The sequence below is a fragment of the Melospiza georgiana genome, chromosome 30 (assembly GCF_028018845.1).
Source record: "Melospiza georgiana isolate bMelGeo1 chromosome 30, bMelGeo1.pri, whole genome shotgun sequence".
Taxonomy (NCBI): domain Eukaryota; kingdom Metazoa; phylum Chordata; class Aves; order Passeriformes; family Passerellidae; genus Melospiza; species Melospiza georgiana.
In genome coordinates this window covers 454-141,435 of record NC_080459.1, presented here as the reverse complement: position 1 = coordinate 141,435, position 140,982 = coordinate 454, and the positions used below count along the sequence as shown (strand labels likewise).

The 140,982-nt window shown below is 52.0% G+C and overlaps 6 protein-coding genes, 3 long non-coding RNA genes and 4 other non-coding genes across 28 annotated transcripts in view; 7 read left to right on the top strand and 6 right to left on the bottom strand.

Annotated features, from left to right (window-relative positions):
- Positions 1-12,643, top strand: part of UBE2M (ubiquitin conjugating enzyme E2 M) — a 91,395-nt gene extending 78,752 nt beyond the window's left edge. The window contains exon 7 of the mRNA XM_058042271.1: positions 12,631-12,643. The gene's annotated coding sequence lies outside the window, so the exon portion shown is untranslated. The remainder of the gene's footprint in view (positions 1-12,630) is intronic.
- A 39,983-nt stretch (positions 12,644-52,626) lies between these two features.
- On the top strand, positions 52,627-53,295 carry LOC131094620 (uncharacterized). Of its 5 annotated transcripts, XR_009115699.1 has the most exons (4): positions 52,662-52,708; positions 52,751-52,941; positions 52,973-53,109; positions 53,204-53,246. It is a non-coding gene; the product is annotated as an uncharacterized LOC131094620 (long non-coding RNA). The 5 variants fall into 5 exon arrangements; XR_009115703.1 differs by having other exon boundaries at positions 52,627-52,729; positions 52,793-53,109; XR_009115701.1 differs by lacking the exon at positions 53,204-53,246 and adding an exon at positions 53,278-53,295 and having other exon boundaries at positions 52,751-53,098.
- A 2,395-nt stretch (positions 53,296-55,690) lies between these two features.
- On the bottom strand, positions 55,691-63,116 carry LOC131094580 (zinc finger protein 497-like). Its single transcript, XM_058042237.1, has 2 exons — positions 63,088-63,116; positions 55,691-57,453 (listed from the first exon to the last, which is right to left on the bottom strand). The coding sequence occupies exon 2, from the start codon at positions 57,443-57,445 to the stop codon at positions 55,691-55,693; it is 1,755 nt and encodes a 584-aa protein (XP_057898220.1). The 5' UTR covers positions 57,446-57,453; positions 63,088-63,116.
- A 2,139-nt stretch (positions 63,117-65,255) lies between these two features.
- On the bottom strand, positions 65,256-65,337 carry TRNAS-GCU (transfer RNA serine (anticodon GCU)). The gene has a single exon. It is a non-coding gene; the product is annotated as a tRNA-Ser (tRNA).
- Positions 65,338-66,079: 742 nt separating this feature from the next.
- On the top strand, positions 66,080-66,151 carry TRNAM-CAU (transfer RNA methionine (anticodon CAU)). Its single transcript has one exon. It is a non-coding gene; the product is annotated as a tRNA-Met (tRNA).
- A 5,267-nt stretch (positions 66,152-71,418) lies between these two features.
- Positions 71,419-71,492, top strand: TRNAT-AGU (transfer RNA threonine (anticodon AGU)). The gene has a single exon. It is a non-coding gene; the product is annotated as a tRNA-Thr (tRNA).
- Positions 71,493-71,694: 202 nt separating this feature from the next.
- Positions 71,695-71,766, bottom strand: TRNAE-CUC (transfer RNA glutamic acid (anticodon CUC)). Its single transcript has one exon. It is a non-coding gene; the product is annotated as a tRNA-Glu (tRNA).
- A 2,003-nt stretch (positions 71,767-73,769) lies between these two features.
- LOC131094623 (uncharacterized) lies at positions 73,770-74,554 on the top strand. The gene is made up of 3 exons (XR_009115705.1): positions 73,770-73,992; positions 74,090-74,120; positions 74,516-74,554. It is a non-coding gene; the product is annotated as an uncharacterized LOC131094623 (long non-coding RNA).
- Positions 74,555-74,895: 341 nt separating this feature from the next.
- Positions 74,896-85,791, bottom strand: JOSD2 (Josephin domain containing 2). Of its 9 annotated transcripts, XM_058042273.1 has the most exons (5): positions 85,744-85,772; positions 82,664-82,883; positions 80,353-80,478; positions 77,906-78,100; positions 74,896-75,005 (listed from the first exon to the last, which is right to left on the bottom strand). In XM_058042273.1, the coding sequence occupies exons 1-5, from the start codon at positions 85,763-85,765 to the stop codon at positions 74,906-74,908; spliced, it is 663 nt and encodes a 220-aa protein (XP_057898256.1). In that variant the 5' UTR covers positions 85,766-85,772; the 3' UTR covers positions 74,896-74,905. The 9 variants fall into 9 exon arrangements, 1 of the variants encoding a protein (XP_057898256.1); XR_009115698.1 differs by lacking the exons at positions 74,896-75,005; positions 77,906-78,100; positions 82,664-82,883 and adding an exon at positions 78,158-78,271 and having other exon boundaries at positions 85,744-85,791; XR_009115696.1 differs by lacking the exons at positions 74,896-75,005; positions 77,906-78,100; positions 82,664-82,883 and adding an exon at positions 78,283-78,446 and having other exon boundaries at positions 85,744-85,791.
- Positions 85,792-86,113: 322 nt separating this feature from the next.
- ASPDH (aspartate dehydrogenase domain containing) lies at positions 86,114-100,993 on the bottom strand. The gene is made up of 7 exons (XM_058042263.1): positions 100,939-100,993; positions 98,420-98,561; positions 94,666-94,750; positions 92,445-92,594; positions 89,636-89,868; positions 86,259-86,410; positions 86,114-86,151 (listed from the first exon to the last, which is right to left on the bottom strand). The coding sequence occupies exons 1-7, from the start codon at positions 100,991-100,993 to the stop codon at positions 86,114-86,116; spliced, it is 855 nt and encodes a 284-aa protein (XP_057898246.1).
- A 6,439-nt stretch (positions 100,994-107,432) lies between these two features.
- On the top strand, positions 107,433-110,825 carry LOC131094625 (uncharacterized). Of its 4 annotated transcripts, XR_009115709.1 has the most exons (4): positions 107,433-108,598; positions 108,642-109,130; positions 109,217-110,657; positions 110,784-110,825. It is a non-coding gene; the product is annotated as an uncharacterized LOC131094625 (long non-coding RNA). The 4 variants fall into 4 exon arrangements; XR_009115708.1 differs by lacking the exon at positions 110,784-110,825 and having other exon boundaries at positions 108,642-109,085; positions 109,217-109,487; XR_009115710.1 differs by lacking the exon at positions 110,784-110,825 and having other exon boundaries at positions 109,263-109,487.
- A 308-nt stretch (positions 110,826-111,133) lies between these two features.
- On the bottom strand, positions 111,134-126,058 carry LRRC4B (leucine rich repeat containing 4B). Its single transcript, XM_058042236.1, has 3 exons — positions 125,981-126,058; positions 115,331-115,676; positions 111,134-112,574 (listed from the first exon to the last, which is right to left on the bottom strand). Exons 1-3 carry the CDS (start codon positions 126,056-126,058, stop codon positions 111,166-111,168), a joined length of 1,833 nt encoding a protein of 610 aa, XP_057898219.1. The 3' UTR covers positions 111,134-111,165.
- An 11,306-nt stretch (positions 126,059-137,364) lies between these two features.
- LOC131094578 (basic salivary proline-rich protein 1-like) lies at positions 137,365-139,621 on the top strand (the record flags this gene model as incomplete). Its single annotated transcript, XM_058042235.1, has 2 exons — positions 137,365-138,658; positions 139,379-139,621. Coding segments are annotated over exons 1-2 (1,537 nt in total), but the record flags the coding sequence as incomplete, so codon positions are not given.
- Between the last annotated feature and the right edge of the window lie 1,361 nt (positions 139,622-140,982).

The window sequence follows — 140,982 nt, the reverse complement described above, 5'->3', positions numbered from 1 at the left end:
CCCTGGGATTTCATTGCGATTTTTCCTGGGATTTCGTGCTCGGGGTGAGGATAAATCACCAAACTGAGGAGAAAGCCGGGATTTCATTGGGATTTTTCCTGGGATTTCATTGGGGTTTTTCCTGGGATTTCATTGGGATTTTCCCTGGGAGTCCCTGTGTTTTCCTCTGCATCCCAAATCACAGATAAATCCCGTGGGAGAGCAATTCCCACGGGAAAAGCGCGGTAAGGCCGCACGTTCCGCCCCAACCATGAATTAATTCCTGCCGAACGGATTTATCCCAGTTCAATTAATTAATCCCTGTTAATTAAAGGGTTTTTCCCAATGGGAATTCCATACCTGAGCGGGAAGGACCCGGCGGCTGCCCCGGGATGGGGCTGGACCCGACCTTTGTCCCTGGATTTATGGATTTATGGTGCCTGGAAATTGAGATCGGCCTTTTCCGGAGGGGGATGGAGCTCAGGAAAACGCCCGGAAAATCCCGACCTTCTTCCCGGCCACCACCGTGGATGTTCCTCCTCATCCTCACATGGGAAATCCTTCCCTGCTCCACCAGGATCTAATGATAAAAAGGTTTCATGGACCAAAAATTCCGGAAAAAAAGCGAAATTCCATAGGTGGGATAAAGCCATGCTTGGTTTGGGATTTCTTTTTCCTTGGGAATGGTGTCGGGTGTTTTTTGGGGCAGGGTTATCCTGGTTTTCTTCCTTTTTGTCATGGAAATTTCAATTACTTTTGGGATTATTCCAATTAGTTTTGGGATTATTCCAATTAGTTTTGGAATTATTCCAGTTAGTTTTGGGATTATTCCAATTACTTTTGGGATTATTCCAATTACTTTTGGAATTATTCCAATTACTTTTGGGATTATTCCAATTAGTTTTGGAATTATTCCTTTTTTTTTGGGCAGGGTGGGGGTGTGGGGTTTTTTTTTGGGGGAGGATGGGGGAAATTTTCTCCTGGTGCTTTTTCTCCTTATTTTGTCATGGAAAACTTATTGATGGGAATTCATTGATTAATTAAGTCGCTATATCAATTTTAAAAAGTAATAAAATACAATACAATAAAATGCAATCAAACAAAAATAATAAAAATGAAAGAAATAAAAATTCCTTGATTTACTGGGGAAAAGGGAGGGAAAAAAGTGGGGAAAAAAAGGGGGAAAATGTTCCACACCTGGAAGAAATTCCTCCCTGTGAGGGCGCTGAGGCCAAGGCACAGTTTCCCCAGAAAAGTTTTTTGGAATATGTTTGGAACATTTTTGAGGAAAAACCCCACAATAACCAGAAAAGATTCCAGATTCCCTGGAAATTTTGTTGGGTTTGGGTCCTGGAATCACCACAAATCCCAGAATTTTGTCCATTAGTCACAATGAAAATGGTAAATCCAATTATTTTCCAGCTCTGGGCCCAACCTGACTCCCTGATCCAGGAACAGAGCTGGTGTAGGAATAACCAAAGCTGGGAAAGGTTTAGGGATGTAAATCCCACAATTTTTGGATATCCATGGATTCCCACCCGGTCTCTGCACGATGCATTCCTGATTTTAACTCCCAGCTGTCCTGGTGGTGCGACCCAGCCCCGGTTTGGGATTCCCTCCCTTTTCCCCAGTAAATCAAGGAATTTTTATTTCTTTCATTTTTATTATTTTTGTTTGATTGCATTTTCTGGGAAAGCCAGGCTGGAAAAGGAGCCGTGCCCTGCGCCGGTGCCGAGGAGTTGAAACCTTTTCCTGCTGCCCTTTGGATCAGGGTGTGCCACAAACAGAACCTTTGGAATTTCCACATCCAGGCCGTTGAGATCGGCTGGAATGTTGCAGCTGAAGGGAAAAAAAAAAAAAAAAAAGCGTTTTGTGGTCAAAGTCCCTTTTCAAAGCTTTTTAAAAAATCCGTTTTAAAAGTTTTAAAGTCTCTTTTCTAAGCTTTTTTTAGTACTTGGTGCAGGGGTTCCTGTTCCCTCATGGATGTGGAAAGATCCGTGTCCAGGGAATGTAAAAATTCCTCAGATCCCCAATCCATGTGGAATTCCACGTGGATATTCTGGATCTGGTTCTCAGGTGAGTCTGGCTGGAGTAGAAATGTCCGCAATGAGGATTTTTGGGAGAATCCTGAGCTGGGGGAGCTTTATTGGCATTCCCCAGGGAAGGATTCCAGGTCGAAATTTAATTTTGCCTCAGTGGAAATTCCTATTTCTTTCTGGGTGGCTTCGAGTCATGTTGTTAATGATAATTTAATGTTAATTTCTTTAAATTAACATTAAATGATATGCCTTAATTGGATGAATTAAACAATCTGCTCATGCCTAAATCTGATGTATAATTGGGATTTTGGTCCCTTATAAGGGGAATTAGTCAAGGAATTATTGGTTGTAATTTCCTCAGAATTTATTTTGTCATTCTCTGCTTGAATTAGTTTTTAGTTTAATTTGGAGAGATTTTGCCCTTATTTGAAGGAGCCTAAATCAGAAATTAAACAAAACCAAGATAGAAATGGCTCTGGAGCTTTTAATCCTTCCTATTATTCTTTTGTTCATCAAATTCTCGGAAAAGGGGATTTTCCCTCAGGTTAATCACTGAAAAGAAACATCAGTGCTCGAAAATCGGTCTGGAATCCTGGAAATTATGATTAAATATTCTAACTTATATTGATTAAATATGAATTGGAAAAAGATTTTACAGAAAGGATGATAAAGTGTTGGAATGGTTTGCTCCGGGAGGTGGTGGAGTCACCATCTCTGGATATGTTTTAAAAAACGTTTCCACGTGGCACTCGGTGCCATGGTCTAGTTGAGGTTTTAGGAATTTCTAATTTTTTGGAATTCCTGCTTTTTCCCATAAAATCAGAGGCATCTCCAGGGATTTTCCCCAGATTTTTGGGTTAGTGATGTCTGCCACCATTTAAAAGTAAATGGGTGGAAGAAATGAATCCCACCCCATGGTCGTGAAGGTCTCTTCCAATCTGGTGATCCTGTGATTCTGTGGCTCCGTGATCCTGTGATTTTGTAATTCTGTGATTCAGTGACTCCGTGATCCTGTCATTCCATGATTCTGTGATTCTGTGACTCCGTGATCCTGTCATTCCGTGATTCTGTGATTCTGTGATTCCCTGATTCCATGATTCTGTGATTCTGTGATTCCCTGATTCTATTATTCCGTGATTCTGTGATTCAGATGCCATGATTCTGTGATTCTATTATTCCGTGATTCTCTGATTCCATGATTCTGCTATTCCATGATTCTGTGATTCTGTGATTCCCTGATTCCCCGAGTCTGTGATTCTGTGATTCCCTGATTCCCCGATTCCCCGATTCCGTGATTCCCCGATTCCCTGATTCCCTGATTCCCTGATTCCGTGATTCTGTATTTCCCTGATTCCCCGATTCCCTGATTCCCCGATTCTGTGATTCTGTGATTCCCCGATTCTGTGATTCCGTGATCCCATGATTTTGCGATTCCATGATTCTGCGATTCCCCGATTCTGTGATCCTGTGATCCTGTGATTCCCTGATTCCCCGATTCTGTGATTCCCTGATTCCCCGATTCTGTGATTCTGTGATTCCATTGTTCTGTGATTCTGTGATTCCCCGATTCCATGATTCTGTGATTCCCTGATTTCCCGATTCTGTGATTCCCTGATTCTGTGATTCTGTGATTTTCCTTGATTCCCTGATTCCCCAATTCCCCGATTTGGTGATCCCATGATTTTGTGATTCCGTGATTCTGTGATTCCCCGATTCTGTGATTCTGTGATTCCCTGACTCCCCGATTCCCCGATTCCGTGATTCTGTGATTCCGTGATTCTGTGATTCCCCGATTCTGTGATTCCCTGATTCTGTGATTCTGTGATTCCTTGATTCCCTGATTCCCCGATTCTGTGATTCTCTGATTCCCCGATTCTGTGATTCCCTGATTCCCCGATTCCCCGAATCTGTGATTCCCTGATTCCATGATTCTGTGATTCTGTGATTCCCTGATTCTATTATTCCGTGATTCTGTGATTCAGATGCCATGATTCTGTGATTCTGTGATCCCGTGATTCTCTGATCCCATGATTCTGCTATTCCATGATTCTGTGATTCTGTGATTCCCTGATTCCCCGAGTCTGTGATTCTGTGATTCCCTGATTCCCCGATTCCCCGATTCCCTGATTCCCTGATTCCCTGATTCTGTGATTCCGTGATTCTGTATTTCCCTGATTCCCCGATTCCCTGATTCCCCGATTCTGTGATTCTGTGATTCCCCGATTCTGTGATTCCCTGATCCCATGATTTTGCGATTCCATGATTCTGCGATTCCCCGATTCTGTGATCCTGTGATCCTGTGATTCCCTGATTCCCCGATTCTGTGATTCCCTGATTCCCCGATTCTGTGATTCTGTGATTCCATTGTTCTGTGATTCTGTGATTCCCCGATTCCATGATTCTGTGATTCCCTGATTTCCCGATTCTGTGATTCCCTGATTCTGTGATTTTCCTTGATTCCCTGATTCCCCAATTCCCCGATTTGGTGATCCCATGATTTTGTGATTCCATGATTCTGTGATTCCCCGATTCTGTGATTCTGTGATTCCCTGACTCCCCAATTCCCCGATTCCATGATTCTGTGATTCTGTGATTCCATGATTCTCTGATTCCATGATTCTGTGATTCTGTGATTCCCTGATTCCCCAATTCTGTGATTCCATGATTCTGTGATTCCCTGATTCCCCAATTCTGTGATTCCCCGATTCTGTGATTCCCTCATTCCCCGATTCTGTGATTCTGTGATTCCCTGACTCCCCGATTCCCCGATTCCCCGATTCCCCGATTCCCCGATTCCGTGATTCTGTGATTCCGTGATTCTGTGATTCCCCGATTCTGTGATCCTGTGATCCTGTGATTCCCTGATTCCCCGATTCTGTGATTCCCTGATTCCCCGATTCTGTGATTCCATTGTTCTGTGAGTCTGTGATTCCTCGATTCCCCAATTCTGTGATTCCGTGATCCCATGATTTTGTAATTCCATGATTCTGCGATTCCCTGATTCTGTGATCCTGTGATTCCATTGTTCTGTGATTCTGTGATTCCGTGATTCTGTGATTCCCTGATTCCCCGATTCTGTGATTCCGTGATTCCATTGTTCTGTGATTCTGTGATTCTGTGATTCTGTGATTCCCTGATTCCCCAATTCTGTGATTCCATGATTCCCCGATTCTGTGATTCTGTGATTCCATTGTTCTGTGATTCTGTGATTCCCCGATTCCATGATTCTGTGATTCCCTGATTTCCCGATTCTGTGATTCCCTGATTCTGTGATTCTGTGATTTTCCTTGATTCCCTGATTCCCCAATTCCCCGATTTGGTGATCCCATGATTTTGTGATTCCATGATTCTGTGATTCCCCGATTCTGTGATTCTGTGATTCCCTGACTCCCCGATTCCCCGATTCCCCGATTCCGTGATTCCGTGATTCCCTGATTCTGTGATTCCCTGATTCTGTGATTCTGTGATTCCTTGATTCCCTGATTCCCCGATTCTGTGATTCTCTGATTCCCCGATTCTGTGATTCCCTGATTCCCCGATTCCCCGATTCTGTGATTCCCTGATTCCATGATTCTGTGATTCTGTGATTCCCTGATTCTATTATTCCGTGATTCTGTGATTCAGATGCCATGATTCTGTGATTCTGTGATTCTCTGATTCCATGATTCTGCTATTCCATGATTCTGTGATTCTGTGATTCCCCGATTCCCCGATTCCGTGATTCCCTGATTCCCTGATTCCCCGATTCTGTGATTCCGTGATTCCCCGATTCTGTGATTCGGTGATCCCATGATTCTGCGATTCCCCGATTCTGTGATTCTGTGATTCCCTGATTCCCCGATTCCCCGATTCCGTGATTCCCCGATTCCCTGATTCCCCGATTCTGTGATTCTGTGATTCCCCGATTCTGTGATTCGGTGATCCCGTGATTTTGTGATTCCATGATTCTGCGATTCCCCGATTCTGTGATCCTGTGATTCTGTGATTCCATTGTTCTGTGATTCCTTGATTCTGTGATTCTCTGATTCCATGATTCCCTGATTCCATGATTCTGTGATTCTGTGATTCCCCGATTCCCCGATTCTGTGATTCCCTGATTCCATGATTCTGTGATTCCCTGATTCTATTATTCCATGATTCTGTGATTCCCCGATTCTGTGTTTCTGTGATCCCGTGATTTTGTCATTCCATGATTCTGTGATTCCCCGATTCTGTGATTCTGTGATTCTGTGATTCTGTGATCCCCTGATCCCATGATTTTGCAATTCCATAATTCTGTGATTCCTTGATTCTGTGATTCCGTGATTCTGTGATTCCCTGATTCCCCGATTCTGTGATTCCGTGATTCTGTGAGTCTGTGATTCCTCGATTCCCCAATTCTGTGATTCCGTGATCCCATGATTTTGTAATTCCATGATTCTGCGATTCCCCGATTCTGTGATCCTGTGATTCCATTGTTCTGTGATTCTGTGATTCCGTGATTCTGTGATTCCCTGATTCCATTGTTCTGTGATTCTGTGATTCTGTGATTCTGTGATTCCCTGACTCCCCGATTCCCCGATTCCCCGATTCCGTGATTCTGTGATTCCGTGATTCTGTGATTCCCCGATTCTGTGATTCTGTGATTCGGTGATTCCCCGATTCTGTGATTCCCTGATTCCATGACTCTGTGATTCCGTGATTCCCTGATTCCCTGATTCTGTGATTCCCTGATCCCGTGATTTTGTGATTCCCCGATTCCCCAATTCCCCGATTCTGTGATTCTGTGATTCCCTGATTCCCCGATTCTGTGATTCGGTGATCCCATGATTTTGTGATTCCCCGATTCTGTGATCCTGTGATTCTGTGATTCGGTGATCCCGTGATTTTGCGATTCCATGATTCTGTGATTCCCCGATTCTGTGATTTGGTGATCCCATGATTTTGTGATTCCCCGATTCTGTGATTCTGTGATTCCCTGATTCCCCAATTCCCCAATTCTGTGTTTCTGTGATCCCATGATTTTGTGATTCCCCGATTCCCCGATTCTGTGATTCGGTGATCCCGTGATTTTGCGATTCCATGATTCCCTGATTCCATGATTCTGTGATCCTGTGATTCTGTGATTCCATTGTTCTGTGATTCCTTGATTCTGTGATTCTCTGATTCCATGATTCCCTGATTCCATGATTCTGTGATTCTGTGATTCCCCGATTCCCCGATTCTGTGATTCCCTGATTCCATGATTCTGTGATTCCCTGATTCTATTATTCCATGATTCTGTGATTCCCCGATTCTGTGTTTCTGTGATCCCGTGATTTTGTCATTCCATGATTCTGTGATTCCCCGATTCTGTGATTCTGTGATTCCCTGATCCCATGATTTTGCAATTCCATGATTCTGTGATTCCTCGATTCTGTGATTCCGTGATTCTGTGATTCCCCGATTCTGTGATTCCGTGATTCTGTGATTCTGTGATTCCTCGATTCCCCAATTCTGTGATTCCGTGATCCCATGATTTTGTAATTCCATGATTCTGCGATTCCCCGATTCTGTGATCCTGTGATTCCATTGTTCTGTGATTCTGTGATTCCCTGATTCTGTGATTCCGTGATCCTGTGATTCCATTGTTCTGTGATTCTATTCCATTGTTCTGTGATTCTGTGATTCTGTGATTCTGTGATTCCCTGATTCCATGATTCCGTGATTCCGTGATTCCGTGATTCTGTGATTCTGTGATTCCCTGATTCCCCGATTCTGTGATTCCGTGATTCTGTGATTCCCCGATTCTGTGATTCCCTGATTCCATGACTCTGTGATTCTGTGATTCCCTGATTCCCTGATTCTGTGATTCCCTGATCCCGTGATTTTGTGATTCCCCGATTCCCCAATTCCCCGATTCTGTGATTCTGTGATTCCCCGATTCCCCGATTCTGTGATTCGGTGATCCCATGATTTTGTGATTCCCCGATTCTGTGATCCCGTGATTTTGCGATTCCCCGATTCTGCGATTCCCCGATTCTGTGATTCTGTGATCCCATGATTTTGTGATTCCCCGATTCTGCGATTCCCCGATTCTGTGATTCGGTGATTTTGCGATTCCCCGATTCTGCGATTCCCCGATTCTGTGCTCCTGTGATCCCAATCCCAGCTTTTGTTTTCAGCTCTTTCCTGCCCCACGCTCGGCCTTTGGATGATTCCATGCTCCTCTTTCTCCAGGAACCCAGACCTGGACACGGATTGGCCTCCCCGGGACAGGAGCAGGAGTGGGAGAAGCTCCTGCAGGACAACCGAGGCCCCAGGCTGGGGACAGGGGTGGGAAGCAGAAGAGATGTCCCTTCCACCGCGGGACATTCCGTGATTTCATCCCCCAGGCCCCACCGGCCAATCCCGGGCCGGGAGAACCTCAGGGAATCGAAGCGGGATGTCCAAGGAGCTCTGTCCTTCCCGAGGAACGGGATTTGGAGAAGAGACAGAAAGAGGGGCTGGGAAAGGCCCTGGAGAACCTTGTGGCTGCTCACAGGAGGGTCCGGCCAGGGGCAGGAAAGGGTTGGGTGGGATCCCGGGGAACGAGGTTGGGAGGAGAGGAAGCAGCCTCAGGCTCTGCCGGGCAGGGTCAGGTTGGACATCAGGAGGAATTTCTTCCTGGCAAGGACGGGAAGGGGCTGCTGGAGGTGCCATCCCCGGAGGTGTCCAAGAGTGGCGCTTTCAAGGTGCCCCCGTGGTGGGGAGGAAGGAAGAATCTGACGCCGTGTTCTTGGAAGGTTCATTCGTTATTTCCTGTTACCGCACTGTTGCGGCGTGGTGCAATTTCCCGTTTTCACCTTCCCAGCCCCTTCCCCAGGCGTGGCGATGCCCCTGTCCCTTCCCCTCGCCCCCGTGACCTGGTGGCTCCATGATCCCATCCAGAGTTCCACCATGGGTGGTGGGATGTCCCCCATGACCTGGTGGCTCCATGATCCATTCCAGAGTTCCACCATGGGTGGTGGGATGTTCCTCATGACCTGGTGGCTCCATGATTCCATCCAGAGTTCCACCATGGGTGGTGGGATGTCCCTCATGACCTGGTGGCTCCATGATTCCATTCAGAGTTCCAGCAAAGGTGGTGGGATGTCCCCCATGCCCTGGTGACTCCACGATCCCATTCAGAGTCCCACCATGGGTGGTGGGATGTCCCCCATGACCTGGTGGCTCCATGATCCCATTCAGAGTTCCACCACGGGTGGTGGGATGTCCCCCATGCCCTGGTGGCTCCACGATCCCATTCAGAGTTCCACCATGGGTGGTGGGATGTCCCCCATGACCTGGTGGCTCCATGATCCATTCCAGAGTTCCACCATGGGTGGTGGGATGTTCCTCATGACCTGGTGGCTCCATGATTCCATCCAGAGTTCCACCATGGGTGGTGGGATGTCCCTCATGACCTGGTGGCTCCATGATTCCATTCAGAGTTCCAGCAAAGGTGGTGGGATGTCCCCCATGCCCTGGTGACTCCACGATCCCATTCAGAGTCCCACCATGGGTGGTGGGATGTCCCCCATGACCTGGTGGCTCCATGATCCCATTCAGAGTTCCACCACGGGTGGTGGGATGTCCCCCATGCCCTGGTGGCTCCACGATCCCATTCAGAGTTCCACCATGGGTGGTGGGATGTCCCCCATGCCCTGGTGGCTCCATGATCCCATTCTCTGCTCACAGATATCCCAATGGGTGGTGGGACCATGACCATTGGCACCTCCATGTCCTGGTGGCTCCATGATCCCACCCCATCTCCCAGATGTCCACCTTGGTTGGGTTGATGTCCCCCAGGAGCCGGTGGCCTCAGGACTGCCCTGAGGTGGCTCAGACGTGGATGAGGATGGACCTGAGCTGGGGTTTGGTGTCTCCCATCCCCTGGTGGCTCCATGATCCCATTTTCTGCTCCTGGTGATCCAGGATGGGTGGTGGGATGTCCCCCATGCCCTGGTGGCTCCATGATCCCATCCAGAGTTCCACCATGGGTGGTGGGATGTCCCCCATGACCTGGTGGCTCCATGATTCCGTTCTCTGCTCACAGGTGTCCCAATGGGTGGTGGGACCGTGGCTGATGGGCCCCTGTGAGGTCCGTACTGGTCCATACTGGTCCATACTGGTCTATACTGGTCCACACTGGTTTATACTGGTCCATACTGGTCTGTACTGCTTTATACTGGTTTTATTGAGTTTATTGTGCTCCATACTGGTCCGTACTGCTCCGTACTGGTGTATACTGGTCCGTACTGGTCTGTACTGGTTTATACTGGTTTTTTTGATTTTTTCTGGTCTATACTAGTCCACACTGGTCCATACTGGTCCACACTGGTCTTTACTGGTCCATACTGGTCTATACTGGTCCATACTGGTCCACACCGATTTATACTGGTTTTATTGAGTTTATTGTGCTCCGTACTGGTCCGTACTGGTCCATACTGATTTATACTGGTTTTATTGAGTTTTTACTGGCCCATGCTGGTCCATGCTGGTCCATACTGGTCTGTACTGGTTTATACTGGTTTTATTGAGTTTATTGTGCTCCGTACTGGTCGGTACTGCTCCGTACTGGTGTATACTGGTCCGTACTGGTCTGTACTGGTTTATACTGGTTTTATTGATTTTATTCTGGTCTATACTGGTCCACACTGGTCCGCACTGGTCCACACTGGTCCACACTAGTCCACACTGGTCCATACTGGTCCGTACTGGTCCACATTGGTTTATACTGGTTTTATTGAGTTTCTACTGGTCTGTACTGGTTTGTACTGGTTTATACTGGTTCTATTGAGTTTATTGTGCTCTGTACTGGTCCATACTGGTTTATACTGGTCTGTACTGGTCTATACTGGTTTATACTGGTTTATACTGGTTTTATTGAGTTTATTGTGCTCCGTACTGGTCTGTACTGGTCCGTACTGGTCCATACTGGTCCACACTGATTTATACTGGTTTTATTATGTTTTTACTGGTCCATACTGGTCCATACTGGTTTATACTGGTCTATACTGGTCCGTACTGGTCTATACTGGTCTATACTGGTCCGTGCTGGTCTATACTGGTCCATACTGGTTTATACTGGTCCATACTGGTCCGCGCTGGTCTCTCCGGCCGTTCCCGGCTGTTCCGGGGGCAGCAGGGGCTCACCTGGGCGGGGGAGGGGTCGGGGGGGATTTTGGGGGGACCCCAAAACCTCCCAGGGATCCCCAAAATCCCCCAAAATCCACCCCAAAATCCCCAAATCCCCAAAATCCCCCAAAATCTGCCAAAATCCCCAAAATCCCCAAAATCCCCAAAATCCCCAAAATCCCCAAAATCCCCAAATCCACCCCAAAATCCCCAAAATCCCCAAATCCACCCCAAAATCCCCCAAAATCCCCCCAAATCCCCCAAATCCCCAAAATCCCCCAAAATCCCCAAATCCACCCCAAAACCTCCCCGGGACGCCCAAAATTCATCAAAATTCCCCCAAGGACCCCCCAAAATCCCCCAAAATTCCCCGAAACCTCCCCAGGGACCCCCAAATTCCCCAAAAATTCCCCCAAAACCTTCCCGGGACCCCCAAAATAGCCCCAAATGCACCCCAAAACCTCCCCGGCACCCCAAAACTTCTCAGGAACCCCAAAATCCCCAAATCCAAACCCAAAACCTCCCCGGGACCCCCAAAATCCCCCGAAATTCCCCCCAAATCCGCCCCAAAATCTCCCCAGGGACCCCCAAATTCCCCAAAATCCCCAAATCCACCTGAAGCACCCCCAAAATTCAGCAAAATTCCCCCAAAATCTCCCCAGGGACCCTCAAAATCCCTCAGGGACCCCAAAATCTCCAAATCCACCCCAATACCTCCCCGGGACCCCCAAAATCCCAAAATTCAAACCCAAATCTCCCGGACCCCCAAATCCCCCCACCAAGACCCCCAAATTCTCCAAATCCACCCCAAAAACTCCTCAGGGACCCCCAAAATCCCCAAAATCCCCAAATTCACCCCAAAACCCCTCAGGAACACCCCCAGGGACCCCCGAAATCCCCAAAACCTTCCCGGAACCCCCAAAATTCCACAAATCCCCCCCAGGACCCCCCAAATCCACCCCAAAATCCTCGGGAACCCCCCCAAAATCCCCAAAATCCACCCCAAAACCTCCCCAGGGAACCCCAAAATTCATCAAAATTCCCCCAAGGACCCCCCAAAATCCCCAAAATCCACCCCAAAACCTCCCCAGGGAACCCCAAATTCCACAAATCCTCCCCAAAACCCCCCAGGACCCCCCAAGTCCACCCCAATTCCCCCCCAGGACCCCCCAAAATCCCCCCAAATTCCCCCCAAGACCCCCCAAAATCCCCCGGGATTCCCCAAATTCCCCAAATCCCCCCCAGGACCCCCCATATTTCCCCCAGGACCCCCCAAATCCCCCCCCAGGATCTCCCAAATTCCCCAAATTTCCCAAAGACCCCCAAAATCTCCCAAATTCCCCCCCCAAGACCCCCCCAGGACACCCCAAAACCCTTCACGACCCCTCAAAATCTCCCCAAAAATCCCCCCAGGACCCCCCAAATCCCCCCCAAATCCCTCCAGGACCCCCCAAATCCCCCCCAATTCCCCCCCAAAACCTTCCCGAGACCCCCTCAGGGACCCCCAGAATCTTCCCAGGACCCCAAAATCTCCCAAATCCAGCCCAAAACCTCCCCGGGACCCCCAAAATCCCAAAATCATCCCCAAAACCCCCCAGGACCCCCCAAAATCTCCCCCAAATTCCCCAGGACCCCCAAATTCCCAAAATCCCCCCCCCAAACCTCCCAGGACCCCCCAAAATCCCCCCCAAAATTCCCCCCAAAGACCCCCCCAGGGACCCCTCAAATCTCCCCCAAATTCCTCTGGACCCCCCAAAATCCCCCCCAGATCCCCCCCAGGGACCCCCAAATTCACCCCAATACCCCCGCCCAGACCCCCCAAAATCCCCCGGGATTCCCCAAATTCCCCCCAAATCCCCCTCAGGACCCCCCAAAATCCCCCAAATTCCTCTGGACCCCCCCCCAGGGACCCCCAAATTCCCAAAATCCCCCCCAAAACCCCCCCAGGACCCCCCAAAATCTCCCGAATTCCCCCCAAGACCCCCCAAATTCCCCCCAAAATCCCCCGGGATTCCCCAAATCCCCCCCAAATCCCCCCAGGACCCCCCAAATCCCCCTCAGATCCCCCCCAGGACCCCACCAAATTCACCCCAAATATCCCGGGACCCCCCCCCAGAGACCCCCGGGGGAATTTGGGGGGGATTCGGGGGGTCCTGAGAGGGATTTGGGGGGTCTTGAGGGGAATTTGGGGGATTTTGGGGTGAATTTTGGGGATTTTGAGGGGATTTTGGTGGGAATTTTTGGGGATTTGGGAGAGGATTTTGGGGGGATTTTGGGGGAATTTTGGGGTGGATTTTGGGGTGGATTTTGGGGATTTTGGGGGGAATTCTGGGGGGGAGTTTTGGGGGATTTTTGGGGGGAATTTTGGGGATTTTGGGGTGATTTTGGGGGGAATTTTGGGGGGATTTTGGGGGAATTTTGGGGGAAATTTTGGGGGAATTTTGGGGTGGATTTTGGGGGGAATTTTGGGGATTTGGGGGGGATTTTGGGGGGATTTCGGGGGAATTTTGGGGGGAGTTTTGGGGGAATTTTGGGGTGGATTTTGGGGATTTTGGGGGGAATTTTGGGGGGAATTTTGGGGGAATTTTGGGGTGGATTTTGGGGGGATTTTGGGGGGAATTTTGGGGGGAATTTTGGGGGAATTTTGGGGTGGATTTTGGGGATTTTGTAGGGATTTTGTGGTGGATTTTGGGGGTTTTGGGGTGGATTTTGGGGATTTTGGGGGGGATGTTGGGGGGATTTTGGGGGGAATTTTGGGGGGAGTTTTGGGAGAATTTTGGGGTGGATTTTGGGGGGAATTTGGGGGGAATTTGGGGGATTTGGGGGGGAATTTTGGGTGGATTTTGGGGGGAATTTTTGGGGATTTGGAGAAGGATTTTGGGGTGGATTTTGGGGGAATTTTGGGGTGAATTTGGGGAATTTTGGGGGGAATTTTGGGCTGGATTTTGGGGGGGGATTTTGGGGGAATTTTGGGGGGAATTTTGGGGGGGATGTTGGGGGAATTTTGGGGGGGATTTTGGGGGGATTTTGGGGGATTTTGGGGGGGAGTTTTGGGGAATTTTGGGGGAATTTTGGGGTGGATTTTGGGGATTTTTGGGGGGATTTTTGGGGGGAGTTTTGGGGGGAATTTTGGGGGAATTTTGGGGAGGATTTTGGGGATTTGGGGTAGATTATGGGGGAATTTTGGGGGGAATTTTAAGGGAATTTTGGGGTGGATTTTGGGAATTTTGGGGGAATTTTGGGGTGGATTTTGGGGTAGATTTTGGGGGGAATTTTGGGGGAATTTTGGGGAGAATTTTGGGGGGATTTTGGGGGAATTTTGGGGGGGAATTTTGGGGTGGATTTTGGGGATTTTGGGGGGAATTTTGGGGGGGAGTTTTGGGGGATTTTTGGGGGGAATTTTGGGGGAATTTTGGTGGGAATTTTGGGGATGTGGGGGGGGATTTTGGGGGGGATTTTGGGGGGATTTTGGGGGGATTTTGGGGGGGAGTTTTGGAGGAATTTTGGGGGGATTTCGGGGGAATTTTGGGGGGATTTTTGGGGGGAATTTTGGGGATTGTGGGGGGAATTTTGGGGGAATTTTGGGGTGGATTTTGGGGGAATTTTGGGGTAGATTTTGGGGGGGAGTTTGGGGGGAATTTTGGGGGAATTTTGGGGAGAATTTTGGGGGGAATTTAGGGGAAATTTTGGGGGAATTTTGGGGTGGATTTTGGGGGAATTTTGGGGTGGATTTTGGGAATTTTGGGGGGATTTTGGGGGGAATTTTGGGGGAATTTTGGGGGGATTTTGGGGGGGGATTTGGGGGGATTTTTGGGGATTTTGGGGGAATTTTGGGGTAGATTTTGGGGTGGATTTTGGGGATTTTGGGGGAATTTTGGGGTTGATTTTGGGGTGGATTTTGGGGGGGATTTTGGGAATTTTGGGGGGAATTTTGGGGGAATTTTGGGGGAATTTTTGGGGAATTTTGGGGTGGATTTTGGGGATTTTGGGGATTTTGGGGGATTTTGGGGGGAATTTTGGGGGAATTTTGGGGGAATTTTGGGGGGGATTTTGGGGATTTTTGGGGGAATTTTGGGGTGGATTTTGGGGTGGATTTTGGGGTGGATTTTGGGGTGGATTTGGGGGATTTTGGGGGGATTTTGGGGATTTGGGGGGATTTTGGGGGGATTTTTTGGGATTTTGGGGGGAATTTTGGGGTGGATTTTGGGGTGGATTTTGGGGTGGATTTTGGGGTGGATTTGGGGGGATTTTGGGGGAATTTTGGGGGGATTTTGGGGGGAATTTTGGGGGGGAATTTTGGGGTGGATTTGGGGGATTTTGGGGGGATTTTGGGGATTTGGGGGATTTTGGGGGGATTTTTGGGGATTTTGGGGGAATTTTGGGGTGGATTTTGGGGGGATTTTGGGGGGATTTTGGGGGGGATTTTGGGGGGAATTTTTGGGGTGGATTTTGGGGGGAATTTTGGGGTGGATTTTGGGGATTTTGGGAGGAATTTTGGGGGGATTTTGGGGGGGATTTTGGGTGGATTTTGGGGATTTTGGGGGGAATTTTGGGGATTTTGGGGGGATTTTGGGGGGATTTTGGGGATTTTTGGGTTCCCCAGCCGTACCTGGCCGTGTCCGTCCCCGTGGGGGGGGGGGAGCCCTGGCACACCTGGCGCACCTGGCGCACAGGTAAAGGCCCAGCAGGGCCCCGCAGAGCCCCGCCCCCACCCCCAGCAGCGCCCCCAGCAGAGGGCACGGATCGGGCGGGGCTGCACAGGTGAGACAGAGACAGGTGAGACAGGTGAGACACGGGCAGGTGAGAGACAGGTGAGATATAGACAGGTGAGAGAGAGACAGGTGAGACATGGACAGGTGAGAGACAGGTGAGACATGGACAGGTGAGAGAGAGAGAGACAGGTGAGACACAGGTGAGAGACAGGTGAGATATAGACAGGTGAGATATAGACAGGTGAGAGACAGGTGAGAGAGAGACAGGTGATAGGTGAGACACAGGTGAGATATAGACAGGTGAGACATGGACAGGTGAGGGACAGGTGAGACACAGGTGAGAGAGAGAGACACAGGTGAGAGACAGGTGAGACAAAGGTGAGACATGGACAGGTGAGATATGGACAGGTGAGGGACAGGTGAGATACAGGTGAGAGACAGGTGAGAGAAAGGTGAGAGAAAGGTGAGAGACAGGTGAAAGAGAGAGACAGTTGAGACACAGGTGAGACATGGACAGGTGAGTATGGACAGGTGAGATATGGACAGGTGAGACACAGGTGAGAGAGAGAGAGAGACACAGGTGAGTTACGGACAGGTGAGACACAGATGAGACACAGATGAGAAACAGGTGAGGGACAGGTGAGGGACAGGTGATAGACAGGTGAGACACGGAGAGGTGAGATACGAACAGGTGAGAGAGAGACAGGTGAGACCAGCAGGTGAGACACAGGCGGGTGGGACCAGTAGAGGAGACAGGTGAGACACAGGTGAGGGACAGGTGAGACTTGGACAGGTGAGATATGGACAGGTGAGTGAGAGACAGGTGAGAGATGGGTGAGATATGGGTGAGAGAGAGAGAGACAGGTGAGATATGGACAGGTGAGAGAGAGAGACAGGTGAGGGACAGGTGAGACACAGGTGAGAGAGAGAGACAGGTGAGACACAGGTGAGAGACAGGTGAGACATGGAGAGGTGAGACACAGGTGAGAGAGAGAGAGAGAGACAGGTGAGTTATGGACAGGTGAGAGACAGGTGAGACATGGACAGGTGAGATACAGGTGGGAGACAGGAGAGACACAGGTGAGGACAGGTGGGGACAGGAGGTCACAGGTGAGGGACAGGGGAGATACAGGTGAGTGAGACAGAAGGTGAGACACAGGTGAGACACGGACAGGTGAGACAGAGACACAGGTGAGACACGGACAGGTGAGAGAAACTCAGGTGAGACGCGGACAGGTGAAGCAGGTGAGACGCGGACAGGTAAGGGACACAGGTGAGATTTGGGTGAGACACAGGTGAGACGGGTGAGGGGCAGGTGAGATGGACAGGTGAGATAAAGGTGAGACAGGTGGCAGGTGAGACACAGGTGAAGGACAGGTGAGACACGGGTGAGACATGGACAGGTTAGAGAGACAGGTGAGGGACAGGTGAGAGACAGGTGAGATATAGACAGGTGAGAGAGAGAGACAGGTGAGACATGGACAGGTGAGATATGGACAGGTGAGACAGGTGAGACACAGGTGAGAGATGGGCAGGTGAGAGACAGGTGAGACACAGGTGAGATATAGACAGGTGAGGGACAGGTGAGACACAGGTGAGACATGGGCAGGTGAGAGAGACACAGGTGAGACACGGTGACAGACAGGTGAGAGATGGGCAGGTGAGAGACAGGTGAGACACAGGTGAGACATGGGCAGGTGAGAGAGACGCAGGTGAGACACGGTGACAGACAGGTGAGAGACAGATGATAGACAGGTGAGATACAGGTGAGATACAGGTGAGACATGGGCAGGTGAGACATGGGCAGGTGAGATATGCACAGGTGAGTGAGAGACAGGTGAGATATGGGTGAGATACAGGTGAGACACAGGTGAGAGACAGGTGAGACGCGGAGAGGTGAGATATGAACAGGTGAGATACGAACAGGTGAGAGAGAGACAGGTGAGACCGGCAGGTGAGACACAGGCGGGTGGGACCAGTAGAGGAGACAGGTGAGACACAGGTGAGGGACAGGTGAGATACAGGTGAGGGACAGGTGAGATACAGGTGAGGGATGGACAGGTGAGACAGGTGAGAGACAGGTGAGATGTAGGTGAGATACAGGTGAGACACAGGTGAGACATGGACAGGTGAGACAGACAGGTGAGATGTGGACAGGTGAGGGATGGACACGTGAGGGATGGACAGGTGAGACCAACAGACAGGTGAGGGATGGACAGGTGAGATACAGGTGGGGGACAGGTGAGACACAGGTGAGGGATGGACAGGTGAGGGGAGAGGTGAGGGATGGACAGGTGAGACACAGACAGGTGAGACACAGACAGGTGAGACAGGTGAGATGTGGACAGGTGAGAGAGGCACAGGTGAGATTCAGACGGGTGAGACAGGTGAGGGACAGGTGGGAGAAACACAAATGAGACAGGTGAGAGAGACACAGGTGAGACACAGGTGCGACAGGTGAGGCACAGGCAGGACACAGGTGAGACACAGGTGGGACAGGTGAGAGATGGGCAGGACAGGTGAGGCCAGTGAGGGGCAGGTGAGACACAGACAGGTGAGGGACAGGTGAGGGATGGACAGGTGAGGGACACAGGTGAGACACGGACAGGTGAGGGACAGGTGAGGGATGGACAGGTGAGGGACACAGGTGAGACACGGACAGGTGAAGGACAGGTGAGGGATGGACAGGTGAGGGATGGGTAAGACACAGGTGAGAGAGACACAGGTGAGACACGGACAGGTGAGGACAGGTGAGACATGGACAGGTGAGGGACACAGGTGAGACGCAGGTGAGACACAGGTGAAGGACAGGTGAGACATGGACAGGTGAGGGACAGGTGAGGACAGGTGAGAGAGACACAGGTGAGACATGGACAGGTGAGGGACAGGTGAGGGATGGACAGGTGTGACCAGGTAACCCCGCCCTCCCTCCTTCCCCCCTCACCTGGCGGCTCCTCGCACGCCACGTTGGCCACCGCACCTGTGCCGCAGGTACCTGGGCGGAGCCTCGGGCACTCGATCAGCAGCTGCTCCGAGCCCCGGCAGGTGAGCTCCAGCAGGTGAGGCGGCTCCGGCAGGTGAGGCTCCGACAGGTGAGGCTGCTCCAGGTGCGGCCCCGCAGGTGCGCTGAGGGCGGGGCCGCAGCCCAGCTGCCGGCACAGCACCTGCGCCTCGGGCAGCCCCCAGGTGAGGCCGCACACCTGCAGCCAGGTGCGGTTCAGCAGCACCTGCACCTGCCCCGAGCAGGGCCCGGCCCCGCCCCGCAGCCGCACCTGGGGGGGATCCGCACCTGCACGGGGGGGGGACAGGTGGGGACAGGTGAGCGCATCTGGGGGCACCTGGGGGCACCTGGGCACACCTGGGTGCACCTGAGAGCACCTGAGAGCACCTGGGGGCACCTGGGGGCACCTGAGCGAATCTGAGCACACCTGAGAGCACCTGAGATCACCTGAGCTCACCTGGGGGCACCTGGGGGGCACCTGGGCACACCTGGGCGCACCTGAGCACACCTGGGTCTCACCTGAGCTCACCTGTCCCACCAACCGCCCCGGCTTTCCCCCTGTTCTCACCTGCGCCGATCCGAGCTCACCTGAGCCCCACCTGAGCGCACCTGAGCGCACCTGTCCCTGTCCCACCTGTCCCCTCACCTGTCCAGGTGCTCACCTGAGCCCACCTGAGCTGTCCCCTCACCTGTCCCACCTGTCCCCCATGTTCACCTGCGCTCACCTGTCCCACCTGTCCTTCACCTGTCCAGGTGCTCACCTGTGCCCACCTGAGCCTCACCTGAGCCCCACCAGCCCCACCTGAGCACACCTGTCCCTCACCTGTCCAGGTGCTCACCTGAGCCCACCTGTCTCACCTGCCCCTCACCTGTCCCTCACCTGTCCAGGTGCTTGCTCACCTGAGCCCACCTGCCCCTCACCTGTCCCCCCTCACCTGTCCCCTCACCTGTCCTCACCTGTCCCCAGTGCTCACCTGTCCCCCATTCTCACCTGTCCCTCACCTGAGCTGTCCCTCACCTGTCCAGGTGCTCACCTGTCCCCTCACCTGTCCCTCACCTGTCCCCTCACCTGTCCAGGTGCTCACCTGAGCTGTCCCCTCACCTGTCCCTCACCTGAGCTGTCCCTCACCTGTCCAGGTGCTCGCTCACCTGAGCCCACCTGTCCCCTCACCTGTCCTCACCTGTCCCCAGTGCTCACCTGTCCCCCATTCTCACCTGTCCCCTCACCTGTCTCTCACCTGTCCCTCACCTGTCCCTCACCTGAGCTGTCCCTCACCTGTCCAGGTGTTCACCTGTCTCCTCACCTGTCCAGGTGCTCACCTGAGCCCACCTGTCCCCTCACCTGTCCCTCACCTGTCCCCTCACCTGTGCAGGTGCTCACCTGAGCACACGGCGCCGGCGTCCTCGCCGTGCCCGCAGTCGTGCTGTCCCCAGGTGTGCAGGCGGCACCTGGCCAAGGTGAGCTCCTCACCTGTGCAGTGCGTCCCGTCCAGCCAGATCGGCCCCGCCCCCTGCCCGAAGTGGGCGTGGCCGGGGGCGGACAGGGCGGAGCCGCAGCCCAGGGAGCGGCAGATCACCTGTGGGGGAGGGGACGGGTGAGAGCCAGGTGTGCCCAGGTGAGCCCAGGTGTGTGCCCATTGTCCCCAGGTGTGCCCAGGTGTGCCCAGGTGTGCCCAGGTGTGTCCAGGTGAGCCCAGGTGTGTCCCCATTGTCCCCAGGTGTGATCCAGGCAGCCCCAGGTGTGCCCAGGTGTGTCTGCGGATATCCCCAGGTGAGCCCAGGTGTGTTCCCACCACCAGGTGTGTCTCAGGTGTGCCCAGGTGTGTCCAGGTGTGTCACAGGTCTGTCTCAGGTGTGCCCAGCTGTGTCACAGGTGTTCCTGGGTGTGCCCAGGTGTGTCCCCACCACCAGGTGTGTCCCAGATGTGCCCAGGTGTGTCTCAGGTGTGTCTGTGGATATCCCCAGGTGTGCCCAGGTGTGCCCAGGTACCCCTAGGTGTCCCCAGCTGTGTCCCCTGTGCGTCCGCCATGTCCCAGGTGTGTCCCACCTGTCCCAGGTGTGTCTGTGGATATCCCCAGCTGTGTCCCCATTGTCCCCACCTGTCCCAGGTGTGTCTCAGATGTGCCCCCACCCCAGTCTCACCTGTGCATCCACCAGGTGTGTCTGTGGATATCCCCAGGTGCGTCCCCATCCGAGGTGTGTCCCCAGGTGTGTCCCAGGTGTGTCCCAGGTGTGTCCCAGGTGTGTCCCAGGTGTGTCGCCAGGTGTGTCCCAGGTGTGTCCCAGGTGTGTCCCCAGGTGTGTCCCAGGTGTGTCCCCATCCCCACCTGTCCCAGGTGTGTCCCCAGGTTCTCACCTGTGCGTCTGCCATGTCCCAGGTGTCCCCACCTGTCCCAGGTACCCCCAGGTGTGTCCCAGGTGTGTCCCCATTGTCCCCAGGTGTGTCCCCAGGTGTGTCCCAGGTGTGTCCCAGGTGTGTCCCCATTGTCCCCAGGTGTGTCCCCACCTGTCCCAGGTGTGTCCCCGGTCTCACCTGTGCGTCTGCCATGTCCCAGGTGTGTCCCCAGGTGTGTCCCCAGGTGTGTCCCAGGTGTGTCCCCATTGTCCCCAGGTGTCCCCACCTGTCCCAGGTGTGTCCCAGGTGTGTCCCCATTGTCCCCAGGTGTGTCCCCAGGTATGTCCCAGGTGTATTCCCATCCCCAGATGTGTCCCAGGTGTGTCCCCATTGTCCCCATTGTCCCCACCTGTCCCAGGTGTGTCTGTCCCCAGGTTCTCACCTGTGCGTCCGCCATGTCCCAGGTGTGTCCCCAGGTGTGTCCCCAGGTGTGTCCCAGGTGTGTCCCCATTGTCCCCAGGTGTCCCCACCTGTCCCAGGTGTGTCCCAGGTGAGTCCCCATTGTCCCCAGGTGTGTCCCCAGGTATGTCCCAGGTGTGTCCCCATCCCCAGGTGTGCCCCAGGTGTGTCTGTCCCCGGTCTCACCTGCATGTCCGCCATGTCCCAGGTGTGTTCCCATCCCCAGGTGTGTCCCCCCCTGTCCCAGGTGTGTCCCCAGGTGAGTCCCCAGGTGTGTCCCAGGTGTGTGTGTCCCCGGGCTCACCTGTGCGTCCGCCATGTCCCAGGTGTGTCCCCAGGTGTGTCCCCAGGTGAGTCCCCATTGTCCCCAGGTGTGTCCCAGGTGTATTCCCATCCCCAGGTGTGTCCCCAGGTGTGTCCCCAGGTGTGTCCCCAGGTGTGTCCCAGGTGTGTCCCCATTGTCCCCAGGTGTCCCCACCTGTCCCAGGTGTGTCCCCAGGTGAGTCCCCATTGTCCCCAGGTGTGTCCCCAGGTGTGTCTGTCCCCGGTCTCACCTGTGCGTCCGCCATGTCCCAGGTGTCGTCGCAGACCGTGCCCCACCTGTTCCTGTGCAGCACCTCCACCCGGCCCACGCACCTGGAGGAGCCGTTCACCAACCGCACCTGCGGGACACACCTGGGGTCACCTGGGGTCACACCTGGGGACACACCTGGGATGGGGACACACCTGGGGTCACACCTGGGGTCACCTGGGGACACACCTGGAGTCACCTGCAGGGACACACCTGGGCTCACCTGGGGGCACACCTGGGGAAACCTGGGGACACACCTGGGGTCACACCTGGGGACACCTGGGGACACACCTTCAGACACACCTGGGGACACCTGGGGACACCTGGGGACACCTGGGGATGGGGACACACCTGGGGACACACCTGGGGATGGGGACACACCTGGGGACACACCTGGGGACAATGGGAACACACCTGGGGACACACCTGGGCTCACCTGGGCTCACCTGGGGTCACCTGGGGTCACCTGGGGACACACCTGGGATGGGGACACACCTGGACACACCTGGGGACATTGGGGACACCTGGGACACAACTGGGGTCACACCTGGACACACCGGGGGTAATTGGGGAACACCTGGGGACACCTGGGAACACACCTGGGCACATCTGGGGACACACCTGGGCACACCTAGGGGCATCTGGGGGCACCTGAGAACACCTGGGGGCACTTGGGAACACACCTGGGCACACCTGGGGGCACTAGAGATCACCTGGGGGCACCTGAGGGCACACCTGGGCACACCTGGGGATACCTGGGCACACCTGAGGGCACCTGGGGATATGTGAGCCACACCTGGGCACACCTGGGGATATCTGGGGACACACCTGGGCACACCTGGGGGCACCTGGGGGCACCTGAGGGCACACCTGGGGGCACACCTGGGTCACATGGGGACACCTGGGAGCACACCTGGGCACACCTGGGCACACCTGGGTCACACCTGGGCACACCTGAGGGCACCTGAGGGCACCTGGGAGCACCTGGGGGCAGATGGGGACAGGTGGGCACACCTGAGGAGAACCTGGGCACACCTGGGGGCACCTGTGGGCACACCTGGGCACACCTGGGGGCAGGTAGGGACACCTGGGGTCACCTGGGGATGCACCTGGGGGCACATGGGCACACCTGGGGGCACTGAGAGAAGCTGTGGGCACACCTGGGCACACCTGGGCACACCTGGGGGCAGCTGGGGGTACACTGGGGACAGGTGGGCACACCTGAGGGTACCTGGGGGCACACCAGGACACACCTGTGGGCACACCTGGGCACACCTGGGGCCTTACCTTCAACCGATCCCGGCCGCCCACCTGAGGCTCCACCTGCGGCTCCACCGGGGCGTCCCCGTGTGGGTGCACCTGTGGGCACACCTGGGCTGTTACCGGGCTCCGGACCTGGGCATCCACCTGGGGACACACCTGGGGACACAGCTGGGGACACACCTGGGGACACACCTGGGGACACACCTGGGGATTCACCTGGGGACACACCTGGGGACACACCTGGGGATGTGGGGACACACCTGGGCACACACCTGGGCACACACCTGGGGATTCACCTGGACACACACCTGGGGACACACCTGGGGATTCACCTGGGGACACACCTGGGGATTCACCTGGACACACACCTGGGGACACACCTGGGGACACACCTGGGGACACACCTGGGGATCCGCTGTGCCCTCACCTGTGCCCTCACCTGTGGTGTTACCTGTGCCCCCACCTGTGCCCTCACCTGGAGATTCCCCTGTGGATGCACCTGGGGCTGCACCTGCAGCGGGGCATCGGCACCTGCGGGGCAAGGAAAGAGGGGAGGGGCACAGGTGAGCACACCTGGGCACACCTGAGCACACCTGGGCACACCTGAGCACACCTGGGCACACCCCTGAGCACACCTGGACACACCCCTGAGCACACCTGGGCACACCTGAGCACACCTGGACACACCTGTGCATAGCTGGACACATCTGGACACACCCCTGGACACACCTGAGCACACCTGGGCACACCTGGGCACACCTGTACACACCTGAGCACACCTGGACACACACCTGAGCACACCTGGGCACACCTGGACACACTTGGACACACCTGAGCACACCTGAGCACACCTGGGCACACCTGGGCACACCTGTGCACACCTGTCCGTACGTGAGCACACCTATCAGTGCTCACCTGAGCTCGCCTGTTCAGACTCACCTGAGCACACCTGTCCATGCACACCTGAGCTCACCTGTCTGTGCTCACCTGTGCTCACCTGAGCACACCTGTCCATGCACACCTGTGCACACCTGTCTGTGCTCACCTGTGCTCACCTGTGCTCACCTGTCCATGCACACCTGTGCACACCTGTCTGTGCTCACCTGTGCTCACCTGTGCTCACCTGTCCATGCACACCTGTGCACACCTGCCAGTCCCTCACACCTGTCCATGTCTCACATGCCCACTCACCTGCACACAGCACACCTGAGCACACCTGAGCACACCTGTCCGTGCTCAGCTGTGCTCACCTGTCCATGCACACCTGGGCTCACCTGTGCACACCTGTCTGTGCACACCTGTCCATGCTCACCTGTGTTCACCTGTCCATGCTCACCTGTGCACACCTGTTCAGACTCACCTGAGCACACCTGTCCATGCTCACCTGTGCACACACCTGTCCATGCACACCTCTCCATACCTGTGCTCACCTGTGCTCACCTGTGCACACCTGTGCACACCTGTCCATGCACACCTGGGCTCACCTCTGCACACCTGTCTGTGCACACCTGTCTGTGCACACCTGTCTGTGCTCACCTGTCCATGCACACCTGTGCACACACCTGTCCATGCACACCTGTGCTCACCTGTGCTCACCTGTCTGTGCACACCTGTCCGTGCTCACCTGTGCACACACCTGTCCATGCTCACCTGTGCTCACCTGTTCAGACTCACCTGTGCACACCTGTCCATGCTCACCTGTGCACACCTGTGCACACCTGTCTGTGCACACCTGTCCATGAACACCTGTGCACACCTGTGCACACCTGTCTGTGCTCACCCGTGCACACCTGCACACACCTGTCCGTGCTCACCTGTGTTCACCTGTCCATGCACACCTGTGCACACCTGTGCACACCTGTCTGTGCACACCTGTTCAGACTCACCTGAGCACAGCTGTCCATGCTCACCTGTGCTCACCTGTCCGTGCTCACCTGTCCACACCTGTGCACACCTGTCCATGCTCACCTGTGCACACCTGTTCAGACTCACCTGAGCACACCTGTCCATGCTCACTTGTGCTCACCTGCGCACACCTGTCTGTGCACACCTGTTCATGAACACCTGTGTTCACCTGTGCACACCTGTCCATGCTCACCTGCGCACACCTGTTCACACCTGTTCAGACTCACCTGAGCACACCTGTCCATGCTCACCTGTGCACACCTGCGCACACCTGTTCAGACTCACCTGTGCACAGCACACCTGTGGGAAAGAGAAAGGACAGGTGAGCTCAGGTGAGCTGGGGGAGGGTCAGGTACAGGACAGGTGAGCTCAGGTGAGCATGGACAGGTGTGCCCAGGTGTGCCCAGGTGTGCCCAGGTGAGCATGGACAGGTGTGCCCAGGTGTGCCCAGGTGTGCCCAGGTGTGCCCAGGTGAGCATGGACAGGTGTGCCCAGGTGTGCCCAGGTGTGCCCAGGTGTGCCCAGGTGAGCATGGACAGGTGTGCCCAGGTGTGCCCAGGTGAGCACAGGTGTGCACAGGTGAGCATGGACAGGTGTGCCCAGGTGTGCCCAGGTGAGCACAGGTGTGCACAGGTGTGCCCAGGTGTGCCCAGGTGTGCCCAGGTGAGCACAGGTGTGCACAGGTGTGCCCAGGTGAGCCCAGGTGTGCACAGGTGTGCACAGGTGAGCATGGACAGGTGAGGGGGTTGGGGGAATGGAAAAAGGGAAGGAAAATGGGGAAAAAAGAGGGGAAAAGGGGGAAAAATCGGGGAAAGGGAGAATAAAATTTGGGGAAAATTGGGAAAATTGGTAAAAAGCGAGGTAATTGAGAAAAAGTGGGAAAAAAATTGGGAAAATTGGGGGGAAATTGGGGGAAATTTGAGAAAATTTTGGGAAAGAGGAGAAGAAAATTTGGGAAAATGGGAAAAAATTGGGAAAGAGGAGAAAATTTGGGGAAAAAAGGGGGGGGAAATTGGGGTAAAATTGGGAAAAAATGGGAAAAAAATGGGGGAAATGGGGGAGAGGAAAGCCCGGAATTCTGGGGGAAAATCGGGAAAATTTGGGAAAAACTGGGAGGAAAGAGGGGGGGGGGAAAGAGGGAAGGGAGGAGAAAAATTGGGAAAAATCGGGAAAAAATTGTGGGAAAAAATTGTGGGAAAATCTGGGAAAAAGGAGGTGGAAAATTGGAGGAAAAAAAATTCGGGAAAAGGGAAGGGGAACTTTGGGAAAATTGGGGAAAATTTGGGAAAAAAATTGAGGGAAAAAGGGGGGGAAAGTGGGGGAAGGGAGGAGAAAAACTGGGGAAAATCGGATAAAATTTGGGAAAAAAATTGGGGGAAAATTGGGGGGAAAGAGGGGAAGGAAAGAGAAAAATTGGGGAAAAGGAGGGGAAAAATCAGGGAAAAAATCAGGAAAATTTTGAAGAAAAAAATTAGAAAATTTGGTGGAAAATTTGGGTAAAAGAAGGGGAAATAATGGGAAAATTTTGGGGAAAATTGGGAAAATTGGGGGGAAAGGGGGAGAAAAATCACGGAAAAATTGGGAAAATTTGGGGGGAAAAAATCGGGAAAATTTGGGGGGAAAAGGGGAGAAAGGAGGAGGGGAATTCTGGGAATTCTGGGAAATTCTGGGAAATTCGGGATTTCAGGAATTCGGGATCCGGGAGAGGCCGAAGGTCGCGCGGGGGCCCCAAAATCGCGGAATTTGCCCCCAAAAATCGATCGGGGCCCAAGGGCGGGGGCGGGGCGGAATTCCCGGGAAAAAAAAAAATGGGCGGGAAAAGGGAAATTCCCGGAATTTGGGAATGGGGGAGGGGAATGGGGGGGAGGGGAAAAAATGGGAATTTTTGGGAAAAAAGTCCTGAATTTTGGGGTTAAAAATGGGAATTTTGGGGAAAAAAGTCCTGAATTTTGGGGTTAAAAATGGGAATTTTGGGGATAAAATCCCTCGATTTTTTTTTTTGTGGATGAAATTCCTGAATTTTGGGGTAAAATTTCCCAGTTTTGGGATAAAATTCCTGAATTTTGGCCCCGAATCCTGATTTTTTTTTTTTTTTTTTTTTTGAGGAGAAATCCCCAAATTTTTGGGGGGATAAAATTCAGGAATTTCGGGATTAAATCCCAGAATTGTTTCGGCTCAAATCTCCGAATTTTGGACTCAAATCCTGAATTCTTTTGGGATAAAATCCCTGAATTTTGGTCCCAAATCCTGAATTTTTGGGGGAATAAAATCTCCAAATTTTTGGGATCAAATCCCCCAGTTTTGGGATAAAAATCACAATTTTTTTTCATAAAATTCCTGAATTTTGGCCCAAAATCCTTGATTTGTTTTTGGGATACAATCCCCCAATTTTGGATAAAATATCTGAATTTTCTGGGATAAAATCTCTCAAATTTTTGGGATAAAATCCTGGAGTGTTTTAGGATCGAATCCCTGAATTTTGGCCTCAAATCGCAGAAATTTTGGGGATAAAAATCTCCAAATTTTGGTGGAAAATTTCCAAATTTTGGCCCCAAATTCCTGAATTTTTTGGGCATAAAATCCTCCAATTTGAGGATGAAATCCCCCAATTTTTTGGGATGAAATCTCCGCATTTTTGCCCCAAAATCTGAATTTTTGTGGGGATAAAATTCCTGAATTCTGGGGAATAAAATCACCCAATTTTGGGGATAAAATCTCTGAATTTTTTGGATAAAACCCCCCAGTTTTGGGATAAAAATCCCTCAAATTTGGAATAAACCGCCCAATTTCGGGATAAAATCCTCCAAATTTTGATAAAATTCCCGAAATTTTGGGATTAAATCCCAAATTTTTGGGGGGTAAAATCCCTGATTTTTTGGGATTAATCCCCCCCCCCAGTTTTGGGATAAACTCCCTTAATTTTGGGATAAAATTCCCAAATATTTTGGCATAAAATCCCCGAATTTGGGGGATAAAATTCCCGAATTTTGGGGTAAAACCCCCTAACTTTTGGATAAAACCCCTCCAATTTTGGGATAAAATCCCCGAATATATTGGGCTCAAATCCCCCAATTTTTTGATAACTCCCCCCCCAATTCTGGGATAAAATTCCCCAATTTTTTGATAACTCCCCCCCAATTTTGGGCTAAAATCCCTGAATTTTGGGATAACTGCTCACCAATTTTGGGATAAATCCCCCCAGTTTTGGGATAAAATCGTTGAATTTTGGGACAAAAACCCCGAATATTTTGGGCTCAAATCCCCCAATTTTTGGATAACTCCCCCCCCAATTTTGGGCTAAAATCCCCCAATTTTTTGGATAAATCCCCCCCAATTTTGGGATAAAATCCCTGAATTTTGTGATAAAATCACTGAATATTTTGGGCTAAAATCCCCCAATTTTCGGATAACTCCCCCCCAGTTTTGGGCTAAAATCCCCGAATTTTGGGATAACTCCCCCCCGATTTTGGGGTACCCCCTTGCCCCGATGACGTCACTCACCGGCCAGGTGCAGCAGCCCCAGGAGCCCCCCCCAGGTGAGCGCACCTGGAGCCGCCATGGCCGCAGGTGAGGCCCGGGCACCGCCCCTCCCCCACCCCCCGAGACCCCGCCCCCTTCCGGTGGCCCCTCCCCCATACCGTGACCCCGCCCCCGCCGTGACTCCACCCCCCACGTGACCCCGCCCCCTTCAGGTGGCCCCTCCCCCGTACCGGGACCCCCGCCCCCCTTTCCCTCCCGGTGACCCCTCCCCCCATGACACCACCCCCCACGTGACCCCTCCCACCGTGACCCCGCCCCCTTCATGTGACCCCTCCCCCACACCGTGACCCCGCCCCCGCCGTGACCCCGCCCCCTCAATGCAACCCCTCCCCCCAGCAGACCCCACCCTTTCTACGATGTGACCCCGCCCCCCCGGTGACCCCGCCCCCTCACTCCAGCTGACCCCGCCCCTTTTTCCACGTGGCCCCTCCCCCTTGTCCGCTGCCCCCGTAACTCCGCCCACCCCAGCTGACCTCGCCCCGCCCCTCCGGGTGGCCCCGCCCCCTCGTAACCCCGCCCCTTCCTACGGCTGACCCCGCCCCTCTTAACCCCGCCCCTTCCTACGGCTGGCCCCGCCCCTTCTCCAATGGCGCCCCGACCCCCAGCGGACCCCGCCCCCTTTCCCACGTGACCCCGCCCCCTCGGCTGACCCCGCCCCGCCCCGGGGTCACCTCAGGGGTCACGAGGGGGGGAGGGGCGGGGTTTGCTCGGAGCCGCTGCGGGAACGGAACAACGGGGACACCTGAGGGGACAGGTGAGAAACGGCACACCTGGGGGACAGACAGACAGACAGACACACCTGGGGGGGACAGACAGACACAGCTGGGGACAGACAGACAGACAGACACACCTGGGGGGGACAGACAGACACACAGACACACAGACACACCTGGGGACAGGTAAGGGACACCTGGGGACAGACAGACACACCTGGGGGACAGGTAAGGGACACCTGGGGGGAGGTGGGGACACCTGGGCACACATGGGACACACCTGGGGACACACAGACACACCTGGGGACACACAGACACACCTGGGGACAGGTAAGGGACACCTGAGGACAGACAGACACACCTGGGGACAGGTAATGAACACCTGGGGACAGGTGGGGAACACCTGGGCACACCTGGGCACACCTGGGGACAGGCAATGCTCACATGGGGGCACCTGGGACACACCTGGGGGCACCTGGGGGCAGACAGACACACCTGAGGGCACATGGGGCACACCTGGGCACACCTGGGGGCACCTGGGGGGTACCTGGGGACAGGTAATGCTCACCTGGGGGCACAGGGGCACACCTGGGGGGACATGGGGACACCTGGGCACACCTGGGACACACCTGGGGGGCACCTGGGGACAGGTGACGCTCACCTGGGGGCACCTGGGCACACCTGGGCACACCTGGGGGCACCCGGGGGGTTCCTGTGGGTACCTGGGGGCAGCTGGGACAGACAAAGGGACACCTGGGCACACCTGGGGACAGGTAACGAACACCTGGGGGGACAGGGGGACACCTGGGGGAGACGGGGGCACACCTGGGGGCACCTGGGGCACACCTGGGGGTATCTGGGCACACCTGGGGACAGGTGACTCTCACCTGGGGGCACCTGGGGGGTACCTGGGGACAGGTGATGCTCACCTGGGGGCACAGCTGGGACACACCTGGGCACACCTGGGGACAGGTAACAAACACCTGGGGGGGACAGGGGGACACCTGGGGGCACCTGGGAGCAGGTAATGCTCACCTGGGGGCACAGGGACACACCTGGGGGACAGGTAACGCTCACCTGGGGGGGCATGGGGACCTCTGGGGACAGGTAACGAACACCTGGGGGCACCTGGGACACACCTGGGGGCACCTGGGGACAGACAGACACACCTGGAGACAGGTGAGGACACCTGGGGGGACGTGGGCACACCTGGGACACACCTGGGGGCACCTGGGGACAGACAGACACACCTGGGGGCACATGGGGCACACCTGGGCACACCTGGGGGCACCTGGGGGGTACCTGGGGACAGGTAATGCTCACCTGGGGGCACATGGGGCACACCTGGGGGCACAAGGGGACACCTGGGACACACCTGGGGGCACCTGGGGACAGGGACACACCTGGAGGGACCTGGGGGGTACCTGGGGGGACGTGGGCACAGCTGGGACACACCTAGGCACACCTGGGCACACCTGGGGACAGGTAACAAACACCTGGGGGGACATGGGGACACCTGGGGGAGACGGGGGCACACCTGGGGGCACCTGGGGCACACCTGGGGGCACCTGGGACACACCTGGGGGCACCTGGGACACACCTGGGGACAGGCAATGCACACCTGGGGCCAGGGGGACACCTGGGGCCAGGTAATGAACACCTGGGGACAGGTGGGGACACCTGGGGGGACGTGGGCACACCTGGGGACACCTGGGGGCACCTGGGGACAGACAGCGCTCACCTGGAGGGACATGGGGACACACCTGGGCACACCTGGGGGCACCTGGGGGGTACCTGGGGACAGCTGACGCTCACCGGGGGGCACCTGGGGCCAGACAGACACACCTGGGGGGACATGGGGACACCTGGGCACACCTGGGACACACCTGGGGGCACCTGGGGACAGACAGACACACCTGGGGACACCTGGGACACACCTGGGCACACCTGGGGGCACCTGGGGGGTACCTGGGGACAGGTAATGAACACCTGGGGGACAGGGGCACACCTGGGGGCACAAGGGGACACCTGGGCACACCTGGGCACACCTGGGGGCACCCGGGGGGTTCCTGCGGGTACCTGGGGGCAGCTGGGACAGACAAAGGGACACCTGGGCACACCTGGGCACACCTGGGGACAGGTAACAAACACCTGGGGGGACATGGGGACACCTGGGGGAGACAGGGGCACACCTGGGGGCACCTGGGACACACCTGGGGACAGGCAATGCACACCTGGGGGAGAGGGGCACACCTGGGGGGACGTGGGGACACCTGGGCACACCTGGGCACACCTGGGGGCACCTGGGGACAGGTAACGCTCACCTGCAGGGACATGGGGACACACCTGGGGAAGGGGGCAGGTAACGCTCAGCAGGTGGAGACATGGGGGGGGCACACCTGGGCACACCTGGGGGGGCTTCTGGGGTCACCTGGGGATGGGGACACACCTGGGGATGGGGACACACCTGGGAGCAGACACCTGGTTCAGTTGGGGGGGGGGATCTTAAACTCACCTGTCCCCTCCCCCCCCCTCACCTGTCCCCTCCCCCCCCCTCACCTGTGCCCCAGCTCAGCCTGTCCTGAGGCCTCACCTGAGCTCACCTGAGCTCACCTGAGCCTCACCTGAGCCTGCCCCTCCCCCTCCAGGTGACCCCGCCCCTCTCCCTGGTGACCACCTGAGCCCACCTGAACCCACCTGGACCCACCTGAGCTCACCCGGACCCACCTGGATTCACCTGAGCCCACCTGGACCCACCTGGGCTCACCCGGACCCACCTGGACCCACCTGAACCCACCTGAGCCCACCTGAGCCCACCTGAACTCACCTGAGCTGATCTGGACTCATCTGGACTCACCTGTGCCCACCTGAACCCACCTGAACCCACCTGGACACACCTGGACCCACCTGAGCTGATCTGGACTCACCTGTGCCCACCTGTGCCCACCTGTGCCCACCTGAGCCCACCCGGACCCACCTGTGCCCACCTGTGCCCACCTGTGCCCCTCAGCTGCCATGAGGATTGGGGGCCGCCCTCACCTGGGCGCTCACCTGGGGCTGCTCCTGCACCTGTGGGGGCTCTGCGGTGGGTGGGGGAGGGGCGGGGAGGGGGAGGGGTCAGACAGGTGAGGGGGGAGGGGTCAGGTGAGGGGGGAGGGGTCAGACAGGTGAGGGGGGAGGGGCCAGGTGAGGGGGAGGGGCAGGTGAGGGGGGAGGGGTCGGACAGGTGAGGGGGGAGGGGCCAGGTGAGGGGGGAGGGGTCACACAGGTGAGACCTCCCACCTCTCCGCACCCAGGTGTGCCCCAGGTGTGCCCAGGTGAGCTCACCTGTGCCCATTGGGTGCCCAGGTGTGCCCTTGGCATGCCCAGGTGAGCTCCATTGGGTGCCCAGGTGTGCCCCAGGTGTGCCCAGGTGAGCCCAGGGGTGCCCAGGTGTGCCCCATTGGGTGCCCAGGTGAGCTCACCTGTCCGTGTTCCGCGTTCCAGGTGTGCCCCCAGGTGCGGCCGTGACGCCCTCAGGTGCAACTCTGGAACCCTCAGGTGAGTCCCGGGTGCCCAGGTGAGCCCCGGGTGTGCCCAGGTGAGCTCACCTGTCCCCATTGGGTGCCCAGGTGTGCCCAGGTGAGCTCCATTGGGTGCCCAGGTGAGCCCCAGGTGTGCCCAGGTGAGCTCACCCCTCCCCGTTCTATGTTCCAGGTGTGACCGCAGGTGTGACTCCAGCACCCTCAGGTGTGACCCCGGCACCCTCAGGTGAGCACCTGATGCCCCCAGGTGAGCCTGTGGCACCCTCAGGTGAGCTCACCTGGTGTGCCCAGGTGAGCCCCATTGGGTGCCCAGGTGAGCTCCTGGTGCTCAGGTATTCCCAGGTGAGCTCCTGGTGCCCAGGTGAGCCCCGTTGGGTGCCCAGGTGAGCTCACCTGTCCCAGATGGGTGCCCAGGTGAGCTCACCTGTCCTTCTTGGGTACCCAGGTGAGCCCCATTGGGTGCCCAGGTGAGCTCACCTGTCCCCAGTGGGCACCCAGGTGAGTCTCTGGCACGTCCCAATTGGGTGCCCAGGTGCACTCACCTGTCCATGTTCTGTGTGCCCAGGTGACCTCACCTGTGCCTGCTGGGTGCCCAGGTGAGCCCCATTGGGTGCCCAGGTGTGCTCCTGGTGCCCAGGTGCGCTCACCTGTCCCCATTGTCCCCCCCCAGGTGAGCTCACCTGTCCCCATTGGGTGCCCAGGTGAGCTCACCTGTGCCTGGTGGGTGCCCAGGTGAGCGCCTGGCATGCCCAGGTGTGCTCCTGGGGTGCCCAGGTGAGCTCACCTGTCCCGTTCGTCCCCGCCAGGTGCGCCTGTGGCATGCCCAGGTGCGCTCCTGTAGTGCCCAGGTGTGCTCCTGAGATGCCCAGGTGCGCCTGTGGCATGCCCAGGTGCGCTCCTGGTGTGCCCAGGTGAGTCCCTGGGGTGCCCAGGTGAGCTCACCTGTCCCCATTGGGTGCCCGGGTGAACCTGTGGCACCCTCAGGTGAGCCCTTGGTGCCCAGGTGAGCCCTTGGCACACCCAGGTGAGCTCACCTGTCCATGTTCTGTGGCCCAGGTGAGCCCCTGGTGTGCCCAGGTGAGCTCCTGTAGTGCCCAGGTGAGCCTGTGGCACCTCCAGGTGAGCTCACCTGTCCCCATTGTGTGCCCAGGTGAGCCCCTGGCACACCCAGGTGAGCTCCTGTGGTGCTCAGGTGAGTCCCTGGTGTGCCCAGGTGAGCTCACCTGTGACTGTTGGGTGCCCAGGTGAGCCCCATTGGGTGCCCGGGTGAACCTGTGGCACCCTCAGGTGAGCCCTTGGTGCCCAGGTGAGCCTGTGGCACCTCCAGGTGAGCTCACCTGTCCTTCTTGGGTGCCCAGGTGAGCTCACCTGTCCCCCATTGTGTGCCCAGGTGAACCTGTGGCACCCTCAGGTGTGCTCCTGATGCCCAGGTGCGCCCGTGGCATGCCCAGGTGCGCTCCTGGGGTGCCCAGGTGTGCCTGTGGCATGCCCAGGTGCGCTCCTGATGCCCAGGTGCGCCCGTGGCATGCCCAGGTGTGCTCCTGAGGTACCCAGGTGTGCTCCTGGGGTGCCCAGGTGAGCTCACCTGTCCCGTTCGTCCCCGCCAGGTGCGCCTGTGGCATGCCCAGGTGCGCTCCTGTAGTGCCCAGGTGTGCTCCTGAGATGCCCAGGTGCGCTCCTGTAGTGCCCAGGGTGCGCTCCTGGTGTGCCCAGGTGAGTCCCTGGGGTGCCCAGGTGAGCTCACCTGTCCCCATTGGGTGCCCGGGTGAACCTGTGGCACCCTCAGGTGAGCCCTTGGTGCCCAGGTGAGCCCTTGGCACACCCAGGTGAGCTCACCTGTCCATGTTCTGTGGCCCAGGTGAGCCCCTGGTGTGCCCAGGTGAGCTCCTGTAGTGCCCAGGTGAGCCTGTGGCACCTCCAGGTGAGCTCACCTGTCCCCATTGTGTGCCCAGGTGAGCCCCTGGCACACCCAGGTGAGCCCTTGGTGCATCCAGGTGAGCTCCTGGTGCACCCAGGTGAGCTCACCTGTCCTTCTTGGGTGCCCAGGTGAGCCCCATTGGGTGCCCGGGTGAACCTGTGGCACCCTCAGGTGAGCTCCTGGTGCCCAGGTGAGCCTGTGGCACCTCCAGGTGAGCTCACCTGTCCTTCTTGGGTGCCCAGGTGAGCTCACCTGTCCCCATTGTGTGCCCAGGTGAACCTGTGGCACCCTCAGGTGAGCTCCTGATGCCCAGGTGTGCCTGTGGCATGCCCAGGTGCACTCCTGAGGTGCCCAGGTGCGCCTGTGGCATGCCCAGTTGCACTCCTGGTGTGCCCAGGTGCGCCCTCACCTGTCCCGTTGGTGCCCCGCAGGTGCGCCCGTGGAGGGCCAGGTGCGGCTGGCCGGGGGCCCGCACAGGTGCGCGGGGCGCGTCGAGGTGTTCCACGCGGGCACCTGGGGCTCCGTGTGCGACGACGCCTGGGACCTGGCGGCCCGCGCGCGTCACCTGCCGCCAGGTGCGCTGCGGCCCCGCCCTGTGGGCGCCGGGGCGGGGCGTGGTTCGGCGAGGGGGCGGGGCCCGTGTGGCTGGACGGGCTCAGGTGCGCGGGAGCGGCGAGGAGCGCCTGGCGCAGTGCCCCGGGCACACCTGGGGCGGGCACAGGTGCAGCCACGCCGAGGACGCCGGGGGCCCGCAGTGCGCAGGTGAGATACGGGGGGGGGCAGGTGTGCACAGGTGTGCACAGGTGTGTACAGGTGTGAACAGGTGTGTACAGGGTGTGGGAAGGGGAGGGGCGGGTGAGCTCAGGTGAGCTGCCGCACACCTGTGCCAGGTGACCCCGACACCCCCCTCACCTGTGCCCAGGTAACCCCCAAGTGACCCTGACCCCCCTCACCTGTCCCAGGTAACCCCCAAGTATACCTGACCCCCCCCACCTGTCCCAGGTGACCCCGACACCCCCCCTCACCTGTGCCAGGTGACCCCCAGGTAACCCTGACCCCCCCCTCACCTGTCCCAGGTAACCCTGACCCCCTCACCTGCCCCACACCTGTCCCAGGTAACCCTGACCCTCCTCACCTGTCCCTGACCCCCTCACCTGTGCCCAGGAAACCCTGACCCTCTCACCTGCCCCACACCTGTGCCCAGGTAACCCCCAGGTAACCCTGACCCCCTCACCTGTCCCAGGTAACCCCTCACCCCTCACCTGTCCCAGGTGACCCCGACCCCCCCCCTCACCTGCCCCACACCTGTCCAACGCCCGTCCCAGGTAACCCCCAGGTGACACCCAGGTGACCCTGACCCCCTCACCTGTCCTGTCCCTCACCTGTCCCTGCCCTCACATCTGTGCCCAGGTAACCCCGAACCCCTCACCTGCCCCACACCTGTCCCAGGTACCCCCAGGTAACCCCGACCCCCTCACCTGTGCCCAGGTAACGCCCCCAGGTAACCCTGACCCCTCACACCTGCCCCTCACCTGTGCCCAGGTAACACCCCAGGTAACCCCGCCCCCCTCACCTGTGCCCAGATAATTCCCAGGTGACCCCGACCCCTCACACCTGACCCCAGGTAACCCCCAGGTAACCCCGCCCCCCTCACCTGTGCCCAGGTAACCCTGATCCCTCACCTGTCCCAGGTGTCCCTTAGATAACCCCGACCCCCTCACCTGTCCCACACCTGTGCCCAGGTAACCCCGACCCCCCCTCACCTGTGCCCAGGTGCCCCCAGGTAACCCCGACCCCCTCACACCTGTCTCACACCTGTGCCCAGGTAACCCCAGGTAGCCCCAACCCCCTCACCTGCCCCAGGTAACCCCCAGGTGACCCCACCCCCCTCACCTGTGCCCAGGTAACCCCCAGGTGCCCCCGCCCCCTCACACCTGCGCCCAGGTAACCCCCGCCCCCCTCACCTGTCCCAGGTAACCCCGCCCCCCTCACACCTGTGCCCAGGTAACCCTGACCCCCTCACCTGCCCCAGGTACCCCCAGGTAACCCCGAACCCCCTCACCTGTGCCCAGGTAACCCAGGTAACCCCCAGGTAACCCCCCTCACACCTGTGCCCAGGTGCCCCAGGTGACCCTGACCCCTCACACCTGTGCCCAGGTAACCCCCAGGTGACCCTGAACCCCCTCACCTGTGCCAGGTAACCCCGCCCCCCTCACCTGTGCCCAGGTAACGCCCCCAGGTGCCCCCTCCCCCCTCACCTGCCCCAGGTAACGCCCCCAGGTGACCCTGACCCCTCACACCTGTCCCCAGGTAACCCCCAGGTAACCCCGCCCCCCTCACCTGCCCCAGGTACCCCCAGGTAACCCTGACCCCCTCCCACCTGTCCCAGGTAACCCTGACCCCTCACACCTGCCCCTCACCTGCCCCAGGTAACCCCAGGTAACCCCGACCCCTCACACCTGTGCCCAGGTAACCCCCAGGTGACCCTGAACCCCCTCACCTGTGCCAGGTAACCCCGACCCCCTCACCTGTGCCCAGGTAACCCTAAACCCCTCACCTGTGCCCAGGTAACCCCCAGGTAACCCCGCCCCCCTCACCTGTGCCCAGGTAACGTCCCCCCCTCACCTGTCCCTCACCTGTCCCAGGTGTCCCCTAGATAACCCCGACCCCCTCACCTGTTCCACGTGTCCCAGGTAACCCCCAGGTGACCCCGCCCCCCTCACCTGTGCCCAGGTAACGCCCCCAGGTAACCCCGACCCCCTCACCTGCCCCAGGTGACCCTGACTCCCACACCTGCCCCAGGTAACCCCCAGGTAACCCCGAACCCCCTCACCTGTGCCCAGGTGCCCCCAGGTAACCCTGACCCCTCACCTGTCCCTCACCTGCCCCAGGTACCCCTAGGTAACCCCGCCCCCCTCACACCTGTCCCAGGTAACCCCGACCCCCTCACCTGCCCCAAGGTAACCCCCAGGTAGCCCCGCCCCCCTCACCTGTCCCAGGTAACCCCAGGTGCCCCCACCCCCTCACACCTGTGCCCAGGTAACCCCCAGGTAACCCTGACCCTTTCACCTGTGCCCAGGTAACCCTGACCCCTCACACCTGCCCCTCACCTGTGCCCAGGTAACCCCCAGGTAACCCCGACCCCCTCACCTGTCCCAGGTAACCCCAGGTGACCCCGACCCCTCACACCTGTGCCCAGGTAACCCCTCTGTGTCTCCCCCCCCCCAGTCTCGGCGGTGCCGGCCCCGCCCCAGGTGCGCCTCTCAGGTGCGCCCGACAGGTGCGCGGGGCGGGTGGAGGTGCTGCGGGCGCACCTGTGGGGCACCGTGTGCGACGACGCCTGGGGGCTGCGGCAGGCGCGGGTGCTGTGCGCGCACCTGGGCTGCGGCCCCGCCCTCGCCGCGCCAGGTGCGGCCAGGTACGGCCGCGGGGCGGGGCCCATCTGGCTCGACGACGTCACCTGCACCGGGGAGGAGCGCGACTTCTTCAGGTGCGCGCACCGCGCCTGGGGGGAGCACAACTGCCACCACGGCGAGGACGCGGGCGTGGTCTGCGCAGGTGAGACAGACACGGACAGGTGTGACATGGACAGGTGTGATATGGACAGGTGTGATAGGGATAGGTGTGACACCGAGCGTGGGGGGAGCACAACTGCCACCACGGCGAGGACGCGGGCGTGGTCTGCGCAGGTGAGCGGGGACAGGTGTGTGTGCAGGTGAGACAGGTGTGATAGGGACAGGTGTGATATGGACAGGTGTGTGTGCAGGTGTGATAGGGACAGGTGAGACACCGGGCCTGGGGGGAGCACAACTGCCACCACGGGGAGGACGCAGGTGTGATCTGCGCAGGTGAGACACGGACAGGTGTGCACAGGTGTGATAGGGACAGGTGTGTGCAGGTAAAACAGGGACAGGTGTGACACTGCACCTGGGGGGAGCACAACTGCCACCACGGCGAGGACGCGGGCGTGGTCTGCGCAGGTGAGCGCGGACAGGTGTGATAGGGACAGGTGTGACATGGACAGGTGTGTGTGCAGGTGTGATATGGACAGGTGTGACACCGAGCGTGGGGGGAGCACGACTGCCACCACGGGGAGGACGCAGGTGTGATCTGCGCAGGTGAGACACGGACAGGTGTGACATGGACAGGTGTGTGTGCAGGTGTGATAGAGATAGGTGTGACACTGCACCTGGGGGAGCACAACTGCCACCACGGCGAGGACGCAGGCGTGGTCTGCGCAGGTGAGTGCGGACAGGTGTGCACAGGTGAGACATGAACAGGTGTGATATGGACAGGTGTGTGCAGGTAAAACAGGGACAGGTGTGTGTGCAGGTGTGTGCAGGTAAAACAGGGACAGGTGTGACACCACGCCTGGGGGGAGCACAGCTGCCACCACAGTGAGGACGCGGGCGTGGTCTGCGCAGGTGAGACAGACACGGACAGGTGTGCACAGGTGAGACATGGACAGGTGTGTGCAGGTGTGATATGGACAGGTGTGTGTGCAGGTGTGTGTGCAGGTGAGACATGGACAGGTGTGACACTGCGCCTGGGGGGAGCACAGCTGCCACCACGGCGAGGACGCGGGCGTGGTCTGCGCAGGTGAGACAGACACGGACAGGTGAGACACGGACAGGTGTGTGTGCAGGTGTGAGCAGGTGTGTGCAGGTGTGATAGGGACAGGTGTGCGCACCGCGCCTGGGGGGAGCACAGCTGCCACCACGGCGAGGACGCAGGTGTGATCTGCACAGGTGAGTGCGGACAGGTGAGACACGGACAGGTGTGTGTGCAGGTGTGTGCAGGTGTGAAATGGACAGGTGTGACATGGACAGGTGTGTGTGCAGGTAAAACAGGGACAGGTGTGATAGGGACAGGTGTGACACTGCACCTGGGGGAGCACAGCTGCCACCACGGCGAGGACGCAGGTGTGGTCTGCGCAGGTGAGTGCGGACAGGTGTGATATGGACAGGTGTGATAGGGACAGGTGTGTGTGCAGGTGTGATAGGGACAGGTGTGATGTGCAGGTGTGTGTGCAAGGGGTGATATGGGACAGGTGTGATATGGACAGGTGAGACACGACAGGGTGTGTGCACAGGTGTGATAGGGACAGGTGTGCACAGGTGTGATAGGGACAGGTGTGACACCGAGCGTGGGGGGAGCACAGCTGCCACCACGGGGAGGACAGTGGGCGTGGTCTGCGCAGGTGAGTGCGGACAGGTGTGCACAGGTGAGCAGGGGACAGGTGAGAGAGGTCTGCACAGGTGTGATACAGACAGGTGTGCACAGGTGTGATATGGACAGGTGAGTCAGGTGTGCACAGGTGTGCACAGGTGGTGTGCAGGAGTGGTACGGGCGAGCGTGCGCAGTGAGACATGGGCAGGTGTGGTGTGCACAGGTGTGTGCAGGTGTGCAGGTGTGCAGGTGTGATACGGACAGGTGTGGTGTGCACAGGTGTGTGCAGGTGTGCAGGTGTGCAGGTGTGATATGGACAGGTGAGATGTGCACAGGGTGCAGTGTGTGTGCAGGTGTGTCGTGGGGGCTTTAGGGGCGGTGGGTCATTTCGTGTTAAGGGGCGGGGTGCTATGAAGGCGAATCACCTGTCCCAGGTGAGCCTCACCTGTCTCTGGGCTCTCAGGTGAGCCTCACCTGTCCCTGGGCTCTCAGGTGAGCCTCACCTGTCTCTGAGCTCTCAGGTGAGCCTCACCTGTCCCTGGGCTCTCAGGTGAGCCTCCCCTGTCCCATGGGCTCTACAGGTGAGCCTCACCTGTCCCTGGCTCTCCGGTGAGCCTCACCTGTCCCTGGGCTCTCAGGTGAGCCTCACCTGTCTCCGGGCTCTCACCTGTCCGCGTCCCGCAGGTGACCCGGGCTCAGGTGCGGTGCGGCTGGCGGCCGGGCCTCACCTGTGCGCAGGTAGGGTGGAGGTGCTGCACGAGGGCGCTGGGGCAGCGTCTGCGACCGCGGGTGGGACCTGAGCGACGCCCAGGTGAGCACGGGAGGGGCAGGTGGGGGTGGGGGGGACAGGTGGGGACAGGTGGGACAGGTGGGGACAGGTGGGACAGGTGAGGGGAAGGTGGGGGACAGGTGGGGACAGGTGGGACAGGTGGGGGGACAGGTGGGGACAGGTGGGACAGGTGAGGGTAAAGGGCACAGGTGGGGACAGGTGAGGGGTCAGGTGGGACAGGTGGGGACAGGTGGGGGTAAAGGGGGACAGGTGAGTACAGGTGGGACAGGTGGGGACAGGTGAGGGCAAGGGGAACAGGTGGGGACAGGTGGGACAGGTGAGGGTTAAAGGGGGACAGGTGAGGGTGGTGGGACAGGTGAGCACAGGTGAGCACAGGTGGGAGAGGTGGGGCAGGCAAGCTCAGGTGGAGGTGGGTGGGTCCTGAGGGGTTGCACAGGTGAGCACAGGTGGGGACAGGTGAGACAGGTGAGGGTAAATAGAGGCACAGGGTGGGCACAGGTGAGCACAGGTGAGACAGGTGAGGGGACAGGTGGGACAGGTGAGCACAGTGGGACAGGTGAGGGGCAGGGGAAACAGGTGAGGGTGGGGTGGGTGCAGGTGAGCCCTGAGAATGCCCAGGTGAGCTCAGGGAATCCTTGACAGAGCTCAGGTGTGCCTGGGGTCACTCAGGTGTGTTTGAGGTCACCCAGGTGTGTTACCTGTCCCCAGGTGTGTTCAGTGTCACTCACCTGTATTTACGTGTCCCAGGTGTGTTTAAGGTCACTCAGGTGGGCTCAGTGTCACTCACCTGTATTTATTTACCTGTCCCAGGTGTATCTAATGTCACTCACCTGTGTTTACCTGCCCCCAGGTGTGGTTCAGTGTCACTCACCTGTGTTTACCTGTCCCCAGGTGTATCTAGTGTCACTCAGGTGTATTTAATGTCACCCTGTATTTACCTGTCCCCAGGTGTGCTCACTGTCACCTGTGTTTACCTGTCCCCAGGTGTGCTCACTGTCACTCACCTGTGTTTACCTGTGCCCAGGTGTGTTAAGGTCACTCAGGTGTGCTCAGTGTCACGCACCTGTATTTATTTACCTGTCTGCAGGTGTGTTCAGTGTCACCTGTGTTACCTGTCGCAGGTGTTGCTCACTGTCACCTGTGTTTACCTGTCCCCAGGTGTGCTCACTGTCACTCACCTGTGTTTACCTGTCCCAGGTGTGCTCACTGTCACTCACCTGTGTTTACCTGTCCCAGGTGTGTTCAGTGTCACTCACCTGTGTCACCTGTCGCAGGTGGTCTGTCACCAGCTGGGCTGTGGCCGCGCTCTCTCGGCGCCGGGCGGGGCGCGCTTCGGGCGTGGCTCCGGCCAGGTGTGGCTGAGCGACCTCACCTGCGCGGGCAGCGAGCGGCACCTGGGGCAGTGCCCGGCCCCGCCCTGGGGCAGCCAGCGCCTGCGGGCACGAGCGCGACGCGGCCGTCGATGTGCGCAGGTGAGCCGGAGCGCACAGGTGAGCCGGGTACGGACAGGTGAGGCGGGTACGGACAGGTGGGGCGGGTGAGGGCAGGTGGGACAGGTGGGGCGGGGTACGGACAGGTGAGGGCGGGTGAGGGCGGGTGAGGGCAGTGGAGCCGGAGCGCACAGGTGACATGGGTACGGACAGGTGAGGGCAGGTGAGGGCAGGTGGGACAGGTACGGGCAGGTGAGCGCAGGTGAGACAGGTGAGCGGCAGTGAGGGCAGGTGCTCGCCCATCCATCCCTCACCTGTCCATCTGTCACCTGTCTCAGGTGCTCACCTGTCCATCCCTCACCTGTCCCATTTCCCCCCATGCCCTCACCTGTCCATCCCTCACCTGTCCGTCCCTCACCTGTCCATCCCTCACCTGTCCGTCCCTTTACCTGTCCCTCACCTGTCCCAGGTGCTCACCCTGTCCATCTCTCACCTGTCCATCCCTCACCTGTCCCAGGTGCTCACCTGTCCATCCCTCACCTGTACATTCACTCACCTGTCCCCTCACCTGTCACTCCCCTCACCTGTTCCCTCATCCCTTCACCTGTCCCAGGTGCTCACCTGTCCCTCACCCGTCCATCCCTCACCTGTCGCTCTCTCACCTGTCCCAGGTGCTCACCTGTCCATCCCTCACCTGTCCCTTACCTGTCACTCCCCTCATCTGTCCCCCATCCTTTCACCTGTCTCAGGTGCTCACCTGTCCCTCACCTGTCCATCCCTCACCTGTCCATCCCTTTACCTGTCCCTCACCTGTCTCAGGTGCTCACCTATCCATCCCTCACCTGTCCCATTTCCCCCCATGCCCTCACCTTTCCCCTCACCTGTCCATCACCTGTCCATCCCTCACCTGTATATTGACTCACGTGTCTCACCTGTCTCACCTGTCTCTCACCTGTCCGTCTCTCCGCAGCCCCCGCCCCGCCCCCCTCCCCCCGCCCGGCCCCTCCCCCAGCCCAGGTGCGCCTTGGCCGGGGGCCCGCACAAGGTGCGCGGGGCGGGTGGAGCTGTTCCACCTGGGCAGGTGGGGCTCCGTGTGCGGTGACTCCTGGGACCTGGCGGCCGCGCGCGGCACCTGCCGCCAGGTGCGCTGCGGCCCCGCCCTGGCCACGCCCACGGGCGCGCCCTTCGGCGCAGGTGAGGGCCCGCGTGGGCGGGGCGGGTGCGGTGCACAGGTGAGGAGCCGGCGCTGGACAGGTGCGACGGCGACGGGTGGGCGGGGAGAGCGGCTGCGGGCACGGGGAGCGGCAACGGCCGTGTGCGCAGGTGAGCACCTGGACAGGTGAGGGGATGGGGGGGGCACAGGTGAGGGGACAGGGGGGCACAGGTGAGCACCTGGACAGGTGACGGGGACAGGTATAGGGGGACAGGTGAGGGGACAGGTGTGCGCAGGTGAGCACCTGGACAGGTGTGGAGATGGGGGGGCACAGGTGAGGGGACAGGTGTGCGCAGGTGAGCACCTGGACAGGTACAGGGGGGACAGGTGTGCACAGGTGAGGGGACAGGTGTGCGCAGGTGAGCACAGGGGGCACACGGGGGGCACAGGTGAGGGGCGGGGGGGCACAGGTGAGCACCTGGGACAGGTACAGGGGGACAGGTGAGCACAGGTGAGCACAGGTGAGGGGACAGGTGTGTGCAGGTGAGCAACAGGTGAGCGCAGGTGAGGGGACAGGGGGGCACAGGTGAGGGGACAGGTGAGCACAGGTGAGCACCTGGACAGGGTGAGTGCAGGTGAGGGGACAGGTGAGCACAGGTTGTGCGCAGGTGAGCACCTGCGACAGGTGTAGGGGGACAGGTGAGCACCTGGACAGGTGTGCGCAGGTGAGCACCTGGACAGGTGAGCACAGGGGGGCACAGGTGTGCACAGGTGAGCACCTGGGACAGGTGTAGGGGGACAGGTGAGCACCTGGACAGGTGAGCGCAGGTGTGCACAGGTGAGGGGACAGGTGAGCACAGGTAGTGCGCAGGTGAGCACCTGCGACAGGTTGTAGGGGGACAGAGGGGGACAGGTGAGCACCTGGACAGGTGAGCGCAGGTGAGGAGACAGGGGGGCACAGGGTGAGCGCAGGTGAGCTCAGGTGAGCACCGGGGAGCACCTGGGACAGGTGTAGGGGGACAGGTGAGCACCTGGAGTGGTGAGCGCAGGTGAGCACAGGTGTGCTCAGGTGTGCCCAGGTGTGCTCAGTTAACACAGGCAGGCTCAGGTGAGCTCAGGTGTCCCCAGGTTTCCTGAGGTGTCCCCAGCTGTGCCCAGGTGAGCTCAGGTGGGCTCAGGTGCCCTCAGGTGTCCCCACAGGTGTGCTCAGGTGTGCTCAGGTAACACAGGTTGGTTCAGGTGAGCTCAGGTGTTCTCAGATTGGCTCAGGGGGGTTCAGGTGTCCCCAGGTGCCCCCACGTTTCCCCAGGTGCTCCCAGGTGTGCTCAGGTGCGCTCACCTGTCCCCACCTGTCCTCAGGTGAGCTCAGATGGGTTTGGGTGAGCTCAGGTAACACACAGGTGGGCTCAGGTGAGCTCAGGTGGGTTCAGGTGATCTCAGGTGTGCTCAGGTTAGCTCAGGTGTGCCCAGGTGCTCTCAGGTGCCCCCAGGTGCCCCCAGGTGCGCTCACCTGTCCCCACCTGTCCCCCCCCCGTGCAGGTGCGGATCCCCCCCAGGTGCGGCTGCGGGGCGGGGCCGGGCCCTGCTCGGGGCAGGTGCAGGTGCTGCTGAACCGCACCTGGCTGCAGGTGTGCGGCCTCACCTGGGGGCTGCCCGAGGCGCAGGTGCTGTGCCGGCAGCTGGGCTGCGGCCCCCGCCCTCAGCGCACCTGCGGGGCCGCACCTGGAGCAGCCGCACCTGGGGCAGCCTCACCTGTCGGAGCCGCCTCACCTGGAGCAGCCTCACCTGTCGGAGCCTCACCTGGAGCAGCCTCACCTGGCCCAGCCTCACCTGGCCCAGCCTCACCTGTCGGAGCCGCCTCACCTGTCGCAGCCGTACCTGTCGGGGCTCACCTGTGCCGGCTCCGAGGCGCACCTGGCCGAGTGCCTGCAGGAGGGGGCGGGGCCGGGCCCCTGCGCGGGGGGGGCGGCGGCCGAGCTCAGGTGCGAGAGGCCCAAAGGTGAGCGGGGGGAGGGGCCAGAGGGGAGGGGGAGGGGCTAAAGGGGAGGGGGAGGGGCTAAAGGTGAGGGACAGGTGTGGGGGAGGGGCTAAAGGGGAGGGGGGAGGGGCTAAAGGGGAGGGGGAGGGGCTAAAGGGGAGGGGGAGGGGCTAAGGGGGAGGGGAGGGGCTAAAGGGGAGGGGAGGGGCTAAAGGGGGGGGAGGGGCTAAGGGGGAGGGGGAGGGGCTAAGGGGGAGGGGAGGGGCTAAAGGTGAGGGACAGGTGCGGGAGAGGGGACAAAGGTGAAGGGGAGGGGCTAAAGGCGTAGGGGACGGGCTAAAGGGGAGGGGCTAAAGGTGAGGGGGAGGGGCCAGAGGTGAGGGGGAGGGGCTAAAGGTGGTGGACAGGTGTGGGGGAGGGGCTACGGGTGAGGGGGGACGGGCTAAATGTGAGGGGGAGGGGCCACATGTGAGGGGGAGGGGCTAAAGGTGACAGACAGGTGTGGGGGAGGGGCTAAAGGTGGGGGAGGGGCTAAATGTGAGGGGGAGGGGCCAAAGGTGACGGACAGGTGTGGGGGAGGGGCCAAATGTGAGGGGGAGGGGCCAAAGGTAGAGAACAGGTGCGGGGGAGGGGCATCAGGTGAGGGAGGAGGGGCTAAATGGGAGGGGGAGGGGCTCCAAATGTGGGGGAGGGGCTAAAGGTGTGGGGGAGGGGCCAAAGGTGAGGGACAGGTGAGGGGGAGGGGCTAAAGGGGAGGGGGAGGGGCTAAAGGTGAGGGGGAGGGGCTAAAGGTGAAGGGGAGGGGCTAAAGGGGAGGGGGAGGGGCTGAAGGGGGGAGGGAGGGGCTAAAGGTGATGGACAGGTGTGGGGGAGGGGCTAAAGGTGAGGGGGGAGGGGCTAAAGGGGAGGAGGGAGAGGCCAAAGGTGAGGGGGAGGTGCCAAATGTGAATGGGAGGGGCTACCAGTGAGGGAGGAGGGGCTAAATGGGAGGGGGAGGGGCTCCAAATGTGGGGGAGGGGCCAAAGGTGAGGGACAGGAGTGGGGGAGGGGCTAAAAGTGAAGGACAGGTGAAGGGGAGAGGCTTCATATGTGGGGGAGGGGCTAACGCTGAGGGGGAGGGGCCACAGGTGTGGGACAGGTGAGGGGGCGGGGCTAAAGGTCAGGGGGAGGGGCCGAAGGTGAGGGGGCGGGGCTCCGGGTGAGAGGGAGGGGCCAGAGGTGGGGAGAGGGGGAGGGGCCGCAGGTGAGGGACAGGTGTGTTAGGACAGGTGGGGTTTGGGACAGGTGGGACAGGTGAGAAGGCTGGGACAGGTGAGGACAGGTGAGGACAGGTGAGCACAGGTGAGCACAGGTGAGCACAGGTGAGCACAGGTGAGTCCGGGTGTGACGCCTCCCGCTGCCCCCTCACCTGTCCCCAGGTGCCGCCCCCTCCTGCTCGTACCTGGTGGCGCTGCTGCTGCTGCTGACGTCACTGGGCGGGGCCCTGCTCTGGCTCACCTTGCGGGCCAGGTGTGTCCCAGGTGAGTGCCAGGTGTGTCCCCATCCCCAGGTGTGTCCCAGGTGAGTGCCGGGTGTGTCCCCATCCCCAGGTGTGTCTCAGGTGTCCCAGATGTCCCCAGGTGTCCCCAGGTGTGACCCCAGGTGTCCCCAGGTGTGTCCCAGGTGTGTCCCCGTCCCCCCAGGTGTCCTCAGGTGAGTCCCAGGTGACCCCAAGTGTGTCTCAGGTGTGCCCCCAATGCCCCCAAGTGTCCCCAGGTGAGTCCCAGATGTGTCCCAGGTGAGCCCCGCCCCCCCAGGTGTCCCCAGGTGAGTCCCAGGTGTCCCCAGGTGTGTCCCCAGGTGTGCCCAGGTGTGTCCCAGGTGTGCCCAGGTGTGTCTCAGGTGTCCCCAGGTGTGCCCCCAATGCCCCCAAGTGTCCCCAGGTGAGTCCCAGGTGTGTCCCAGGAGAGCCCCGCCCCCCCAGGTGTCCCCAGGTGTGTCCCAGGTGTGTCCCCATCCCCAGGTGTGTCCCAGGTGTGTCCCAGGTGTCCTCAGGCGAGCCCCGCCCCCCCAGGTGTCCCCAGGTGTGTCCCAGGTGTGTCCCAGGTGAGTCCCAGGTGAGTCCCAGGTGTGTCCCCATCCCCAGGTGTGTCCCAGGTGTGTCCCCAGGTGAGTCCCAGGTGTGCCCCCAATGCCCCCAGGTGTCCCCAGGTGTGTCCCAGGTGAGTCTCGCCCCCCCCAGGTGTGACCCCAAGTGTGTCTCAGGTGTGCCCCCAATGCCCCCAAGTGTCCCCAGGTGAGTCCCAGGTGTGTCCCAGGTGTGTCCCAGGTATCCCTAGGTGTGTCCCCAGATGTCCCCAGGTGTCCCCAGGTGTCTCCCAGGTGTGTCCCCATCCCCAGGTGTCCCCAGGTGTGCCAGGTGACCCCAGGTACATCCCCAGCTGTCCCCAGGTGTCCCCAGGTGTCTCCCAGGTGTCCCCAGGTGAGCCCCGCCCCCCCAGGTGTCCCCAGGTGTGTCCCAGGTGTGCCAGGTGACCCCAGGTGTGTCCCCATCCCCAGGTGTCCCCAGGTGTGCCCCCAATGCCCCCAAGTGTCCCCAGGTGAGTCCCAGGTGTGTCCCAGGTGAGCCCCGCCCCCCCCAGGTGTGTCCCAGGTGTGACCCCAGGTGTGACCCCAGGTGACCCCAGGTGTGTCCCCAGCTCACCTGGACGCCCCGAGGGCCCCCGGCGCCATTTACCTGCCCGGGAGGAGCTCACCTGGCCAGGGGGAGGAGCTGCAGCTGATGGACGACGCCCCCTGAGCTCACCTGGAGGGGCTCACCTGGAGCTCACCTGGAGGTGCTCACCTGGTGGGGCTCACCTGGCACCTGGAACCCCTCACCTGGGACCTTCACCTGAACCTCACCTGGCCCTCCTCGCCTGGCTGCTCTCACCTGGAATTGCTCACCTGAACTTCACCTGGACCTCTCACCTGGAATCCTCACCTGCAAATCCTCACCTGGGCCTCACCTGGCCGCTCTCACCTGGACCTCTCACCTGGGACCTTCACCTGAACCTCACCTGGTTCTCCTCACCTGGCTGCTCTTACCTGCAACCTCTCACCTGGAATTCCTCACCTGAACCTCACCTGGAATCCTCACCTGCAAATCCTCACCTGGACCTCACCTGGAGCTGCTCACCTGGCCGCTCTCACCTGGACCTCTCACCTGAACCTCACCTGAACCTCTCACCTGGAATCCCTCACCTGGAATCCTCACCTGGCCGCTCTCACCTGGATTCCTCACCTTGAAACTCACCTGGACTCTCTCACCTGGAATTTCTCACCTGGAATTCCTCACCTGAACCTCACCTGGAATCCTCACCTGAACCTCACCTGGAATCCTCACCTGGAATCCTCACCTGGAATCCTCACCTGGAATTCCTCACCTGAACCTCACCTGGAATCTCTCACCTGGAATTTCTCACCTGGATTTTCTCACCTGGCTGCTCTCACCTGGAACCCTCACCTGGAATCCTCACCTGGCTGCTCTCACCTGGAACCTCTCACCTGAACCTCTCACCTGAGCCTCACCTGGCTGCTCCTACCTGGAATCCTCACCTGGAATCCTCACCTTGAAACTCACCTGGACTCTCTCACCTGGAATTTCTCACCTGGAATTTCTTACCTGGCTGCTCTCACCTGGAATCCTCACCTGGATTCCCTCACCTGAACCTCTCACCTGGAACCCTCACCTGAACCTCTCACCTGGATTCCCTCACCTGGAATCCTCACCTGGCCGCTCTCACCTGGATTCTCTCACCTGGATTCCCTCACCTGAACCTCTCACCTGAACCTCTTACCTGGAATTTCTCACCTGGAATTTCTCACCTGGAATCTTCACCTGGAATCCTCACCTGAACCTCTCACCTGAACCTCTCACCTGAGCCTCACCTGGCTGCTCCTACCTGGAATCCTCACCTGGAATCCTCACCTTGAAACGCACCTGGACTCTCTCACCTGGAATTTCTCACCTGGAATCCTCACCTGGATTCCCTCACCTGAACCTCTCACCTGCAAACCTCACCTGAACCTCTCACCTGGATTCCCTCACCTGGAATCCTCACCTGGCCGCTCTCACCTGGATTCTCTCACCTGGATTCCCTCACCTGAACCTCTCACCTGAACCTCTCACCTGGAATCCTCACCTGCAAACCTCACCTGGAACCTCTCACCTGGACTCTCTCACCTGGAATTCCTCACCTGGAATCCTCACCTTGAAACTCACCTGAACTTCTCACCTGGCTGCTCTCACTTGGAATCTCCACCTGGCCGCTCTCACCTGGAACCTCTCACCTGAACCTCTCACCTGAACTTCTCACCTGAGCCTCACCTGGCTGCTCTCACCTGGAATCCTCACCTGGAATCCTCACCTTGAAACTCACCTGGACTCTCTCACCTGGAATTTCTCACCTGGAATTTCTCACCTGGCCGCTCTCACCTGGAATCCTCACCTGGATTCCCTCACCTGAACCTCTCACCTGGAATCCTCACCTGGAACCCTCACCTGGAATCCTCACCTGGAATCCTCACCTGAACCTCTCACCTGAACCTCTCACCTGGATTCTCTCACCTGGATTCTCTCACCTGGATTCCCTCACCTGGAATCCTCACCTGGAATCTCTCACCTGAACCTCTCACCTGAACCTCACCTGGAATCCTCACCTTGAAACTCACCTGGACTCTCTCACCTGGAATCCTCACCTGGATTCCCTCACCTGAACCTCTCACCTGAACCCTACCTGGAATCCTCACCTTGAAACTCACCTGAACCTCTCACCTGGATTCCTCACCTGGAACCCTCACCTGAACCTCTCACCTGGATTCCCTCACCTGGAGCCCTCACCTGGCTCCTCCCTGCCCCCCCCCCCCACTTTGGCAGCACCTGTGGAGCTCAGGTGTCCCCGCACACCTGGGCAGGTGAATAAATTTAAAAAAAAAAATGGCGTCTGGAGCCTCCAGGTGTGAACTTTGGGGTCTCGTGTTCTGCCAGGTGTGACTCCCAGGTGTTCCCAAACCCCCCAGGTGTGAATGTTGGGGTCCCCCATCCCTCCAGGTGTGACAGGTGTGAATCCCAGGTGACCCCAAACCCTCCAGGTGTGAATTTTGGGGATCTCAAACCCTCCAGGTGTGACAGGTGTGAATTTTGGGAGGTTCCAACCCCCCAGGTGTGACTCTCAGGTGTCACCAAACCCTCCAGGTGTGAATCCCAGGTGTTCCCAAACCCCTCCAGGTGTGAATTTTGGGAATCCCAATCCCCTCAGGTGTGACAGGTGTGACTCAGGTGTCCCCATCCCCTCCAGGTGTGAATCCCAGGTGACCCCACCCACCCCACGTGTGAATTTTGGGGATCCCAACCCCCTCCAGGTGTGACAGGTGTGAGTTTTGGGAGGTTCCAACCCCCCAGGTGTGACTCTCAGGTGTTCCCAACCCCCAGGTGTGAATGTTGGGGTCCCCCACCCCTCCAGGTGTGACAGGTGCGAATCCCAGGTGTCCCCAACCCCTCCAGGTGTGAATTTTGGAGCTCCCAAACCCTCCAGGTGTGAATTTTGGGAGGTCCCACCCCCCCAGGTGTGACTCTCAGGTGTTCCCAAACAACCCAGGTGTGAATTTTGGGGTCCCCCACCCCTCCAGGTGAGACAGGTGTGAATTTTGGGAGGTTCTTGTTCTCCAGGTGTGAATCTCAGGTGTCCCCAAACCCCTCAGGTGTGACAGGTGTGAATGCTGGGGGTTCCCAAACTCCCCAGGTGTGGATTTTGGGAGGTTCTTGTTCTCCAGGTGTGACTCCCAGGTGTTCCCAACCCCTCCAGGTGTGAATTTTGGGGTCCCCAATCCTCCCAGGTGTGACAGGTGTGAATCTCAGGTGTCCCCAAACCCCTCCAGGTGTGAATTCTGGGGTTCCCCAAACCCATCCAGGTGTGAATCTCAGGTGTCCCCAATCCCCTCCAGGTGCGAATTTTGGGCTCCCCAATCCCCTCAGGTGTGACAGGTGTGAATCCCAGGTGACCCCACCCACCCCAGGTGTAAATTTTGGGAATCCCAATCCCCCCAGGTGTGACAGGTGTGGATTTTGGAAGGTTCCCACCCCCCCAGGTGTGAATCTCAGGTGTTCCCCATCCCCCCAGGTGCGGATTTTGGGAGGTTCTCGTTCTCCAGGTGCGAATGTTGGGGCTCCCCAATCCCCTCAGGTGTGACAGGTGTGAATCTCAGGTGTCCCCAAACCCTCCAGGTGTGAATTTTAGGAATCCCAACCCTCTCCAGGTGTGACAGGTGTGAATTTTGGGAGGTTCCAACCCCCCAGGTGTGAATCCCAGGTGACCCCACCCACCCCAGGTGTGAATGTTGGGGTTCCCCATCCCCTCAGGTGTGACAGGTGCGAATCCCAGGTGTCCCCAAACCCCTCCAGGTGTGACAGGTGTGAATCCCAGGTGTTCCCAAACTCCCCAGGTGCGAATTTTGGGAGGTTCCCAACCCCCAGGTGTGACTCTCAGGTGTCCCCAAACCCCTCCAGGTGTGAATTTTAGGAATCCCAAACCCTCCAGGTGTGACAGGTGGGAGTTTTCGGTCTCCACCCCGCCCAGGTGTGAATTTTGGAGCTCCCAAATCCCCTCCAGGTGTGAATTTTGGGAGGTTCCCAACCCCCCAGGTGTGAATCCCAGGTGACCCCACCCACCTCAGGTGTGAATTTTGGGGATCCCAACCCCCTCCAGGTGTGACAGGTGTGAGTTTTAGGTCTCCACCCCCCCCCCAGGTGCGAATTTTGGGAGGTTCCCAACCCCCCAGGTGTGAATCCCAGGTGACCCCACCCACCCCAGGTGTGAATTTTGGGAGGTTCCCCCCCCCCTCCCCCTCCCCCCGTCCGCTGACTCCGCCCCCAAAGCTCCAGGTGAGACCGGGCGATGACGTCATCAATGCACGATCCTTTAATGAACGGTCCAGGTGTGCCCCGCCCACCGCCAGCGCTACAGAACCGCCCAGAAAGGTGCGACAGGTGAGCTCAGGTGAGAGACAGGTGTGTCCCAGGTGAGCTCAGGTGAGCGACAGGTGTGTCCCAGGTGAGCCCAGGTGTGTCCCATGTGTGCCCAGGTGTATCTGAGGTGTGCCCCAGGTGAGCTCAGGTGTGTGCCAGGTGTTTTCAGGTGTGCCCCATGTGAGCTCCGGTGTGCCCCAGGTGAGCTCAGGTGTGTTCAGGTGTGCCCCAGGTGAGCTCAGGTGTGCTCCATGTGTATCTCAGGTGTGTCCCAGGTGTGTTTAGGTGCGTTCCAGGTAAGCTCAGGTGTGCCCCAGGTGAGCTCAGGTGTGTCCCAGGTGTATCTGAGGTGTGCCCCAGGTGAGCTCAGGTGTGCCCCAGGTGTGCCCAGGTGTGTTCAGGTGTGTCCCAGATTAGCTCAGGTGTGTCCCAGGTGTGCCCAGGTGTGTTCAGGTGTGCCCCAGGTGAGCTCAGGAGTGTCCCATGTGTGCCCAGGTGTATCTGAGGTGTGCCCCAGGTGTGTCTCAGGTGTGTCTCAGGTGTGCCCAGGTGTGTCTCAGGTGTGCCCCAGGTGGGCTCAGGTGTGTTCAGGTGAGCTCAGGTGTGTCCCAAACGTGCCCAGGTGAGCTCAGGTGTGCCCCAGGTGTGTCCCAGGTGAGCTCAAGGTGTGCCAGGTGTGTCCCAAATGTGCCCCAGGTGTGTTCAGGTGTGTCCAGGTGAGCTGTCCCTGTCCCATTGTCCAAGGGGGAAAATCCAGGTCCTGGGAAAACACCTGCCCATCCAGGTGTGCCCCGCCCCATCCAGGTATGCTCCACCCCATCCAGGTGTGCACCTGCCCCATCCAGGTGTGCCCTGCCCCATCCAGGTGTGCTCCACCCCATCCAGGTGTGCCCCCCTCCCCCATCCAGGTGTGCCCCGCCCCATCCAGGTGTGCACCTGCCCCATCCAGGTGTGCCCCCCTCCCCCATCCAGGTGTGCCCCACCCCATCCAGGTGTGCTCTGCCCCATCCTGTGGCTCAGGTGTCGCTCTCCAGGTGTTGCTGCTGCAGCTTTTGGGCTCCACACCTGTCCAGGTGTGCAGTTCCGGGCCCATACACCTGTCCGGGGTTCCCTCACCTGTCCAGGTGTGCAGGTCCAGGGTTCCCACACCTGTGGCTCAGGTGTTGCAGTCCAGGTGTTCCTGCCACACCTTTCTGGGGTCCAAACTCAATTTTTGGGGTTTCACACCTGTCCAGGTGTGCAGATCTGAAGTCTCTTCACCTGTGGCTCAGGTGTTGCAGTCCAGGTGTTCCTGCCACACCTTTTTGGGGTCCAAATACAATTTTTGGGGTCCACACCTGTGCAGGTGTGCAGATCTGGAGTCTCTTCACCTGGGGCTCAGGTGTCACTGTCCAGGTGTTGCTGCTGCAGCTTTTGGGCTTCACACCTGTCCAGGTGTGCATTTCTGGGGTTTCCACACCTGTGGCTCAGGTGTCGCTATCCAGGTGTTGCTGCTGCAGCTTTTGGGGTTCACACCTGTGCAGGTGTGCATTTCTGGGGTTCCCACACCTGGTCAGGTGTGAGGTTTCAGGTTCCACACCTGTCCAGGTGTGCAGATCTGGAGTCTCTTCACCTGGAGCTCAGGTGTCGCTGTCCAGGTGTTACAGGTGAACAATTTTTGGGGTTTTTCTGAGCATTCCGGGGTTCACACCTGTCCCGGGCTCACAGGTACCGAGTCCCTTTCACCTGGGGCTCAGGTGTTGCAGTCCAGGTGTTCCTGCCAAACCTTTTTGGGGTCCAAACACAATTTTTGGGGTTCACACCTGCCCAGGTGTGCAGGTCTGAAGTCTCTTCACCTGGGGCTCAGGTGTCGCCGTCCAGGTGTTGCTGCTGCAGCTTTTGGGGTTCACACCTGTGCAGGTGTGCAGGTCCGGGGTTTCCACACCTGGTCAGGTGTGAGGTTTCAGGTTCCACACCTGTACTGGGATGGAGATTCAGGGTTCCCGCACCTGGGGCTCAGGTGTCGCTGTCCAGGTGTTCCTGCCAGACTTTTGGGGTTCACACCTGTCCGGGTGTGCAGGTCCGGGGTTCCCACACCTGGTCAGGTGTGAGGTTTCAGGTTCCACACCTGTGCAGGTGTGCAGATCTGGAGTCTCTTCACCTGTGGCTCAGGTGTCGCCGTCCAGGCGTTACAGGTGAACAATTTTTGGGGTTTTTCTGAGAATTTCTGGGGTCCACACCTGTCCAGGTGTGCAGATCTGTGGTTCCCAAACACGGAGCTCAGGTGTTGCAGTCCAGGTGTTACAGGTGAACAATTTTTGGGGTTTTTCTGAGCATTCCGGGGTTCACACCTGTCCAGGTGTGCAGATCTGGAGTCTCTTCACCTGGAGCTCAGGTGTCGCTGTCCAGGCGTTACAGGTGAACAATTTTTGGGGTTTTTCTGAGAATTTTGGGGTTCACACCTGTCCCGGGCTCACAGGTACCGAGTCCCTTTCACCTGTGGCTCAGGTGTCGCTGCCCAGGTGTTACAGGTGAACAATTTTTGGGGTTTTTCTGAGCATTCTGGGGTTCACACCTGTCCCGGGCTCACAGGTACCACCGAGTCCCTTTCACCTGGGGCTCACGTGTCGCAGTCCAGGTGTTCCTGCCACACCTTTTTGGGGTCCAAACACAATTTTTGGGGTCCACACCTGTCCAGGTGTGCAGGTCTGTGGTTCCCAAACACGGAGCTCAGGTGTCGCCGTCCAGGTGTTACAGGTGAACAATTTTTGGGGTTTTTCTGAGCATTCCGGGGTTCACACCTGTCCAGGTGTGCAGATCTGGAGTCTCTTCACCTGGGGCTCAGGTGTCGCTGTCCAGGTGTTACAGGTGAACAATTTTTGGGGTTTTTCTGAGCATTCCGGGGTTCACACCTGTCCAGGTGTGCAGATCTGTGGTTCCTAAACACGGAGCTCAGGTGTCGCTGTCCAGGTGTTACAGGTGAACAATTTTTGGGGTTTTTCTGATCATTCCGGGGTTCACACCTGTCCCGGGCTCACAGGTACCACCGAGTCCCTTTCACCCTGGGCTCCACCCGACGCCGCCGCGCCTTTCCCGGCGCCCTCACCTGCCCGCCCAGGTGACCGCGCTCTCAGGTGTCGCGGTGCACGCGGCGGTGCTGCAGCAGGTTGGAGGGGTGCGCGAAGCCCTTGGCGCACACGCCGCACTTGTAGGGCGTCTCGCCCGTGTGCACCTTCTCGTGCACGGCCAGGTAGGCCAGGTCCTTGAAGAACCTGTGGCAGTGCCCGCACTGGTGCGGCCGCGCGGCGCTGTGGGCGCGCCGGTGCTGCAGCAGCAGCGAGGGCCGGGCGAAGGCCTTGCCGCACGCCTCGCACCGGTACGGCCGCTCGCCCGTGTGGGCGCGCTGGTGCACGGCCAGGTAGGAGGACTGCTTGAAGCGCTTGCCGCAGGTGCGGCAGGCGAAGGGGCGCTCGCCGGTGTGCACGCGGGCGTGCGAGGCCAGCGCGTTGCTCTGCTTGAAGGCCTTGCCGCAGAGCGCGCAGCGGAAGGGGCGGTCGCCGGTGTGCACGCGCTCGTGCACGCGCAGCGAGTGCCCGTAGGCGAAGCGCTTGCCGCAGACGCCGCAGGCGTGCGGCTTCTCGTCGCGGCAGCCGCGCCGCCGGTGCAGCAGCAGCGCGGCGGGCGCCGGGAAGGCCTTGCCGCACTCGCCGCACCGCAGCGGCGCCGCCTCGGAGGTGGCCAGGTGGGTGAGGGCGTGGCGCTGGCGCTCGTAGGGCGTCTTGAAGGCCTTGGCGCAGGCGGCGCAGGCGAAGGGGCGCTGGCCGCTGTGGGTGCGGCGGTGCTCCTGCAGGTTGGAGGAGCGCTTGAAGCGCTTGCCGCAGAGCTCGCAGCGGTGCGGCCGCTCCTCGGTGTGCACCAGCGCGTGGCTCTTGAAGTCCGAGTGGCGCTTGAAGGTGGCGCGGCACAGGTGGCAGGTGAAGGGGCGCGCCTCGGTGTGCACCACCTGGTGGCTCAGCAGCTCCCAGGTGCGCTTGAAGCTCTTGGGGCAGGCGGGGCACTGGAAGGGTTTGTCGGCCACGATCACCTGGCGGATCTCCAGGTGGGCGGGTAGATCCTCCTCATCCTCATCCTCCTCCTTACCTGCGCCTTCCTCCTCCGCATCATCCTCGTTCTCACCTGGCGCACCTGAGCGCCCGCCCAGCACCAGCTTGGCGGTGGAGTAGACGCCGCGCTCGTCGATGAGCTGCACGAAGCCGGGCGTGGTGGGCTCACCTGGCTCAGGTGAGCAGCGCGGGGCTCCCGGTGGGCGGGGCCAGGCGTGCTGCAGGTGGGAGGGGCCGGGCTCGGCCGGGGGTGGGCGTGGCCGCAGGTAAAGGCGGGGCCGGCGGGAGGAGGGGCGCGCCTGGAGGGAGGCACCTGGGCGGCGGCGGTGGTGGTCTTGGTCATTGTCGTCATCGTCACCTGGATCCTCTTCATCATCATCATCATCACCTGGATCCTCTTCATCATCATCGTCACCAGGTTCTTCCTCACCTGGATCTTCATCGTCACCTGGATCCTCTTCACCTGCATCGTCATCTCCTGGTTCTTCCTCACCTGGATCTTCGTCGTCACCCGAATCTTCATCATCACCTGGTTCTTCACCTGTTCTCTCCTCACCTGTTCCTTCCTCCTCCTCACCTGTTCCTTCTTCCTCCTCACCTGGTTCTTCCTCGTTCTCACCTGGTTCTTCCTCCTCACCTGGTTCTTCTTCGTTCTCACCTGGTTCTTCTTCTTCCTCCTCACCTGGCTGCTCTTCCTCCTCCTCCTCACCTGGTTCCTCCTCCTCCTCCTCCTCCTCGGACAGGTGAGGAATCACCTGGGCAAAGGGGGAATGGGCCTCCATGGTCGCACCTGGAACAGGGGGCGGGGACAGGTGGGACAGGTGAGACAGGTGGGGGACAGGTGAGGATTTGGGGATCCCTTGGAAACTCCTGGAGCTGAATTTGGGGATCCCCCCGGGAATTCCCAGGGATGGATTTGGGAATTCCCTGGGATGGATTTGGGGATCCCCTTGGGAATTCCCTGGGATGGATTTGGGGATCCCCTTGGGAATTCCCTGGGATGGATTTGGGGATCCCTGGAGCTGAATTTTGGGGTCCCTTTGAGAATTTCCTGATGGGGATTTGGGGATCCCCTCAGGAATTCCCAGGGATGGATTTGGGAATTCCCTGGGATGGATTTGGGGATCCCTTTGGGAATCCCGAGTGAAATTTGGGGATCCCCCACGGGATGGATTTGGGGATCCCCCTGGGAATTCCCAGGGATGGATTTGGGAATTCCTCGGGATGGATTTGGGGATCCCCCCAGGAATTCCCTGGGATGAATTTGGGGATCCGTTGAGTTGAATTTTGGGGTCACCTTGGGAATTCTCTGAGGTGAATTTGGGGATCCCCTTGGGAATCTCCTGAGTGAAATTTGGGGATCCCCCACGGGATGGATTTGGGGATCCCTTTGGGAATCTCCTGAGTGAAATTTGGGGATCCCCCTCATGGATTTCGGGATCCCCCCGGGAATTCCCTGGGATGGATTTGGGAATTCCTTGGGATGGATTTGGGGATCCCTTTGGGAATTCCCTGGGATGGATTTGGGGACCCCTTGAGTTGAATTTTGGGGTCACCTTGGGAATTCTCTGAGGTGAATTTGGGGATCCCCCCGGGAATTCCCAGGGATGGATTTGGGGATTCCCTGGGATGAATTTGGGGATCCCTTGGGAATTCCATGAGTGAAATTTGGGGATCCCCCTCACGAATTTGTGGATCCCCCTGGGAATTCCCTGGGATGGATTTGGGGATCCCTTTGGGAATCCCCTGAGTGAAATTTGGGGATCCCCCCGGGAATTCCCAGGGATGGATTTGGGGATCCCTTGAGTTGAATTTTGGGGTCACCTTGGGAATTCTCTGAGGTGAATTTGGGGATCCCCCTCACGGATTTGGGGATCCCTTTGGGAATTCCCAGGGATGGATTTGGGGATTCCCTTGGGAATTCCCTGAGTGAAATTTGGGGATCCCCCTCACGAATTTGGGGATCCCTTTGGGAATTCCTCGGGATGGATTTGGGGATCCCCCCGGGAATTCCCTGGGATGGATTTGGGGATCCCTTTGGGAATCTCCTGAGTGAAATTTGGGGCTCCCTTGAGTTGAATTTTGGATCCCTTTGGGAAATCCCTGAGTGGGATTTGGGGATCCCCCTCATGGATTTGGGGATCCCCCCTGGGAATTCCCAGGGATGGATTTGGGAATTCCCTGGGATGGGTTTGGGGATCCCTTTGGGAATTCCCTGAGTGAAATTTGGGGATCCCCCTCATGAATTTGGGGATCCCTTTGGGAATTCCCTGGGATGGATTTGGGGATCCCTTGAGTTGAATTTTGGGGTCACCTTGGGAATTCTCTGAGGTGAATTTGGGGATCCCCCTGGGAATTCCCAGGGATGGATTTGGGAATTCCCTGGGATGGATTTGGGGATCCCCTTGGGAATCCCCTGAGTGAAATTTGGGGATCCCCCTCATGGATTTGGGGATTCCTTTGGGAATTCCCTGGGATGGATTTGGGGATCCCTTGAGTTGAATTCTGGGGTCACCTTGGGAATTTCCTGAGGTGAATTCGGGGATCTCCCTCATGGATTTGGGGATTCCTTTGGGAATTCCCTGGGATGGATTTGGGGATCCCTTGAGTTGAATTTTGGGGTCACCTTGGGAATTCTCTGAGGTGAATTTGGGGATCCCCCGGGAATTCCCAGGGATGGATTTGGGGATCCCCTTGGGAATCCCCTGAGTGAAATTTGGGGATCCCCCACGGGATGGATTTGGGGATCCCTTGAGTTGAATCTGGGATCCCTTCAAGGTGGGGAATTTGGGATTTTGGGAATTCCCTGGGTTGGGATTTCGGGATTTGGGATCCTCTGAGTTGGAATTTGGGATTTTGAGAATTCCCTGGGCAGGAATTTGGGATCCCTCGGGATGGAATTTGGGATTTGGGAATTCCCTGGGTTGGGATTTCGGGATTTGGGATCCTCTGAGTTGGAATTTGGGATTTTGGGAATTCCTCTGGGCTTGGATTTGGGATCGTCCAAGTTGGGATTTGGGATCCTCAGGGACGGATTTGGGATTTGGGATCTCCTTGGATGGGATTTGGGGTCCCTCGGGATGGAATTTGGGATTTGAGAATTCTGTGAGGGGGATTTGGGATCCTCTGAGTCGGGGTTTGGGGTTTGGAATCCATCAGGGTTTGGGATTTGGGAATTCCCTGGGTTGGGATTTGGGATCGTCCAAGTTGGGATTTGGGATCCTGTGAGGGATCTCTGGGATTTGGGAATTCCCTGAGGTGAGATTTGGGATCCCTTCAAAATGGAGGATTTGGGATTTGGGAATTCCCTGGGTTGGGATTTTGGGATTTGGGATCCCTCGGGATGGAATTTGGGGTTCGGGAATTCCCTGAGGGGATTCAGGATCCTCTGAGGTGCATTTGGGATTTAGGAATTCCTTGGGCTTGGATTTGGGATCCCTCAGGATGGAATTTGGGATTTGGGAATTCCCTGGGCTGGGATTTCGGGATCCTCTGAGTTGGAATTTGGGATTTTGGGGATTCCTCTGGGCTTGGATTTGGGATCATCCAAGTTGGGATTTGGGATCCTCAGGGACGGATTTGGGATTTGGGATCTCCTTGGATGGGATTTGGGATCCCTCAGGATGGAATTTGGGAATTCCCTGGGTTGGGATTTTAGGATTTGGGATCCCTTCAAAGTGGGGAATTTGGGATTTGGGAATTCCCTGGGCTGGGATTTTGGGATCCTCTCAGGGATCTCAGAATTTGGGGATTTTGGGAATTCCCTGGGTTGGGGTTTGGGGATTTGAGATCCTCTGAGTTGGAATTTGGGATTTTGGGGATTCCTCTGGGTTGGGATTTTGGGATTTGGGAATTCCCTGGGTTGGGGTTTGGGATCCTCTGAGTCGGGGTTTGGGGTTTGGAATCCATCAGGGTTTGGGATTTTGGGAATTGCCTGGGTTGGGATTTTGGGATTTGGGATCCCTCAGGACGGAATTTGGGATTTGGGAATTCCGTGAGGGGGATTTGGGATCCTCTGAGTCGGGGTTTGGGGTTTGGAATCCATCAGGGTTTGGGATTTGGGAATTCCCTGGGCTGGGATTTGGGATGCCTCAGGGTGGAATTTGGGATTTTGGGAATTCCCTGGGTTGGGGTTTGGGGATTTGAGATCTTCTGAGTTGGAATTTGGGATTTGGGAATTCCCTGGGTTGGGATTTGGGATCGTCCAAGTTGGGATTTGGGATCCTGTGAGGGATCTCTGGGATTTGGGATTTGGGAATTCCCTGAGGTGAGATTTGGGATCCCTTCAAAATGGGGGATTTGGGAATTCCCTGGTTTGGGGTTTCGGGATTTGGGATCCTCTGAGTTGGAATTTGGGATTTTGGGATTCCCTGGGTTGGGATTTTGGGGATTTGGGATTTTCTGGGAATTTGGGGATTTTTTGGCAATTTCTGGGAATTCGGGATTTTCAGATTTTGGGGTTTTTGGGAATTTGGGATTTGGGAATTCCCTGGGTTGGGATTTTGGGATTTGGGATCCCTCGGGATGGAATTTGGGATTTTGGGAATTCCCTGGGCTGGAATTTGGGATCCCTCGGGTTGGAATTTGGGATTTGGGAATTCCCTGGGCTGGGATTTTGGGATTTGGGATCCCTCGGGATGGAATTTGGGATTTTGGGAATTCCCTGAGTCGGGGTTTGGGGTTTGGAATCCATCAGGGTTTGGGATTTGGGAATTCCCTGGGCTGGAATTTGGGATCCCTCGGGTTGGAATTTGGGATTTGGGAATTCCCTGGGCTGGAATTTGGGATTGGAGATCCTCTCAGGGATCTCAGAATTTGGGGATTTTGGGATTCCCTGGGTTGGGGTTTCGGGATTTGGGATCCTCTGAGTTGGAATTTGGGATTTTGGGGATTCCTCTGGGTTGGAATTTCGGGATTTGGGATCCCTTCAAAGTGGGGAATTTGGGATTTGGGAATTCCCTGGGCTGGGATTTGGGAATTCCCTGGGTTGGGGTTTGGGGATTTGGGATCCTCTGAGATGGAATTTGGGATTTGGGAATTCCCTGGGCTGGGATTTCGGGATTTGGGATCCCTTCAAAGTGGGGGATTTGGGATTTTGGGAATTCCCTGGGCTGGAATTTGGGATTGGGGATCCTCTCAGGGATCTCAGAATTTGGGGATTTTGGGAATTCCCTGGGTTGGGGTTTCGGGATTTGGGATCCTCTGAGTTGGAATTTGGGATTTTGGGGATTCCTCTGGGTTGGGATTTCGGGATTTGGGATCCCTTCAAAGTGGGGAATTTGGGATTTTGGGAATTCCCTGGGCTGGGATTTGGGATCGTCCAAGTTGGGATTTTGGGATCCTGTGACGGATCTCTGGGATTTGGGATCTCCTTGGATGGGATTTGGAATCCCTCGGGATGGAATTTGGGATTTTGGGAATTCCCTGGGCTGGGATTTCGGGATTTGGGATCCCTCAGGATGGAATTTTGGGATTTGGGAATTCCTATGGGTTGGGATTTTGGGATTTGGGATCCCTCAGGACGGAATTTGGGATTCGGGAATTCCATGAGGGGGATTTGGGATCCTCTGAGTCGGGGTTTGGGGTTTGGAATCCATCAGGGTTTGGGATTTGGGAATTCCCTGGGTTGGGATTTCGGGATTTGGGATTTTCTGGGAATTCAGGGATTTTTTGGGGAATTTCTGGGAATTTGGGATTTTCAGAATTTGGGGTTTTTGGGAATTTGGGATTCTGGGAATTTGGGATTTTGGGATCCCCCGGGTTGGGATTTTGGGATTTGGGATTTTCTGGGAATTTGGGGATTTTTTGGGAATTTCTGGGAATTTGGGGATTTTGGCAATTTCTGGGAATTTGGGGTTTTCAGAATTTGGGGTTTTTGGGAATTTGGGATTTGGGAATTCCCTGGGCTGGGATTTCGGGATTTGGGATCCCTTCAAAGCGGGGAATTTGGGATTTTGGGAATTCCCTGGGCTGGGATTTCGGGATTTTGGGATGCCCTCAGGGATCTCTGCGAGGGGTTTGGGACCCCAGAAATTCGGGGGATTTGGGGCCCCAAAACCTTCGAGATTTGGAATCCCCAAAATTCCCCAAAAATTCGGGATTTGGGACTCGGGATCCACCCGGGAACGGCCCCAGTAAATCCCAGTAAATTCCAGTTTATCCCAGTTTATCCCAGTCCATCCCAGTCCCTCCCAGTCCCTCCCAGTCCCTCCCAGTCCATCCCAGTCCCTCCCAGTCCATCCCAGTTTGTCCCAGTCCCTCCCAGTCCATCCCAGTCCATCCCAGTCCCTCCCAGTCCCTCCCAGTCCATCCCAGTCCGTCCCAGTTTATCCCAGTCCATCCCAGTCCATCCCAGTCCCTCCCAGTCCATCCCAGTTTATCCCAGTCCATCCCAGTTTGTCCCAGTTCCCTCCCAGTTCCTCACCGGGCGCCGCCGCCGCCCCCGGAGCCACTTCCGGCCGCGTTCGCGCGCGATGACGTCACCGCCGGAATGGGCGGGGCCTGAGCGGGAACCGGGAGGGGACTGGGACAAACTGGGACAGACTGGGACAAACTGGGACAAACTGGGATAAACTGGGATAAACTGGGATAGACTGGGACAAACTGGGACAAACTGGGACAGACTGGGACAAACTGGGACAAACTGGGAGGGATTTGGGGGAGATTTAAAAGGGAATTTTAGGGAGAAAAGGACCCCAAAAATCGGGGATTTCCCGCCAAAAATCGGGGGGGGGGGGGAGGGGGTTCCCGCCAAAATTTGGGATGGAACCCCCCAAAATTGGGGATTTAACCCCAAAAATCCGGGATGCCAAACATCAAAAATTGGGAATTGAAGCCCAGAATAATCGGGGGTTTAACTCCGAAATCGGGGGTTGAACCCCAAAAAAAAATTTTGAATTTCACTCCCAAAATCGGGGATTTCACCCCAAAATCGGGGAATGAACCCCAAAAATTTGGAATTTCCTGCCAAAAATTCGGGGATTTCACCCCAAAAAATCGGGAATTGAAGGCCAAAACAATCGGGGAGTTCACCTAAAAATTTGGGGATATAACCCCCAAAAATCTGAGATTTCCCCCAAAAAATCGAAGATTTCACCCCAAAATTCCCAAATTAATCCCAAAAATTGGGGATTTCACCCCAAAAATCGGGGAATGAACCCCAAAAATTTGGAATTTCCTGCCAAAAATTCGGGGATTTCACCCCAAAATTCGGGAATTAACCCCAAAATTTGGGGATTTCACCCCAAAAATCGGGAATTGAAGCCCAAAAAATTGGGGAGTTCACCAAAAAAATTGGGGATTTGAACCCCAAAAATCGGGAATTAACCCCAAAATGGGAGATTTCCCGCCAAAAATTGGGGATCTGTCCTGAAAAATCGGGGATTTCACCCCAAAAAAATCAGGGGATTGAACCCCAAAAATCGAGGATTGAAGGCCAAAAATCCCGGTTTTGAAACCCCAAAAATCAGGGATAAAACCCCCAAAAATCAGGGGTTTAAGCCCCCCAAAAAACGGGATTTGAAACCCCCAAAATTGGGGATTTAACCCCAAAAATCCGGGATGCCAAACATCAAAAATTGGGAATTGAAGCCCAGAATAATCGGGGGTTTAACTCCGAAATCGGGGGTTGAACCCCAAAAAAATTTTGAATTTCACTCCAAAAATCGGGGGGTTAACCCCAAAATCGGGGATTTCACCCCAAAATCGGGGATTTCACCCCCAAAATCGGGGAATGAACCCCAAAAATTTGGAATTTCCTGCCAAAAATTCGGGGATTTCACCCCAAAAAATCGGGAATTGAAGGCCAAAACAATCGGGGAGTTCACCTCAAAAATTGGGGATGTAACCCCCAAAAATCTGAGATGTCCCCCAAAAAATTGAAGATTTCACCCCAAAATTGGGAATTCCTCCCCAAAATTGGGAATTTAACCCCAAAAATCGAGGGTTGAAGGCCAAAAATTGGAGATTTCAACCCTAAAAATGAAAATTCCTCCCCAAAATTGGGAATTTAACCCCAAAAATCGAGGGTTGAAGGCCAAAAATTGGAGATTTCAACCCCAAAATTGGGAATTTCTCCCCAAAATTGGGGATTTAACCCCAAAAATCGAGGATCGAAGGCCAAAAATTGGAGATTTCAACCCCAAAATTGGGAATTCCTCCCCAAAACCCGGGAATTTAACCCCAAAAATCCAGGATTGAAAACCTCCCAAATCAGGAATTTATTCTCAAAAATTGAGGATTTAACCCCAAAAATTGGGGATTTCAAACCCTAAAATCGAGGTTTTAACCCCCAAAATCAGGTATTTTTCCCAAAAAAAGCAGTTCCAGTTCAGGGTGGGATTGGGGAAATTGGGATCACCGCATAAAAATTGGAATTTCGGTTTTTTACCCCAAAATTCGTGTCCTGATGAGGGTGGGATTTGAACCCAGGCATGAAGAGAACAATGGATCAGCAAAAAAAGGGAATTTTCAAGAGAGAGAGATCCCAAAATCGAGGTGTTTCCCCCAAAAATCATCTCCAGAGATTGGAGGATTTGGGATTGAAACGCTGAAAAAGCGAATTTCGGGTTTTTCACCCAAAAATGTCACTCCCGACGAGGGTGGGATTCGAACCCACGCGTGCAGAGCACAATGGATTAGCAGTCCATCGCCTTAACCACTCGGCCACCTCGTCCGCGGCTGCGCGCCCGCGCCCAGCGCCCATAGGGTGCGCTGAGGGGGCGTGGTCAGGGCTGGGGGCGTGGCGGAAGGCGTGGTCTGGGCGTGGATTCAGCTCCGAGGATCGCGGGTTCGAATCCGGACCCGGCCAAATACGGGAAAAATATCAATTTTCTCTTTTTTTATCCTAATTTTTTTCCCCCAAATTTCTCCTTGTTCTTTCCGAATTAGCTCAAATTTTATTCTTCTTTGTTCTTTTTCTTTTTTTTTTTTTTCCCGAAAGGGTAAATTAAATAAAAAAAGGGAAAATTAAATTTAAAATAAGGGGAAATTGAAACAAAAAAATAGAAAAATTAGATTTCAAAAATAAAAGTTAAATTCAAAAAGGAAAACTTAAATTAAAAAGGGAAAATTGAATAAGAAAGAGAATTAGATAAAAAAGGGAACAATTAAAATTTAAGAAAGGAAAAATCAAATTAGAAAAGAAAAAAATTAAATTAAAAAGGGAATGTTAACTAAAAAAGGAAAAAATAAATTTTATAAAGGGGGAATTAAAAAAAAAAGGGGAGATAAAAAAAAATGAACAAAAACCCCGTAAAAATTAAACGAAAAATTAAAAATAAACCCCTCAATAAAAATTGGTGGGGAAAGCGCGGGACCGAAGCTGCGCCAGCAGGGAAAATACCACGAGATTTCGCAGCCGGTGACGTCATCGGTAGTTAGGGTCATTAAGGTTTAATCAGGCCCCTGGCTGCAGCAGCAGAGTGGCGCAGCGGGAGCGTGCTGGGCCCATAACCCAGAGGTCGATGGATCGAAACCATCCTCTGCTAGCTAGAATTTTTTTCCCCCTTCTTTCCTTAAATTTTCCTATTTTTCCTTAATTTTTCTCTTTATTTTCCCTTTTCCCCTCATTTTCCACTCAATTTTCCACATTAATTTCAATTTTTTCTCACAAATTTTCCCCATTTTCCCCCCTCATTATCTCATCAATTTTCCCTTTTCCCCCCTCATTTCCCCCTCATTTTTCCCATTTTCTCACCAATTTTCCCTTCACTTCCCCTCAATTTTTCTGTTTTTTTTTTCCTTTTCCCCTCATTTTCCACTCAATTTTCCAATTTAATTGCAAATTTTACCCTCATTTTCCCCTCAATTTTCCCTTTTTCCCCCTCAAATTTTCCATTTATTTAAAGTTTTTTCCAGCATTTTCCCGGGTTTTACTTCAAATTTCCCTCGTTTTTTCATCAGTTTTCCATGTTTTCCCCTCAATTTTTCTATTCTCCCTTTTCCCCTCATTTTCCACTCAATTTTCCCATTTCATATCAAGTTTTTCCAGCATTTTTCCCTTTCCCCCCCTCATTTCCCCCTCATTTTTTCCATTTATTTTCTCGTTTTTTCATCAATTTTCCCTATCTTTCCTTCATTTTTACCACATTTCCCCCTCAATTTTTCTCTTTATTTTCCCTTTCCCCCTCATTTTCCACTCAATTTTCCACATTAATTTCAATTTTTTCCCTCAAATTTTCCCCTTTTCCCCCCTCATTTTCTCATCAATTTTCCCTTTTTCCCCCTCATTTCCCCTTATTTTTCCCATTTTTCCCTCGTTTTCTTATCAATTTTCCCTTTATTTCCCCTCAATTTTTCTGTTTTTTTTCCCTTTTTCCTCATTTTCCGCTCAATTTTCCAATTTTATTGCAAATTTTACCCTCATTTTCCCTCAATTTTCCCTTTTTCCCCCTCAATTTTTCCATTTATTTAAAGTTTTTTCCATAATTTTCCCGGTTTTTACTTCAATTTTCCCTATTTTTCCTTCATTTTTACCACATTTTTCCCTCAATTTTTCTCTTTATTTTCCCTTTTCCCCTCATTTTCCACTCAATTTTCCACATTAATTTCAATTTTTTCTCACAAATTTTCCCCATTTTCCCCCCTCATTATCTCATCAATTTTCCCTTTTTCCCCCTCATTTCCCCCTCATTTTTCCCATTTTCTCACCAATTTTCCCTTCACTTCCCTTCAATTTTTCTGGTTTTTCCCCCTTTTCCCCTCATTTTCCACTCAATTTTCCAATTTAATTGCAAATTTTACCCTCATTTTCCCCTCAGTTTTCCCTTTTTCCCACCTCAATTTTTCCATTTATTTAAAGTTTTTTCCTTCAAATTTCCCTCGTTTTTTCATCAATTTTCCATGTTTTCTCCTCAATTTTTCTATTTTCCCTTTTCCCCTCATTTTCCACTCAATTTTCCCATTTCATATCAAGTTTTTCCAGCATTTTTCCCTTTCCCCCCCTCATTTCCCTCAATTTTTCCATTTATTTTCTCGTTTTTCATCAATTTTCCCTATTTTTCCTTCATTTTTACCACATTTCCCCCTCAAATTTTCTCTTTATTTTCCCTTTTCCCCTCATTTTCCGCTCAATTTTCCACATTAATTTTCAATTTTTTCCCTCAAATTTTCCCCTTTTCCCCCCCTCATTATCTCATCAATTTTCCCTTTCCCCCCTCATTTCCCCCTCATTTTTCCCACTTTCTCTCTCATTTTCTCATCAATTTTCCCTTTATTTCCCCTCAATTTTCCTGGTTTTTTTCCCTTTTTCCCTAAATTTCCACTCAATTTTCCAATTTAATTGCAAATTTTACCCTCATTTTCCCCTCAATTTTCCCTTTTCCCCCTCAATTTTTCCATTTATTTAAAGTTTTCTCCATCATTTTCCCGGTTTTTACTTCAATTTTCCCTATATTTCCTTCATTTTTACCACATTTCCTCCTCAAATTTTCTCTTTATTTTCCCTTTCCCCCTCATTTTCCACTCAATTTTCCACATTAATTTCAATTTTTTCCCTCAAATTTTCCCCTTTCCCCCCTCATTTTCTCATCAATTTTCCCTTTTTCCCCCTCATTTCCCCCTCATTTTTCCCATTTTTTCCCTCATTTTCTCATCAATTTTCCCTTTATTTCCCCTCAATTTTTCTGCTTTTTCCTCCCTTTTCCCCTCATTTTCCACTCAATTTTCAAATTTAATTGCAAATTTTACCCTCATTTTCCCCTCAATTTTCCCTTTTTCCCCCTCAATTTTTCCATTTATTTAAAGTTTTTTTCCATCATTTTCCCGGTTTTTTACTTCAAATTTCCCTCGTTTTTTTCATCAGTTTTCCATGTTTTCCCCTCAATTTTTCTATTTTCCCTTTTCCCCTCATTTTCCACTCAATTTTCCCATTTCATATCAAGTTTTTCCAGCATTTTTCCCTTTCCCCCCCTCATTTCCCCCTCAATTTTTCCATTTATTTTCTCGTTTTTTCATCAATTTTCCCTATTTTTCCTTCATTTTTACCACATTTCCCCCTCAATTTTTCTCTTTATTTTCCCTTTTCCCTCATTTTCCGCTCAATTTTCCACATTAATTTCAATTTTTTCCCTCAAATTTTCCCCTTTTCCCCCCTCATTTTCTCATCAATTTTCCCTTTATTTCCCCTCAATTTTTCCGGTTTTTCTCCCTTTTTCCCTCATTTTCCACTCAATTTTCCAATTTAATTGCAAATTTTACCCTCATTTCCCCCTCAATTTTCCCTTTTTCCCCCTCAATTTTTCCATTTATTTAAAGTTTTTTCCATCATTTTCCCGGTTTTACTTCAAATTTCCCTCGTTTTTTCATCAATTTTCCATGTTTTCTCCTCAATTTTTCTATTTTCCCTTTCCCCCTCATTTTCCACTCAATTTTCCACATTAAATTCAATTTTTTCCCTCAAATTTTCCACTTTTTCCCCCTCATTATCTCATCAATTTTCCCTTTTTCCCCCCCTCATTTCCCCCTCATTTTTCCCATTTTCTCCCTCGTTTTCTCATCAATTTTCCCTTTACTTCCCCTCAATTTTTCTGGTTTTTTTTTTCCCCTTTCCCCTCATTTTCCACTCAATATTCAAATTTAATTGCAAATTTTACCCTCATTTTCCCCTCAATTTTCCCTTTTTCCCCCCTCAATTTTTCCATTTATTTACAGTTTTTTCCATCATTTTCCCGGTTTTTACTTCAAATTTCCCTCGTTTTTTCATCAATTCTCCATGTTTTCTCCTCAATTTTTCTATTTTCCCTTTTCCCCTCATTTTCCACTCAATTTTCCCATTTCATATCAAGTTTTTCCAGCATTTTTCCCTTTCCCCCCTCATTTCCCCCTCATTTTTTCCATTTATTTTCTCGTTTTTTCATCAATTTTTCCTTCATTTTTACCACATTTTCCCCCCTCAAATTTTCTCTTTATTTTCCCTTTTCCCCTCATTTTCCACTCAATTTTCCACATTAATTTCAATTTTTTCCCTCAAATTTTCCCCTTTCCCCCCCTCATTATCTCATCAATTTTCCCTTTTCCCCCTAATTTTTCCCATTTTCTCCCTCATTTTCTCATCAATTTTCCCTTTATTTCCCCTCAATTTTTCTGGTTTTTTTCCCTTTTCCCTCATTTTCCACTCAATTTTCCAATTTAATTTCAAATTTTCCCCTCATTTTCCCCATTTCCCCCTCATTTTCTCCTCAATTTCCCCGTTTCTCCCCTTCATTTTCTCATAAATTTTCCCTTTTTTCCCCTCAATTTTTCAATTTTTTAATCTTTTTCCCGGTTTTTACTTCAATTCTCCCTCATTTTTTCAACCATTTTTCCATTTTTCCTTCATTTTTACCACATTCTGCCCTCAGTTTTTCTGTTTATTTTCCTTTTTCCCCTCATTTTCCACTCCATTTTTCAATTTCATTTCAATTTTTTTCCCACAAATTTTTCCCATTTCCCTCAAATTTTCTCATCAATTTCCCTTTTTTTTTCCCCTCAACTTTTCCGGTTTTTTTCGCTTTTCCCCCTCATTTTTCCTCCTAAATTTTTTCCATATATTCAAGTTTTTTTTCCCATAATTTGGAAATTTGGGTTCTGGGGTCTTTTAATTTGGGGGAGGAAAAATTGTGATTTTTGGGTATTTTTTCCTTTTTAGGGGAGAGGTAATTTGGGATTTTGGGGAGGAAAATTTAGGAAATTTTGGGTTTTTTCTTTTTGGGGGAAGGGAAATTTGGGATTTTTTGTGGAGGAAAAATTTGAGATTTTGGGGGTTTTCTCCTTTTTGGGGGAATTTTGGGATTTTCCAGTTTTTGGGGATGAAGAAATTTGGGATTTTGAGGGAGGGGAAATTTGGGGTTTTTTTCTTTTTATTTCCTTTTTTGGGGAGGAAGATTTGGGATTTTAGGCTTTCTCATTTTTGAGGGAATTTTGGGATTTTCTCCATTTTGGGGGAGGAAAATTTGGGATTTTTTGGGTTTTCTCCATTTTGGAATTTTTCATTTATGGGCAAGGGAAATTTGGGAATTTTGGGGTTTTTTTTTTTCCTTTTTAGGGGAAGGAAAATTTGGGATTTTTGGGGTTTTTCCCTTTTTGGGGGGAGGCGATATTCGGGATTTTTTGTGGAGGAAAAATTTGGGAATTTTGGGATTTTTCCTTTTTTGGGGGGAGGAAATTTGGGATTTTTGGAATTTTTCCTTTGTTGGGGAAGGAAAATTTGGGAATTTGGGGTTTTCCCTTTTGAGGGAGGAAAGTTTAGGATCTTTTAGGGAAAGAAATTTGGAATTTTGGGGTTTTTTTCTTCTTTTATGGAGGGGAAATTTGGAATTTTTTGTGGAGGAAAAATTTGGGCTTTGGGGGTTTTTCCTTTTTAGGGGAAGGGAAATTTGGGGTTTTTGGGGTTTTTCCTGTTTTGGGGGAGGTGAAATTTGGGATTTTCCGTGGAGAAAATATTTGGGAATTTTGGGTTTTTCCTTTTTTAAGGAACGCCAAATTTGGGGTTTTTGGGGATGGGGAAATTTGGGATTTTTTGAATTTTTCCTTCGTTTGGGAAGGAAAATTTGGGATTTTGGAGCTTTTCCCTTTTTGGGGGAGGAGAAACTTGGGAATTTTTAGGGAAAAAAATTTGGGATTTTGAATTTTCTCATTTTTGCGGGGAAGGAAGTTTGGGATTTTTGGGGAAGAAAATTTGGGATTTTTGGGGCAGGAAAATTTGAGATTTTTGAGTTTTTCCTTTTTTTGGGGGGAATTTTGGGTTTTTCGATTTAGGGCGGCGCTGGGAGCGCGCGGCGCCGTGGCTTAGTTGGTTAAAGCGCCTGTCTAGTAAACAGGAGATCCTGGGTTCGAATCCCAGCGGTGCCTCCGCTCTGTCGCGACATAAATCGCGACAGAACCGTCCGTATTTTATGCATTACGTCACAGTTCTTGTCCCTAATTTAATGAATTAATTTTTTGACTAAACGAAAAATAAAGGGGGATAAGGAAAAACAGGATTCCGCCAGCGGAAGCGGAAATTAGTTGGGAAAAAAATTAAAATAAGTAAAATGTAAAAGTAGTGCGCGTCTTCCCTGACCGGGAATCGAACCCGGGCCGCGGCGGTGAGAGCGCCGAATCCTAACCACTAGACCACCAGGGAAGGCCGAGACTTGCGCTGCGCGGGCGCCAGCAGAGGCACCATAGTAAAAGCTGATTGGCTAAACCCCTCCCGAATGCCTATCAATCAAATAGCGAAGCCAATCAGAGCGCGGTTCACGGGTGGTCACGCCCTCTGCCTCAGATTTCCCGCCTCTCACTCCCGGCGCTGACGGGAGGAAATTTGGGGATTTTTGGGTTAAAATTCGGGAACTTTGGGGAAAAATTGGGGGATTTTGGGGTGGGATTCGGGAATCTGTGGGCGAAATGCGGAGATTTTGGGGGAAAATTCGGGGATTTTGCGCAGAAGCCGCATGCTGTGCGCTGATTGGCTGGGATGGTGTGGAGAAAGTGTCAATCAAAATGTAGAGCCAATCACAGCGCGGATCAGGGGTGGTCACTCCTCGCGTCAGGTTTCCCGCCTCCGCGTGTGGGAGAGAATTTCGGGCATTTTGGGGTGGAATACGGAAATTTTGGTTAAAAAACCGGGTATTAAGGGGTGGAGTTCGGGAATCTGTGAGTGAAATGCGGAGATTTTGGGGTAAAATTCCGGAATTTCGTATGGAAATTCGGTGATTTTGAGCTGCGCGGCACGGACACCCTTGAAACCACGCGGCGCGCTGAATGGCTAAAGCCCTCCGGCTGGAGTGTCAATCAAAGGGCGCAGCCAATCAGAGCGGGGTTCTGGCGTGGTCACGCCCTCTCCCTCAGGTTTCCGGCCTCTTCCGGCGCTGTTGGAAGGAAATTTGGGGATTTTGTGGTGGAATTCGGGGGTTTAGGGAAAAGAATTCGGGGATTTTGGGGTGGAACTCCGGGTTTGTGGGGGAAATTCGGGGATTTTGGGGGAAATTTCGGCGATTTCGGGTGGAAAGTCGGGGATTTTGCGCCGAAGCCGTATGCTGCGCACTGATTGGCCGTGATGGCACGGCGGTGGTGTCAATCAAAAAGCAAAGCCAATCACATCGCGGTTCTGGCGTGGTCACGCCCCTCGCCTCAGGTTTCCCGCCTCTCCCTGCCGGAGCTGTGAGGAGGAAATTTGGGGATTTTGGGGTGGAATTCGGGAATTTTGGAGAAAAAAACAGGGATTTTCGGGTAAAATTTCGGGATTTTGGGGCAAATTTCGGGGATTTCGGGGCGGAATTCCAGACTATTGGAGAGAAATTTGGAGATTTTGGGATGAAAATCGGGGATTTGGACTGGAATTTGGGGGGTTTGGGGCAAAAATTTGGTATTTTGGGCAAAATTAAATTATTTGCTGTGAAAATTGTGGTTTTTAAGATGGAATTTGAAGATTTTGGGGTGAGATTTTAGAATTTTGTGGGGATATTTGGGAAGTTTGATGTGGAATTTGAAGATTTGGGGGTGAAATTTGGGGATTTTGAGGTGAAATTCACAGATTCGGGCCGGGATTCGGCCATTTTGGGTGAAATTTGGGGATTTGGTGGTCTTTAAATAAATTCGGGATTTGAGGCAAAATTCAGTGATTCTGAGGCGAAATTTGGGGCAAAACTGAAATTTGAGCTGGAATTTGTCCATTTTGGAGTGAAATTTTGAGGTTTTGGGGTGAGATTTGGAGATTTTGGGGTGAAATTCGGGGATTTTGGGGTGAGATTCGGGGATTTTGATCCGCCTGGCGCCGGAACCCCGCCTGGCGCTCGAAACCCCAGGCCGCGCGCTGATTGGGTGATTGGCATGAAAGCAGCTGTCAATCAAAGCAGAGAGCCAATCAGAGCGCCTGCTTAAGGCTTGGCAACGCCCCCGTGACGGGTTTCCCGCCCCTGGCCATGACGGGGAGAAAATCGGGAATTTTGGGGTGAAAATCGGGAATTTTGGGGTGAAAATCGGGGATTTTAGGGTAAATTCGGGAAAACTGGGGATAAATGTGGGAATTTTGGGGGGAATTCCGTAATTTTGGGGTGAATTCGGGGGGTTTTGGGGTAAAATTGGGGGATTTTGGGGTAAAATTTTGGGATTTTAGTCCCAGCACGCAGACACGAAGCTGCCACCGATCGCTTTTAATCCTTTCTGGGAGGGGTTTGCTGCCACTGAGGTGCCACCCAGGTGTCCCCAGGTGCCACCCAGGTGTCCCCAAGTGCCACCCAGATGTCCCTCAGGTGTCCCCAGGTGTGCCCAGCTGTCACTCGGGGTGCAGACAGGTGTCACCCAGGTGTGCCCAGTTGTCCCCAGGTCTCACTCAGGTGTCACCCAGGTGTCCCCCAGGTGTCCCCAGGTGTCCCTCAGGTGTCCCCAGGTGTGTCCCCAGGTGTGCCTCCCAGGTGTCCCCAAGTGTGCCCAGGTGTCCCAGGTGCCACCCAGGTGTCCCCCAGGTGTCACTCAGGTGTCCCCAAGTGTGCCCAGGTGTGCCCAAGTGTCCCCAGGTGTCCCCAGGTGTGCCCAGGTGTCACTCAGGGTGCAGACAGGTGTCCCTGAGGTGTCACTCAGGTGTCCCCAGGTGTCCCTAGGAGTCCCCCAGGTGTCCCCAGGTGTGCCCAGGTGCGTCCCCAGGTGTCACCCAGGTGTCCCCTGGTGTGCCCAAGTGTCCCCAGGTGTCCCCAATGTCCCCAGGTGTCCCCGGTGTCACTCAGGTGTCACTCGGGTGTCCCCTGGTGTCCCCAGGTGTCACCAAGGTGTGCCCAGGTGCACCCTGGTGTCCCCAGGTGTGCCCAGGTGTGTCACCCAGGTGTGCCCAGGTGTCCCTAGGAGTCCCCCAGGTGTCCCCAGGTGTGTCCAGGTGCGTCCCCAGGTGTCACCAGGTGTCACTCAGGTGTCTCCAGGTGTGCCCAAGTGTCCCCCAGGTGTCCCCAGGTGTCCCTGAGGTGTCACTCAGGTGTCCCCAGGTGTGTCACCCAGGTGTCCCCAGGTGTGCCCAGGTGTCATTCAGGTCTCCCCAGGCGTGCCCAGGTGTCCCGGGTGTGTCACTCAGATGTCCCCAGGTGTCCCCAGGTGTCACTCGGGGTGCAGACAGGTGTCCCCAGGTGTCACCAAGGTGTGCCCAGGTGTGTCCCCAGGTGTCCCCAGGTGTCATTCAGGTCTCCCCAGGCGTGCCCAGGTGTCCCAGGTGTGTCACTCAGGTGTCCCCAGGAGTCCCCCAGGTGTCCCCAGCTGTCCCCAGGTGTGTCCCCAATGTCCCCAATGTCCCGCTGTCACTCTGCTCTCAGCCAGCTCCCCGCCTCCTCCACGTCGCGCGTCACCACCAGCAGCAGCTCCGAGGGCGCCGGGGCCAGCGCCGAGCGCAGGAACTCCCTGGGGACACACAGGGGACAGACAGGGGACAAACAGGTGAGAATGAGGTGAGAGACAGGTGACAATGAGGGGACAAACAGGTGACAGACAGGTGGCAAACAGGTGACAAACAGGTGACAACTAAGTGACAACGAGGTGACAAACAGGTGACAACGAGGTGACAAACAGGTGACAACGAGGTGACAATGAGGGGACAAACAGGTGACAGACAGGTGACAATGAGGGGACAATGAGGTGACAATGAGGTGACAAACAGGTAACAAACAAGTGACAATGAGGTGACGACATGATGACAACGAGGTGACAAACAGGTGACAACGAGGTGACAGGTGACAATGAGGTGACAAACAGGTGGCAACCAGGTGACAACGAGGTGACAAACAGGTGACAAACAGGTGACAACACGGTGACAGACAGGTGACAATGAGGTGACGACATGATGACAACGAGGTGACAAACAGGTGACAATGAGGTGACAAACAGGTGACAAACGAGGTGACAAACAGGTGACAATGAGGTGACAATGAGGTGACAACGAGGTGACAATGAGGTGACAACGAGGTGACAACAAAGTGACAAACAGGTGACAAACAGGTGACAACACGGTGACAAACAGGTGACAGGTGACAACGAGGGGACAAACAGGTGACAGACAGGTGACAACGAGGTAACAACGAGGGGACGAACAGGTGACAACAAAGTGACAAACAGGTGACAGACAGGTGACAACACGGTGACAACAAGGTGACAAACGGGACAAACAGGTGACAACACGGTGACAATGAGGTGACAAACAGGTGACAACACAGTGACAATGAGGTGACGACAAGATGACAAACAGGTGTCCCCAGATGTCCCCAGGTGCCTCCAGGAGCGACCGAGAGCCCCCAGGTGTCCCCAAAGTGTCCCCAAAGTGTCCCCAGGTGTCCCCAGCTGCCATCCAGGTCTCCCCAAGTGCCATCCAGGTGTCCCCAAAATGTCTCCAGGTGCCACCCCAAGAGCCCCCAGATGCCACCCGAGATGTCCCCAAAGTGCCACCAAATCCCACCCCAGTGTCCCCAAATTGTCCCCAGATGCCACCCCAATGTCCCCAGGTGCCCCCAGATGCCACCCAAGGTGTCCCCAAAGTGTCCCCGAAGTGCCACCAAATCCCGTCCAGGTGTCCCCTGATGCCATCCCAATGTCCCCAAGCGCCATCCAGGTGTCCCCAGATGTCCCCTGGTGCCATCCAAATGTCCCCTGGTGCCATCCAGGTGTCCCCAAAATGTTCCCAGGTGCCTCCAGGTGTCCCAAAGTGCCATCAGGAGCCCCCAGATGCCACCCAAGATGTCCCCAAAGTGCCCCTGAAGTGCCACCAAATCCCACCCCAGCGCCCCCAAACCGTCCCCAGCTGCCACCCCAATGTCCCCAAACTGTCCCCAGGTGTCACCTGAGCTGCGGCTCCGCCCCGGTGCGGGTGGGCGTGGCCAGCTCGGAGTCCAGGTGTCCCCAAAGTGTCCCCGAAGTGCCACCAAATGCCACCCCAATGTCCTCAAACTGTCCCCAGCTGCCACCCCAATGTCCCCAATGTCCCCAGGTGTCCCCGATGCCACCCCAATGTCCCCAAGTGCCACCCAGGTGTCCCAAAGTGCCACCAGGAGCCCCCAGATGCCACCCGAGATGTCCCCAAAGTGCCACCAAAGCGCCACCAAATCCCATCCAGATGTCCCCAGGTGCCACCCCAATGTCCCCAGGTGTCCCCGAGTGCCATCCAAATGTCCCCAGGTGTCCCAATGTGTCCCCAAAGTGCCACCAGGACCCCCCAAATGTCCCCAGACGCCACCCAAAGAGCCCCCAAAGCGCCACCAAATCCCACCCAAACTGTCCCCAGGTGCCACCCCGATGTCCGCAGGTGCCATCCCAATGTCCCCAAGTGCCACCCCGATGTCCCCAAAGTGTCCCCAGGTGCCACCCCAATGTCCCCAAGGTGTCCCCAGGTGCCACCCCAATGTCCCCAGGTGCCACCCCAATGTCCCCAAGGTGTCCCCAGGTGCCACCTGACCTGCGGCTCCGCCCCGATGCGGGTGGGCGTGGCCAGCTTGGAGTCCAGGTGTCCCCAAAGTGTCCCCAAAGTGTCCTCAAATCCCATCCTGGTGTCCCCAATGTCCCCGGGTGTCCCCAAGTGCCATCCAGGTGTCCCCAAAGTGTCCCCAGATGTCCCCAAAGTGCCACCAAGAGCCCCCAGATGTCCTCAGATGCCACCCGAGATGTCCCCAAAGTGCCACCAAATCCCACCCAATCTGTTCCCAAGGTCCCCAAGTGCCACCCCGATGTCCCCAGGTGCCACCCCGATGTCCCCCAGGTGTCCCCCAGGTGTCCCCAGGTGCCACCTGAGCTGTGGCTCCGCCCCGATGCGGGTGGGCGTGGCCAGCTCGGAGTCCAGGTTGTAGAAGGTGTCCCCAAAGTGTCCCCAAGGAGGTGTCACCAATGTCCCCAAATCCCACCCTGGTGTCCCCAAATCCCATCCAGGTGTCCCCAGATGCCACCCCAACGTCCCCAAGTGCCATCCAGGTGTCCCCAGGTGTCCCAATGTCTCCCCAAGTGCCACCAGGAGCCCCCAGATGCCACCCAAGATGTCCCCAAAGTGCCACCAAATCCCACCCTGGTGCCCCCAAAGCCCATCCAGGTGTCCCCAGGTGCCACCCCAATGTCCCCCAGGTGTCCCCAGGTGCCACCTGAGCTGCGGCTCCGCCCCGATGCGGGTGGGCGTGGCCAGCTTGGAGTCCAGGTTGTAGAAGGTGTCCCCAAAGTGATCCAAAATCCCATCCAGGTGTCCCCAGCTGCCACCCCAATGTCCCCAGGTGTCCCCAAAGTGTCCCCAGGTGCCACCCCGGTGTCCCCAAGGTGTCCCCAGGTGCCACCTGAGCTGCGGCTCCGCCCCGATGCGGGTGGGCGTGGCCAGCTTGGAGTCCAGGTTGTAGAAGGCGGCGCCGAAGGGGCGCACGCAGAGCCAGTGGGGGCGGCGCAGGGGCAGCGCCAGCGCGCCCAGGGACACCCGCGAGGGCACGTTCAGCAGGAAGCCCAGCACGCGGGGCACCGCCAGGCGCTCCAGGGGGCTGCGGAGGGGTTAATTAATTAATTAATGCATTAATTGGGTCATTACTTAATGGGTCATTAAAGAGTGGGAAAAGGGGAAGGGAATTGGGTCTGGGGTCCCCAGGGACACCCGCGAGGGCACATTCAGCAGGAAGCCCAGCACGCGGGGCACCGCCAGACGGTCCAGGGGGCTGTGGAGGAGTTAATTAACTAATTAACGCGTTAATTGGGTCATTAAAGAGTGGGAAATGGCGGTGGGAAAAGGAAAAGGGGAAGGGAATTGGGTCTGGGGTCCCCAGGGACACCCGCGAGGGCACGTTCAGCAGGAAGCCCAGCACGCGGGGCACGCACAGACGGTCCAGGGGGCTGCATTAATAATTAATTAATTAATTAATTAATTAACTCGTTAATTGAGTCATTAGTTAATGGGGAATGAGTGGGAAATGGGGAAGGCAATTGGGTCTGGGGTCCCCAGGGACACCCGCGAGGGCACGTTCAGCAGGAAGCCCAGCACGCGGGGCACCACCAGATGGTCCAGGGACCTGCGTTAATTAATAAATAAATTAATTAATTAACTCGTTAATTGGGTCATTAGTTAATGGGGAATGAGTGGGAAATGGGGAAGGGAATTGGGTCTGGGGTCCACAAGGGCACGTTCAGCAGGAAGCCCAGCACGCGGGGCACACACAGACGGTCCAGGGGGCTGCATTCATTAATTAGGTGGTTAATTAATTAATTAACGCGTTAATTGGGTCATTAGTTAACGGGGAATTAAAGGGAAGGGAGCGGGAAATGGCGGTGGGAAAAGGGGAAGGGAATTGGGTCTGGGGTCTCTCGTTCGGTTAATTTGGGTCTGGGGTCTCTCTCATTCTGTTAATTTGGGTCTGGGGTCTCTCGGATTCGGTTAATTTGGGTCTGGGGTCTCAGGGAATTTGGGGAATTGGGTCTGGGGTCTCTCAGTGAATTGGGTCTGGGGTCTCTCTCATTCCCTTAATTTGGGTCTGGGGTCTCTCAGGGAATTGGGTCTGGGGTCTCTCCCGTTCGGGTAATTTGGGTCTGGGGTCTCTCGGTGAATTGGGTCTGGGGTCTCTCTCGTTGGGTTCATTTGGGTCTGGGGTCTCAATGAATTGGGTCTGGGGTCTCTCTCATTCCCTTAATTTGGGTCTGGGGTCTCAGGGATTTGGGGAATTGGGTCTGGGGTCTCTCGGTGAATTGGGTCTAGGGTCTCTCTCATTCGGTTAATTTGGGTCTGGGGTCTCCCGGGGAATTGGGTCTGGGGTCAGTCCCGTTCGGTTAAATTGGGTCTGGGGTCTCAGGGAATTTGGGGAATTGGGTCTGGGGTCTCGTTCGGTTAATTTGGGTCTGGGGTCTCATTCGGGGAATTGGGTCTGGGGTCTCTCTCGTTGGGTTCATTTGGGTCTGGGGTCTCGTTTGGTTAATTTGGGTCTGGGGTCTCTCGGTGAATTGGGTCTGGGGTCTTGGATAATTTGGGTCTGGGGTCTCCCGGGGAATTGGGTCTGGGGTCAGTCCCGTTCGGTTAAATTGGGTCTGGGGTCTCAGGGAATTTGGGGAATTGGGTCTGGGGTCTCGTTTGGTTAATTTGGGTCTGGGGTCTCGTTTGGTTAATTTGGGTCTGGGGTCTCTTGGGGAATTGGGTCTGGGGTCTCTCGGATTCCGTTAATTTGGGTCTGGGGTCTCTCGGATTCCGTTAATTTGGGTCTGGGGTCTCAGGGAATTTGGGGAATTGGGTCTGGGGTCTCTTGGATTTGGTTAATTTGGGTCTGGGGTCTCTCAGTGAATTGGGTCTGGGGTCTCTCTTGATCGGTTCATTTGGGTCTGGGGTCTCAGGGAATTTGGGGAATTGGGTCTGGGGTCTCTCATTCGGTCAATTTGGGTCTGGGGTCTCAGGGAATTTGGGGAATTGGGTCTGGGGTCTCTCATTCGGGTAATTTGGGTCTGGGGTCTCCCTCGTTGGGTTCATTTGGGTCTGGGGTCTCTCGTTCGGGTAATTTGGGTCTGGGGTCTCTCGGTCAATTGGGTCTGGGGTCTCTCATTCCGTTAATTTGGGTCTAGGGTCTCTGGGTTCATTTGGGTCTGGGGTCTCATTGGGTCAATTTGGGTCTGGGGTCTCAGTTAATTTGGGTCTGGGGTCTCTCTCGTTGGGTTCATTTGGGTCTGGGGTCTCTCTCGTTTGGTTCATTTGGGTCTGGGGTCTCCCTCGTTGGGTATTTTGGGTCTGGGGTCTCTCGGTGAATTGGGTCTGGGGTCTCACCGCCGCTTGTCCCACCACACGGCCGCCAATCCCAGCATGCCCAGCGCCGCCATCACCACGTTGACGTCATAATTGCCCAATCCCAGCAGGCTCCGGTGGGGGTTGGGCCGCGAGTTCGGGGCCAACCTGGGGGGAACTTCCGGGTGAGACCCCTCCCCAAATTAACCCTGAGCATCCCCGCGACCCCCCCCGAGACCCCAGACCCAATTTGGGGAGGGGAATTCCCCCCTGAGAGACCCCAGACCCAATTGGATCCCTTAAAGCGCCAATGGGATCCCTCAAAGCAATGACGTCATTTTAAATGGGGAAACCCCCTCCCCAAATTTGGGAAATCCCTCAAGACCCCTCCCCAAATTAACCCTGAGCCTCCCTGGGACCCCACTGGAGACCCCAGACCCAATTTGGGGAGGGGAATCCCCCCCTGAGAGACCCCAGACCCAATTGGATCCCTTAAAGAACCAATTGGGGATCCCACAAAGCAATGACGTCATTTTAAATGGGGAAACCCCACCCCAAATATGGGAAATCCCTCAAGACCCCTCCCCAAATTAACCCTGAGCCTCCCTGGGACCCCACTGGAGACCCCAGACCCAATTTGGGGAGGGGAATCCCCCCCGAGAGACCCCAGACCCAATTGGATCCTGTAAAGAACCAATTGGGGATCCCTCAAAACAATGACGTCATTTTAAATGGGGAAACCCCCCCTGAGACCCCTCCCCAAATTTGGGAAATCCCTCAAGACCCCTCCCCAAATTAACCCTGAGCCTCCCTGGGACCCCAGACCCAATTTGGGGAGGAGAATCCCCCCTTGAGAGACCCCAGACCCAATTGGATCCCTTAAAGAATCAATTGGGGATCCCTCAAAGCAATGACGTCATTTTAAATGGGGAAACCCCACCCCAAATTTGGGAAATCCCTCAAGACCCCTCCCCAAATTAACCCGGACATCCCCAGAGACCCCAGACCCAATTTGGGGAGGGGAATCCCCCCCTGAGAGACCCCAGACCCAATTGGATCCCTTAAAGAACCAACTGGGGATCCCACAGAGCAATGACGTCATTTTAAATGGGGGAAATCCCCCCTGAGACCCCTCCCCAAATTAAGGGATCCCTCTGAGACCCCTCCCCAAATTAACCCTGAGCCTCCCTGGGACCCCACTGGAGACCCCAGACCCAATTTGGGGAGGGGAATCCCCCCCTGAGAGACCCCAGACCCAATTGGATCCCTTAAAGAACCAATTGGGGATCCCTCAAAGCAATGACGTCATTTTAAATGGGGAAATCCCCCCTGAGACCCCTCCCCAAATTCAGGAACCCCTCTGAGACCCCTCCCCAAATTCAGAAACTGCCTTGAGACCCCTCCCCACAGCCTTGAGACCCCTCCCCAAATTCAGGAACCTCTCCGAGACCCCTCCCCAAATTCAGGGATCCCTCTGAGACCCCTCCCCACAGCCCTGAGACCCCTCCCCAAATTCAGAGACCCCTCTGAGACCCCTCCCCAAATTCAGGAAACCATTCTAGGACCCCTTCCCACCCCCTTGAGACCCCTCCCCAAATTCAGAAACTGCCTTGAGACCCCTCCCCAAATTCAGGAACCCCTCTGAGACCCCTCCCCAAATTCAGGAACCCGTCTGAGACCCCTCCCCAAATTCAGGAACCCCTCCCCACAGCTTTGAGACCCCTCCCCAAATTCAGGAACCCCTCCGAGACCCCTCCCCAAATTCAGGAAACCATTCTAGGACCCCTCCCCACAGCCTTGAGACCCCTCCCCAAATTGAGAAACCCCTCTGAGACCCCTCCCCAAATTCAGAAACTCCCCCAAACCCCATCCAAACCCCCTCCCACCACCCCGAGACCCCTCCCCATTGCCCCCATTGCCCCCGGGCCCCTTGCCCGAATTGGGTCTGGGGTCTCACCGCTGGCAGATGCGGTCGGCCTGGGCCTGGCTGAGCCAGGGCCGCTGCAGGAGCCTGGGGAGAGACCCCTCCCCACAGCCCCAAACCCACCCAGGACCCCTCCCCAAATTCAGAAACTGCCTTGAGACCCCTCCCCAAATTCAGAAACTCCCCTGAGACCCCTCCCCAAATTCAGGAAACCATTCTAGGACCCCTCCCCAAATTCAGAAACCCCTCTGAGACCCCTCCCCAAATTCAGGAACCCCTCTGAGACCCCTCCCCACAGCCTTGAGACCCCTCCCCAAATTCAGAAACTCCCCCAAACCCCCTCCAAACCCCCTCCCACCACCCCGAGACCCCTCCCCATTGCCCCCAGCACCCCCGGGCCCCTTGCCCGAATTGGGTCTGGGGTCTCACCGCTGGCAGATGCGGTCGGCCTGGGCCTGGCTGAGCCAGGGCCGCTGCAGGAGGTTGTTGAGGGCGTGCAGGGCGCAGAGCTGCCGGCGCTGCCGCTCGTGGTACGGCACCCCCGGGACCCCAGACCCAAATCCGGGCAGCCTCCCCTCCCCCACCTCGGGGAGATCCTGCTGATCCTCCCCCAGGACCCCCCCCAAATCCAGGGAGGCCTGGGGGGCTGCTGGGGGGGGAGAGAGTGGGAAATGTGAGACCCCAGACTCAAAATTTGGGGAGACCCCCTCCTCGAATTCCTCGCCAAAAACTCCCTCAAATTCCCCCCAAATTTACTGCAAGACCCCTCCTCAAATTCCCCCAAAATTCCCTCAAATTCCCCCCAAATTTTCCATGAATTTCCTACAAGAACTCTCCCCAAATTCCCCCCAAGACCCCTCCTCAAATTCCCCCAAAATTCCCTCAAATTCCCCGCAAATTTTCCATTAATTTCTCTCAAGACCCCTCCCCAAATTCCCCCAAATTCCCCCCAAGACCCCTCCTCAAATTCCCCCAAAATTCCCTCAAATTCTCCCCAAATTTTCCATGAATTTCCTCCAAGACCCCTCCCCAAATTCCCCCCAAGACCCCTCCCCAAATTCCCTCCAAAACCCCCCAAGACCCCTCCTCAAATTACCCCAAAATTCCCTCAAATTCCCCCCCCAAATTTTCCATGAATTTCCCCCAAGACCCCTCCTCAAATTCCCTCCAAAACCCCCCAAGACCCCTCCCCAAATTCCCCCAAATTCCCCCCAAGACCCCTCCCCAAATTCCCTCCAAAACCCCCCAAGACCCCTCCTCAAATTTCCCCAAATCCCCCCCGAGACCTCTCCCCAAATTCCCCCCAAAGATTCCCCAAATTCTCTACCAGACCCCTCCCCAAATCACCTCAAGACCCCTCCTCAAATTCCCCCAAAATTCCCTCAAATTCCCCCCAAATTTTTCATTAATTTCCTCCAAGACCCCTCCCCAAATCACCTCAAGACCCCTCCTCAAATTCCCCCAAAATTCCCTCAAATTCCCCCCCAAATTTTCCATGAATTTCCTCCAAGACCCCTCCCCAAATTCACCCAAATTCCCCCCAAGACCCCTCCTCAAATTCCCTCCAAAACCCCCCCAGACCCCTCCTCAAATTCCCCCAAAATTCCCTCAAATTCCCCCCAAATTTTCCATGAATTTCCCCCAAGACCCCTCCCCAAATTCCCCCAAATTCCCCCCAAGACCCCTCCTCAAATTTCCCCAAATCCCCCAAGACCCCTCCCCAAATTCCCCCAAAATTCCCTCAAATTCCCCGCAAATTTTCCATGAATTTCCTCCAAGACCCCTCCCCAAATTCCCCCAAATTCCCCCCAAGACCCCTCCTCAAATTCCCCCAAATTCCCTCAAGACCCCTCCTCAAATTCCCCCTAAATTCCCCGCAAATTTTCCATGAATTTCCTCCAAGACCCCTCCCCAAATTCCCCCAAATTCCCCCCAAGACCCCTCCTCAAATTCCCCCAAATTCCCTCAAGACCCCTCCTCAAATTCCCCCCAAATTCCCCCCAAATTTTCCATGAATTTCCCCCAAGACCCCTCCCCAAATTCCCCCCAAGACCCCTCCTCAAATTCCCCCAAAATTCCCTCAAATTCCCCCCAAATTTTCCATAAATTTCCTCCAAGACCCCTCCCCAAATTCCCCCAAAATTCCCTCAAATTTCTGCCAAGACCCCTCCCCAAATTCCCCCAAATCACCCCAAGACCCCTCCTCAAATTCCCCCAAAATTGCCTCAAATCCCCCCCAAATTTTCCATGAATTCCCGCCAAGACCCCTCCCCAAATTCCCCCAAATTCCCCCCAAGACCCCTCCTCAAATTTCCCCAAACCCCCCCCGAGACCTCTCCCCAAATTCCCCCCAAAGATTCCCCAAATTCCCTCCCAGACCCCTCCCCAAATCACCTCAAGACCCCTCCTCAAATTCCCCAAAACTTCCATCAAATCTCCCCTGAGACCCTTCCCCAAATTTCCCTCAAATCCCCCCAAGACCCCTCCCCAAATTTCCCCAAAATTTCCCCAAATTCCCCCCAAGACCCCTCCTCAAATTCCCTCCAAAACCCCCCAAGACCCCTCCTCAAATTCCCCCAAAATTCCCTCAAATTCCCCCCAAATTTTCCATTAATTTCCTCCAAGACCCCTCCTCAAATTCCCCCAAAATTCCCTCAAGTCATCCCTGAGACCCCTCCCCAAATTCCCCTCAAGTCATCCCGAGACCCCTCCTCAAATTTCCCCAAAATTTCCCCAAATTCCCCCCAAGACCCCTCCTCAAATTCCCCCAAAAATTCCCTCAAGTCATCCCTGAGACCCCTCCCCAAATTCCCCTCAAGTCATCCCGAGACCCCTCCCCAAATTCCCCCCAAAAAGGCTTCAAATCACCCCTGAGACCCCTCCCCAAATTCCCCCAAAATTCCCTCAAAATCCCCCCAAAATTTCACCAAATCTCCTCCAAGACCCCTCCCCAAATTCCCCCAAATTCCATCAAATCCCCCCCGAGACCCCTCCCCAAATTCCTGACACCCCCAAATTCCCCTCAGGAACCCCAAAACCCCTCCAGACCCCTGAGACCGCCCCCAAAATCCCCTCAAAATCCCTCCCAGAGACCCCCCAGAACCCCCTAAATCCCCCTCAAGCCCCCTCCCCAAATTCCTGACACCTCCAAATTCCCCCAGGACCCCTCTCCAAATTCTTGACACCCCCAAAGTTACCCCAAAATCCCTCAAATCCCCCCAAAATCCCCTCAAAATCCCTCCCAGCACCCTTCAAACCCCCTCCCCAAATTCCTGACACCCTCAAACCCTCCCCGGACCCCCCAAAATCCTCTCGGGACCCCCCAAAACCCCCTCAGGCCTCCCCAGCCCTTCCGCCCTCCCGGGCCCTCAGCGCGGCCTCCGCCTCCCTTCGCCCCCAAATCCCCTCCGGACCCCCCAAAAACCTCCCCGAGCCCTTCCTGAGCCCCCCAAGACCCCCCAGAACCCCTCAGGACCCCCCAAAATCCGGCTGGGCCGCCCCCTCCTCACCCCGCGCGTCCTCCAGGGCCATGGCGGCCTCTGCCCCCTCAGGGCCGCGGACTACAACTCCCGTCGTGCTTTGCGAGGCGCTGACCAATCAGAACGCGCCGCTCACCTCCCGCCTCAGCGTCTGACCAATCAGCGCTTTGACCTTCTTTCTGTGATGCTTTGCACCGCCGCGTTAACCAATCAGTGGTGATAACGCTTCTCCCGGCAGTTCTTCAACCAATCAGATCGCGCCTCTTCCCCGCCGCCATTTTAAGAAGGGCGCCACCACCTCCAGGCCTTGCCAGGTCTTTATTGTCCCCAAATTGTCCCCAAAATGTCCCCAAATCGTCCCCAAGTCGTCCCCCGCGGGTTTTTTTCCCGCCGTTCCTCCTCAGCAGAGCTTGACGCAGCCGCCGTGTCCCGTGCAGGCTGCGGGGAGGGCAACAGAGTGAGCGGGCCTGAGGTGGCACAGGTGACACCGAGGGGTGGCACAGGTGACACCGAGGGGTGGCCCAGGTGACACTGAGGTGACAAACCCTGCACGCTGCTCCAGAAGCTGTGGCGGGTGGCGCTGCCGGTGACGCGGCCGGGCTCGGCGGGGTTGCGGCGGGTGCTGGTGACGGTCAGCGAGCGGCCGCGCTCGGGGACGGCGGTGACCTCGACGTCGATGATGTGACAGTCGGGGACACTGAGGGGACATTGGGGACACTGAGAGTGACAGTGATGTGACCTCGATATCGATGATGTGACAGTCGGGGACACTGAGGGGACAGGGACAATGTGGCAGTCGGGGACACTGAGGGGACATTGGGGACACTGAGGGGACACTGAGAGTGACAGTGATGTGACCTTGATATCGATGATGTGACAGTCGGGGACACTGAGGGGACACTGAGAGTGACAGTGATAGGGACATTGGGGACACTGAGGGGACATTGGGGACATTGGGGACGCTGACATTGGGGACACTGAGGGGACATTGGGGACATTGACAGGGACATTGGGGACACATCGACAGTGATGAGGTGACAGTCGGGGACACTGTGAGGGGACATTGGGGACACTGAGAGTGACACCAATGTGACCTTGACAGTGATAATGTGACAGTCAGGGACACTGAGGGTGACAGTGACAGGGACATTGGGGACACTGAGGGTGACAGTGACAGGGACATTGGGGACACCTCAGCAGTGATGAGGTGACAGCTGGGGACACTGAGGGGACATTGGGGACACTGAGGGGACGTTGGGGACACTGTGAGTGATCACTGGGGACATTGGGGACATCCATGAGGTGACAGTCAGGGACACTGAGGGGACATTGGGGACACTGAGGGTGTGTGACCTCCACAGTGATGATGTGACAGTTGGGGACACTGTGAGGGGACAAGGACAGGGACAATGTGACAGTTGGGGACACTGAGGGGACACTGGGGACACTGAGGGGACATTGGGGACGCTGACATTGGGGACACTGAGGGGACATTGGGGACACATCGACAGTGATGAGGTGACAGTCGGGGACACTGTGAGGGGACATTGGGGACACTGAGGGGACATCGATGATGTGACAGTCGGGGACACTGAGGGGACACTGAGAGTGACAGTGATAGGGACATTGGGGACATTGGGGACACTGAGGGGACATTGGGGACATTGACAGGGACATTGGGGACACATTGACAGTGATGAGGTGACAGTTGGGGACACTGTGAGGGGACAGGGACAGGGACAATGTGACAGTCGGGGACACTGAGGGGACATTGGGGACACTGTGAGTGATCACTGGGGACATTGGGGACATCCATGAGGTGACAGTCAGGGACACTGAGGGGACATTGGGGACACTGAGGGGACAATAGGGACACTGAGGGGACAGGGACATTGGGGACATTGGGGACATTGGGGACACTGTGAGTGATAATTGGGGACATCCATGAGGTGACAGTCAGGGACACTGAGGGGACACTGGGGACACTGAGGGTGTGTGACCTCCACAGTGATGGTGTGACAGTTGGGGACACTGTGAGGGGACAGGGACAGTGACAATGTGACGGTTGGGGACACTGAGGGGACAGTGGGGACATCGATGAGGTGACAGTCGGGGACACTGCGGACAGTGACAGGGACACTGAGGGGACATTGGGGACATTGGGGGGGACATTGGGGTGGCACTGGAGGGACAATGAGGGGACAGAGGTGACACAAAGAGGTGACACAGGTGACACAGGTGACACAGAGACGACACGGGTGACACTCAGAGGATACAGATGACACACAGGAGGTGACACAGGTGACACTCAGGTGACACACAGGTGACACTCAGGTGACACAAGTGACACAGAAGGTGACACACAGGAGGTGACACAGGTGACACTCAGGTGACACACAGGTGACACAGGTAACATTCAGGTGACACAGGTGACACAGGTGACACACAGGTGACACACAGGTGACACACAGGTGACACAGGAGGTGACACAGGTGACACACAGGAGGTGACACAGGTGACACACAGGTGACACAGGAGGTGACACAGGTGACACACAGGAGGTGACACAGGTGACACACAGGTGACACACAGGTGACACAGGTGACACTCAGGTGACACAGGTGACACACAGGTGACACACAGGTGTCACTCAGGTGACACACAGGTGACACAGGTGACACGCAGGTGACACACAGGTGACACACACAGCACAGGTGACACACAGGTGACACTCAGGTGACACACAGGTGACACAGGTGACACTCAGGTGACACAGGTGACACACAGGTGACACACAGGTGACACTCAGGTGACACACAGGTGACACACAGGTGACACAGAAGGTGACACAGGTGACACACAGGTGACACAGAAGGTGACACACAGGTGACACACAGGAAGTGACACAGGTGACACAGGTGACACACCTGGGGTCGGCCACCAGGTGGGCGGTGACGCCGTCGAAGCCCAGGCAGTGACAGTGTTGGGGACACAGGAGGGGACACACAGGTGACACTCAGGTGACACAGGAGGTGACACACAGGTGACACAGGTGACACACAGGTGACACACAGGCGACACACAGGTGACACAGAAGGTGACACAGAAGGTGACACAGAAGGTGACACAGGTGACACAGGTGACACTCAGGTGACACTCAGGTGACACTCAGGTGACACACAGGTGACACAGGTAACACTCAGGTGACACAGGTGACACAGAAGGTGACAAAGGTGACACGCAGGTGACACTGAGGTGACACAGGTGACAGGTGACACACAGGTGACACAGGTGACACACAGAAGGTGACACACAGAAGGTGACACACAGGCGACACTCAGGTGACACAGGTGACACAGGTGACACACAGGTGACACACAGGTGATACAGAAGGTGACACACAGGTGACACAGGTGACACACAGGGGGTGACACACAGGTGACACACAGGTGACACACAGATGACACACAGGTGACACTCAGGTGACACACAGGTGACACAGGTGACACACAGGTGACACACAGATGACACACAGGTGACACAGAAGGTGACACAGATGACACACAGGTGACACTCATGTGACACTCAGGTCACACAGGTGACACAGATGACACACAGGTGACACACAGATGACACACAGGTGACACAGGTGTCACTCAGGTGACACACAGGTGACACACCTGGGGTCGGCCACCAGGCAGGCGGTGACGCCGTCGAAGCCCAGGCAGTGACAGTGTTGGGGACACACAGGTGACACAGAAGGTGACACAGGTGACACACAGGTGACACACAGGTGACACAGAAGGTGACACACAGGTGACACAGAAGGTGACACAGGTGACACACAGGTGACACACAGGAGGTGACACAGGTGACACTCAGGTGACACAGGTGTCACTCAGGTGACACACAGGTGACACACCTGGGGTCGGCCACCAGGCGGGCGGTGACGCCGTCGAAGCCCAGGCGCGGCGCTGCCACCGCGGCGGCCGCCATGGTGTTGACGTTGTTGGGGACGAGGGGACAGAGCGGGCGCAGGGGACCCTCGTAGAGCACCGTCCGTGTCCCCGAGGCCACCGCGGCCGCCACGCGCGGGGACAGCCAGCCCTGGGGACGGAAACTGCCGGGGGACTTGGTCATTGTCACCTTCAGCGCCTGCGGGGACACAGGGACATTGTCATTGTCACCTCAGGAACATTGTCATTGTCATTGTCACTGTCATTGTCACTGTCACTGTCACAGCCAGCCCTGGGGACGGAAACTGCCCGGGGACTTGGTCATTGTCACCTTCAGCGCCTGCGGGGACACAGGGACATTGTCATTGTCACTGTCATTGTCACTGTCATTGTCACTGTCACTGTCATTGTCACTGTCATTGTCACAGCCAGCCCTGGGGACGGAAACTGCCGGGGGACTTGGTCATTGTCACCTTCAGGGCCTGTGGGGACACAGGGACATTGTCATTGACATTGTCATTGTCACCTCAGGGGACAGTCAGGGCCATTGTCATTGTCCCCTCTGGGGACACAGGGCACAGCCAGAGGATGAGATCAGGGGACAGTGTCGGGATGGGCCTGCAGTGTCCCCAATGTCCCCAATGTCACCTGCAGCGTCCCCGCGCTGTCCATGCAGGCGATGTCCCCAGTGTCCCCGATGTCCGCAATGTCCCCAATGTCACCTGCAGCGTCCCCGCGCTGTCCATGCGGGCGATGTCCCCAGTGTCCCCGATGTCCCCAATGTCCCCAATGTGACCTGCAGTATCCCCGCGCTGTCCATGCGGGCGATGTCCCCAGTGTCCCCAATGTTCCCACTGTCCCCAATGTCCCCCATTGTCCCCAGTGTCCCCATTCCCCCCATTGTCCCCAATGTCCCCGTTGGTGTCACCTGCAGTGTCCCTGCACTGTCCATCCTGGTGATGTCCCCAATGTCCTCAGTGTCACCTGCAGCATCCCCGCGCTGTCCATGCGGGCGATGTCCCCAATGTCCCCATTACCCCCAATGTCCCCAATGTCCCCAATGTCCCCAATGTCCCCAGTGTCCCCATTGGTGTCACCTGCAGCGTCCCCGCGCTGTCCATGCGGGCGATGTCCCCAATGTCCCCAGTGTCCCCAATGTCCCCAATGTCCCCAATGTCCCCAATGTCCCCAGTGTCCCCATTGGTGTCACCTGCAGCGTCCCCGCGCTGTCCATGTGGGCGATGTCCCCAATGTCCCCAGTGTCCCCATTACCCCCAATATCCCCAGTGTCCCCATTGTTCCCAATGTCCCCAGCAGTGTCCCCAATGTCCCCAGCAGTGTCCCCAGTGTCACCTGCAGCGTCCCCGCACTGTCCATGTGGGCGATGTCCCCAGTGTCCCCGATGTCCCCAGTGTCCCCAATGTCCCCATTACCCCCAATGTCCCCAATGTCCCCAATGTCCCCAGTGTCCCCAATGTCCCCATTACCCCCAATGTCCCCATTACCTCCAATGTCCCCAATGTCCCCAGTGTCCCCAGTGTCCCCAATGTCCCCATTACCCCCAATGTCCCCAATGTCCCCAATGTCCCCAATGTCCCCATTACCCCCACTGTCCCCAGTGTCCCCAATGTCCCCATTACCCCCAATGTCCCCAGTGTCCCCAGTGTCCCCGTGGGTGTCACCTGCAGCGTCCCCGCGCTGTCCATGCGGGCGATGTCCCCAATGTCCCCAATGTCCCCATTACCCCCAATGTCCCCAATGTCCCCAATGTCCCCAATGTCCCCAGCAGTGTCCCCAATGTCCCCAGCAGTGTCCCCAGTGTCACCTGCAGCGTCCCCGCACTGTCCATGCGAGTGATGTCCCCAGTGTCCCCAATGTCCCCAATGTCCCCAATGTCCCCAATGTCCCCAGTGTCACCTGCAGCGTCCCCGCGCTGTCCATGCGAGTGATGTCCCCAATGTCCCCATTACCCTCAATGTCCCCATTACCCCCAGTGTCCCCAATGTCCCCATTGTCCCCAGTGTCCCCAATGTCCCCATTACCCCCAATGTCCCCAATGTTCCCAATGTCCCCAACGTCCCCAATGTCCCCAGCAGTGTCCCCAGTGTCACCTGCAGCGTCCCCGCGCTGTCCATGCGGGCGATGTCCCCAATGTCCCCATTACCCCCAATGTCCCAAATGTCCCCAATGTCCCCAGTGTCCCCAATGTCCCCAGTGTCCCCAGTGTCACCTGCAGCGTCCCCGTGCTGTCCATGTGGGCGATGTCCCCAATGTCCCCAATGTCCCCAATGTCCCCATTACCCCCAGTGTCCCCAATGTCCCCAGTGTCCCCGTTGGTGTCACCTGCAGCGTCCCCGCGCTGTCCATGCGGGCAATGTCCCCAATGTCCCCATTACCCCCAATGTCCCCAATGTCCCCAATGTCCCCATTACCCCAATGTCCCCATTACCCCCACTGTCCCCAATGTCCCCAATGTCCCCATTGATGTCCCCAGTGTCCCCATTACCCCCACTGTCCCCAATGTCCCCAGTGTCCCCAGTGTCCCCATTACCCCCAATGTCCCCAATGTCCCCATTACCCCCAATGTCCCCATTACCCCCAATGTCCCCATTACCCCAATGTCCCCATTACCCCCACTGTCCCCAATGTCCCCAATGTCCCCATTGATGTCCCCAGTGTCCCCATTACCCCCACTGTCCCCAATGTCCCCAGTGTCCCCAATGTCCCCATTACCCCCACTGTCCCCAATGTCCCCAGTGTCCCCGTTGGTGTCACCTGCAGCGTCCCCGCGCTGTCCATGCGCGCGATGTCCTCGCAGCCCCACAGCGCCCCCCGGGGCACGTACAGGGTGTGGCCCCCGCGCGCCGCCGCCGCCCGCAGCCGCCCCTCGGTGACGGCGTCCGCCAGCACCGTGGGCGAGCCCAGCTGGGGACAGTGGGGACAGTGGGGACATTGGGGGCAACGAGGGGATTGGGGACATTGCGGGGAATGGAGATAGTGGGACATTGGGGACATCGGGGACAATGGAGGGACTGGGGACATTGGGGGGATTGGGGACATTGGGGACATTGAGAATAATGGGGGGAATGGGGACATTGGGGACAATGGGGGGATCGGGGACATTGGGGGGAATGGAGATATTGGGACATTGGGGACATTGGGGACAATGGAGGGACTGGGGACATTGGGGGGATTGGGGACATTGAGAATAATGGGGGGAATGGGGACATTGGGGACAATGGAGGGACTGGGGACATTGGGGACATTGGGGGGATTGGGGACATTGGGGACATTGAGAATAATGGGGGGAATGGGGACATTGGGGACAATGGAGGGACTGGGGACATTGGGGGGATTGGGGACATTGGGGACATTGAGGACATTTGGGACATTGGGGAATGGGGACATTGGGGCATTGGGGTCAATGGGGGCATTGGGGACATTGGGGACATTGCAGTCAACGGGGACATTGGGGGTTTGGGGACGTTGGGGACATTGGGGACACTGAGACATTGGGGACAATGGGGGGATTTGGGATAATGGGGGGATTGGGGACATTGGGGACATTGTGGGGGGTTGGGGAAAATGGGGACATTGCGGGGGGTTGGGGACATTGGGGAATTGGGGACATTGGGGGTATTGGGGTCAATGGGGGTGCTGGGGACATTGGGGACATTGGGGACATTGGGGGTATTGGGGTCAATGGGGGTGCTGGGGACATTGGGGAATTGGGGACATTGGGAACATTGAGAATAATGGGGGGGTTGGGGACATTGGGGACAATGAGGGGATTTGGGACAATGGGGGGATTGGGGACATTGGGGACATTGAGAATAATGGGGGGAATGGGGACATTGGGGGTAATGAGGGGATTGGGGATAATGGCGGGATTGGGGACATTGGGGACATTGAGGACATTGGGGACATTGGGGGTTTGGGGACGTTGGGGACATTGGGGACACTGAGACATTGGGGACAATGGGGGGATTTGGGATAATGGGGGGATTGGGGACATTGGGGACATTGCGGGGGGTTGGGGACAGTGGGGACATTGCGGGGCGTTGGGGACATTGGGGACATTGGGGACATTGGGGGTATTGGGGACAATGGGGACAATGGGGACAATGGGGGGATTGGGGACATTGGGGGTATTGGGGTCAATGGGGGTGCTGGGGACATTGGGGACATTGCAGTCAATGGGAACATTGGGGGTTTGGGGACGTTGGGGACATTGGGGACACTGGGACATTGGGGATAATGGGGGGACTGGGGACATTGGGCTTGGTGACAGTGTGTGCCAGCGCCATGGGGGACCCCAGGTGGGGACAATGGGGACATTGGGGACATTAGGGACATTGGGGGAAATGGGGATAATGGGGGAAATGGGGACATCAGGGACACTGGGGACAATGGGGACATTGAGGGGATTGGGGACATGGAGAATAATGGGGGGAATGGGGACATGGGGACATTGGGGACAATGGGGGGGGGTTTGGGGACATCAGGGACATTGGGGACATTGAGGGGATTGGGGACATGGAGAATAATGGGAGGAATGGGGACATTGGGGACATTGGGGGGTTTGGGGACATCAGGGACATTGGGGACATTGGGGGGAATGGGGACATTGGGGACATCAGGGGGAATGGGGTCAATGGGGCATTGAGGACAATTTGGGACATTTGGGGACATTGGGGACATCGAGGACATTGGGGACATTGGGGGGGATTGGGAATATTGGGGACACTGGGGACAATGGGGTCTGTGGGGGGAATGGAACATTGAGGACATGGGGAGGTTGGGGACATTGGGGACATCGGGGACATTTGGGACTTAGGGGACAGCGGAGGGATTTGGGGACATCGGGGACATTTGAGGGGTTTGGGGACATGGGGGACATTGGGGGATTTGGGGACATGGGGACATTGGGGGATTTGGGGACAATGGGGACATTGGGGGGGATTTGGGGACATCAGGGCCAGGTGCGCGGTGTCACCATGAGGTCGGCGTGTCCCAGGATGTCCTCGCCGTGCTCCTGTGTCACACACGGGTGTGCCACCTCCACCACCAGGTCCACCCCCCTGGGGACAGCGTTGGGGACATTGGGGACAATGGGGACAATGGGGACATTGGGGACATTGGGGACGTTGGGGACAATGGGGACATTGGGGACAATGGGGACAATGGGGGGATTGGGGACATCAGGGACATTGGGGGGGCATTGGGGACATTTGGAGGATTGGGGACAACGGGGACATCGGGGGATTGGGGACATTTGGGGACATTTGGGGACATTGGGGACATCGGGGACATTGGGGACGTTGGGGACATTTGGAGGATTGGGGACAATGGGGACATCAGGGGGATTGGGGACATTTGGGGACATTTGGGGACATTGGGGATGTTGGGGACATCAGGGGGATTGGGGACATCGGGGACATTGGGGGGGCATTGGGGACATTTGGAGGATTGGGGACAACGGGGACATCGGGGGATTGGGGACATTTGGGGACATTTGGGGACATTGGGGACATCGGGGACATTGGGGACGTTGGGGACATTTGGAGGATTGGGGACAATGGGGACATTTGGGGACATTGGGGGTGTTTTTTTTTTCCCTGTTTTTTTGGGGGTATTTTGGGACGTTTGGGGTGAAACTGGGAGGTTTTGGGATGGATTTTGGGTATTTGAATTTGGGGTGAATTTGGGACTTTTTTGGGGACATCTTTGGGGTGAATCCGGGACATTTTGGGGACAGTTTTGAGGTAAATATGGGACATTTTGGGGGTGAATTTGGACAATTCTGGGGACACTTTTGGGGTGAATTCAGGACATTTTTTGAGAGATTTTGGGGGTGAATTCGGGACATTTTTGGGGTGAATTCCGGACATTTTTGGGGTACATCCAGAATAGTTTTGGGGTGAATTTGGGACATTTTTGGGTTGAATTCCGGACATTTTTGGGGTACATCCAGAATAGTTTTGGGGTGAATTTGGGACATTTTTGGGGTGAATTCAGGACATTTTTTTGAGAGATTTTGGGGGTGAATTCGGGACATTTTTGGGTTGAATTCCGGACATTTTTGGGGTACATCCAGAATAGTTTTGGGGTGAATTTGGGACATTTTTGGGGTGAATTCAGGATATTTTTGGGATAGATTTGGGATACTTTTGAGGTGAATGCGGGCAGTTTTTGGGGTGAATTTGGGACATTTTTGGGAGATTTCTGGGAAATTTTTGGGATTAATTTGGGACATTTTGGGGTACATTTTTGGGGTGAATCCAGGAAGTTTTGGGGTGAGTCCAGGATATTTTGGGGATATTTTTGAGGTGAATTCGGGATATTTTTTGGACATTTTTGAGGTGAGTCTAAGATATTTTTGGGGTGAATTTTGGACAATTTTTTGGATATTTCTGGGGCGAATTCTGAACATTTTTTGGGACATTTTTGGGGTGAATCTGGAATATTTTTGGGGTGAATTCCGGACATTTTTGAGACACTTTTGGGGTGAATTTGAGAAAATTTTGGGGTGAATCTGGGTGGTTTTGGGATGAATTTGGGACATTTTTGGGGAAATTTTTGGGGGTAAATCCGGGACATTTTTGGGGTGAATTCCGGACGATTTCGGGACATTTTTGGGGTGAATTCGGACCATTTTTTGGGACATTTTTGCGTTGAATTCGGGACATTTTTGAGACATTTTTCGGGACATTTTTGGGGTGAATTCCGGATATTTTTGGGACATTTTTGGGGTCAATTCGGGGCACTTTTAGGGACATTTTCGAAGTGAATCCGGGACATTTCTGGGGACATTTTTGTGGTGAATTTAGGATATTTTGGGGACATTTTTGGGTTGAATTTAGGACATTTGGGGGGTGAATTCCGGACATTTTGGGGACATTTTTGGGGTGAATTCCGGACATTTTGGGGACATTTTTGGGTTGAATTTAGGACATTTTGGGGACATTTTGGGGGTGAATTCCGGACATTTTGGGGACATTTTTGGGTTGAATTTAGGACATTTTGGGGACATTTTTGTGGTGAATTTAGGACATTTTTGTGGTGAATTTAGGACATTTTTGGGACATTTTTGTGGTGAATTCTGGACATTTTGGGGACATTTTTGGGGTGAATTCCGGACATTTTGGGGACATTTTTTGGGTTGAATTTAGGACATTTTGCGGACATTTCTGTGGTGAATTTAGGACATTTTGGGGACATTTTTGGGTTGAATTTAGGACATTTTGGGGACATTTTTGTGGCGAATTTAGGACATTTTGGGGACATTTCTGGGGTGAATTTAGGACATCTTGGGGACATTTTTGGGGACATTTTTGAGACATTTTTCGGGACATTTTTGGGGTGAATTCCGGATATTTTTGGGACATTTTTGGGGTGAATTCCGGATATTTTTGGGACATTTTTGGGGTCAATTCGGGGCACTTTTAGGGACATTTTCGGAGTGAATCCGGGACATTTCTGGGGACATTTTTGGGGTGAATTTAGGATATTTTAGGGACATTTTTGGGGTCAATTCGGGGCACTTTTAGGGACATTTTTGGGGTGAATTTAGGATATTTTTGGGACATTTTTGGGGTCAATTCGGGGCACTTTTAGGGACATTTTTTGGTGAATCCGGGACATTTCTGGGGACATTTTTGTGGCGAATTTAGGACATTTTGGGGACATTTTTGTGGTGAATTTAAGACATTTTGGGGACATTTTTGGGTTGAATTCCGGACATTTTGGGGACATTTTTGGGTTGAATTTAGGACATCTTGGGGACATTTTTGGGGACATTTTTGAGACATTTTTCGGGACATTTTTGGGGCGAATTCCGGATATTTTTGGGACATTTTTGGGGTCAATTCGGGGCACTTTTAGGGACATTTTCGAAGTGAATCCGGGACATTTCTGGGGACATTTTTGTGGTGAATTTAGGACATTTTGGGGACATTTTGGGGGTGAATTCCGGACATCTTGGGGACATTTTTGGGGTGAATTCCGGACATCTTGGGGACATTTTTGGGGTGAATTCCGGATATTTTTGGGACATTTTTGGAGTCAATTCGGGGCACTTTTAGGGACATTTTCGAAGTGAATCCGGGACATTTCTGGGGACATTTTTGTGGTGAATTTAGGACATTTTGGGGACATTTTTGGGTTGAATTCCGGATATTTTGGGGACATTTTTGGGTTGAATTCCGGACATCTTGGGGACATTTTTGGGGACATTTTTGAGACATTTTTCGGGACATTTTTGGGGCGAATTCTGGATATTTTTGGGGCATTTTGGGGGTCAATTCGGGGCACTTTTAGGGACATTTTCGAAGTGAATCCTGGACATTTCTGGGGACATTTTTGTGGTGAATTTAGGACATTTTGGGGACATTTTTGGGGTGAATTCCGGACATTTCGGGGACATTTTTGGGTTGAATTTAGGACATTTTGGGGGTGAATTCCGGACATTTTGGGGACATTTTGGGGTTGAATTCCGGACATCTTGGGGACATTTTTGGGGACATTTTTGAGACATTTTTCGGGACATTTTTGGGGTGAATTTAGGACATTTTGGGGACATTTTTGGGGTGAATTCCGGACATTTTGGGGACATTTTTGGGGTGAATTTAGGACATTTTGGGGACATTTTTGGAGTGAGTTTAGGACATTTTGGGGACATTTTTGGGGTTGAATTTAGGACATTTTGGGGACATTTTTGGGTTGAATTCGGGCCGTTTCGGGTCCCTCACGTGGTGGGCAGGTCGCTCAGGTCGCGCAGGCGCAGAGCGGGCGGCAGCGCCTCCAGCGCCTCCCAGCGGCGAGCCCAGACAAAGGCGAGGGACAGACCGACGGACGGACCGTGCGACAGCAGCTGCGACACCAGGAACTGCCCTGGGGACAGCAGTGTCACCTCATTGTCACCTCCCTGTCACCTGTGTGACCTCCCTGTCACAGCCCTGGGACAGCCCTGTCACCTCCCTGTCACAGCCCTGGGACACAGGGACCGCGACAGACCGACGGACGGACCGTGCGACAGCAGCTGCGACACCAGGAACTGCCCTGGGGACAGCAGTGTCACCTCATTGTCACCTCCCTGTCACCTGTGTCACCTCCCTGTCACAGCCCTGGGACAGCCCTGTCACCTCCCTGTCATCACACTGTGACACAGGGACAGGGACAGACCGACGGACGGACCGTGGGGACATCGGGGACAGCAGTGTCACCTCCCCCTGTGACACCAGGAACGGTCCTGGGGACATCGGGGACATTGGGGACAGCCCTGTCACCTCCTCCCTGTCACCTCCCCCCTGTGACACCCTGGGGACATCGGGGACAGCATTGTCACCTCCCTGTCACGTGTGTCACCTCCTCCCTGTCACCTCCCCTCTGTGACATCAGGAACGGCCCTGGGGACATCGGGGACATTGGGGACAGCAGTGTCACCTCCCCTCTGTGACACCCTGGGGACATCGGGGACAGCATTGTCACCTCCCTGTCACATGTGTCACCTCCTCCCTGTCACCTCCCCTCCGTGACACCAGGAACGGCCCCGGGGACATCTGGGACATTGGGGACAGCCCTGTCACCTCCTCCTGTCACCTCCCCTCTGTGACACCAGGAACGGCCCCGGGGACATCGGGATTGTCATTGTCACCTCCCCCTGGCGCCTCCTGTCGCCTCCCAATGTCCCCAGTGTCCCCTCCCAGTTCCTCCCAATGTCCCCAGTGTCCCCTCCCAGTCTGTCCCAGTCCCTCCCAGTGTCCCCAATGTCCCCTCAGTGTCCCCTCCCAGTCGCTCCCAGTCCCGCGCTCTCTGCATCCCAGTATAAACCAGTATAACCCAGTATACAGCATATCCCAGTCCATCCCAGTTTATCCCAGTCCCTCCCAGTGTCCCCAATGTCCCCGGTGTCCCCTCCCAGTTCATCCCAGTCCCCTCCAGTCCCTCCCAATGTCCCCTCAGTGTCCCCTCAGTGTCCCCTCTCAATGTCCCCAGTGTCCTCCCAGTTTCCCCCCAGTTCCTCCCAGTTCATCCCAGTCCCTCCCAGTGTCCCAAATGTCCCCTCAATGTCCCCTCCCAGTCTGCCCCAGTCCCTCCCAGTGTCCCCAATGTCCCCTCAATGTCCCCTCAGTGTCCCCTCCCAGTTTGTCCCAGTTCCCTCCCAGCGTCCCCAGTGTCTCCTCCCAGTTCGTCCCAGTTCCCTCCCAGTGTCCCCAGTGTCCCCAATGTCCCCTCAGTGTCCCCTCAGTGTCCCCTCTCAATGTCCCCGGTGTCCCCCCCAGTTCATCCCAGTCCCTCCCAGTGTCCCCAATGTCCCCTCCCAGTTCATCCCAGTTCCCTCCCAGTGTCCCCAATGCCCCCTCAATGTCCCCTCAGTGTCCCCTGCCAGTCTGTCCCAGTCCCTCCCAGTGTCCCCAGTGTCCCCTCCCAGTTCATCCCAGTCCCCTCCAGTCCCTCCCAGTGTCCCCTCCCAGTCCCTCCCAGTCCCGAGCTCTCTGTACCCCAGTATAAACCAGTATAACCCAGTATACAGCATATCCCAGTCCATCCCAGTTTGTCCCAGTTCTCTCCAGTTCCCCCCAGTCCCTCCCAGTATAAACCAGTACTGAGCTCTCCATATCCCAGTATAAACCAGTCTATCCCAGTATAAACCAGTATAAACCAGTATAAATCAGTATAACCCAGTATAAACCAGTATAACCCAGTATACAGTACATCGCAGTCCATCCCAGTTTGTCCCAGTTCCCTCCAGCTCCCCCCAGTCCCTCCCAGTATAAACCAGTACTGAGCTCTCCATATCCCAGTATAAACCAGTCTATCCCAGTATAAACCAGTCTATCCCAGTATAAACCAGTATGCCCAGTTTGTCCCAGTCGCTCCCAGTACGGAGCTCTTTGTATCCCAGTATAAACCAGTATCCCTGGTCCATATAACCAGTATAACCCAGTCCATCCCAGTATAACCCAGTATAAACCAGTCCCTCCCAGTATATCCCAGTCCATCCCAGTATAAACCAGTATATCCCAGTCCATCCCAGTATAACCCAGTAAAACCAGTATAACCCAGTATATCCCAGTCCATCCCAGTATAATCCAGTATAAACCAGTCCCTCCCAGTCCATCCCAGTATAAACCAGTATAAACCAGTATAATCCAGTCCATCCCAGTATATCCCAGTCCATCCCAGTATAACCCAGTATAAATCAGTCCATCCCAGTATATCCCACTATAAACCAGTATAAACCAGTATCTCCCAGTATCCCCAGTACCGAGCTGTCCGTATCCCAGGATCCCGACGCGCCGAGTCCGCGGCTGCTCCTCCATGGCCTGGGGCGGCCAATTAACGCTAATTAACGCTAATTAACCCCTGAGTAACACCAACTAACCCCTAATTAACACTCATTAACCCCGAATTAACCCCCAATTAACCCTAATTAACCCCCAATTAACCCCCAATCACCCTACTCAACCCAAACTAACACTCATTAACCCCAAGTAACGCTAATTAACCCCAAACTCCCTTAATTAACCCTCAAGACTCCTAATTAACCCCATAAATTCTCCTAATTAACCCCAATTTCCCCTAATTATGCCCCAAACCGCCCTGATTAAAACCCTGAATTCCCCTCATTAACCCCTAACCTTCTAATTAACACCTAATTAAGCCCCAAACCCTACTAATTAACCCCCCAAACCCCTTAATTAACCCCCAAACCCCTTCAATTAAGCCCAAACCCCCTTCAATTAACCCCAAACCCCCTTAATTAATGCCCAAACCGCCCTAATTAACCCGCACTCACTAATTAGCGTTCGCTCCCCTCCCCCCACTGCGCCCTTTGCCCCCCCCGCCCCTCCCCCCCCCCGCGGGGCACTTCCGGGTGTGGGCGGGGCCTGAGGACAAGGGGGCGGAGCCTGGGTCGATTTGTGGGCGTGGCCAGGAGCACATTGGGGCGTGGTCTGAATTAATTTGTGGGCGTGGCTTGTGGGGTTTGAGGGCGTGGCCTGAGCCTACTTGAAGGCCTTTGTGGGCGGGGCTTGGAGCTCTTTGTGGGCGGGGCTTGGAGCTCTTTGTGGGCGGGGCTTGGAGCCAATTGGGGGTAGGGGGAGACTCCCAATTGTGGGTGGTTCCATTTTCTGGAGGGGGGGGGGGGTCGCGCCCTTAGGGCCCCAAATTTTGGGTGAGGGGTTCACAAATTTTGGGACGATCCATTTTTGGAGGGGGGGTTATGTTCCTTGTATCCCCAAATTTTGGGAGGGGTCCTCAATTTTTGGGCAGTTCCATTTTGTTTTGGTGGGGGTCGTGCTCTTGAGACTCCCAGATTTTGGGGAGGGGTCTTCAATTTTTGGATGGTTCCATTTTTTGGGGGGGGGGAGTTGCATCTTTGGGACCCCCTAAATTTGGGGGTGGGTTCCTCAACTTTTGGGTGATTCCATTTTTGGAGGGGGGGGGGTCGCGCTCTTGGGACCCCAAATTTTTGGGAAGTGGTCTTCAAATTTTGGGAGGTTCCATTTTTGGGAGGTCACACCCTTGGGATCCCAAATTTTGGGGAAGTGGTCTTCAAATTTTGGGAGGTTCCATTTTTGGGAGGTCACACCCTTGGGATCCCAAATTTTGGGGAAGGGGTCTTCAAATTTTGGGAGGTTCCATTACTGGGGGTGGTCGTGCTCTTGAGACCCCCAAATTTGGGTGTGTGGTCCCCAATATTTGGGGGGTTCCATTTTTTGGGGAAGTTCCATTTTTAGGGGGAGGTCCTCGCCTTGAGACCCCAAATTTTTGCGAGATCCCAAATTTTTGGGGGGGGATCACGCCCTTGGGACCCGAAATTTGAAGGCACCCCATTTTTGAGGTGGAGGTCCCCAATTTATGAGGGGCTCGCATCCTTGAGACCCAAATTTTGGGTGGCGGGTCCCGAAATTTTGGGGGCCTCCATTTCCTCCATATTTGGGGAGAACTCGCGCCCTTTGAACCCCAGATTTTGGGTGGGGGTCCCCAGATTTTGTCAGGGGGATGAGTCGCATCCCTGGGTCCCTTTTTAGGGGAAAGGTCCCCAAATTTTCTGGGGGGGTTCAATTTTTGGGGTCCAATTTTCCAATTTTCCCGGAGGGGGCCGCGATTCGCGTCCCCGCGCTGTTCCCGTTGCTATGGGAACAGCCCACTCCCGTTCCCATGGCAACTGCCGTTCCCGCAATCTCCTCCCTCCCTCCTCACCTCCCTTCCCGTTACCATGGAAACCCCCCGCGCTGTTCTAACGGTCGCGCCTCCTCCCTCGGCGCCGCTGTCGCCATGGCAACGCCGTTGTGCGTTGCCCCCCTCCCTCCGCGCTGTTCCCATGGCAACCGCGCTGTTCCCATGGCAACGGGAACAGCGGGGAGACGGGAACTCGCCCCCCCCCCGGGACCTGGGGGATTTTCGGGAGATTTTTGGGGTGGGTTTAGGGGATTTTGGGGTTTTTGGGGGATTTTTGTGGTTTTGGGGTATTTTGAGTTATTTTTGGGGTATTTCTGGCTGATTTCGGGGGTATTTGTGGGTGATTCGGGGGTATTTGTGGGTGATTTTGGGGATTTTTTAGATTATTCAGGTGGATTTTGGGGGCATTTTAGGTGCGATTTTTGGATATTTTGGGGTGGGTTTGAGGGATTTTGGGTGATTTTGGGGTAATTTTAGGGCATTTTTGGGGTGGTTTTAGGGGATTTTGGGGATAATTTGCTGTTTGGGGGGAAATTGGGCGGGATTTTTGTGGTTTTGGGGTATTTTGGGATATTTTGGGGGGTTTTGGGGATTTTTTTGGTGATTTGGGGGGGTTTTTTGTAATTCTGTGGATTTTGGGGTATCATTAGGATATTTTGGGTATTTTTATTGATTTTTGGGGTATTTTTAGGAAATGTTTTGAAAGTTTTAGGTAATTTTGGGTGGTTTTTTGGGGGTGGATTTGGGGGAATTTTTGGGGTGAGTTCTGGTGGTTTTTAGGGCACTTTTGGGGTAATTTGAGGTGGCTTCGGTATCGTTTTAATGAGGTTTTTTGGGGGATATTTCAGGTGTGGCTTTTGAGGACTTTTTGGCGTAATTTGGGATTTTTTTGGGGCCTTTTGGGTGGATTTTAAGGGTATTTTGTGGGTATTTTTAATGTGGTTTTTAGGGTATTTTTTGGGTGTTTTTAGCGTAATTTTGGGGTGGTTTTGGGGTATTTTTGAGGTGCAATTTGAGGGGAATTTTAGGATAATTTGGGGTATTTTTGGTGCAGTTTTTGGAGAATTTTTGGGGTGTTTTTTGGGAATTTTGGGGGCAATTTGGGGCATATTTTTGGTGTGGATTGTGGGGTTGTTTTGGGGTATTTATGGAGGTGATTTTGGGGTATTTTTGGGGTGGTTTTAGGGTATTTTTTGGGGTGATTTTGAGGCATTTCTGGACTGCTCTTGATCGCAGCGAGGGATGTCCTGGTCCAGGGTCATTCACATCCCCAAGTCACCAAAAACACCCCCAAAACCCACCCAAAAATCACCCCCAAAATCACCCTAAAACCACCCAAAACCCTCTGATCCACCCAACCAAAACCAGCCCTGGGACCACCCTAATCTCACATCTGAAACGCTCCAAAATCACCCCAAACCAACCCAAAAATCCCACAGCAACCCAAAGGCACCCCAAATCCCCACAAACCCACCCCAAACCCATCCTAAACTAGCCCTAAACCTCCCAAACCTGGCTCCAAATCCCCTAAACCCACCCCCAAACCCCGCTAAACCCATCCTAAGCCACCCCAAACTCATCGTAAGCCTCCCAAAACCACCTCAAAGTCATCCTAAACCTCCCAAAATCCAACCCAAACCACCCAAAGCCCAACCCAAATCACCCCAAACCCACCCTAAACCCATCCTAAACCTCCCAAAATCCATCCTAACCCACCCCAAACACCCCTAAAACCACCCCAAATCCCCAAATCCCCCCAAACCCATCCTAACCCACCCCAAACCCACCCTAAATCCCCCCAAACTCAACCCAAACCCGCCCCCTCAAACCCCATCCTAAACCTCCCCAAACCCCCTAAACCCAGCCCAAAACCCACCCTAAAACCAACCCCAAATCACCCCAACCCCACCCCTAATCCCCCCAAATCCCCAAAACCCACCCCAAACCACTCCAAATCCCCCTAAATCCACCCCAAATCCCCTCAAACCCTCCCTAAATCCCCAAATCTCGCCCCAAACTCAACCCAAACCCACCCCAAACCCACCCTAAACCACTCCAAATCCCCCTAAATCCACCCCAAACCCACCCTAGACCTCCCCAAACCCATCCTAACCCACCCCAAATCCCCCCCAAAACTCAACCCAAACCCACCCCAAATCCCCTCAAACCCACCCTAAACCTCCCAAATCTCACCCCAAATCCCCCTAAACCCACCCCAAACCCATCCTAACCCACCCCAAACCCACCCTATATCTCCCCAAACTCACCCCAAACCCACCCTAAACCTCCCAAAATCCATCCTAACCCACCCCAAACCTACCCCAAACACCCCTAAAACCACCCCAAGCCCCCTAAACCCAGCCCAAACCCATCCTAACCCACCCCAAACCCTTCCTAAACCTCCCCAAACCCACCCCAAATCCCCCCAAACTCAACCCAAACCCACCCCAAACCCCCTCAAACCCAGCCTAAACCTCCCAAACCACTCCAAAACCGCCCAAACCCCACCGAAACCCACCCCAAACCTACCCCCAAACCCCCTAAACCCAGCCCAAAACCCCCTAAACCCACCCAAACCCCCTCAACCCACCCTAAACCTCCCAAACCTCACCCAAAACCGCCCAAATCCCTCCGAACCCACTCCAAATCCCCCTAAATCCACCACAAACCCATCCTAACCCACCCCAAACCCACCCTAACCCACCCCAAATCCATCCTAAACCTCCCCAAACCACCCTAAATCCCCCCAAACTCAACGCAAACCCCCTCAAACCCACCCCAAACCTACCCAAACCCACGAAACCCGGCCCAAAACCCCCCCTAAAACCACCCCAAACCCATCCTAACCCACCCCAAATCCCCTAAACCCACCCCAAACCCACCCCAAACCCCCCGAAACCTCCCAAAATCCATCCTAACCCACCCCAAACCTACCCCAAAGACCCCTAAAACCACCCCAAACCCCCTAAACCCACCCCAAACCCACCCTAACCCACCCCAACCCACCCCAAATCCACCCTAAATCCCCCCAAACTCAACCCAAACCCACCCCCAACCCCCTCAAACCCACCCTAAACCCCCTAAACCCACCCCCAAACCCACCCTAAACCTCCCCAAACCCACCCTAAACCTCCCAAACTCAACCCAAACCCATCCTAACCCACCCCAAACCCCCTAACCCATCCCATACCCATCCTAACCCACCCCAAACCCATCCTAAACGTCCCCAAACCCACCCTAAATCCCCCCAAACTCAACCCAAACCCCCCTAAACCTCCCAAAATCCATCCTAACCCACCCCAAAACCTCCCAAAACCACCCCAAATCCCCCCAAACCCATCCTAACCCACCCCAAACCCATCCTAAATCCCCTCAAACTCAACCCAAACCCCCTCAAACCCACCCCAAACCACCCAAAATCAATCCTAACCCACCCCAAACACCCCTAAATCCACCCCAAATCCCCCCAAACCCACCCTAAACCTCCCAAAATCCATCCCAACCCCCCTAAACCCAGCCCAAAACCCCCCTAAACCCACCCCAAACCCACCCTAAACCTCCCCAAACCCACCCCAAATCCCCCTGAACCCACCCAAACCCATCCTAAACCTCCCGAAACCCACCCTAAACCTCCCAAATCTCGCCCCAAATCCCCTAAACCCGCTCCAAATCCATCCTAAACCTCCCAAAACCCATCCTGACCCACCCCAAACCCCCTAAACCCAGCCCAAATCACCCCAACCCCATCCCAAATCCCCAAAACCCACCCCAAACCACTCAAAATCCCCCTAAACCCACCCCAAACCTCCCAAAATGCATCCTAACCCACCCCAAACCCCCTAAACCCAGTCCAAAACCTCCCAAATCTCACCCCAAATCCCTAAACCCACCCCAAACCCATCCTAAACCCACCCCAACCCCCCCCCAAATCCCCCCAAACCCCCCCAAGCCCGGGTTTAAACCCCTTCCCTCCCTCCCTCCCTCCCTCCCTCCCCGTGCCCGGCGCCGTTGGAAACACCCGCTGGGTTTTTATTAAAGTAGGAAAGTTTCGCTTCTTTGCGGCCGCGGCGAATTAAAAAATTCCCCCCCCCCCGGGCCCCTCCCCCACCCGCCCCTCCCCCACCCCGACCCCGACCCCCCCCCACCTCCGGCCCCCTCCCCCACCCCCGTTTTTGGGGTCCCCCCCCCGTTTTTGGGGTGAAATTTGAGATTTTTTTGTCGAATTTTTGGGATTTTTGCAGTCAAATTTTGGAAATTTTTGCTGTCAAATTTTGGGGATTTTGCTGTCAAATTTTTGGGGTCAAATTTTGGGATTTTTGGGGTCCAAATTTGGGGCTGGGGGCGTTTCTTGAATGGGAGGAAGTTGGGGGTCCCCGCCCTTCATTTTTTTGGGGGGGATCCCCCTCATTTTAGGGGTGTCCCCCCCTTTTTCCTCCATTTTGAGGGGTCTCCCCCCCATTTTCCTCCATTTTGGGCGCGTCCAAACCTTAATTTTGGGGGGGGGGGGTCCCAAATCCCAATTTTTTTGGGGGGGCTCCAAATTTTAATTTTTTGTAGGGGTCGGGGGGGGGGGGGTCCCAAACCCCAATTTTGGGGGTTCCCATCTTATTTTGGGGGGGGTCCCCACATTTTCCCCCCATTTTTGGGGGGGTTTCAACACCGAGTCCGCAAGGGGGGGGTCCCGCACCCCAAATTTTTTTTTTGCGAGGGGGGTCAGCTCCAAGTCCGTGGTTTTTTTTTGGGGGGTCCTACCCCCATTTTTGGGGGGCTCCTCTTCATCTCCGCAGGTCAGGGGGGGGTCCCGCACCCCAAATTTTTTTTGGGGGGCAGCAACAGGTCCAAAGTTCAGGGGGGTCTCGCACCCCAAATTATTTTTTTGGGGGGGGGTCCAGCTCCAGGTCCGTGGTTTTGTGGGGGTCCAACCCCCATTTTTGGGGGGTCCCCCCCATTTTTGGGGGTCTTCATCTTCGCCAAGTCCAAAGTTCGAGATTTGGGGGGGGGTCCCCCCATTTTTGGGGTTTTCCATCTCATCCAACACCGATTTAGGGTTGGGGGGGGTCCCCAAATTTTTTTGGGGTTTCCTTCAGGTCCGCAGATCCGGGGGGGGGTCCCTTAAATTATTTTTGGGGTTCCTCGAAATTTTTTGGGGGGGGTTCCACCTCATTTTTTAGGGTTTCTCCATAATTTTTGGGGGGTTTTTCCCATTTTTGGGGTTTTTTTCCCCGTTGTTTTAGGGTTTCCTTCACATTTTTGGGGGGATTTTTCTCCACATTTTTTGGGGTTTCCTTCACATTTTTTGGGGTTTTCCCCCCCTTTTATTTTTTTAGGGTTTCCTTCACATTTTTGGGGGGATTTTTCTCCCATTTTTTTGGGGTTTCCCCCCATTTTTTAGGGTTTCCCCTCCATTTTTGGGGTTTCCTCCACAATTTTTGGGGCATTTCCCTCAACAATTTTGGGGGATTTTCATTCACATTTTTTGGGGTTCCCCTCATATTTTTTAAATTTCGTCCATAATTTTCCTACCTGTTTTTCCCATATTTTTTTAGGATTTTCCCCCATTTTTTAGGGTTTTTTTCCTCACATTTTTTAGGATTTTCCCCCATTTTTTAGGTTTTTTTCCCCACATTTTTTAGGATTTTCCCCCATTTTTTAAGGTTTTTTCCTCTCACATTTTTTAGGATTTTCCCCCATTTTTTAGGTTTTTTCCCTCACATTTTTTAGGATTTTCCCCCATTTTTTAGGTTTTTTCCCCGCACATTTTTTAGGATTTCCCCCCATTTTTAGTTTTTTTCCCTCACATTTTTTAGGATTTTCCCCCATTTTTTAGGTTTTTTCCCCTCACATTTTTTAGGATTTTCCCCCATTTTTTAGGGTTTTTTCCCCTCACATTTTTTAGGATTTTCCCCCATTTTTTAGTTTTTTTTCCTCACATTTTTTAGGATTTCCCCCCATTTTTAAAGGTTTTTTTCCTCACATTTTTTAGGATTTTCCCCCATTTTTTAGGTTTTTTCCCCTCACATTTTTTAGGATTTTCCCCCATTTTTTATTTTTTTTTTCCTCACATTTTTTAGGATTTTCCCCCATTTTTTAGGGTTTTTTTCCTCACATTTTTTTAGGATTTTCCCCCATTTTTTAAGGTTTTTTTCCCCTCACATTTTTTAGGATTTTTCCCCCATTTTTTAGGGTTTTTTCCCCTCACATTTTTTAGGATTTTCCCCCATTTTTTACGTTTTTTCCCCTCACATTTTTTAGGATTTTCCCCCATTTTTTAGGGTTTTTTTCTCACATTTTTTTAGGATTTTCCCCCATTTTTTAGGGTTTTTTTCCTCACATTTTTTAGGATTTTCCCCATTTTTTAGGGTTTTTTTCCCCTCACATTTTTTAGGATTTTCCCTCATTTTTTAGGTTTTTTCCCCTCACATTTTTTAGGATTTTCCCCCATTTTTAAGGTTTTTTTCCTCACATTTTTTAGGATTTTTCCCCCATTTTTAAGGTTTTTTTCCCTCACATTTTTTAGGATTTTCCTCCATTTTTTAGGATTTTTTCCCCTTTTTTTACTGGAGTTTTTCCCCACATTTTTTCCTAGTTTTTCCCATTTTTTGAGGGACCTTTTCCCTCACATTTTTTGGGTTTTCCCCCAATTTTTTAGGAGTTTCTTCCACATTTTCAGGGGATTTTCCTTGATATTTTTTAGGATTTTCCCCCATTTTTTTTTAGGATTTTCCTCCCCATTTTTTAGGAGTTTCCTCCAATTTTTTAAGAGTCTCTTCCCATTTTTTTTAGGAATTTTCTTCTCCATTTTTAGGAATTTCCCCCACATTTTTATGAGTTTCTCCCACCAATTTTTTACTTTTCCCCACATTTTCTGAGTATTTTCCTCCCAATTTTTTAGGATTTCCCTCCCCAATTTTTAGGATTTCCCCCCATTTTTTTTTTCCCAGTCTCCCCCCTCTTTTTTTTAAGAATTTCCTCCATTTTTTAAGAGTCTCCCCCTCATTTTGGGGGGGATTTTTCTCCCCATTTTTAGGAGTCTCCCCCACATTTTTTAGGGTTTTTCCCCCCCCATCTTTTCAAGTTCCCCCACTTTTTTTTTTCCGCTATCTCCCCCATTTATTTTTTAATTTTCCCCACATTTTTAGGTTTTTGTTCCCTTTTTTTTTTTGTTTTTTTCCCCTCCTTTCCAGGAGTTTTCCCCACATTTTTTAGGAATTTCCCCCACATTTTTTGGGACATTTCCCCCCACACTTTTTAAAGAATTTTCCAGAAGTCTCTCCCCATTTTTTAGGAGTTTCCCCCCACATTTTTGGGGTTTTCCCTCCTTTTTTCCACACTTTTTTTAGGAGTTTCCCCCCATTTTTGTGGATTTTCCTCCGCATTTTTTTAAGAGTCCCCCCCAGTTTTTTTTCAGCATCTCCCCTAAATTTTTTGGAGTTTCCCCCACATTTTTTTCCAGAGTCTCTCCCTCATTTTTTAGGGTTTTCCCTCCACATTTTTGGGGTTTTTCCCCCGTTTCCCCACACATTTTTAGGGGTTTCCCTCAATATTTTTGGGGTTTTCTCCCCTTTTTCCCACACATTTTTAGGGGTTTCCCCGCAATATTTTTGGGGTTTTCTCCCCTTTTTTCCACACATTTTTAGGGGTTTCCCTCAATATTTTTGGGGTTTCTCCCCTTTTTTCCACACATTTTTAGGGGTTTCCCTCAATATTTTTGGGGTTTCCCCCCTTTTTTCCACACATTTTTAGGGGTTTCCCTCAATATTTTTGGGGTTTCCCTCCCTTTTTTTCCACACATTTTTAGGGGTTTCCCTCAATATTTTTGGGGTTTTCTCCCCTTTTTTTCCACACATTTTTAGGACTTCCCCCCCCACATTTTTGAGGTTTTTCCCCCCTCCTTTCCGCCAGTTTTTCCCACACATTTTTTAGGAGTTTTCCCCCAACATTTTTGGGGTTTTCCCCCCTTTTTTCCCCACATATTTTTTAGGACTTTCCCCCCCCATTTTTAAGGTTTTTTCCCCCCCGTCCTTTCCACCAGTTTTTCCACACATTTTTTAGGACTTTTTCAGGACTTTCCCCCCTATTTTTTTGGGGTCGTTTCCCCCCATCTCCCCCACTCCTCCACCTCCACCCCCCCCCAAAGTCTCCCCCACTTTTTATTTTTCCCCTTTCCTCCCCCAAAATTTTTTGTTTTTCCTTTCCCCGGGCTGGATTTTTTTCGGGGAGTTTTTTGGGGGGAGGGGGGTGTAGAAAGTCCAAGGGCTGATTGGGGGGGGGGTTTTCCATTCCAAACCCCCCCGCCCTCCCCAAAATCTCAGATCTGCGTCTCCTGCACGTTCTCCTTGGAGGGGCTCTTGAAGAGCAGCGGCTCGTGCACCGAGTTGAGCAGCGGCGTCTTCCCGCAGCCCAGCGCCGCCGCCGGGCCCCCGTAGTGGGCGGCCAACGCCGCGTACCTGTCCAGGTGCTCCCTCTCCAACGCCGGCAACGCCAGCCGGTTGTCCCCACCCGTCCCGGCGCCGCCTCCGCCGGGGCCGCCTCCGCCGCCGCCGCCGCCGGCGGGACCCCCGGCCAGCTCGTCCTCGACGTTGACGATCTCGACGGCGCGCGCGGGGCCGCCGCGGTGCTTGTGGCGCTGGTGCTGCTTGCGGAGCTTGTAGAAGGCCACCAGCATGACGGCGGCCATGAAGGTGATGGCCACGAAGCAGCCGATGATGATCTTGGTGGTCTTCAAGACGTCGTCCAAATCTTGGAGACCTCCGCCGGCCGCCGCGCCGGCCGCCGCCGCCGTGATGGGCACGGTGAAGGGTTTGCCGGTGGCGCGCGTGGCCGGGGCGGCCGTGGAGGCGCCGGCCGGGTCCCAACCGGCCGCCGTGGGCGCCGCGGGGGTTTGGGGCGCTTGGTCGTCGCCGCCGGCGCCCTCGGTGGTCTCCACGGTGACCGTGGTGAAGTAGGTGTAACCGGTGGCCGCCGCGGCGGCCGCGGCGGCCGCGGCGGCGTCGGCGGCCGAGACGTTGAGCGTGGCGGTGGCCGTGGTGTTGCCTGCGGCGTTGGTGACCATGCAGGTGTACTGGCCGGTGTCCTGGACGGTGACGTTGGTGAAGTTGAGCGTGCCGTCGTGCAGCACCGAGATGCGCACGCGGTACGAGCCGTGCGTCATCAGCGTCCCGTTGGGCGTCAGCCAGTTGACCGACGTCATGGCCGTGCCCGTGCGGCACTTGAGCTCGGCCGCCATGCCCTCGGTGACGTTGAGGTCGGCCGGCGGCTCCACGATGACGGGCGCGTAGCAGGTGAAGTGGCCGGGCTCCAGCTCGCCCAGGTAGCGGCCGCGCAGCGCGGGCGGCGCGTGGCAGCGGGCGCAGCAGCTGGTGTTGCTGGGTACGGTCTCGCGCAGCCACCAGCTGAGCCACAGCACGTCGCAGTCGCAGCGCCAGGGGTTGTGGTGCAGGTGCACGCGCTCCAGCCGGTGCAGCGGCGCGAACAGGTCGTGGGGCAGCGAGGCCAGGTCGTTGTGGGCCAGGTTGAGCTCCTCCAGAGCCTTCAGGTCGTCGAAGGCGTTGCGCTCCACCGCCGCCACCCGCGCGTGCATCAGCCACAGCTTCCTCAGGCTGCCCAAGCCTTGGAACGAGCCCGGCCGCACCCGGCCCAGGCGGTTCCCCGAGAGCTCCAGCTCCTCCAGCCTCACCAGCGCCGTCAGGTTGGGGATCTCCTTGAGGTTGCACATGCCTGCAGGGGGGGCACAGGATGGGAAAATGTAATGTTATCCCCTGAAGATAATCCTTGCGCTGTAATGATGACGGAACTCTTGATATGAGATAACAAATGGTGACCCCAACGTGATTCGGGAGAAAAAGGATTTGGGTCTAAAATATATTGCCTTGTGGATTCCGGATGACCCGTGGATTTCGGACTGAACTATTTTGCCATGTGGATTTGGGGAAACCAAATTTGACCATATAAACCTGTGCATTTGGGAAAACAGGATTTGACCATATAACCCCATGGATTTGGGGAAACCGGATTTGAGTACTAAACTATTGGCAAAATAGATCAATTCCACCTCTTGGTGTTTGTTAAATATGACAGTAATAAACCTTAAAGATAAATGCTTTGTAAACTGGGAAAAGCTCTGGGGATATGAAATCCTTGCATTATAATGACAAGAGAACTCTTAATCGGAGATAACAAATTGTGACCCCAATGTGATTTGGGAGAAAAAGGATTTGGAACTAAAATATATTGCCCTGTGGATTTGGTGAAACAGGATTTGACCATATAACCCCGTGCATTTGGGGAAACAGGAATTTGACCATATAACCCCATGGATTCGGGGCAACCAGATTTGAGTACTAAACTATTGGCTAAATAAATCAATTCCACCTCTTGGTGTTTGTCAAATATGAGAGTAATAAACCTTAAAGATAAATGCTTTGTAAACTGGGAAAAGCTCTGGGGATATGAAATCCTTGCATTATAATGATAAGAGAACTCTTAATCGGAGATAACAAATTGTGACCCCAATGTGATTTGGGAGAAAAAGGATTTGGGTCTAAAATCTATTGCCTTGTGGATTCCGGATGACCCGTGGATTTCGGACTGAACTATTTTGCCCTGTGGATTTGGGGAAACCAAATTTGACCATATAAACCTGTGCATTTGGGAAAACAGGAATTTGACCATACAACCCCATGGATTCGGGGAAACCGGATTTGAGTACTAAACTATTGGCAAAATAAATCAATTCCACCTCTTGGTGTTTGTCAAATATGAGAGTAAAAGACCTTAATGATAAATGCTTTGTAAACTGGGAAAAGCTCTGGGGATATGAAATCCTTGCACTATAATGATAAGAGAACTCTTGATATGAGATAACAAATTGTGACCCTAATGTGATTCGGGAGAAAAAAGATCTAGGACTAAACTATTGCCCCGTGGATTTGGTGAAACAGGATTTGACCACATAACCCTGTGGATTCAAGGAAAACAGGATTTGACCATATAACCCCAAAGATTTGGGGAAACAGGATTTGAGTTCTAAACTATTTGTAAAATATATCAATTAGAGCTCTTGGTGTTTGTTAAATATGAGTGTAAAAGACCGTAAAGATAATTGCTTTGTAAACTGGGAAAAGCTCTGGTGATATGAAATCCTTGCACTATAATGATAAGAGAACTCTTGATATGAGATAACAAATTGTGACCCTAATGTGATTCGGGAGAAAAAAGATCTAGGACTAAACTATTGCCCCGTGGATTTGGTGAAACAGGATTTGACCACATAACCCTGTGGATTCAGGGAAAACAGGATTTGACCATATAACCCCATGGATTTGGGGAATCAGGATTTGAGTTCTAAACTATTTGTAAAATATATCAATTACAGCTCTTGGTGTTTGTTAAATATGAGTGTAAAAGACCATAAAGATAATGGCTTTGTAAACTGGGAAAAGCTCTGGCAATATGAAATCCTTGCACTATAATGATAAGAGAACTCTTAATCGGAGATAACAAATTGTGACCCCAATGTGATTTGGGAGAAAAAGGATTTGGAACTAAAATATATTGCCCTGTGGATTTGGGGAAACAGGATTTGACCATATAACCCAGTGGATTTGGGGAAACAGGAATTTGACCATATAACCCAGTGGATTTGGGGAAACAGGAATTTGACCACATAACCCCATGGATTCGGGGAAACCAGATTTGAGTACTAAACTATTGGCTAAATAAATCAATTCCACCTCTTGGTGTTTGTTAAATATGAGAGTAATAAACCTTAAAGATGAATGCTTTGTAAACTGGGAAAAGCTCTGGCGATATCCTTGACCTATAACGATAATAGAACTCTTGGTAAATAAGAACACAAATGGAGACCCTGGATGTGATTTGGGAGAAAAATGATTCGGGACCAAACTCTATCGCCCCATGGAATCCTTGCACTACAAGGATAACAGAACTCTTCATATGAGATAACAAATGGTGACCCCGACGTGATTTGGGAGATAAAGGATTTGGCACTAAACTCTATCGCCCTGTGGGATTCTTGCACTATAATGATAAGCGAACTCTCGATATATAAGACAACAAATGGTGACCCCAATGTGATTCAGGAGATAAAGGATTCAGGACTAAACCATATTGCCCCACGAAATCCTTGCACTATAATGATAAGAGAACTCTCGATAGATAAGACAACAAATGGTGACCCCAACATGATTCGGGAGATAAAGGATTTGGGACTAATCTCTATCGCCCCATGGAATCCTTGCACTACAATGATAACAGAACTCTTGGTAAATAAGATAACCAATGGTGACCCTGACGTGATTTGGGAGATAAAGGATTCAGGACTAAACTCTATTGGCCCATGGATTCAGGACTAAACTCTATTGGCCCGTGGATTTGGGACTAAACCATATCGCCCCATGGAATCCTTGCACTACAATGATAACAGAACTCTTGACAGATAAGCCAACACATGCCCAGGTTGAGGTAGCGCAGGTTGACCAGGCCCTCGAAGGCGGCCTCGGAGATGTACTCGAGGCGCTTGAGCTCGCCCAGGTCGAGGCGGCGCAGCGAGGGCACGCGGTTGAAGGCGTAGCTGGGGATGCTCTCGATGGGGTTGTTCCTCAGCCAGAGCTCGCGGAGCTTGGACAGGTACTCGAAGGCCTGCGTGGGCACCGTGGTCAGGCGGTTGTCGAAGAGCTCCAGCGTGTTGAGGTTGGGCAGCCCGTTGAAGGCGCCCACCTCCACCTTGCGCACCAGGTTGCGGCTGAGCTGGAGGATCTCCAGGTGGCGAAGGTGCTTGAAGGTGTCGGTGCGGATCACCTGCGGAGGGGAGGTAATTAGTTGGTAATTTCAATCAGGGAGAAGCAGCAAAGGTCGGTTCGTTTCGTAGTTTTAATTAAGGGAAACCAAAGGTGGGTTGGGTTGGTAACTGGAATTAGGGAGAAGCAGCGAGGATTGGTTGGTTTCATAATTGTAATTAGGGAGAAGAAGCAAAGATTGGTTGGCACCAAAAGCTGGTTGGTTTGGTAATTGTAATTAGGGAGAAGCAGCATAGATTGGTTCGTTTTGTAATTTTAATTAAGGAGAACTAAAGGCTGGTTGGTTTGGTAATTGTAATTAGGGAGAAGCAGCGTAGATTGGTTCGTTTTGTAATTTTAATTAAGGAGAACCAAAGGTTGGTTGGTTTGGTAATTGTAATTAGGGAGAAGCAGCGTAGATTGGTTCGTTTTGTAATTTTAATTAAGGAGAACCAAAGGTTGGTTGGTTTGGTAATTCTAATTAGGGAGAAGCAGCATAGATTGGTTCGTTTTGTAATTTTAATTAAGGAGAACCAAAGATTGGTTTGTTTGGTAATTGTAATTAGGGAGAAGCAGCGAAGGTTTGTTCGTTTCGTAATTTTAATTAAGAAGAACCAAAGGTTGGTTGGTTTGGTAGTTGTAATTAAGGAGAACAAAAGGTTGGTTCCTTTTGTCATTGTAATTGAGGAGAAGCACCAAAGGTTGGTTCATTTCTTAATTGCAATTAGGGAGAAGCAGTGAAGTTTGGCTCATTTCGTAATTTTAATTAAAGAGAACCAAAGATTGGTTGGGTTGGCAACTGGAATTAGGGAGAAGCAGCAAAGGTTGGTTCAGTTTGTAATTGTAATTAAGGAGAACCAAAGATTGGTTGGTTTGGTAATTATAATTAAGGAGAAGAACCAAAACTTGGTTCATTTTGTAATTATAATTAAGGAGAACCAAAGATTGGCTCATTTCGTAATTATAATTAATGAGAAGCACCAAAGGTTGGCTGGCACCAAAGATTGGTTGGTTTGGTAATTGTAATTAAGGGGAACCACCAAGGATTGGTTCATTTCTTAATTTTAATTAAGAATTTAATTAAATTTAATTAACCCACTTTAGCATGGGCTTTAGGATGGACTCGAATACTTCAGCACTATCATTAATCTTTAATCTTTAGCACGGTCTTAAACACAGACTTTAATATTTTAGCACAGACTTAAACACAGACTTTAATACTCTAGGGTGGATTTAACACTTTAGCATGGACTTCAGTATTTTAGTACAGAGTTTAGCACGGACTTTAATATTTTAGCACAGACTTTAGCACAGACTTTAACAGCTTTCTGTGGATTTAATACTTTAGCATGGCCTTTAGCATGGGCTTTAATACTCTAGCACAAAATTTAATATTTTAGCACGAATTTTAGCACAGACTTTGATACTTTAGTGTGGGCTTTATTGCTTCAGCATGGATTTTAATATTTTCACATGGACTTTAATACTTTCGTGCAGACTTTAATACTCTAGCATGAACTTCAATATTTTAGCACAGACTTTGGTACTTTAGCATGGAACTTAATACTTTAGCATGGATTTAATACTTTAGGACAGACTTTAACACCTTAGCACAGACTTCAGCTCGGTTTTTAATACTTTAGGCCAGGCATGAATTAATACTGTAGCACAGACACGAATTAATATTTTAGCACAGACTTTTAATACTTTAGCACAGATTTAATGCTTTAGCACTGACTTTATGTTTAAGCACAGAGTTTAGCACGGACTTTAATACTTTAGTGTGGACCTTAATACCTCAGCGCAGACTTTAAGATTTAATATTTTAGCATTAAAGATTTAATACTTTAAGATTTAATACTTTAAGATTTAATACTTGAGTACAGACTTTACACGGACTTTATTACCTTAGCGTGGACTTAAGCACAGAGTTCAGCACGGACTTCAATACTTTAGCACAAGACTTTGATGTAATAATTCAGCACGGATTAAATTCTTTAGCAGGGGCTTTAATACTTCAGCACAGAGTTTAACAGCTTTTTGTGGATTTAATACTTTAGCATGGACTTTAATACTTTAGAGTGGATTCAGTACTTTAGAGTGGATTTAATACTTCAGATCCTTCAGTACATTAGCACAGACTTTAATATTTTAGCATGGGCTTTAGGATGGACTCGAATACTTCAGCACGGTCTTTAATACTTTAGCACGGTCTTAAACACAGACTTTAATATTTTAGCACAGAGTTTAATACTTTAGCACAGAGTTTAGCACGGACTTTAATATTTTAGCGCAGACTTTAGGACAGACTTGAACACGTCAGCACGGACTCAAATACTTTAGCACAGACTTAAACACAGACTTTAATACTCTAGGGAGGATTTAACACTTTAGCATGGACTTCAGTATTTTAGTACAGAGTTTAGCATGGACTTTTATATCTTAGCACAGACTTGAGCACAAACTTTGATACTTTAGCGTGGACTTTATTACTTCAGTATGGAATTCAATGCTTCAGCATGACCTTTAGCATGGGCCTTAATGCTTCAGCACAGATTTCATACTCTAGCTCAGACTTTAATGCTTCAGCACGGACTTTGAGTCTTTAAAACTTTAGCACAGACTTTAATATTTTAGCTCAGACTTTAGTGCAGACTTTAATACGGACTAGCACGGATTTTAGGATGGACTCGAATACTTCAGCACGGACTTAAACACTGACTTTAATACTTTAGAACGGATTTTACACTTTAGCAGGAACTTTAATACTTTAGCACCGGCTTTAATATTTTAGCCCAGAGTTTAGTGCAGACTTTCATATCCTAGCACGGATTTTAATACTCTAGCATGGACTTTAGGATGGACTTGAACACTTCAGCACGGTCACGAATACTTTTGCATGGACTTCAGTACTTTAGCGCGGACTTAAGCACAGACTTCAATACTTTAGCACCGACTTTAATATTTTAGCACAAATTTAATACTTTAGCGTGGACTTCAGTATTTTAGTACAGAGTTTAGCATGGACTTTTAATATTTTAGCACAGACTTAAACACAGACTTTAATACTCTAGGGCAGATTTAATACTTTAGCGTGGACTTTAGTATTTTAGTACAGAGTTAAGCACGGACTTTAATATCTTAGCACAGACTTGAGCACAAACTTTGATACTTTAGCGTGGACTTTATTACTTCAGTATGGATTTTAATGCTTTAGCGTGACCTTTAGCATGGGCCTTAATACTTGAGCACAGATTTAATACTCTAGCTCAGACTTTAATGCTTCAGCACGGACTTTGAGTCTTTGATACTTTAGCCCAGACTTTAATATTTTAGCCCAGACTTTAGTGCAGACTTTAATACGGACTGGCACGGATTTTAGGATGGACTCGAATACTTCAGCACGGACTTAAACACAGACTTTAATACTTTAGCACGGATTTTACACTTTAGCAGGAACTTTAACACTTTAGCACCGGCTTTAATATTTTAGCCCAGAGTTTAGTGCAGACTTTCATATCCTAGCATGGATTTTAATACTCTAGCATGGACTTTAGGATGGACTTGAACACTTCAGCATGGTCACGAATACTTTAGCATGGACTTTGGTACTTTAGCGCGGACTTAAGCACAGACTTCAATACTTTAGCACCGACTTTAATATTTTAGCACAAATTTAATACTTTAGCATGGACTTTAGGATTTTAGTACAGAGTTAAGCATGGACTTTAATATCTTAGCACAGACTTGAGCACAAACTTTGATACTTTAGTGTGGAATTTATTACTTCAGTACGGACTTCAATGCTTCAGCATGACCTTTAGCATGGGCCTTAATACTTCAGCACAGATTTAATACTCTAGCTCAGACTTTAATGCTTCAGCACTGACTTTGATCCTTTAGTACATTAGCACAGACTTTAATATTTTAGTCCAGAGTTTAGCACAGATTTTAATACTTTAGCATGGGCTTTAGGATGGACTCGAATACTTCAGCACGGTCTTAAACACAGACTTTAATATTTTAGCACAGACTTTAATACTTTAGCACAGAGTTTAGCACGGACTTTAATATTTTAGTGCAGACTTTAGGACAGACTTGAACACTTCAGCACGGACTCAAATACTTCAGCACAGACTTAAACACAGACTTTAATACTCTAGGGCGGATTTAATGCTTTTGCACAAATTTTACTATTTTAGCACATATTTAATACCTTGGCATGGACTTCGATACGGCAGCACAGCCTTTGGTTCTTTTGTATGGGATTTGATACTTTAGGGCAGACTTTAATACCTCAGCATGGACATGAATATTTAATATTTTAGCATGGACATGAATATTTAAGCACAGAATTTAGCACAGACTTTAATTAATACCTTAGCACAGACTTCAGCATGGATTTAATATTTTAGCACAGAGTTTAGCACGAACTTTAATATCTTGGAGTGGGCTTTAATACTTCAGCACAGACCTTAATATCTTAGCACGGACTTTAGCACAGACTTTGACAGTTTGGCATGGAATTTAATGCTTTGGCATGGAATTGAATGCTTTAGGACGGGCTTTAATACCTAAGCAAAGACTTTAGCGTGGACTTTAATACTTTAGGATAGACTTTAATTAATACCTAGACTTTAATTAATACCTTAGCACAGACTTTAACAAAGGATTTAATATTTTAGGCCGAGCGTGAATTTAATACTTTTGCACAAATTTTAATATTTTAGCACATATTTAATACCTTGGCATGGACTTCGATACGGCAGCACAGCCTTTGGTTCTTTTGTACGGGATTTGATACTTTAGGGCAGACTTTAATACCTTAGCATGAATATTTAATATTTTAGCATGGACATGAATATTTAAGCACAGAATTTAGCACAGACTTCAATACCTTAGCACAGACTTTAGCATGGATTTAATACTTTAGCATGGATTTAATACTTTAGCACGGAGTTTAGCACCAGCTTTAATATCTTGGAGTGGGCTTTAATACTTCAGCACAGACCTTAATATCTTAGCACGGACTTTAGCACAGACTTTGATAGTTTAGCATGGAATTTAATGCTTTGGCATGGAATTTAATGCTTTAGGACAGGCTTTAATACCTAAGCAAAGACTTTAGCACAGGATTTAATATTTTAGGCCAAGCATGAATTAAATACTTTTGCACAAATTTTAGTATTTTAGCACATATTTAATACCTTGGCATGGACTTCGATACGGCAGCACAGCCTTTGGTTCTTTTGTATGGGATTTGATACTTTAGGGCAGACTTTAATACCTCAGCATAGACCTGAATATTTAATACCTTAGCATGGACATGAATATTTAATATTTTAGCATGGACATTAATATTTAAGCACAGATTTTAGCACAGACTTTAATTAATACCTTAGCACAGACTTTAGCATGGATTTAATACTTTAGCACAGAGTTTAGCACCAACTTTAATATCTTAGAGTGGGCTTTAATACTTCAGCACAGACCTTAATATCTTAGCATGGACTTTAGCACAGACTTTGACAGTTTGGCATGGAATTTAATGCTTTGGCATGGAATTTAATGCTTTAGGACAGGCTTTAATACCTAAGCAAAGACTTTAGCGTGGACTTTAATACTTTAGGACAGACTTTAATTAATACCTTAGCACAGACTTTAGCACAGGATTTAATATTTTAGGCCAAGCGTGAATTAAATACTTTTGCACAGATTTTAATATTTTAGCACATATTTAATACCTTGGCCTGGACTTCGATACGGCAGCACAGCCTTTGGTTCTTTTGTACGGGATTTGATACTTTAGGGCAGACTTTAATACCTTAGCATGGACATGAATATTTAATATTTTAGCATGGACATGAATATTTTAGCACAGAATTTAGCACAGACTTTAATTAATACCTTAGCACAGACTTTAGCACAGAATTTGATAAAATTTTAGTATGGATTTAATACTTAAGGACAAACTTTAACATTTTAGCACAGAGTTTAGCACAGAGTTTAACACTTCAGGAATGACTTCAATATTTCAGCACAGAGTTTGGCACGGACTTTAATACTTTGGCAAGGATTTGACACTTGAGCACAAAATTTAATATTTTAGCACCAACTTTAGCATAGAATTTAATAATTTAATTTAATTTAATTTAATTTAATTTAATTTCATTTCATTTAAATATTAGCACAGATTTAATACTTTAGCCCTGACTTCAATACTTCAGCAATGACTTTAATATTTGAGCACAGATTTGGGCATGGACTTTAATACTTTGGCATGGATTTGACACTTGAGCACAAAATTTAATATTTCAGCACCAACTTTAGCATAGAATTTAATTTAATTTAATTTAATTTAATTTAATTTAATTTAATTTAATTTAATTTAATTTAAATATTAGCACGGATTTAATACTTCAGCAATGACTTCAATATTTGAGCACAGAATTTGGCACGGACTTTAATACTTTGGCATGGATTTGACACTTTAGCACAAAATTTAATATTTTAGCACCAACTTTAGCATAGAATTTAATAATTTAATTTAGTTTAATTTAATTTAATTTAATTCAAATATTAGCACGGATTTAATACTTCAGCAACGACTTCAATACTTCAGCAATGACTTCAATATTTGAGCACAGAGTTTGGCGCGGATTTTAATACTTTGGCATGGATTTGACACTTCAGCACAAAATTTAATATTTTAGCACCAACTTTAGCATAGAATTTAACAATTTAATTTAATTTAATTTAATTTAATTTAAATATTAGCACAGATTTAATACTTTAGCCCTGACTTCAATACTTCAGCAATGACTTCAATATTTCAGCACAGAGTTTGGCATGGATTTTAATACTTTGGCATGGATTTGACACTTGAGCACAAAATTTAATATTTTAGCACCAACTTTAGCATAGAATTTAATTTAATTTAAATTAATTTAATTTAATTTAAATATTAGCAGGGATTTAATACTTTAGCACAGACTTGAATACTTTAGAACGGACTTTAATTAAAAATGCTAAAACATATAAATATTAAAATACAAAAATATTAAAATACTAAAGTACAAAAGCACTAAAATAGTAAAATATTAAAAATACAAAAAATTAAAATATTAATATACTGAATCACACAAATGTTAAAACATTAATGCTAAAAGACTAAAATAAATATTAAAATACTGAAATATTTAAATACTAAAATATTAGAAATACAGAAATACAAGAAAATTAAAATACAGAAATACAAAAAAATTAAAACATTAAAAATAATAAAAATGTTTCAAATAATAAATTGTCAAACACTAAAATAAATGTTAAAATGCTAAGATACCAAAATACAAGAAAATTGAAACACAGAAATACAAAAACAGAAAAATGTTAAAAACAGTAAAAGCAATAAAAATACTAAAATAATAAATCACACAAACATTAAAATACTAAAATATTAAATTATTAAAACATTAAATTACACAAATACTAAAACAAGTATTAAAACATTAAAATACACAAATACTAAAAATACCAAAATACAAGACAATTAAAACACAAAAATACAAACATGTTAAAAAACACAAAATATTAATTCCACAAAGATTAAATTACTAAAATATTAAAATCCACAAGTATTAAAATAATAAAAGTATTTTAATATCAAAAATTAAAATAAATATGAAAATATTAGAAATATTAAAATATTTCAAACACTAAAAATACGAAAATATTTAAAATAATAATTTATTTTTAAAATTACAAATCTTTTATGGAATGAACCCTTTCCCCGTCTCTCGGTGAACCTTCTCTAAAAATACTCAAAATATTCAAAGTATTTTTAGAAATTAACCCTTTCTCCCCCAGTGTGTCCCAAGGAATTCACTCTAAAAATATTTTAAAAATTCAAATAATTTTTACACTAATTTTAAAAATTTAAATTTAAATAAAAATTAAAAATAAAAAATAAAATTTAAATTTAAAAATCAAGCCACTAAAATATATTAGTATTAAAATACTAAAGGAAAAATATTAAAATATTTAAAAATATTGTGAAATTAAAAATATACAAATATTAGAAATATCCAAACTTTTAAAAATACAGAAACAGAAAAAAATATCAAAAATATTAAAAAATTTTGAGACTACAAAAAAGATTAAATATTAAAATATAAAAATGTAAAAATACTTAAACGTTAAGAGTATGAGGAATATTTTAAATATGTAAAATGTAAAAGTATTAAACTCATTACAATATTAAAAATATTAAAAATAGAAAAATATTTCAAATATTTTATAACATTAACCCTTTCCCGGTCATGCCCCAAGAACATTAAAAATATGAAAAAATATTAAAAATATTTTAAGAAATGAACCCTTTCCTCCCCGTCTCCTGGTGCATTTTCTCTAGAAATATTCAAAATATTCAGAATTTTTTCGGTACTTAACCCTTTCCCCCCCAGTGTGTCCCACGAAATTATCTCTAAAAATATCTTAACAATTAAAATATTTTTAAAATATTAAAAATCTTTTATTAACCCTTTCAGAGCTGGACGTGGTTCTCCTGCAGGTTCAGGTAGCGCATTGGAATTATTTCAATATTTCAATTTAAAAAATCAAATAAAATTCTTTTATTCATTAAAAGATCCAAAAAAATTAAAAACTTAAATAGTAAAATATATTCCTATTAAAATACGAAAATAAAAACATTAAAATATGGAAAATGTTTTGAATACCAAGATATTAAAAAAATCAAAATATTAGAAAGATCGAATTTTTTTAAAATACGGAAATACAAAAAATACTAAAAATATTGCAATACAAAAATACCTAAAACACTTAAAGTATTTAAAAATGCAAAAATATTAAAAATACGAAGAGGGCTTTAAATGCAAAAATTGTAAAAATATTAAAGCATTAAGAATATTAAGAACATTAAGAATATTAAGAATATTAAGAATATTAAGAATATTAAGAACATTAAGAATATTAAGAATATTAAGAACATTAAGAATATTAAGAATATATAAAATATAAAAAACCAGAAATATATATAAAGTGTTAAAATACTACAAATATTGCGACTGGTTTTGGAAATTAACCCTTTCCCTGCCGTGCCCCAAGAACATTAAAAACATGAAAAATATTCAAAATATTTTTTTAGAATTAACCCTTTCTCCCCCAGTGTGTCCCGAGGAATTCTCTCTAAAAATATTCAAAATATTAAAATATCCAAATTATTTTATTATTAACGCTTTCAGAGCTGGACGTGGTTCTCCAGCAGCTCGCGCATTGAAATTATTTTAAATATTTATTGGAATTGTAATAAAAATCGTTATTTTTAAATTCTAATAAAATTTGTATTAATTAAAAAAAATTAAAATTTAAAAAATTAAAATACTGAAATATATTCATGTTAAAATACTGAAATAAAATATTAAAATATCGAAAATATCTAAAATATAAAAATTATTTATGAATCATAATATTAGAAATATATTTTTTAAAATACCGAAATACAAAAATATTAAAAATACTTAAAATAAATATTTTAATATTCTTGATAGTCTTAACATCAAAATAGTAAGAACATCAAGAATATTAAAATACGTAAAATACAAAAATATTAAAAATACTAATTTTAGAAATAGCTTTAGAAATTAACCCTTTCCCCACTGTGTCCCAGTATACTTTTCTAAACATATTAAAAATATTAATAAAAATAAAAATAAAAATAAAAATAAAAATAAAAATAAAAATAAAAATATTAATATTAATATTAAAATAGTAAGATTTAATATTAATATTGAAATAAAGAAATATTTTAATATTCTTGATAGTCTAAGCATTAAAATAGTAAGAATATCAAGAATATTAAAATATGTAAAATACAAAAATATTAAAAATACTACATTTTAGAAATTAACCCTTTCCCCACTGTGTCCCAAGAACATTATCAAAAATATTTTTAGGAATTAACCCTTTCCTCCCCACCTGCCGGCAAACATTCTCAAAAATTATTAGAACATGAAAAATATTAAAAATATTTTTTGCAATTAACCCTTTCCTCCCCACCTGCCGCGCACACTCTCAAAAATTATTAGAACATGAAAAATATTAAAAATATAAATTTTTTTTGCAATTAACCCTTTCCTCCCCAGGACATTCTCTCTAAAAACATAAAATATAAAATATAAAATATAAAATATATAAAATATAAAAAATAAAAAATAAAATATAAATTATAAAATATAAAAAATATAAAATATAAAATATAAAAAATATATATAAAAAAAATTAAAAATTTTATTATTAACCCCTTCCGACCTGGATGTGGTTCTCCTGCAGGTTCAGGTAGCGCGTGTTGACCGAGATGCTCTGCGGCACCTCCAGCAGCTCGCGCATTGAAATTATTTTAAATATTTATTGAAATTATAATAAAAATCGTTATTTTAAATTCTAATAAAAATTTTATTAATTAAAAAAAATTAAAATTTAAAAAATTAAAATACTGAAATATATTTATGTTAAAATACTGAAATAAAAATAGTACAATATTGAAAATATTTAAAATATAAAAATGATTTATAAATCAAAATATTAGAAATATATTTTTTTAATACAAGAATATTAAAAATATTTAAAAGAAATACTTTAATATTCTTGATAGTCTAAACATTAAAACAGTAAGAACATCAAGAACATTAAAATACGTAAAATACGAAAATATTAAAAATACTACATTTTAGAAATAGGTTTAGAAATTAACCCTTTCCCCCACTGTGTCCCAGTATATTTTTCTAAAAATATTAAAAATATTATTAAAAATAAAAATAAAAATAAAATAAAAATAAAAATAAAAATAAAAATATTAATCTTGAAATAGTAAGATTTAATATTAATATTGAAATAAAGAAATATTTTAATATTCTTGATAGTCTTAACATTGAAACGGTAAGAACATCAAGAATATTAAAATACGTAAAATACGAAAATATTAAAAATACTACATTTTAGAAATTAACCCTTTCCCCACTGTGTCCCAGTATATTTTTCTAAACATATTAAAAATATTAATAAAAATAAGTACAAAAATATTAATATTAATATATTAATATTTAATATTAATATTAAAATAAAGAAATATTTTAATATTCTTGATAGTCTTAACATTGAAACGGTAAGAACATCAAGAATATTAAAATACGTAAAATACGAAAATATTAAAAATACTACATTTTAGAAATTAACCCTTTCCTCCCCACCTGCCGCCAACACTCTCTAAAATTATTAGAACATGAAAAATATTGAATTTTTTTTGCAGTTAACCCTTTCCTCCCCACCTGCCAGCCAACACTCTCTAAATTTATTAGAACATGAAAAATATTGAATTTTTTTTGCAGTTAACCCTTTCCTCCCCAGGACGCTCTCTCTAAAAACACCCAAAATATAAAATATAAAATATATAAAATATAAAATATAAAAAATAAAAAATAAAATATAAAATATAAAATATAAAATATAAAATATAAAAAATATAAAATATAAGATATATAAAATATTAAAAAAAAAAATTAAAAATTTTATTATTAACCCCTTCCGACCTGGATGTGGTTCTCCTGCAGGTTCAGGTAGCGCGTGTTGACCGAGATGCTCTGCGGCACCTCCAGCAGCTCGCGCATTGAAATTATTTTAAATATTTATTGAAATTATAATAAAAATTGTTATTTTAAAATTCTAATAAAAATTTTATTAATTAAAAAAAAATTAAAATTTAAAAAATTGACATACTGAAATATATTCGTGTTAAAATACTGAAATTAAAATATTACAGTATCGAAAATGTATAAGATATCAAAATGATTTATAAATCAAAATATTAGAAATATATTTTTTAAAATACCGAAATACAAAAATATTAAAAATATTTAAAATAAAGATTTTAATATTCTTGATAGTCTTAACATAATATAGTAAGAACATCAAGAATATTAAAATATGTAAAATATGAAAATATTAAAAATACTACATTTTAGAAATTAACCCTTTCCCCACTGTGTCCCAGTGTATTTTTCTAAAAATATTAAAAATATTTTTAGGAATTAACCCCTTTCCTCCCCATCTGCCGGCCAACACTCTCTAAATTTATTAGAACGTGAAAAATATTGAATTTTTTTTGCAATTAACCCTTTCCTCCTCACCTGGCGGCAAACACTCTCTAAAATTATTAGAATGTGAAAAATATTGAATTTTTTTTGCAATTAACCCTTTCCTCCCCAGGATATTCTCTCTAAAAACATAAAATACAAAATATAAAATATAAAATATAAAATATATAAAATATAAAATATAAAATATAAAATATATAAAATATTAAAAAAAAAAATTAAAAATTTTATTATTAACCCCTTCCGACCTGGATGTGGTTCTCCTGCAGGTTCAGGTAGCGCGTGTTGACCGAGATGCTCTGTGGCACCTCCAGCAGCTCGCGCATTGAAATTATTTTAAAATATTTAAATCAAAAAATTCAAATAATTTTGATATTAATTTCAAAAGTTTAAAATTAAGCCACTAAAATATATTAGTATTGAAATACTAAAGGAAAAATATTAAAATATTAAAAATATACAAATATTAGACATATCCAAACTTTTAAAACTACAGAAACAGAAAAAAATATCAAAAATATTAAAAAATTTTTAGACTACAAAAAAGATTAAATATTAAAATATAAAAATGTAAAAATACTTAAATGTTAAGAGTATTAGGAATATTTTAAATATGGAAAATGCAAAAGTATTAAACATATTACAATATTAAAAATATTAAAAATAGAAAAATATTTCAAATATTTTATAACATTAACCCTTTCCCGGTCATGCCCCAAGAACATTAAAAATATGAAAAAATATTAAAAATATTTTAAGAAATGAACCCTTTCCTCCCTGTCTCCTGGTGCATTTTCTCTAGAAATATTCAAAATATTCAGAATTTTTTCCGTACTTAACCCTTTCCCCCCCAGTGTGTCCCATGAAATTATCTCTAAAATATATCTTATCAATTAAAATATTTTAGAAATATTAAAAATCTTTAATTAACCCTTTCAGAGCGGGGCGTGGTTCTCCTGCAGGTTCAGGTAGCGCATTGAAATGATTTCAATATTTCAATTAAAAAAATCGAATTAAATTCTTTTATTCATCAAAAGATCCAAAAAATTAAAATCTAAAATAGTAAAATATATTCCTATTAAAATACGAAAATAAAAACATTAAAATATGGAAAATGTTTCAAATACCAAAACATGAAAAAATCAAAATATTAGAAAGATTGAATTTTTTTAAAATACGGAAATACAAAAAATACTGAAAGTATTGCAATACAAAAATATCTAAAACACTAAAAGTATTTAAAAATGCAAAAATATTAAAAATATGAAGAGGGCTTTAAATGCAAAAATTGTAAAAATATTAAAGCATTAAGAACATTAAGAATATTAAGAATATTGAGAATATTAAGAATATTAAGAACATTAAGAATATTAAGAATATATAAAATATAAAAAAAACAGAAATATATATAAAGTATTAAAATACTACAAATATTCCAACGAGTTTTGGAAATTAACCCTTTCCCTGCCGTGCCCCAAGAACATTAAAAACACGAAAAATATTCAAAATATTTTTTTAGAATTAACCCTTTCTCCCCCAGTGTGTCCCGAGGAATTCTCTCTAAAAATATTCAAAATATCAAAATATCCAAATTATTTTATTATTAACGCTTTCAGAGCTGGACGTGGTTCTCCAGCAGCTCGCGCATTGAAATTATTTTAAATATTTATTGAAATTATAATAAAAATCGTTATTTTTAAATTCTAACTAAAAATGTATTAATTTAAAAAAATTAAAATTTAAAAAATTAAAATACTGAAATATATTCATGTTAAAATACTGAAATAAAATATTAAAATATCGAAAATATCTAAAATATAAAAATTATTTATGAATCATAATATTAGAAATATATTTTTTAAAATACCGAAATACAAAAATATTAAAAATACTTAAAATAAATATTTTAATATTCTTGATAGTCTTAACATTAAAATAGTAAGAACTTCAAGAATATTAAAATACGTAAAATACGAAAATATTAAAAATACTACATTTTAGAAATAGCTTTAGAAATTAACCCTTTCCCCACTGTGTCCCAGTATACTTTTCTAAACATATTAAAAATAGTAATTAAAATAAATCTAAAAATATTAATATTAATATTAAAATATTAACATTTAATATTAATATTGAAATAAAGAAATATTTTAATATTCTTGATAGTCTTAATATTAAAATAGTAAGAATATAAAAAATATTAAAATATGTAAAATATGAAAATATTAAAAATACTACATTGTAGAAATAGGTTTAGAAATTAACCCTTTCCCCACTGTGTCCCAGTGTATTTTTCTAAAAATATTAAAAATATTTTTAGAAATTAACCCTTTCCTCCCTCACCTGCGGCCAACACTCTCTAAAATTATTAGAACGTGAAAAATATTGAATTTTTTTTTTGCAATTAACCCTTTCCTCCCCAGGACGCTCTCTCTAAAAACATAAAATACAAAATATAAAATATAAAATATAAAATACATAAAATATAAATATAAAATATAAAAAATAAAATATAAAATATAAAAAATATAAAATATAAAATATAAAATATATAAAATATTAAAAAAAGAAATTAAAAATTTTATTATTAACCCTTCCGACCTGGATGTGGTTCTCCTGCAGGTTCAGGTAGCGCGTGTTGACCGAGATGCTCTGCGGCACCTCCAGCAGCTCGCGCATTGAATTTATTTTAAAATATTTAAATCAAAAAATTCAAATAATTTTGATATTAATTTCAAAAATTTAAAATTAAGCCACTAAAATATATTAGTATTGAAATACTAAAGGAAAAATATTAAAATATTAAAAATATACAAATATGAGAAATATCCAAACTTTTAAAAATACAGAGACGCAAAAAATTATCAAAAATATATAAAAAATTTAGACTACAAAAAAGATTAAATATTAAAATATAAAAATGTAAAAATACTTAAATGTTAAGAGTATTAGGAATATTATAAATATGTAAAATGCAAAAGTATTAAACATATTACAATATTATAAATATTGAAAATAGAAAAATATTAAAAATCTTTTATAACATTAACCTTTTCCGGTCATGGCCCAAGAATATTAAAAATATGAAAAATATTTAAATTATTTTTAGAAATGAACCCTTTCCTCCCCGTCTCCTGGTGCATTTTCTCTAGAAATATTCAAAATATTCAGAATTTTTTCGGTAATTAACCCTTTCCCCCCCAGTGTGCCCTAAGGAATTCACTCTAAAAACATTTTAAAAACTAAAAATATTAAAAATATCCCAATTATTTTCGATAATTAACCCCTTCCGACCTGGATGTGGTTCTCCTGCAGGTTCAGGTAGCGCGTGTTGACCGAGATGCTCTGCGGCACCTCCAGCAGCTCGCGCATTGAAATTATTTTAAATATTTATTGGAATTGTAATAAAAATCGTTATTTTTAAATTCTAATAAAAATTGTAGCAATTAAAAAAAAAATTAAAGTGTAAAAAGTTAAAATACTGAAATATATTCATGTTAAAATACTGAAATAAAATATTACAGTATCAAAAATGTTTAAGATATCAAAATGATTTATAAATCAAAAATATTAGAAATATATTTTTTAAATACAGAAATATTAAAACAATTTAAAATAAAGAAATATTTTAATATTCTTGATAGTCTTAACATCAAAATAGTAAGAACTTCAAGAATATTAAAATACGTAAAATACGAAAATATTAAAATTACTACATTGTAGAAATAGGTTTAGAAATTAACCCTTTCCCCACTGTGTCCCAGTATACTTTTCTAAACATATTAAAAATAGTAATTAAAATAAATCTAAAAATATTAATATTAATATTAAAATATTAACATTTAATATTAATATTGAAATAAAGAAATATTTTAATATTCTTGATAGTCTTAACATTGAAACGGTAAGAACATCAAGAATATTAAAATACGTAAAATACGAAAATATTAAAAATACTACATTTTAGAAATTAACCCTTTCCTCCCCACCTGCCGCCAACACTCTCTAAAATTATTAGAACATGAAAAATATTGAATTTTTTTTGCAGTTAACCCTTTCCTCCCCAGGACGCTCTCTCTAAAAACACCCAAAATATAAAATATAAAATATAAAATATAAAATATAAAAAATATAAAATATAAGATATATAAAATATTAAAAAAAAAAATTAAAAAATTTATTATTAACCTTTCCGACCTGGATGTGGTTCTCCTGCAGGTTCAGGTAGCGCGTGTTGACCGAGATGCTCTGTGGCACCTCCAGCAGCTCGCGCATTGAAATTATTTTAAAATATTTATTGAAATTATAATAAAAATCGTTATTTTTAAATTCTAATAAAAAATGTTATTAATTTAAAAAAATTTAAATTAAAAATTTAAAATACTGAAATTAAAATATTACAGTATCGAAAATGTATAAGATATCAAAATGATTTATAAATCAAAATATTAGAAATATATTTTTTAAAATACCGAATACAAAAATATTAAAAATATTTAAAATAAAGATTTTAATATTCTTTATAGTCTTAACATAAAATAGTAAGAACATCAAGAATATTAAAATACGTAAAATACGAAAATATTAAAAATACTACATTTTAGAAATTAACCCTTTCCCCACTGTGTCCCAAGAACTTTAAAACATTTTTAGAAATTAACCCTTTCCTCCCCACCTGCCGCCAACACTCTCTAAATTTATTAGAACATGAAAAATATTAAAACTAATTTTTTTTGCAATTAACCTTTCCTCCCCACCTGCCGCCAACACTCTCTAAACTTATTAGAACATGAAAAATATTGAAATTTTTTTTGCAGTTAACCCTTTCCTCCCCAGGACGCTCTCTCTAAAAACACCCAAAATATAAAATATAAAATAATATAAAATATATAAAATATAAAATATAAATTATAAAATATATAAAATATAAAATATAAAAATATATAAAATATAAAATATAAAATATATAAAATATAAAATATAAAAAAAAAAATTAAAAATCATTTATTAACCCCTTCCGACCTGGATGTGGTTCTCCTGCAGGTTCAGGTAGCGCGTGTTGACCGAGATGCTCTGCGGCACCTCCAGCAGCTCCCTCCTGGTGCAGATCACCCGGCTGGCCTGGTTGCTGCAGGTGCAGGCGGCCGGGCAGGGGGTGCCCGCCGCGCTGCCCCCGCCCCGGCACGGCGCCCGCGCCCAGCAGCGCCCCCAGCAGCGCCCCCAGCACCCCCAGCGCCGCCAGGGGGGATCTGGGCACCGGGGGGGCGCCGAGGAGCCCTGGGGGCCATCCTAGGGGCAGCCATGGGCCTGGGGCATCGCCGGCTTCAGCGGCCCGGGAGCTGCTGGGGAGAGAGAAAATGGGGGGTTAGGGGGGATTTGGGGGGATTTGGGGGGGATTTGGGGGGATTTGGGGGGATTTGGGGAGGTTTTGGGGGGGTTTGGGGGGGATATGGGGGTGTTTGGGGGTGTTTGGGGGGGATTTAGGGGGGATTTGGGGGTCCCAGGCCATCCTACAGGGGGATTTGAGGGTGTTTGGGGGTCCCCAAGGGGGAGATTTGGGGTGTTTGGGGGTCCCAGGCCATCCTAGGCGGGGATTTGGGGGTCCCAAGGGGGAGATTTGGGGGTCTTGGGGGTGTTTAGAGGGGGGTTTTGGGGGTCCCAAGTGGGAGATTTGGGGGTTAGGGGTGAAGCTCTGATGGGGTTTTGGTGGGGTCTGGGGTCTCTTGGAGGGTCCCGAGTGGGAGATTTGGGGGTGTTTGGGGGGGTTTGGGGGATCCTAAGGGGGAGATTTGGTGGTCTGGGGTCTCCTGGAGGGTCCTAAGGGGGAGACTGGGGGTGTTTGGGGGGTCCTAAGGGGGAGATTTGGTGGTCTGGGGTCTCCTGGGGGTTCCCAAGTGGGAGATTTGGGGGGTCTGGGGAATTTTGAGGGGCGTTTTGAGGGTCCCAAGTGGGAGATCTGTGGGTCTGAAGGGCTTTGGGGGGTCCTAACCGGGAGATCAGAGGGGTCTGGGGTCTCCTAGAGGGTTCTCAGTGGGGGTTTTGGGGGTGTTTGGGGGTCCCAGGCCATCCTAGGGGCAGCCATGGGCCTGGGGCATCGCCGGCTTCAGCGGCCCGGAGCTGCTGGGGAGAGAAAATGGGGTTTAGGGGGGATTTGGGGGTGCCAAGGGGGAGATTTGGGGGTCCCAGGCCATCCTAGGGGGGGGATTGGGGGTGTTTGGGGGGGATTTGGGGGGGTTTTGGGGGGTTTTGGGGGTGCTTGGGGGTCCCAGGCCATCCCTAGGGGGGGATTTGGGGGGGATTTTGGGGGTGTTTGGGGGTCCCAGGCCATCCTGGGGGCAGCCGTGGGCCGGGGGCTGCTGGGGGGGGGGCAGAGAAAATGGGGTTAGGGGGGATTTGGGGGTCCCAAGTGGGAGATTTGGGGGTCTTGGGGGTGTTTAGAGGGGGGTTTTGGGGGTCCTAAGTGGGAGATTTGGGGGTGTTTGGGGGGGTTTGGGGGGGTTTTGGGGGTCCCAGACCATCCTAGGGGGGGATCTGGGGGGGATTTGGGGGTGTTTGGGGGTCTCAAGTGGGAGATTTGGGGGGATTTGGGGGTCCCAGGCCATTCTAGGGGGGTATTTGGGGGGGGATTTGGGGGGTGTTTGGGGGGGATTTGGGGGGTTTGGGGGTCCCAGGGCCATCCTAGGGGGGGATTTTGGGGGGTGTTTGGGCGTCTTGGGGGTGTTTACAAGGGGGTTTTTGGGGGTCCCAAGTGGGAGATTTGGGGGTTAGGGGAGCTCTGATGGGGTTTTGGTGGGGTCTGGGGTCTCTTGGAAGGTTCTAAGTGGAGATTTGGGGGGGTTTGGGTGGGTTTGGGGGGGCCCTAAGTGGGAGATTTGGGGGTCTGGGAGGGGTTTAGGGGGTGTCTGGGGTCTCCTGGGGGGTCCTAAATGGGAGATTTGGGTCTGGGGTCAGGGCTCGCCTGGGGGGTCCCAAGTGGGAGATTTTGGGGTTAGGGGAGGTCTGAGGGGAGGTTTGGGGGTCTGGGGTCTCCTGGGGGGTCCCAAGTGGGAGATTTGGGGGTGCCTGGGGGGGTTTGGGGGGGTTTGAGGGTGCCCTGTCCGCGCACTGCGCAGGTGAGAGGCGCAGCCCCTGCTCACACGAGTGTGCACACTCAGGTGTGCAAAGCCCATCCGCAGCACACAGGTGTGCAAAGCCCACCTGTCCTGAACGCCGCGTGTTGCAAGCACAGGTGTGCAAAGACCTGTCACACACAGGTGTGCAAAGCCCAACTACTACACACAGGTGTGCAAACCGTCCCGGCTCACACACAGGTGTGCAAAGGCCACCTGTCCTGAACGCCATGTGTGCAAGCACAGGTGTGCAAAGGCCTGTCAGACACAGGTGTGCAAAGCCCACGTGCGCACACTCAGGTGTGCAAACTGTCCCTGCTCACACGTGCGTGCAAAGCCCACCTGTCCTGAACGCCACGTGTGCAAGCGCAGGTGTGCAAAGGCCTGTCAGACACGGGTGTGCAAAGGCCTGTCACACACAGGTGTGCAAAGCCCACGTGTGCACACACGGGTGTGCAAACGTCCCCCGCTCACACTCAGGTGTGCAAAGCCCACCTGTCCTGAATGCCGCGTGTGCAAGCACAGGTGTGCAAAGCCCAACTACCACACACAGGTGTGCAAACCGTCCCTGCTCACACACAGGTGTGCAAAGACCTGTCTCACACAGGTGTGCAAACCGTCCCTACTCACACACGGGTGTGCAAAGCTCACCTGTCCTGAACGCCATGTGTGCAAGCACAGGTGTGCAAAGCCCAACTACCACACACACGTGTGCAAACCCCACCTGCTCACGCGCCGTGTGCAAACCCCACCTGCAGCACAACCCCCACGTGTGCACACACAGGTGTGCAACCCGTCCCTGCTCACACAGGTGTGCAAACCCAACCGGCCGTGAACCCACGTGTGCACACACAGGTGTGGCAACCCATCCCTGCTCACACGAGTGTGCAAACCCCACCTGCTCACATGTGTGTGCAAATCCCACCTGCAGCACAAACCCCACGTGTGCACACAGGTGTGCAAACCGTCCCTCGCTCACACGCGTGTGCAAACCCCACCAGCCGTGAACCCACGTGCGCACACACAGGTGTGCAACCCGTCCCTGCTCGCACAAGTGTGCAAACCCCACCTGCTATGGACCCCACGTGCGCACACACAGGTGTGCAACTTCTCCCTGCTCACACGCGTGTGCAAACGGCACCTGCAGCACAACCCCCACGTGCTCACGCACGTGTGCAACCCATCCCTGCTCACACAGGTGCACAAACCCCGCCTGCTCACACGCGTGTGCAAACCCCACCAGCCGTGAGCCCACGTGTGCACACACAGGTGTGCAAACCGTCCCTGCTCACACGCGTGTGCAAACCCCACCAGCCGTGAACCCACATGCGCACACACAGGTGTGCAAAACGTCCCTGCTCACACGCGTGTGCAAACCCCACCTGCAGCACAACCCGCATGTGCACACACAGGTGTGCAACCCGTCCCTGCTCACACAGGTGTGCAACCCCTCCTTACTCACACGAGTGTGCAAACCCCACCTGCAGCACAACCCCCACGTGCTCACACGAGTGTGCAAACTGTCCCTGCTCACACGCGTGTGCAAACCCCACCTGCCATGGACTCCATGTGTGCACACACAGGTGTGCAAAACGTCCCTGCTCGCACAAGTGTGCAAACCCCACCTGCCACGAACCCCACGTATGCACACACAGCTGCGCAACTTCTCCCTGCTCACACGCGTGTGCAAACCCCACCAGCCGTGAACCCACGTGTGCACACACAGGTGTGCAACCCGTCCCTGCTCACAACAGGTGCACAACCCCCATGTGTGCACACGCACGTGTGCAAACCCCCTCCCTGCTCACACGCGCGCGTGTGCAAACCCCGCCGGCCGCGCGTCCCCGCGCGTGCAAACCCCGCGCGCGTGCAAGCCCCGCCCGTCACCAACTCTCTCGCGCGCGCGCCGCGGGGCGTGCAAGCCCCGCCCCCTTTCCCCCCCCTTCATTCCCTCTCCGCGCGCGTGCCCCAGGTGTGCAAACCCCCCCTCCCCCCCTCCCCTGCACGCGCGCGTGCAAACCCCGCCCCCCCCCCTCCCCCCCACCCCCCACCATCCCCGCGCGCTCCTTCCTTGCACGCGCCGCCGCCCCTCCCCCCCACCCCAAAATGCCCCAAAAATGCCCCAAAATCCCCGAAATTTCCCCCAAAATTCCCCTCCCCCCCCCCACCCCCGGCCTTACCCCGCGCCCCTCCCCCGCCGGGGGCCGCGCTCGGGCCCCGCTCGGAGCCTTCGGCCTCCCCTCCCCTCCCTCCCCCGCCCCCTCCCCCTCCTCCTCCTCCCCCGCCCCCTCCCCCGCTCCTTCCTGCCCCGCCCCTTCCCCCTTCCTGCCCCTCCCCCACCCCCCCCAAATTCCCGCGTTCCCACCCCCCCCCACCCCCCAAAAAACGGAACGGGGCCGAGACCCCCCCCGGGACCCCCCCAAAATCCTCCGGGATGGACCCGAGACCCCCCCGGTACCGAACGGACCGCCCCGGATCTTCCGGAGACCCCAAAACGGCTCGGGACCCCCAAAATGGCTCCGAGACCCCCAAAACGGCCCCGAGACCCCTCAAAAACGGCTCCGGACCCCCAAAACAGCTCCGGCACCCCCAAAACGGCTGCGAGACCCCCAAAAACCCCCGAGAGACCCCCGGTATCGAAGGGATCCCCCCCGGATCTTCCGGAGCCCCCCAAAACGGCTCCGGGACCCCCCAAAAACGGCCCCGAGACCCCCCAAAAACCCCCCGGACCACCCGGAACGGCTCCGGAACCCCCAAAAGCCCCCGAGAAACCCCCGGTACCGCAGGGACCCCCCCGGATCTTCCGGAGACCCCCAAAAATGGCTCCGAGGACCCCCCCAAAACGGCTCCGAGACCCCCCCGGTACCGAAGGGACCCCCCGGGACCCCCCAAAATCCTCCGGGATGGACCGAGACCCCCCCGGTACCGAAGGGACCCCCCCCGGATCTTCCGGGAGACCCCCAAAACGGCTCCGAGACCCCCCAAAAACCCCCCGGACCACCCGGAACGGCTCCGAGACCCCCCAAAAACCCCCCCGGACCACCCAAAACGCTCCGAGACCCCAAAACGGCTCCGAGACCCCCAAAACAGCTCCGAGACCCCCCAAAAACGGCTCCGAGACCCCCAAAAACGGCTCCGGAACCCCCAAAAGTCCCGAGAGACCCCCGGTACCGAAGGGACCCCCCCAGATCTTCCGGAGCCCCCCAGAACGGTTCCGAGACCCCCCAAAAACCCCCCGGACCACCCGGAAGGGCTGCGGAACCCCCAAAAGGGCTCCGAGACCCCCGGGACCCCCCAAAACGGCTCCGAGACCCCCAAAAGGCCCCGAGACCCCCCCGGTACCGAAGGGACCCCCCCCCCCGGATCTTCCCGAGACCCCCAAAATGGCTCCGAGACCCCCCAAAAACCCCCCGGACCACCCGGAACGGCTCCGAGACCCCCGAACGGCTCCGAGACCCCCAAAAACGGCTCCGAGACCCCCAAAACCCCGAGAGACCCCCGGTACCGAAGGGACCCCCCTCGGATCTTCCGGAGACCCCCAAAACGGCTCCGAGACCTCCAGAACGGCTCCGAGACCCCCCAAAAACGGCTTCGGGACCCCCAAAAGCCCCCCCCCGGACCCCCGGAACGGCTCCAAGACCCCCGGAACGGCTCCGGGACCCCCCAAAATCCCCCCCGGACCACCCGGAACGGCTCTGGAACCCCCAAAAGCCACCGAGACCCCCCCGGTACCAAAGGGACCACCCCCCCAAAATCCTCCGACCCCCCAAAACGGCTCCGAGACCCCCAAAATCCCCCGGACCCCCCCCAAAATGGCTCCGGGACCCCCGGTACTACAGAGGACCCCCCCCCGCCCCAAAAACAATCTTCCAGACTCCCCGGAACGGATCCGAGACCCCCGGGACCCCCCCAAAATCCTCCGGGATGGATTCGAGACCCCCCCGGTACCGAAGGGACCCCCCCAAAATCGCTCCGGGACCCCTCGGAACCCCCCCCGGTACTGCAGGGACCCCCCCAGAACAGCTCCGGACCCCCCAAAATGGCCCCGGGACCCCTAAAATCCCCGGACCCCCCCCCCCCCCAAAATGGCTCCGGACCCCCAAAATGGCTCCGGGACCCCCAAAACCTCCCAGACCCCCCCCCAAAATCGCTCCGGGACCCCTCGGAACCCCCCCGGTACCGAAGGGACCCCCCCAGAACGGCTCCGGACCCCCCCAAAATGGCCCCGAGACCCCCAAAATCCCCTGGACCCCCCCCCCCAAATGGCTCCGGACCCCCCAAATGGCCCCGAGACCCCCAAACACCCCCCGGGACCCCCCCAAAACGGCTCCGGGACCCCCGGAGCCCCCCCGGTACTGCAGGGACCCCCCCAAAATCCTCCAGAACCCCCCGGAACGGCTCCGGAACCCCCCAAAACCCCCCAGACCCCCCCCCAAAAAATCCTCCAGGACGGATTCGAGACCCCCGGGACCCTCAAGGACCCCCCCCCCAGAACCGCAGGGACCCCCAAAACCCCCCGGACCCCCCAAAATCCTCCGGGACCCCCCAAAACGGCTCCGGGACCCCCAAAAACGGCTCCGAGACCCCCAAAATCCCCCGGACTCCCCAAATCCTCCGGATGGGTTCGAGACCCCCCCGGTACCGCAGGGACCCCCCCCCAAAATCGCTCCGGGACCCCTCGGAAGCCCCCGGTACTGCAGGGACCCCCCCAGAACGGCTCCGGACCCCCCAAAATGGCTCCGGGACCCCCAAAACCCCCCGGACCCCCCCCCAAAATGGCCCCGGGACCCCCAAAATGGCCCCTGGACTCCTCCCCCCCCCAGAACGGCTTCGGACCCCCTCAAAATCTTCCAGGACCCCTCCCCAAAACGGCTCCAGAACCCCCCTAAAATCCTCTGGAACCCCCCAAAACCTCCCAGACCCCCCAAAATCCCCTGGAACCCCCCCAAAATCCTCAGACCCCCCAAAATCCTGCAGATCCCCCTCAAAATCCCCCAGAACCCCCCCGGTTTTGAAGGGGGACCCCTCCCCAAAATCCTCCAGGATGGATCTGAGACCACCAGGACCCTCCCGGGACCTCCCCCCAAAATCCTCAGGATCCCCCCCCAGAACGGCTCTGAGACCCCCCCCCCCCAAAATCTCCTGGACCCCCCCCCCCAAAAATGGCTCCAAGACCCCCCCGGGGCCGCAGGGACCCCCCCCCCCCCAAAAAAAAACCCACCTGGAGACCCCAAAATGCACCTGGGGATCCCAAAATGCACCAGGAGACCCCAAAACTTGCAGGGAGACCCCAAAATTCCAACCTGGGGACCCCAAATCCACCTGGGGACCCCAAAATGCACCTGGGGAACCCCAAACCCACCTGGAGACCCCAAAATGCACTGGGAACCCCAAAAAATCGACCTGGAGACCCCAAAATCCACCTGGAGATCCCAAAATGCACCCGGGGGACCCCAAAAATCCACACACGAAGAACCCCCAAAATCCACCCAGGGAACCTCAAATCCACCTGGAGACCCAAAACTTGCAGGGAGACCCCAAATCCACCTGAAATCCCAAAATCCACCTGGGGAACCCAAAATCCACCTGGAGACCTCAAAATACACTTAGGGAACCCCAAAATTCCACCCGGGCACCCCAAAAAACCCACCTGGGGAACCCCAAAAAAATCCACACGGGGACCCCAAAAATCCACCCAGAGAACCCAAAACTCACGAGGGAACCCCAAAATTCCGACCTGGAGACCCCCGAAATCCACTCAGGGACCCCCCAAAATCCACCTGGACACCCCAAAATCTCAGAGAGAGAAACCCAAAATCCACACGAGGACCCCACAAAATCCACCTGGGGGACCCCAAATCCACCTGGGGGACCCCAAAACTTGCAGGGAGACCCCAAAATTCCAACCTGGGGACCCCAAAATCCCAACCTGGGACCCCAAAATCCACCTGGGGACCCCAAAATGCACGTGGGGAACCCCAAAACCACAGCGGGGATCCCAAAATGCACCTGGGGAACCCCAAAATGCACCTGGAGACCCCAAAATGCACCT

Bases quoted from the DNA above. Each gene is read 5' to 3' on its own strand.
- LOC131094580 (XM_058042237.1), bottom strand. From the start codon at position 57,445: ATGGAGGCCCATTCCCCCTTTGCCCAGGTGATTCCTCACCTGTCCGAG.
- JOSD2 (XM_058042273.1), bottom strand. From the start codon at position 85,765: ATGGCCCTGGAGGACGCGCGGG. The intron at 82,884-85,743 runs GTGAGGAGGGGG...CTCCCCCCCCAG, and splicing joins GGCCCTGGAGGACGCGCGGG to CAGCCCCCCAGGCCTCCCTG. The intron at 80,479-82,663 runs GTGAGACCCCAG...AGTTCCCCCCAG, and splicing joins GCCGACCGCATCTGCCAGCG to GTTGGCCCCGAACTCGCGGC.
- ASPDH (XM_058042263.1), bottom strand. From the start codon at position 100,993: ATGGAGGAGCAGCCGCGGACTCGGCGCGTCGGGATCCTGGGATACGGA. The intron at 92,595-94,665 runs GTGACACCGCGC...CACTGTCCCCAG, and splicing joins TGGGACACGCCGACCTCATG to CTGGGCTCGCCCACGGTGCT. The intron at 86,152-86,258 runs GTTTGTCACCTC...CCCTCCCCGCAG, and splicing joins CTTCTGGAGCAGCGTGCAGG to CCTGCACGGGACACGGCGGC.
- LRRC4B (XM_058042236.1), bottom strand. From the start codon at position 126,058: ATGCGCGAGCTGCTGGAGGTGCCGCAGAGCATCTCGGTCAACACGCGC. The intron at 115,677-125,980 runs GTCGGAAGGGGT...TCCCCTCCGCAG, and splicing joins TGCAGGAGAACCACATCCAG to GTGATCCGCACCGACACCTT. The intron at 112,575-115,330 runs GCATGTGTTGGC...CCCCCCCTGCAG, and splicing joins CCTGCGCTACCTCAACCTGG to GCATGTGCAACCTCAAGGAG.